The 144,179-nt window shown below is 36.9% G+C and overlaps 1 protein-coding gene across 5 annotated transcripts; it reads left to right on the forward strand.

Moving 5' to 3' along the window:
• The first annotated feature begins 11,516 nt into the window (after nucleotides 1-11,516).
• ITGB8 (integrin subunit beta 8) lies at nucleotides 11,517-84,800 on the forward strand. 5 transcript variants are annotated; one of them, XM_019727478.2, is made up of 14 exons: nucleotides 11,523-13,093; nucleotides 36,436-36,521; nucleotides 42,408-42,579; nucleotides 49,927-50,173; nucleotides 51,531-51,696; nucleotides 52,257-52,415; nucleotides 62,339-62,434; nucleotides 65,616-65,705; nucleotides 69,107-69,241; nucleotides 71,726-72,131; nucleotides 74,498-74,723; nucleotides 76,011-76,117; nucleotides 79,091-79,254; nucleotides 79,351-84,800. In XM_019727478.2, the coding sequence occupies exons 1-14, from the start codon at nucleotides 12,967-12,969 to the stop codon at nucleotides 79,471-79,473; spliced, it is 2,304 nt and encodes a 767-aa protein (XP_019583037.2). In that variant the 5' UTR covers nucleotides 11,523-12,966; the 3' UTR covers nucleotides 79,474-84,800. The 5 variants fall into 5 exon arrangements, with proteins under 5 accessions (XP_074196927.1, XP_019583041.2, XP_019583039.2 ...); XM_019727482.2 differs by lacking the exon at nucleotides 69,107-69,241 and having other exon boundaries at nucleotides 11,520-13,093; XM_019727480.2 differs by lacking the exon at nucleotides 62,339-62,434 and having other exon boundaries at nucleotides 11,521-13,093.
• The last annotated feature ends 59,379 nt before the right edge of the window (nucleotides 84,801-144,179 follow it).

Raw genomic sequence — 144,179 nt, forward strand, 5'->3', positions numbered from 1 at the left:
GGCCTAAAATAAATAAGAAAAAAGCAATACAGATTAAGGTTTTGGGAATGATTTTTCAAGCTCTTGTCTCCTCTTAAACGAAAGTCATAGCAATTATGCCTCAGATTGCTGTTTCTCTCCTTTCTCTAGAGACATGTTGCTTGATATCTGGGTAAAATACTTCAAATAAATGTTTAACTTCCTCAAACTCTTGTTACCTGTTATGCTCTCTAATCCTCTAAAGAATATTCATAGTTTCTTAAAGGTGCTAGGTCAAGGTCATACCGAACACTTCCCATAAATAGTAAAACCTGAGGCTGCCCAGTTGTTCTACTCGCACATCTTTGCTTGAGCATCTAATGGTGCCTCCAGCATCCATGATGGACAGTCATATTATTATGTAGTTTCAGGACCTAAAACCAACTGGGCAGGGTCACGTTTCATAAAAGTAAATCTGTTTTAATGGGGGAGAAGCTGCTGTAATTCTAAACGACTTTCTGCAGGCTGAATAAAACACCGAGAAGAGGCACAACTAAGTGAGAAAGGTCAGGACACAGGGCAGGTAATCACTATGGGGTAAAAGGAATTGAGAAAAAACTGTAGTTTTACTTATTCCACATCCATTTGGCTATAGTGTAGCTCCTGCTGCATTGCTATTCACTGTTTAGCTGATTCCAAGGAAACAGAGAACCAGAGGCTGGGCACCGCCCTCCCGCCTTTGTCCATGAGCCACTAGGGCAGGGATCACAAACTTAAACATCTACAGGACTGCACGTAACATATTTGCTAACCCAGCCGAGGCATATGAAAAACAGTAACTTTCATGCATAATGATCGCAGTGAAAAATGGTAACTGCCTCTCAGGAATACAACCGGAAGTGGTGAGGGCTGTGGCAACCTGGAGAGCCTGGCCCCTATGAGGTGGCAGCAGCTCCAGCTCAGTGCCCTACACAAATACAGTGCCAGTTGTGCCCAATATTGGGATTATGCAAGAGAAGCTGAAAATAGGATTTTATGAAATCTGATTTTAAAACATTTGGCAAAAAATTCCAACAATTTTTTAAACCACTCTACAGGCAGATCGCATGAGAACCAAACAAAATATGTGTTCATATTTGATTCTGAAACTTACATTTAATAGTCAATGCAATAGATCCAGGAAAGCCAAGCAAACAATTAGAGGTATATTTGAGAGGAAAGGGACCTTAGCTAGCAGCAATACAAATACTTAATAACTAGGCAAAGGTGTAAAATTTAGACTAAGAAACAATTTTTATGTTTCTTTTGCTAATCTTGCCAAGATAGATTATGGCTATCTTCATCAAGCCAATCTTCTTTCCCTTGGCCATCTGATCTCCTTTAAAGCCAAATATGTTGGATACTTTCCCTTTACCCATCCAGTTCCCTTCTCTACCTTCTGTGTGTCCCAGGAAGCTGGCTAGTGTAGACGGCATTAAAGGGTTACTTTATCTCTGGCTTCCACTGGGTTTCACCCATCTGGGGCATTAGCAGGAGTTTGGAGGATAGGAAGAAACTGATGTCAGGGTTTTTATTGGCCCTGCTTTTTCCCTGCTGGTTCACTGTTTGGCTCCCTTCTTCCTATCTGGAGGCCCTCTTTATATAGCTCCCCCTGACCCCCCCGTTGTTTGTTTGTGTTCCTTGAAATACTGCCTTTTCTTGACCCTTCAAGCCAGGGTGCTAAAGGCTCCCCCCACCCCCGTTATAAATCCCAGAGGACCACATCATTTCTTGTTCCCTTCCATAAAACCTGCCCTATAGGCTTCAATTACCCAGCTTAACTCTGCTTTCCATTTCCCGCTGGGAGTCTGTCTTAAAATGCCATTTCGAAGAACACAATCATTCCCCAGGGCTGGGATGGTAACTGGGCAAAGCTTCTCATCAAGTCCTTTAATTCTTCTTTTTCTGGGTCCCTTGGAAAAGCAAAGTTATTTGGCAGGAAGTATCAGAGGCCTTGAGAACATATCTAACCTTTGACTCAGTAACTTCACCTTGAAAATTTTTCCTAAGGAAAGAATCTTAAATATTCAACAACTTGAATAAAGATTTATGCAAGTATGTTTATTATTAAAATGGTCAAAAACTATAAACAACCCCCATCCCATCTTAGGTGTATGCCAGGTATCTTTTGTTTCCCCTACCAGCTTCCCACTCCACTTTGCTTTCTCTCTGCCCTGAGAAGCCAGATTTGCTGGACTCCAGCTACTGCACCACTACCTCTGGCTTAGAGATGGGCTTTGCCAATAGTGTGTCTTGATAGGAAATCAGAAAAGGGGAAAAGAATGAAGTAGGGATAGTTATTCTTTCTGTCCCTTCCCTGCAGATGACCTCGGGCTGGCTGTGACTCTTGCACCAAGGTGACAGAGCTTGTCAGGTGATATCCACACACTCAGTATCTCTGGGGTTCAGTAATTCACCCTTCTTTAGCCTTTTGAAGCCTAAGGAGAGGGATGCATCTCCCCACTGTTTCTAACTCAGGGAAACAGCACCATCGCTGATACCCTATCCCCATGTTTATAAACAGTCTCTTTATTAACAAATTCTCCTCAACTTATCCAGTTAGAGTATGCCATCTGTTTCACTGCCACGAATCTGGTGGAATCCAGCAGCATATTTAAGTACACTGAACAACAAACTCACTAGGGAATAATGTATAACATAGAAAGATACTCATGAAGAATGCATATTAACAAAAGTGGCAAATCCAGTATGAACAAAGCTACATCAAAATAAAGCAACTGAAATTCACCACGAAAATTCAATATATGTTTCAAATTTTCTATAATAAAACCACATTACTTTTTAAATGAAAATTTTTTATTTAAAGATTATTTAAAAGTGAAAGACACTGTAGATTATGCCTAGAAGAATTAGGAAAGACTTCATAGAAGTGGCATTATAAATGATTCTTAACTATCAACTAGGACAAGTGAGAAGGAAAGGGGGGGAAAATGTTTAGCTGAGGATAAAGCCTATGAAAAGGCAAGTGAACATGCTTGTAGAAACTCAGGACTCTGTGCTGTAGAGCACAGAATAGATGGAGTTGGCAAGAGGGAAGGAAGATGTTATAGAAAATGGTACTGGGAATGTGAAGTGGGGCCAGAATAGCCAAGGTTTCATAGTTCATGCTAAGAGTCTCTTTCATGGCCTGGAGAAAGGTTGGGAAATGGCATAAGATGAACCATAGAAGGTTTTTTGTTTTTTTTAACGGATATGTTTATATTTGTGTTTCGGAGGGAAAACTTTCAGAGTCCTATGGGGATGAGATGGCTGAGAGTTTAAGAGAGAGAAGAGAAAAGCCTGAACTAAGGCAGCAGTAAAGACACTAAATAGAAAGGAAAAGACAGCAGATACTCCACTAATGTGGGGTTAATATAATTTGTTAACTAATGAAAGACAGGGGTAGGCAGTATGCATCTCTGAGAACAATAATACCTGGGACACACTTAAAAAGCTGATAATCTTTCTCTACTTCAAACTTCAGTTTGAAAAGGATTTGAATGACTGAAACATCATCTGCATTTGTTATGATTGTATACCATACCGAAATGGGCATCTTTGTAATTTTCTTGTATTTCCAAATCTTTAGAGGACTAACTTCCCAGACATGAGATTAGTGTTTCAAATATTCTAAGGTTTTATTTCATGTTTTCAATGATTGCAAGAAAGTTTGAGCCAATTTACCATTCTACCACATATGAGTTCCTATTTCAACCATCTATTGTTAGCATTAGGTATTGTCATTTTTAACTCTTGGAGCATTTAATGGGTAGAAATCGCATCTCCCTTTCTTAATTGTTATTTTTTGATAACTGATGAAGCTGAACTTTTCTCATGTTTTAAGCATTTGTACTCCCTATTCTTGAATTGTATGCTGATGTTCTTTGCACATTCAACTATTATAAACTAAATGTTTTCTGATTTATTTGTATGGACATATTCTATGGCATGTATTTTTACCCATTTCTGAGACGTTTATAAACATCAAGCTTGAAAGAAATCACCATCAAATTTGTTGATTTGTTCTTTTGAAACTGGATAAGTTATTTTTACATTTAGAAAAAAACTTTTTATTACTAATACTAGAAAAAAATGATATATATAGTTTTGCACTAAGCCCTTTAATCCATCAGAAATGTATTTTGGTACAAAGTAAGTTTCTAAGTTAATATTGTTTTTTCCCAAATAGCTAACAATTGACCCAACATCATCTATTATTTCTTCCCTCTCCATTGATTTCAAAGCATATTTTGTGCTATATTAAATTATTGATATTAGTATATATTTCTGAGCTATTCTATTTACCAACTCAGTCATTTTTTTTCATTATTACATATTATTTCCAAATCAGATTATATCTTTGAGAAAAGAATTGGGTTTTACTGATGCTCATATTTTCCATAGGACACATACTAAATGTTCAATAAATATTTACTTATTTATTAAATGAATGTTTACATTAAATATCCTGTGCCTAATTTACCAAGAATTTCCTCGCTGTGTTAAAAGGTCACATTCTTCAAGGTGAAACATGAAGTAATTTTGAAATGGGAGAAGGGGGCTGAGAATGGAAGCATTCCAAGCATAAAAATGCCATGTGAATTTGATTAGAATAATTTAAATTTTGTAGTGACTTCATTCTCCAGAGGCGATGTGATCATGAGAAAATGCTGAAAGGGAGATGTTTAGTCGTGGGCTCCTCTGAGTTACTGAGGTTCTGAAAGGCCTTTCTCTGTGTGGTGATGTCCACGCCAGTCCACACGCCGCTGTGACTCAGCGGATTAACTATGTCACCCGTGGGGTGTCTCTGTAAATGTCTGCTGGTGCCTTTACTTGGGAGAACCAGCCGTGGACCCTTACCATCACCATATACTGAAGAGTCTGGAGCAATAAAGCAACAGTATTTATAACGTATTATATATGCATTTATCCTCCTCAATACGTATGTTTAAGCATGTTCAATTTTAAATAAAGGGCAGTATTAAGTATTTGTCACTGTCATGAACAAGTAAGTGAAGCTTTCATATAGTTTTATGTCAAACTGTACAAGGATGATTGCAGGCTGAAAATGATGTGGCACAGTTTTGTTTGATTGAGACATAAAACTAGGCTGTAATAAAGAATGCTAGGATCACAGGCTTCTATATAAAGATATGCTTGCTACATCTATTAATGTGGGTAAAGAATTGTATAGTTACCAGGAAAGGAAAGTTGTGTATTCAGCAAAACCAAAGACATTTGATGTTATTTTTATGGCAATATGTAAGTCTTGAAATAAGCATTTATGTGTATTCAATGTTGTTTGTATTGTGAAATTAGAATAATCTAAATTACCATTGCAAAAACCCTTGGGATAATATATGGTGATTTCTAAAATGTTTCATTCATGATCTCCTTTGATTCTCACGATAATCTTAGTTGGTTGTGTGTGTGTGTGTGTGTGTGTGTGTGTGTGTCTGTGTTATAGACTTTATTTTTCAGAGGAGCTTTAGGTTCATAGCAAAATTGAATGGAAATAGTGCTCCTATATGCCTCCTATTCCCACACACACAGCCTCCTCCAGTCAACATCCCATCCAAGCAGTACACTTGTAGCAACAGAGGAAGCTACATGACACATCATTGTCACTCAAAGGCCATAGTTTACATTACAGTTCAGTCTCGGTGTTGTACATTCTATGGGTTTTGACAAATGTACAGTGACATATATCCACTATTGTAATATTACAGAGTAGTCTCACTGCCCTAAAAATTCCCTGCGCTCCATCAATTTATCCTTCCCTCCCCGCTTACCCTGGCAACCACCTTTTTACTATCTCCGTACTTTTGCCTTTTCCAGAATGTCATATAACTGGAATCACATAGCATGTAGCCATTTCACAGTGGGTTCTTTTCCTTAGCAATAGGCATTTGAGTTTTCTCCATGTCTTGTCCTGGCCTGCTAAGTCATTTCTTTTTAATGCTGAATAATATTCCATCGTCTGGATGTACATTTATTTATCCATTCACCTATGGAATGACATCTCGGTTGCTTCCAAGTTTTGGCATTTGTGAATAAAGCTGCCATCAACATCCACATGCAGATTTTTGTGTGGACAAAGTTTTCAACTCCTTTGGGTAAACACCAAGGAGAGCAACTGCTAGATTATTACATGGGAGAGTGTTTATTTTTATAAGAAACCACCAAACTCTTCCAAAGTGGCATTACTATTCTGCACTCCCGCCAGCAATGAATGAGGGTCCTGCTGCTGTTCCACATCCTCACCAGTATTTGGTGTAGCCAGTATTTTGAATTCTGGCCATCCTAATTGAAATGTAGTGGTACTTTGTTTAATTTGCAATTTTGGTAGTTATTTTAATTTCATCATTGAATAATGAATAATCAGAGGATCAAGGAAGTTAAATAACTTGCCCATGATTTCACAGTTACTGAGTAGCGGATCCAAACTTAGTTTTTTTCAGGCTCCAGAGCCTTAGTGCTTTATATTCCGTGGGTTGCCTTATGGTTAAACAAGAACAAAGCTCAAATTCACACATGGAGGACACCAGGGAGTAGTTTCCGGGATCCTTCAGTCCTTGTCTTAGGGAGGTACCTCCAGAAGAGGACCCTGAGACAAGGAAATACCAGGAAGCAGGGGAGATATGAGAGAGGTAAAGGTGGTCAGTGAGGGATATGTTTGAGTACAGTTATCATTGTGGGCGACTGCACTTTCTCCTACAGTGAACCTGGGACCAAGAAGCTCAGTATTACTCAAACTATGGGGTGTGACAGTACCAGTCCTTGAATTGTTTGAGACTGGTTCAGGATAAAGAATGTATCAAAAGTAAAAATAAGTATTTAGAAATTTTTATAACAATTTAACATTTTTGTATCCATTTTTTAAAAATAACTCATTTTATTTTTTAAAGCACAAATCCATGAAGGATTGAAAATAAAAAAACTTGTCCAAAAATAGTTTGAGAAGCACTAATGAGAACATAAGGCCCAATGTGATTCCACACACAGAGCCAGGGAGCTGGGGTACTTACACCTGACCTCCCATCAGGTCAGTCCTTAGTTGACAAGTGTTCATTCCCCAGCACTCTGGCTGTGTGGAATGCAACAGTGCATCTGGAGGGACACAGGAAGGTCAACAAAGCATCTGTTACACACTTGGTCAATAGAGAATTTGATAAAGTCAAGACATTAATTCAAGCCCCACATCTCTATAATCATTCTAATAATGAATTAAAGGCTAAAGGAGCATTAGTTTGCTGCATGCTATGGAGGATAACAGAAAGCTAAGATGAAACTAGGCACAGGCAAAATGTCTCATTCAAAAGTACCCATGAAGATAACGAATACTGCCAACCGAAGCATCGATTAGTGGGCAGGGTAGCTAAATTAAAGCTTCATCATTACCCCAAATCCAATGGTAACGAAAAGCAGGAGCCCGTGAAAGTCAGGATATGTGAGTAATGAGCATGTGGCACTTTTCAGGACTCCCTTCGTCAACCTAAGAGAACTTTATGTCACCTTGTTGGAAAACGATATTAGATTTACCACTAACAAAGCCAAAGGCAAGGGCTCCTCCTCCACCCCCTCCATCCCCAGAGAGCCAGGGGACTGACATGTGACTAAAGTTCTGAAAGTTAGACATTCCTAACCAGATTCTGTATTTTGAGCAAGTGGTCGCAAGATGAAGGGATGATTACAAAGTCTTCTCCTTTGCTGACCACTGCTACTGCTTAATGCCTCCCATTGTTTCTGGCCCGTTCAGTCCTGGTCCCTCAGCCTCCTGCTGACTCTGTAAACTCTCAATTTCCTTCCAATAAATTGCCTATTCACTTATGACAGTCACAGTGTGACTCTGTTACTTGAAACCAAAAGTCATCATGGACATGAGGTGGTGGAGAAGAATCAGAGCTCTGATTCATGGTTGCTCAGTGATTTTCTTGAAGTGAGGTCAGTCTCCTCACTGACTTGGTTTCCACGTTTGTAAAACAGGATTAGTTCAGCAGTGTGCTTTGTGGAAAACAAGTCTGTGAGATGTTCCCCGAATAAAGGGTTCTTCCTTTGGAGAATCCAATTGCATACAGGCCTATTTAAGTGTCTGGAAAATCCTCCAGTAAAGGATTTAACTTAATTTTAACCCAGCATTTTCCAAACTTCATTATGGAAGACCTCTCTCTGAAAACATTAACATCTCACAGAATTAAGCATCCATAGAATACCTGGGAAAGAGACATTGGCTCCAGCAGTTCATTTTTCTTTGACTTTGCATTTGATGCTGGAGTTTGTCAATAAGCCCACATGAGGCCTTTGAGGAATCTCTGTATTAATCCATTATGGCAGGGGCTCTTAAACCTTAGTGCATAAAGACCCATTCGAGAAACTTGTAGAAATGCACACTGCTGGCCACTATGAATTCAGAATCTCCTGGAATGGAACTAGTACCGTGTTTCCCCAAAAATAAGACCGGGTCTTATATTAAGTTTTGCTCCAAAAGTCTCACTAGAGCTTATGTTCAGGGGAATGTCCTCCTAAAAAATCATGGTGGGGCTTATTTTCTGTTTAGGTCTTATTTTCGGGGAAGCACGGTAGTGGTTACTCACTCCACAGGTGGTTATGTTGGAGGCAGTCTTCAGGCCAAAGGATGAAGAACATGGCCTCATATAATATTTCGGTGAAAACTAACTTCCAGTGGCTTATGTTCTTTGTCATTGGTAGAAGCTAGGTGTCGTAGTCACCGTAATACATCCGACTGGCTGGGCCACTCCTCATTTCTTAAGAGCTGTGCATGAAGTAGCTCATAGACAACCTGTGAACATCTGCTTAAAAATCTATGGAATATCTCCAATACCAACTTCAGAAAGATATGCAGACGGTTCTGACTTACAAAGGCGCGACTTACAATAGTTTTTCTTTACAAGGGTGTGAAAGCAAGATGAACTCAGTAGAAACCGTACTTCCCAGTCTGAACTTTGATCTTTTCTTTAACTAGTGATATATGGTATGAGACTCTCTCGTGATGCTGGGCAGCAGAAGTGAACCTCAGCTACGGGTCAGCCATGTGATCACAAGGGTAAACAACTGGTATTCTATAATGTATTCATTGTGTTAGATGATTTTGCACAACTGGAGGCTAGAATAAGTGTTCTGAGCATGTTTAAAACAGGCGAGCCTAAGCTATGATGTTCAGCAGGTTAGGTGTGCGAAATGCATTTTCGACTTACGGTATTTTCAATGTATGACGGTTTTTATCGAGATATAACTCTATCATAAATTGAGGAGCACCTGTAATATTAAAATGTGAATATGATTTTAGCGGTAACTATGAGGTCAATAATTTGGACAAAATATAGTTAAAAGGCTGAATACACGGTAAGAGGAGCAGTCTCTCAGATGTCTTTCTCATTCTTGCTGTGTATAGCTTATTCATTTCTCACCATAAACCGAGTCAGTGAGAAATTGAGGTTAAAGGAATAGAAAAGAAACTTAATTTACCTAATTTTATGTCTTGTTAGCAACTAAAAGACTCTGATGGTAAAAGGCTGGAATGAATAGCTAACATGTTATTTTTAGACGATCTGTAAATTTCATTTGCTCTCATTACCACAAATGATGAAAAATTCACTGTCAGAAATTTCAAAGCAAGACAGCAGAATATGACAAAAACAGGAATTAATCAAGTCACCATCTTCAGGAACATTTTTTTTCCGTTAGAATTCTTCAGGTAATATGAGGAAGATAATACCACATTTCTTCATAATATGCTGCACATCTTCTTACAGGAAAGAGAATGAGTTGTGGTGGCCAATGACATTTATTGGAAACAAGGAAACTTTTTGTTCCTAGGCTCCTGATTATATTTACTGTAAGAAAACCCTACAGATGATTTGCAGGGCTCAAGAGAATTCACATTTATCTTTATAGCCCAAAATGTACAGATAACTTATTTGTAAATAACTTAACAAGGATCACAGTGTCACAGCTGGGATATTTTGTCTTATGTTATTTTGATCACCAGAATTATAACCTCTTTTCAACTGGGAAGTGGTGATAAATGGTACTGTGCTTATTCCTCAATAACTCCATAAAACTGGCATCCTGACATATCAGCCTGGGCTTCATAAAACAAAATGTGGAAGTCTTTCTTTCCACACATCCTTATTAGTATTACGGATTGACTTTTTTCCTTTATTGTAGCACTGCCCTTTCTCCAGGGTGGCTGCATTCCTTTGGACTGTGAAATCATCTCTGGAAAATATACATGCTGCTTTATTGAAGGGTCACTAATCAGAGCTTGAATATGTTCATTTTGTGCTTTAATTTCAACTCTTCATCCCCACCCAGCCACTTTTCAGGCCTTTCCTTTAAGACCACAGAAAGCAAAACTGCGGTTATTCAAACTTGGAACTAAGGAAAGAAAATAAATAATGAAGCTGAGCTGGATTTCATTCTACCTAGTGTACATTGCCTACAGTGGTATTTACAAGGTGTTTTCAAGTGCCAGCTTTTCACATTCGGATCATTCATTTGGTCTCAGAAGAAAAAAGAAAAAAAAAACCTGCTTTGTAGATCCAGGGCACTTGTAATTTTCCAACTGGGTTCCCGGTTAGCTTAGCTAATTCTGTGGGCTTCAATGTGCAGTCCACACCTGAAAAGGGGGAGTTTTCAATGTTGTGGTTTATTAAACAGGTACTTTCCATTCACTCAGTTAACAATTAGAAAACAGAAAGAAAAAAGAGAGAGAAAGCCTCCTACTTGTTTTTTTATTCCAAATATGGAGATGGAAACTATTGAACAAGTAAGGAGGGAAACTCCCGCATATTTCACCTTGACCTGGCTGGACTGGTCTGATGCCTGTAAGAGGAGGCTGTTCTATGAACGCGGTCAGGCAGGCTGCTAGTGGAATAAGGAGAGGTCAGATTTTACCAGCGGGAATCACTCCTGCCCCTAGAGGGAAAAAAAGAAGCATCACCCTGTGTCTCGGATTGGAAACGGCCTCGTTTTCAATCCGGTGGACTGGTTTCCCTCCCTCGGCCTAGCGTGGTAGTGACAGGACCCAAGGAGGCGTGCGGCTTCCCTGACAGTTGCCTAGCAAAGCACCCGCTCCCTGCTTGCACCTAAATTTCCGATCTACATGCAGGCAGAAATGCCCTCCCACCTCCTTTCCTAGCTTCTGTCCCGGTTTCACTGCGCATTGTAACTTCTTTGTTCCGTTTATTAGGAAGGTGATGCTTAAGGTCAAAAGACTCACTGTAACTAGCAAAATCCCAGAGCCACCACCAGACCCTGGAAAAAGCAGGGCTGTTCAGCCCAGGGCTGAGGCTCCGAGTGGGGAAGCAGCGAGAAATGTCGTCCAGCAACTCTGAGTACAGCCTCTGTGGACTGGCCCAACTCTCCAAGGGTCGGGGAGACGCCGCACGGTCTTGGGGTGGGGCAAAGGGTGAACTTCTAACTCTGCAAGTAAAGTGGGCAGTGCGCACCCGCGGAAAAGAGGGTGTTGGGGGCGGGGAGAGGCCCGTGGACTCCACTTTGTATGCGGCAGCTGCCGAGCAGTGAGTATCTCTGAACAAAGGAGCGCGCAGCGCCTGGGTGAAACGCTGGGGTTTGCGCGCAGCTGCCACTCGTGCCGAGCGACTCTCTACACCCGCTAGGCGAGCGTTGGGGTGCAGGAATTCGGGGGTGGGGGGCGGACAGGGCGTGCGATTCCTGTTGCGGGTCTACGCCTCAGGAGTTCTTATGAACGACAGGAATGGCAACTATCAGAGCCAAGGGGGAGAAAAAGCTGGAGTGAGCAAAACAAAGAGCGAGTGTGGGCCGCGGTGACTTCATGCCTCACTAATGTCCCGCCCACGCTGATCCGAGCAATGGCTGTTGCTGCCACCCCCTCGCTCGCGAGCGGCCAGAGCAAAGCGCTCGGTAGCGTGGGGCGGTTTCCTAGCAACTCCGGGCCCGAAGCGCTCCCAGCTATCTGCACTTCGAGCGCCCACCTCCCCCCTACCAGGGGCCAGGGCAGGACCACTCCTCCCCGCCCCCCACCAGCTTGGCCTCCCTTGCATCCGCGCAGGGTGCACCCCAGAGCGCGCCGGCAGCCTGGGCTCTGGACTGTCGGACGCCTGAGCCGAACACCGGGGCCAATAGAACGAGGGCACGAAGCTCCCGCCCGGCGAGACCCGGGTCCTGTACCCCCGCGGAACCTCCCCTCCTGCGCTCGGCCCGGTGCGCTCCACTCCTAGCCAAGCAGGGAGCTGGGATGCCTAACTCTGTGTCCGTCGGCGCCAGAGGGGGCTTCTAGGGCGCTCACGGAGCCACCTCCCCCGGCTGCTGGCACCCGGAGCTTCCTTCCTCGCCAACCAGGACGCTGCCACTTTGACTTTGCCCGCTGTTCAGCTAACGAGGCTGCAAAGCAACTAAGTGGAGTTGGCCTCCCTGCCCACCTGTGGAAGAAGCTCGAGCTGACTGATGCCCCATCGACTTTTTTTTTTTCCCCTTCAGCCTCGCTGGCGTCCCCTCCCACAGATACAGCATCACCCAGTGAATGTACCATTAGGCTGGTTTTTCCCCCTAGCTTCGGGCTTTGTTTGGGTTTGATTGTGTTTGGCTCTTCGTTAAGCTGATTTATGCAGCAGAATTCCCATCGGCTGGGGAGAAACAAAAGCTCTTTTCTTTGTCCCAGAGCGGGCTGCGGAGCCATCGCTCGCGTCGCCGCCCCAGGCCATTGGCCGTCGGAGGAGGTGCTTCTCGCGGAGATTTCGGGACCCTCTGTGCCGAGCTTGGAGGGCCAAGGGGCCCTGAAATGACGAGCGGTGCCCGGGCCAGCGTACTTGCACCGCTTGCTCCGAGCCGCGGGGTCCGCCTGCCAGGCCTCCTGGAAACGTCCTAGCGACACTTGGTCCGCGGGCCCCGAGGTGCGCCCGGGAGGCGCAAGCGCGCATCCGGAAAGCAGGCAGTTGGCGAGCGCGGTGCGGGCTGCTTTGCATTATGTGCTGCTCGGCCCTGGCTTTTTTTACTGCCGTATTTGTCTGCCTGCAAAACTGCCGGCCAGGTCCTGCCCCATTTCTCAGGGCGGCCTGGGTATTTTCAGTTGTTCTTGGACTGAGCCAAAGTGGTAAGTTTTTTGTTTTTGTATGTTTCTTTTTTCCTTTTGTTTCTTTCTCTTCCCAAAGGTCTTGGGATGTCATGAAGAGCATCCTGGCCAGGTAAGTGGCCCAGTGTCAGCCTCCTTCCATCTGCCCCAAGAACTTCAGAGGGCGGTGTGTGGCAGCGTCCACCATCGTATGTGGCCTGAGGGAGGCCAGGTGTCAAGCATTTTCCGCCCCGGAGTGACAGCAATAACTAATTATATGAGGAGATACTGTGTTGCTCCCTGGTGTTGGGGAAGCAGTAATAGATTGGAAGTTAAGAAGGGTGGGAGCTCATAATTACAGAAGCCAGTGCAGGGGTTCTGCCCATCTTTGAAGCCATCCTCCTTGAAGGCATCCTTAAAGATGCTCCCCATCTTGCTAGCATGTGGGTCTAACCACTGGCTTGCATTTGATACAAGGCTGACGATAATTGGTGTAGTAGGAGTGAGTCTTCTGTTCTTTAGTTGATGGAAGAAAAGGATGGTAGCATAGAAGTTTCTTCTATTCCAGTGTTCAGCCTGAATGAATTGAAGTGCGAAACTGTTTTGGATCTTTTCAATCATATGTAAATGGAAGATAGCTCTGCTGGGTTGTTAGCAAACAGTAAAACATATAGTAAGTAATAGTAATAACCAGCAATTTAGGATGAGTTCGTATTGGTTTTATATATAAGCCAAGAACTTATTTTTGCCAAGGCAATGATTATTGCCATAGTTTTTTTTTTCTTTGTATGTACTTTACCAATGTTTGATCATCCAGCCCTTAAATGCTATTAGAGACTTGCTTGCACTGACCTCTCCTGTTGAAGGAGAATTGTGATTGTTCTGTAGACTAAAATTTTCTCCTATGCTTTGAATTGATGTGCCAAGTTTCTGCGTGCAGCTAATTAAAATGGTCAAATCATAATCTTATAAATAAAGGTTTATAATGGAAACATCCAGCTAGCTTCACTTACTTGTTGCATATATAGTTGTTTATATTTAATTCAAAAGGAGATTTACCTAACAGTTATGTGAAATGAGAGCAAGTAGAGTAAATTTTTATCTTGTGGTTATTTTTTGACTTATTGTTGATCTCAAAGTAAGTGAAACTTAAGGCAAAGGAAAAAGTAACATTCATTATCAATTATCTCTTAAGTGGAACGTGCACATATTTTGCAGCAGATTTTCCACTGAGCATAATTCCATCCTGTGTTAATAAATGACAAAATATTTTTTTAGATTTAGTAAACACATAAACACACATAATAGTAAAATAACCAAAACTGTCAACAGAGTATATTTTGTCGCCAATACATAGGCAAAGGAAAAAGTCCTACTTGGCTCTAGAATTTACTAATAATAGTAATAATTTTAAAATATTCATTATGCTTGTAAAGATTAGTCAAGTTCTCATGTAACATCATTGTATTTCCATCCGGTGACTGTAACTGATTTAAAGCAAATATTATGAATGGGCTCCCCTGCACCTGCAGTAGTGAAAAGGGAATGCTTATCTAAAATCAGAACAAGGCATCCTTTTCCCAGTCTCTGTCAATATACAGAGGTTTCTGATGTACACTGGTTTGCAGTGCAGTTAAAACATGCAAAAAATTTAAATTACAGCCAGCACAACTCAGAAAATTAGAGATCAGCATAAACTGTTGTATTTTCGTGATATAGCTACAAGTCTCAAATTATGTGTCTTCACAGTGCAAATTAGACGCTTAAAGCAGAATAGAAATTGAGGTTATCAGTTACAAAGGAAATTTTGTCCCCTTGCTCAGTAGTTTACACCAAGGAAATGTTGAGGGCAATAAAGCCATACAAAAGAAACTATAAACTGCATAAACAACAACATAACTTTGGGTTTAATTTTTGAAGTAGAATTTAGGTCCCAAATACATAGTGAGCAAGAAGGATGTTATTAAAATCTGAATATTTTTCTGATCTAGAAAAAAATTTACTGTAGTTCATTATTCAACTTTCCCTGGTGGAAATTACCAACAATTAGAGCAGTAACACTAAAAAATGGTTAATGAGTAACTGGAAAACACTTAAGAATACCTAGTGGTTAATATTTAAAGAGTTAATGTAGCAGCACTGTTGTTTTTACATTTGCTAGTTTTGAATGGTTAAAAATATTTTTAACTAAATTTTTATACAACAGTTTAAGAGTGGCAAATTTCAAAAATTCCTATTTCTTTTAAAAACATGGTAACTATTATTGCAGTGAAATTTTATCTTCTGTGCCTAATCAATTATTTGTTTTTTAAATAACAACCAACTGGATTAGCATTGTTTTTTAACTGTAGTGTTATCTATCTGTGTATTCCATAATATAAGTGTTCTCAGATTTCCTTATAATTACCTAGAGGATATTTAAGAGAACCAAGCCTTCCTTTTTAAAAATCCAGTCTTACAAATTATTTGCACAATAAGCATCCAAATCAATTCTATCTTTAAGCAACTGAGACACTTTCTGATTTAAAAAAAAAAAAGTTTGTGCTGTATATGAAAGCAAAGTAACTGATAAGATTTGGAAAATGCCATAAAAATTCTTAGGCTCCCAAATATTCACCTGTTACCAAATTATTTGAAATTTCACCACTTAATGGATTTCTTTGGAATAAGAATGGCATTGACACTATGTTTCTTTTAATTTTTAACTTTATATTATTTTCAAATACATATAGAGAGAATGATTTAAGGAATCATAACCATCACCCAGCTTCATCAACCATCAACTCAAGGCCAGCTTCTTTCATCTCTCTCCCCACCCAGTTCATCTCTTTCCCCTAACGAGATTATTTTGAAGCAAATCTCTCATATCATTTTATCCTAAATATTTCAGTAAATTAAAATAATACTGGAGGAGAAACACAGTCATTAATCCCACAGCATGAATTTTTTAGCTGAACTTTAGGGCCACAAGAATGTTCAGTATCTTTGATGGGAAGAATGCGGAAGTGAGGGAGGGGAGCAAAGACAGTATCCACCACTTACTTTTCAATGGTTCTATTATGGCTCCATTAAAATTATTTTTCTTAGAAATATGCATATGTCACAGTTTTTTGGTATGCATGTATATGAAGGATACATCTGTTTCCCTAGACAAAAGTATACCTTGTTTGAGTTTGTTGGAAGGACTGTTACCTGTGTCTTGAATCATCAGTTTTGCTCCTACTGGATCACTTACAGCATTTGCATAGCCATACATAGTATCTCTCCTCCATTTCTTGCTCTTCTTTATAGCCAAAATCCTTGAAAGACTTGTCCATACTGCTGTCTCCAATTCTCCTCACCTGCTCTTTGAATGCATTGCCGTCAGGCTGTCTTTAGCATGTCTGCAATTATACTACTCTGTTAAAATCACAGTGAATTCCCTATTGCTGAATCTGATGGCCAATTCAGTCTTCACCCTGCTTCACCCATTATCTGTCAGCAAGTTGGCACCGTTTACCACACCCTCCTTCAAAACACTTCTTTCCTTGGCTCCTGGACCCACATTCTCTTGGTTTAAGCTCTTTCTCCATCTCTGATATCAGTTCTTTCTCATGTTCCAAACTCTGAAAGAAGTGGCTCAGGACTCAGTCCTTGGACTTTCTTTTCCGGCTTATACTAAGTCCTCAGGTGGACCGATCCAGGGTTGGCTGTTAAGTCCCATTTCTATGCTGGCAACTCCAGTCCTGATCCCTTGTCTGATCTCCAGAAGGTACAGCAAACTGCCTGTTCAACATCTCCACTGTATGTCTAGTCTAAAAGAAAAATTAACCCTAACATATTCAAAAACAGACTTCCAGTTTTCTCTCTCAAGCTTACTCCTGTCATACTCTTCCTCACCTAAGTGGTAAATCAGTCTTCCCGTAGATCAGGGAAACATTCAGGCAGCATCCTTGATCTCTCTGCTTCTCTCCTCACTAGAAGTTGAACTTTAAGAAATACAGTTTTCTTTAAAAGTGGGTTCTACACTATAAAAGTTTGAACACTGTACGACACTTATTTCTGCCGCCTCAGTCCACCTCAGAAAGCAGTCTTGTCTCTTGACCTTATAGGCAAGTCTTGGGCAAAGATCAAAACAGAGACTTAGTAATTTTTAATCTACATTTTACAAATTTGTTTTGCTTTCAAATTCTCTGTGATAATTATTTTCATTATTGGTAATTAAGTATGAAAAGTAATCCTGATCCTTTACCACAATCTATATTTTAAAACTGATTTCTATTTAGGCTATACAAACCAGAATTTGCAGTCCTTTGTAACCAAACACTAAAAAAGGTAATAAAAAGGCAAACTATTCTAATCCATTTAATTAACTATTATTCATTCAGATTTTCTTAAAAGCACCTACAGCCTTGTGTAGGGCACGGTTCTGGGTTCTACAGTTACAAGAATAACAAAAGTTAATATTTGTGAAGTATTTGCGATATGCCAGACACCCTGCTGGACATATGGTATGAAAATAAATCCTTTAATGCCTGCAACCCTCTGAGGTATACTCACACTCTCATTATTCCCATTTTATAGGTAAGTAACTTAATTAAAGAGACAGTGAATAACGTTTTCAAGATCTCTTAGCTAGTAAGTAATGGAACCAGAAGTCAGACCTGCGTGGGTTTGGCTCTGCACTCTCCATCACTATTGTCTTCCAGGGTAGAGGAGTCTCTACCCTGCTCTGGTCCTCCCACAGGCAAGGAATCCATGGGGCATGCCTACCCAGAGTCTTCAATCCACTTCTAGGTCATCTCCAGAATTCTCTGTCCAAACAACTTTCAGGGCCATCCTCTGGGATGACTGTGCCATCTATATGCCAAACCCTAGGAGAAGGGAAGTAAACAGAGCTTGGACATGCAGGCTGGAGTGCCCATGCAGGTAACTGACAGGCTACCTGCAATGCAGAATAAAACTAGAAGTGAGAGTAAAGAAGGGCAGGTCAAGGGCTGGATGGACAACCCTTCACACACTGCCAAGTTCCCAACCGGAAATCAAAAGAGTGTGAAATTCTAAATTCAGACCTAGCCCTCTAGGGCATTATAAATGTATACTATCAAATTAGGAAAAGAGAACTTATTTTACTTAATAATTTCTTAGCCTGGATTCTAACAGTTAAATATTTTGTCTTGTTATGTCCATTATCGTTTGTACTCTTGCTTTTGGCTCTGAAAAAGTTAGGGATACATTTACATATTAATTTAAATATTATTGGGGGTGGGCAACAGTGAAAGCACCAGAGATCACCACATAAGCAGAACTACCTCATGTCAAGGTGCTTTTATACATTAGTAACTAAATGTCTTTTGGTAAACTCTAAGATGTGTACAGATTACACTGAATTCTATTTTCTTGCCAACAGTGTTATCGTGAGAGTCTAGTACAGAAATATTTTTAATTTAGCTTTATTTTTTTATTTCCCCTTTTTAACTTAACACAAGTCACAGAAAATAACATTATACTGACATGAATTAGCCAAATTTGGTTTAAGTATTTGGCTGATAATATATTTAATATCTATAAGTGAATGAATATGTAGAAAAAACACTGCCGTAATGCCTTCATGGACTAAAAGGACTTTTCCATTTAAAAACCAATCTTAATGTGACCTCCTTTCTGTTTTCACAGTAAATTAGTATAATTTGCATATCAAAGAAAAGTGTAATGAAATTCAAAATGGTTTGCACTGGGATTTCATAATTTAATTAAAACTGTCCTACCTATCAATTTTTTCTAGGAAATACTAATATTAAACATATATTAAAATTATCTTTCCTAAGTTATTTAAAAAGTTTCCCAACTAAAATTAGTTTGGGAATAAGATCATTAAATTAAAATTGCCATGTTAAATTAGGTGGTCTTATTGGCTATATACTCTTAAGATGATTTTAAAAGATGATTTCATTTTGAGTGCTATTATTCAAAGTACTAAGTGTTCATATTTTAATAGCATACAAGGTCTCAAAGAGTGGCGTTTCATGGTGACCTTATCAATAAGCCAACTCCATACTCCAGTGATTTTGGAGATATATTGTCTCTCTTTCCCAGGTATTTTTGTTGTTTTGTTTTAATCAACAAATACTGTTACATTTGTCAAAGACAGAGTCTGTTGCCATTCCAGATCAATATTGGTGCACTTTGATTCTAGAGAATTGCCCCCCAAAAAATCACAGTCTCCAGATAAGGAACCAGTGTAGCTGCCAAAGGCTAGTTTACGCCCAAGTCCATGGACGTAACTGAGTTTGGAAGTGTTGGGAAAAGCTAGTAATGAAGACAGGAGGATGAAGATTAGAAATATGTCAGTGCTGAAGAAATGTGCCAAATATGTGTTAAAGTACGTGAGGTATGCAATGGCTTTTGGCAAGAGATGTTTCGATGTTTGGGACCTAACTTCCTTTTAGAACAAAAAAAGTTGGTATTTCAAGATACGCATATGCTGATGGTAAAATGCAGCCACAGTTGAGGTACTGTTGTTCCACATGTACATGGGATACTAGAGTCCTTAGAACTGAACCACATTTTCCCAGGTACAAGAACTTTTTCTGATTTCAGTGAAGGCCATATATTTAATATAATTCCCTAGGAACTGTTAACAGATATTGGGTAGGGAAAGAGGCTAGGTGGAAAGCATCATCCTTATGAAATGAGGTATTAAGACTATGCTTCAAATGAGCTTTTGCATATTATGAGGTCAAACGAAGAAAATAATTAAAAGAAAAATTCAAAATTCTACATGATTAGGTTAACAGGAGGTTCCTTAAGGAGTGCCAAACTAGGGAATGTCTTTCCTAATTGCCTGCTCAAGTGGGGCTAGGAGGCTGGCAATGCCTAGTGTGTAAAGGTATTCATTAACTGGAGTAGAACAAAGAATGCAGGAAAGTTTGGGGTGTGTAGAAAATGCTGTAGAACTGGTTGTTCTAGTTGGAAACAAAGAACTCATTGTAGCAGAACTGTATTACTGGCAGAAAAATGACCTCCCTGGTTTCTTTCCTTGTACAAGGCATACCTCCCAAGGTATTGCTCTATTGTCTTTGTGTGCATTTGGTTTGGATTTTATGGTGAATTGAAGACACGTAGGCCACAATTTGCCAAAGAAAACCCTCTATAAATGATATATGGGGCTCAAGTTCCAAGATAATTTATCTGGAAGACAGTAACGCTGAAAAAGACGCTCAAGGAGGTAGTCAGTTTCAGGCGTCCTGAATTTTGGTTAAAAAGGTCCCTTTGGATGAGTGTTTCAACCACATATAACCATAAAAGCAGAACACTAAGGTGAGGGCCAGTGAATATAATCACAGTGCCTGACCTCTGAGGTTGGTAATGGAAATATGAGGACTAAATTAGCACTGTCCCTAATTCCGAGGCTGTAGCATGTTTGATGCCTCTTAAGGAATTGCAGGCCACGTGATGCTTGGTGGCATCTGATGGGACTAAGATGAGGGGGGAGAGCAGAGGGAGTTCTTGAGCAGGTACCTGTGCCCTGCCGAAGGCAGCACAACAGCTGGAGAATAAGGCCCAGTGCCCCTGTTTGGGCGCACGTGTGCTGATACTCATATCCAAGGCTGACCCTTGTCTGCTTGGAGGTCAGCACAGCATTGATGCCAGAGGTCACTGTTCTCTGAGAACACGGTTGCAGACAAGATTATGTGGCTATAGACTTGTTGGGCTAGAAACTGATTTATGGGCATTATGATATCAGGTCTTTGGGGACAAATGATGCTTCCCAGAAATGTTTGAATTTGATACTGAAAAAGAAATTACTAGTGCTACTTCCTTGAGGAATTTGCCAGGTCCGTTTATTGCATGACTGCCTCTCTATTCGGTCTGGCTCCCAAATATATGCTGTGTGTTAGAAATCACACAGTATTGTTAGGTTGCCATTGAGAGTCAGCCCATTCAGCTGGATCACTGAAAGCTGGGAAAACAGCCACAGCCCATTCAGAGAAATGAAATCATCCCCCAACATCCAATAGTCCAGGTCTAATCGTTGATACCTGAACCCTGTTTCCTACTCAGCTTCCCCTTGGACCTCAGATCTCTTTTGACTACCAACACTTCATTACCCTTTTCATGTTCACCCTCTACACTTCTGCTAAAGTCACCCAGGCTGCCTTTTTAAATATACAATCAAGTAGGGTTCTATGTGAACGGGTAAATGGGCTACTTGCTCTCCATGACTGAGGCTACAGAGTGCCTTTGGATCCATGTTACAGACCCATGTTACAGACCCACTGAGGATGCAGGGATGGGTCAGATGGTGAGTAAAGAGTGCTGGGCAGGGAGGTGTGGACACTCCTTACTTCCCCGCTGGGTTTGTTTTTCTCTACAGAAGGTGCTAGACATATAGAACCTTCCAGCCTGCTACCCATTTTATTTATTTTGTCTAGGATCTGCCTTGTCCCATTAGAATGTGGTATCTGAGCCAAGTCCCTAAACCAAGAGAGAAATATGAACAGGACAGCATCTGCGTCAATGATACATCATTTTAAAGGAAGAGAGTGGCACTTAAACATAATGTAATAGATTCTGTAACTTAAACTAAAATCCAATAAGTACTAATCATTTAACAGATATTTTTTTCACCAATGACTAGTGTGGAAAGCAATGTTCAAGTTATGTAAAAGACATCAGGAGACAAAAGAACAAAAAACTTGTCCTCATAAATTTTGTATCTTGGGGGAGGAGAAACAAAATAAAAAGTAAAAATGATTATAAGTAATTATATCGTAGGTTGAAAAGTGATAAATGCTATGGGAGGTACTGTGTTTCCCCAAAAATAAGACCTAGCCGGACAATCAGCTCTAATGCGTCTTTTGGAGCAAAAATTAATATAAGACCCAGTATTACATTATATTATATTACATTAATTATATTACATTTATTATATTACATATATTTATTATATTATATTATATTATATTATATTATATTATATTATATTATATTATATTATATTATATTATATTATATTATATTAATTATATTATATTATATTGTATTATATTGTATTATATTATATTATATTGGGTCTTATAGTAAAATAAGACCAGGTCTTACATTAATTTTTGCTCCAAAAGACGCATTAGAGATGACTGTCTGGTTATGTCTTATTTTGGGGGAAACACGGTAATATAGCAAGATTGGGGGAAGAGGCAGGAGTTGCCATTTTAAGTGGATGAGATGGGGTTGACCTCATTAAGAAAGGGGATATTTGAGCAATGTTTTGAAGGCAGTGACAGTTAGCCTTGTGGATAATTGGAGAAGGGATCAAGAAAAGTTAGGACATCAAGAGATGTAAGAGATGTGCCACAGATGGGAGGACTGGAGGTGGCCGACTATTGGTGCCTGGATCCTAGAAGTGAGTGAGACTGGAAGACATGAGGCGTGATCTGGGCTGCAGTTACTGGTAATTATAAAGTCTAAAGCTATGACTGTGGAAGCAAGTAGGCAAATCAGAGTGGAGGACAACATAATTGGAGAAGAGAACAAGGAAGTAAGGCATCCAGGTAGTGTGAAGACGATCTGCATATGGACTAAACTGCCAAGCACCGAGCAGTAGTCCTGTTAGGGAGAGTGATGATACACAAGGGGTCAAAATTCTCTAGAAATGAGAAGGCATCAGCCGGGGTCAGTACATGCCTGCTGTGATTCGGGTTTCTGTGTGATATAACCTGAGTTCGGAGTATGAAGGCTGGGACGGGGTTAGGGATGGGGGCAGGGGGGAGAATGCTCTGGAAGCGGCCATGAGAACTGAGAGGGCAGCTCTCTGCCTCAAGGCCCAGCATCATGACAGCTGTGGGAGAAATATCAGCCAGTGTTCACGAACTCAGCGAGGGAAGCCCCACCCTCAGGGGAGACCCGGGTTTCCTCAGAGCAAGAAGGAATGGGAAAAATAATAGAATATTATATACTATTTTATACAGGGAATTCTTCGGGAAATGGACTGTGAATTTTGGACAGACAAGGAGAGTGTTTCTGGAGCTGTAAAGGAGTGTAGACGGGAAAAGGAGAGGTTGTGTAGAGCCTCACAGGGATTAGAGCGTGGGGGGGAGATGAGGGACATCTGCCAGCCAGACTCCTTGAGGGGCTGGCGTAAGCAGGGACAAGTGAGATGAGCCTCTGTACACTCAGGTAGGTAGTAGTAGTGAGGCTGTGAGTGGTGAGCGGAGGCGGAGGTTCTGGGCTTGCTCCTGTTTGCTATGGAAGGTCTGAGGAAAGCTGACTCAGGTCTGGTGTGAACTGAGGGGTTCACTTTACCCTGTCTCCTGCTAAGTGGGAGACGGACTTCCTTTGTAGGCCTTGGGATACCCTTGAGCCCAGATGATGAAGCTGATTGCCTGAGGGAGTGTACAGCACCTGAGAATTATACCTGAAGGTGGTACAAACAATGTTTTGGAAGTGAAAGGGTTTAACAAAGGCTTTCCAAACTACCTAACATCATCTCCTCCCTGGGGATGTGCTTCTTGCTAAGTATATTTCCATATGTGTAATATGTAAATTATATACACACTTGCAAAACACACAGCTAACTAAAGACAACACAAATGACTAAATAACATACATACAAATAACTATTATTCAATGCAGAGTGTAATGATCACAATGCAAATTTTATAAGGATTCGAAAGTGGAGAGATCAGTCACATCTGAAGTGAACAGGAAGGAATTGATAGCAGAAATGTGTCAGATAAGTGTCTACATTAACTAAAGGACTGGAAGGATTGTAACAGAGGGAAATGCCTGGGATGACTATTGAGGCATAGAGAGGAAGCGTACTAATTGGTCATGACATAGGGCATCAGGGGAGAAGTGAAAGAGAGCGTAGGGTAGGTATAGGTAGATTTGTTTGAACTTTACTACTCAGGTGGCAGGAAATAAATCAGTGAAAGCTTTTTATTCGATTGTTTGGTAGGGTAATAATGTAAGGACAATGTATCAGGAAGTGAATCTGGCAATAATGTATATAAAGAATCTTAGTGGTAGATGCCCAAGGAAAAAGACTATGAGAAAGTTATGACAATAAAGCAAATGATAAATAATGGAGCTACACTAGGGTTGAAGTCCACTAAGGGAGAGACGAATGCTGAAGATACCTAGGTAAAGGCAAAGACATCTTGGTGACTGACAGGTGGGATTATGGTAGAGAGAAGAGTTAAGGTTGACCACAGAGATTTAAAGCAAAATAACCAGGAAAAAAATGTAATTAACAGAAATAAATCAGTCAAGTCAAGAAGAGCTATTGGTGGATAGGAAGATGATTTTTACTTGAGACTTGCAGATCTTGAAGCTCTAACAGGAGTCTAAGTGAGAAGTCCAACAGATTGTTGAAAACTCAAGACAGAAACTTGGATGAGAGTTTGGAACTGCAGATACTATTTGGTGATCACGTGCAGGGAGGTAAGACTTAGAGTCACGTTAGTTCATGAAGCCATCCAGGTGTAGTTTAGAGAGATGTAAAAATCGCCAAAGATGTAAAAAGGTAATTAGTTGTGAGAATGGAAGAAGTGATAGGGTGCCTACTCACTGTAAAAAGATGGAGGACATTTAAACACTGCTAAATACTAGTCGCTAAATAAAATTAGGAAATTATTGTTTGCCTTTGAGTGAACAAGTCACTACACAGAGAGAGGGAATGATCCTGGTAAAGAGGGAGTGTCTCCCTCCAAAAGGAGAAGACAATTTTGAGTTAAAAAAGGTAACTTAGATATGCTAGGTCACATAAAGGTAAGGTTAGGGTCACGTCTTAAGTATGAGGACTTTGTAGAAGTGTTTGGGGATTTGAAGAGAGAGAATTAGAATAGTGAGTGTGAGAAACAATGACGGAAAGTCAACAAGAGGTGAATAAAAGTAAGGTCCAGGGCTAGGTGACCTAAAAAAGGAATTTGGAAGAGACCTAATCCTTTCTATGGCACAACAGTGCCCCATAAAGGCAGCTTCAAATGCTAAGATGTAAGCTGTTGCTTAGGACGCATCCCTCCATTTGAGTCTGACCTACTTCTGTTTTTCAACTTCATGTTTAGAATTACTAGCTCAGGAGCCTGCCTTCTGTCCCATCCTGTGGCTCCTCCTGAATTTGTCATTCATTCTGCTTCTCATTGGTCTTCGGACCTAAAAACTCTTTCCTGGTTTCATGATCCAGTTGCCCATTTAGCTCATGAGAATTCCCTGTGGCAGTGCCTGGCCCCAGGGATTCCCACTGACTCTGTCCAAGGTGGATGTGGGGGGATGTGGGGATGATTTGGGTGATTACATGATAATCTGGTAAGGCAGAAAACCATCAGCAAGGTGGTGAATACCTTGTAAAATTTACAAGAGTGTCTGGTGATGATAACAAAGATGGGGAGGGGCATATCAAATAAGAGCTGTGAACTTTGAAAGAACAGAGGACAATACTGTTTGGCGGTGGGGGGTGGGACTGAACTCTATAAGCAGCCAGTGAAAGCAAGCAGATTAGAGTGTTAGTTGAAGATTTACCCAAAGAATGATGAACTCTGATAAAGCTCAGTTTTGATGAAGGAGGAATAGTAGCTGGACCATTCTGAAAAGTATGAAGAATATGGAACAAGAATTTCATAGTATAATATGGGCTATAAATTAGTTCATGACATAGTATCAATATTAAATGTCCTAATTGACCAACTCTATGGTGATTTGTAAGAGAATATCCTTGCTCGTAGGAGCAGGTAGACTGGTAATTTATATATATGTATGCATGTATTAGGTTGGTGCAAAAATAATTGCAGTTTAAAAGGTTAAAAATAATTGCAAAAACCACAATTACTTTTGCACCAACCTAATATAAAGAAGTACCTAGTCAAATTCCAACCAATGAAATTAAACTGGGCAATTATTAATTGAAACAGTTTAAGGTAATTAAAGTATTGTAGAAGATTAAATTTCTATCCCATAATACAGTTAGGTGAAAGTCTTTTGATTATAATATAGAATTTCCCTTGCCTGAGCCCAAAAGTAAAATTTACAATGCTAATTTAAATCAAGTGTACTGATATAACTTACATCAATAAACTGCATCTATTAAAAGTGTCAATAGATGGGTTTTGACAGATGTGTAGAACCTGTGAAACTACCACTATAGTCAGCATACAGAACACTTCCATCCTCCCACAAGTTTGCTTGTGCCTCTGCTGACAATGTTAAAACATGAAACGGCAAAGGATTCTGCATTACTAGGCAACTGGTATATTTAACAGATAGGTTTTGGATGGCCTTGAAAAGAAATCTTTCATATAATAATAAATTACACCTTAAAATATTCCCATATATTAACAGAATAATGCATGCTATGAAGCAAATGTTCTCCACCCATCATGTCATTTTAACTTATACTCTACTTTTTAAAGTGTTTTTACAGCTCAGTGGATGCATACAGCACATAAAAAGGAGGATCATTTTCCCTACCTCATCAGCAAGGAAGCAAAACCTCAGCAGAGTTAAATTATGAAGCCAAGGTCAGAGGATAGGCAGAGAACAGAACAAGTTGCTGCTTCCCTAGTCCAGATTTGGCTTCCAGTGTAGAACTGGACATTCACAAATGAAAACAGCAACTACAAATACCATTTCAAGTCCTTTGCCTAATTAGCATGCAACCTAGAGCCATTCCCTGCCAAGAGGTTGGGGAAACATAGTTGTAACAGGAGAAGCACTGCCCCACGGTGAGACAGTGCCAACCAATCTGATTCAGGCACTTGGTGCAATGTTCAGGCTGGGGCTTTGGTGTCTGCTGTTCAAACTCAGAGTTCCCTCGTGCATGGAAATAAAGTTTTAAAAAGGGTACTGAAGTATTATTTAGGGAGGTCTTTGGCACTGGGAATAGAAAATTATTCTACCAGGGAGAATCTAACATTGTCATCTGTAAAGTGGGACTAATGATGGGAAAGTAATGACATACTATTAGGTTGGTGCAAAAGTAATTGTGGTTTAAAAGGTTAAGAATAATTGCAAAAAAATGCAATTACTTTTGCACCAACCTAATACTTACATGATAGAATTATCTTGGCCTACATGGGAATTATTATTGAGCCATCACTTAAGGACAAATAATAGTACAATTAGCAAGGGTTTTAAATGATACTTTGGGATAATTTTTTTTATGGTATTCTCTATTGAATATATGACAGTGTTTAAGAGAAAAGACTCTCTAGTCAGCACTGGGTTCAAACTTGGTATCTGTACTGACTAGCTGTTTGACTTTGGGATGAGACTTTGCTTAAGCTTTAGTTTCCCGTCTGTAAAATGGCAGAGTCAAATATAAATATCTTTTTAGTGTTTGAAATGTAATTACAGGAAAACCAAATGCTAAGAGTGAACTAAAATTCACTTTGGGTTTTATTTTTTCATTTAGAACAAAAGTCTTTACAGTATGATGTGTCTCTTTACAGCTCTAATTGAGTACACACCTGTAATGTGACTTCAGGTTTAAAAACTATAATGTAGAAAATTCTTTCCTACTGTCCTAAGGCATTTTTTTTTTTTTTACCTCCTTAACTGTGGCATTTGAGGTTTTGACATGAATTGCAGTGTGATTTTTTTTTTTAGAGGGAGAAAGGAAATTCATACCTGCCAAGAGTTGGAGAGGAAAATAGGAAGAGCCCCTGGAACTCCAGTGTATTAGATTAAAAACATTATTTAGAGGAACAGAATGGGAAACCGGTGAATATTTTGGCTTTTATAAAAAGGGAGTGTGCCTCATAAACAGGACAGTTGGAATGTATGGAAAAGTTCCAGTTAAAACAAGACACAAAGCACATGACTAATATTGCTTTTCCAAGTAAGACAAATGCAGCTTTAACCAGAATTTGCCTCAGAGGGGCCTCAGGAGCCCTCCCCTAATCTTGAGATTTGGATACTTTTTGAACTTCCACGTCTGAAGTAGGAAAGCTATACTGAGAGATGGTGTGTTTTGACCCCTTCTTTCTTCCTGAGTTTCTCTAGCTTTCTCACAGATTCCCACCAGGTGAGTGAGTGTCAGAAGATACACTGATGTACTCAGGTAAAGGAGCAACTGCAAAACTAGATGTGATCCTCATCAGGAATGATTCTTGTTTGTATGCTGAATACCTGTTTGGCCCACCAAGAGAAACTTCACTATCTAGGAAAAAAAATGAACTACAAAGTCATTTTCAAGTGCAAATGACAAATATTCTTTAGGCTCTTTCATCTCTTTCGCACATCAAAGAATATATATCAAGATGTCGATGGCATGTAATCTATTTGACCTACCCTTTAACCTGTCAGGCCCTCCTTAACGTGAAGAGTCCTTCATCACTCACTCATGGCACTCACTTTGTCCTTTCACATTTCCTGTCACCTCAACATGGATTGTGTGGTTTATTGTTTTTATTTCTTGTTCTACACCACCAAACTACTGTGCACTCAGGACCTCAGCTTTCCTGAGGAGTTCCAGTTTATACCTGTGGCACCAGTGTAATTAATAGTGCCCTCTTTCAGGTTAAAAAGTGTTCTGATGTAGAGGGTAAGCTATACAATCATCCAACGCATGCTGCAGTCAGAACTTTTTCAAAGCAAAGTTGATTAAAATGTGTGTAAATGAGTAACAATGAAAGCTGTGATATGACCCCACCAGATCAGCCCTGTAATAGTCTGTTTCAACACATGAGTGTCATCAGTGGCTTCATGATGGTTCTTCCTGTAAACGCCATCATGAGCTATTTTTGATTTATGCCATCCAGCACACCTTCAACTCTGACTCATGTCCGATTGCCCCAAACAGGGCAGGACAGACTAATGGAATGCCCTAACATTGCTTAACCTGCCCCGCATTGAAAGTGGCTTTCTTCCCTTCTTTGGTTCTCCAGAAATCTTTTTTGCTAGCATAAAACACTACCGAACTCACATGAACTGTTTGCTATGCAACAAAGGAGGCTGAAACTTGTCCCTGAAACACAAAGATTACATATAATAAAAGCTTAATAAATCTGGATAATGAGAAGAAAAAATAAAGTGCTATTTCTTAACATGGCATTACAAGAAAGTTCTGTTTAGTAAGAAATTACTCAACCTTATGGGCAGTGTGGGAGGCGGGCAAAGAACATTTGCTGAGTTGAAATTTTCTTTTTAATTAAAGTTGATTGGGGGTGACAATAGTAAAGTTACATAGGTTTCAGGTGTACAATTCTGTAATACATCATCTATCAGCGCTGAATTGAAATTTGATTTAGATCTGAGCAATAAGAAAAAAATAAGTGAATTTGGTGATTTTGCCTCAGATAATGGTACCATTAAAAAATGCTATTTCAATTCAGTATCACTCCATCACATATTCAGAGTTCTTTAAAAAGAAATTAGCCTTGCTTTAAAATAAGTCAGCAGAACTGTACAATATCAGAAGACCAAACGTAAAAAAAAAGTTTGAAGTTTGTCACTATAGGTATGTTTGGTTTTTTCACACGAGGAAACATCAAGATGAGTTCATGCAGACCTGTATCATTAAATACATATAATTATATTGTCATTTGCGACAAATAGGTTTGTAAATGAAGATTATTTGAAAATGAAAATAATCAAGAGCTAATCAAGAGCTACACAAATCTAACAAATTAAACTGTCAAATTGATCTCAATTTAAAATATAATTTATTTGTCACACATTTATTGAATGTGCTCCAGACACTAGGCTCAGACACTGGGAATAAAAAGAAAATATGAGTAAGCACCTGTCCTCCAAGAACTGACAGCCTAGTAATCTTACTTCTTCAAGGAAAAACAAAACATGAAAAACAAACATCTCTTCAGAGTGGATGGTCTGCTTCATGTAAAGTAGTGTTATGCTTAACATTTCTAAAAAAGCATTTGCATTCATCCTGTTCTTCTTTCTCCTATTATCTTTCAAAACTCAGGTGAACTTTCCTTTTACATCAGAAACAGCTCTGAGAGATAACCCAGAATGTGGGTTATCCACATTCCACAGTGATGTGAGCGGCCTGGGCCCCCTTTGCTTTTGCCACCCTTAGCATTGGCTTCTGGGAGAAAGGCTCCCTCGGGTCTGAAGATGGCTGCTGCCAAGTCTAGATATGCTTTCATAGGGCTGGTGCACAATCCCCATCAGTTTCTGGCCATTAATGGCTCGTAAATGCCACCTTCTCAAAAGAAATGGCCTCCACCGAAACAAGCCACAATGCTCAGAGATGTCTGGAGATTAACCCACCCTAACCCCCTCCCCCCTCCAGAATGCCTTCAGCCAATGACAGCCTGATGGGATGGTATAAAAGCCAGATACCCCACATCAAAATAGGACAACTCTGTAGTATCATTGGTGCTCCAAGTTCTGGGTGGAATCAGGCTAAGGCCAGACGTCACTGCAACAATGTCTTTCTTTGCTTAGCACCTTGCCCTGTCCTGATCTCCTTACCTCACTTCCCATCTCAATAAATCTACCTCAGGTTCTTCCTCTGGGGAGCTAAGGCAACTAATTTTTATTATAATGTCCTCATTCCCTCAACTTTTCTTCTGAGCCACTATATATCAAATTGAACATTATCATATGACCACCTTTTCCTCAAAATACACCTCTAGACTATCAAGCCAAATCACTGGAACAGCTAATAGAAAAGACAAGAAAAAAGTCCAAGCTGTTTTTCACTAAACATAAATACGGGCATGTTTTTGCAAGTACATATAGAAGCAAAATTATTTAGACCAAATGGTTTGCCCCATAAAGATACTCATTTTCATTTTCACGAGCTGAATGCTCATTTGCCCCTAGTTGTCTGAAACAATATGGTAGAGGCAGAGGAGACGAATATTACTCTAGGCTGGGTATTGCTGCTAAAGGGTGGTATTTCCTCAATGTATAATTTACTAGCAAACTACAAATATTAAAGTGCATTTTTCAACTAATTGTGTATGAGCACAGTTGAAGTATGCATTTGTTGCAAAAAAGGTGAAGTTTTGACACAAATGTATTATTTTAATTCTTTTAATTATATCTGCTGCTTGTCTGTTTCACCAGTAAAATTATGTTTCATATATTCGGAATACTAAGTAAAAGAGCAAAGGAAAATGCTAATAAAGAATGCGGTTTTGGATTACGTTTATTTGAAGTCCAAGGGGCAAAAAACTAGGAGAAAGAGAAAAATGCAAGTAGTTGTGCTATTTCCTCTACCCCTCTGTTTCGAGTGCCTGGGACGTGACCATCTCTAGTTCTTCAGAGCTGCCTACTCAGATCTACCATTTGCAAAGAGCCCCCCATGATTCCACCTCTTCTCCTGTGCTTTTTTACTTCATCTATATTAAAAGTTAACTGACTTTGGTTTTGTTTTCCGTGCCTACTTCTCCAAGAAGTAGCCCCAAACACCCCTTCCTTCCCTATATTTTTGTAGGGGCTTTTAAGGAAACAGTTCCTCGATCAAAACATGGAATGACTAGGTAATGGCAAGTGATTAGAACACTCACTAATATATTCTTTTGTTTTGAATTTTATATCAAATGATAGCGTATATTAAATTTCTGTGTTCAAAAAAGAGCTTTCAATAATCAGGTAATGTATTTTGAAGATATTTGTTACATTAGATGACCATGATATACTTCTAGAACAAGGAAACCTCAGTTATACAAGGAAACCCCAGTAATACTCCAAACTTTAGTCTATGTTTTCCTAATTCCAACTACTATCAAAGTAGAATATGTACTCATTATAACAGTGTTTTCTTTGTTGTTTTTGTTTTTTAAAAAGGAAGTAGCTTTTATAATTATCCAAGTTTAATTTAATTTGTACAGTAAATGCAATTAGGAAAAGGATACTTCCTGGAAAAAAAGCACATTTCTACATTTTTCACAAATCATTCTGTTAGGAGTAACAGGAGAGTCTGGAATGATTGATTCTGAATACCAAGGACTATAATATTTATCTCTTTGAGTTGCTCCTTTTTTCAGGTAACTATGGACATCCTTTAAATTTTGAAAGGCATAGAAATTTTGTGGCATAGACTTAGAGCAGAAAAACATTAGAAATGTTTCCTAAAACTTTCACTTGACCTGATCACTTGATTTACGGAAAGATCCCAATCTAAACATTAAGCCTTCCATTGTCTTCTTTGTTTTTTTTCCTTTTTTATTTTTTGAGGAGTCCATTCTCTTCCTCCTTTCACTTCTATAGATTAAACTTTCTCAAAAGAATATGAATAATCCCATCATCTAAAACAAATAGATAAGTGAGTGTCATGAATATGTAGTTTCCTGATTTCTGTGTACTCTATCTTGTTAATGATAGATATTTATTATACTTCATGACAGACAGTTATAGAGGTCATTTCATGCGTCATAAACATTTAATTCTGGGAAATAATTCAAAACTTATTCATATTAAGTCAATGTTCACTGCAAAATGTGACTAAAATGAAGGCATTCTAAGAGATTTTCAGAAATCCCATTATAGTCATGCCAAAATTGTATTTGTAATAGATTGAAGTGACATGTATATTCGACTAAATTGACTTTCAAGAATAATTTTTAAATAACTAAAAAGTAACTTTTAACTTAATAGTTATTTTTATATATTAGCTATATTTTTAAAACTTTGCCTTTATGACCCAAAGCACATTCATTTTAAAGACAACCAAGTGCATTTACAACAAATTTAAAGACACGTAATGCTTTCCCTTTTTTAAAGCTAGAATTAAATACATACATATGTACATATGCATCTGTTTATGTGCGCATATAAGTTATTATAATATTAGTTATAATAATATTACAATAGTCACTTTACTAAGTGCCTACTATGCCCTAAGCACTATGTTTGTCATGGTTATACTTGCTCATTTCATCTCATATCAGTATTTTGAATTAGGTATAGTTAGCCCTGTGTTACTGTGGAGGAAATGGAACCTAGGAAAATTTAAGTAACTAGACTAAGGGCACACAGCTACTACAGAGCAGTGCCATAAAAATTTGGAACTTTGTTCCCAGTAACCATTTAGCAATGCTACCCCATCACATCTGTAACCTCCAGTTGTAATAAAATGAGAAAAAAATAAGACAACCCATGTTCATAGATCAAGGAATAGAATTATTTATAGCGTACACACTTATTGACAATATGATGTTAAATCATCTTCTGATTTCTGTCACGGCAGCCCATTTTTTAATGGCATGGGGTTTGTGAGGCACTTAGGACTAAGAAAATTTGGTACAAAAGAGGGTTCTGAGGCTATGTGGTTTACAATATTATCATTCTGCTTCCATTGGCTTAAGAATTTCTATTAGAGTCCATAAAAAACCATCCTTAATGAAAACACAGTGCTAGGACATAAAGAACAAGGTGTTTATGCCACATCACTGGACAAAAAGCTGGAAAGCAGCTACCACTATCTTAAAGGGAAGAAGAACCCCTCAGGCACACCCTCTAATGAGGTGTCAGCACTGAAGGCTGATAGGAAACCACTCTGGAAAGCAGCTTTCCTGCCATGTTGCATCAGGGATGGAAATGGACTGAGTAGACCTGGAGGCTGATGACAAATGGCCATTGTCTATAAAGAGCAGTCATGCATTGATGTAAGTGCAGTGTAAAGAAGATTTCTATTTGCACAGAAGTGTGTGTGTGTGAAAGATTAACAGAGAGGAAGGGAGGGAGAGAGGGAAGAACGGAGGGAGGGAGAGAGAGAGAGAGATTCCTAACACATCGTGACAACCCCCATAGTAGCATGGCCATTTAGTGGAAAGAATTGCTATAATTGGTGTGATATTTTAGTGTTAGGTACTTACTTACTTGCATGTTTTAAAATTAAAAAGGAAATCCTTCAAGTTCTGCTTACCAAATGCATCTGGCTTGTCTTCTGTAACGTCTAACCATGACAATCTCCAGCAATAATGTTTGACACTATTCCCATGGAGTTCAATTTATGGCCTTCCTCCAGTTCCGCAGAACTGTTAAGGTCCACCTCCTCCATATCCATTTATGGGAACATTTTTCCTGTAGTATGTAGACTCAGAAATGTCAGCCTCAGAACCTGGGAAGTATTGACAGAACCAAAGTCTCTATCCCTTTCAGTCATTATCCCTAGGTGTCTGAAGTTTGAGAACAGAAGTTGGCAATCGAACTTTTTAAAGAAAACACTCAGGAAGCAGAACACAAAGAAAACAGATTTTTGCTTGTAAATTCATTATTTACAACATGTAAATGGAAGTAGGAGCCTGACTTGAACTTGAATCTGGGTTAACTTAGGACAAAGTCAGAAAATCATTAGAAACAAAGACCAGAGTCATAGAATCTGCTGCCTCACTTCCAGGAGAATGCAATGTTAACTGCCAGAGAGCAAAAGTCCTACCTATTCAGTAAAAGGCTTGGTCACGGCTGATCTGTAATAAACTGGATTCCATGTTCCAATTGGGTCAAGTTTAAGAGTCAGTAAAGGTCAAGCTAGGTCTGCAAATATGCTTGATCTCTAGACCTGAATTGGTTTTCTTTCTGGGAACAAAACTAAAAAGGTCACTTCCTCTTCTGAATGCTTTAGGAATAAGCAGGTTTTACAGTGTTGCTGGCTAAGCCAGATGGAAGGTTTCCAGGCTATGAAGTCTTCATAGTTAGGTGGCCACACTGGTAGTAAAGAGAGCAGAAAACATTAGCTATATTTAGTCCTTGAAATTCTAAGCCAGTGAAGAAAATTCTAGGCCAGTGCATCTAGATCAGTGAAGACGTTTTGGAAAATGTATTTTAAAAGTTGATATAAAGCCAAGGAGAGAGGGTGCAAGGGGGCACAGAAGAGATAGTAGAACAGCAGGGATGTTAGGGAAGGATGCTTTCAGCTTAATTCACTGGTATCTGGGGAAATACAGGGAAGGGGGCTCACTACCATCCCCGTTATGATTACTCTGCTATGATTACTCTCCTACAGTTCCCCTTTCTTTTATCCCACTGCAATCCCCATCCCGTGCCACCTCCAGATCAGAACTGTTTTAACCCTGTGTTCTAGAATGTTGGCCAAGTTGGGAGAGAGAAGGAAAAGAGAGACCAATTGGATGAGGACAGCTAGAGACTGTGTGGGCTCTATCCCCTTTCAAACTACCACGGCCATGTGTGATTATGTACACAACACGCAGATCGTCTTCTTTCATGCCTAGTCCATTTTTAAAAAGAGATAAACACAGATTAGAAGGAACGAAATGAAACGGCAAGGAGACAAACTAGGCATCACTGCCTCTGGAGAGCCATCCTTAAACATGCCCTCATCCCCACCCCTGCCCTGCCCTCTAAAGCAGAGTGAGAAACTCCTTACTCTGTTCCCATAGTTCCTTGGTGGTATCTGTCTTGTGCTTTATCATTATCACACTGTATTTTATTGGTTGCAGATATACTTCTCCTCACCTGGACTGTGAGTTACATACAACAGGGTGTCTATGTTATTTACTGTGTGCCTGAGTGAGCTGGATTGAATGCTGTGGTTTCCAGTGTCCATGGGACATTTCATAGTAAATATTAAAGGATGGAAAGTAGGAAGCATGTAGGAAAAATATAGGAAGCATGAGATTATTCCACTGAAGACTCATAATACAATAATTTATGACTCACTGTTTATTATACTTTATGTGTATAAGTCTATAATGATGAGCCTCTTTTTAATGATATATGTAGTCAGTGGCTAGAGGGATAAAGGCAAAGTTCCCAGGCCCAATTACCGGTATGTTATTAAAACATCATGGCCAAGTGAGGGCATCTATGGAAAACTGAATTGGTCGTGATCTTAAAGTGGTCCAGTCAAAGAAACTAAATTGGGCTAACTAAAACAACTCATTAATTTTAACCACTTTACCTTTAAATTACTGAATCATGCCATTATATCTGGTTCTCATATTCTTCAAGCCAAAATAATCAATATTAACACAAGTTAATTACACTATACGTCCGTCAAGATTATTTCTCAGAAAGTTCATTCACTATGACTCAACATAGACTTACATGTTGAGATTGAAGTCTGCATATAATTATTTTTGCAGGAAAAATTCTAGATCCAAACACACCTCACTGGTTTCGATGACAGGAAATAAGGTGAAACTGCAGCACACTAAAAAACTCGGAGGGTCCTTTACTGTTGCAGCAGAATTCAATCCAAACCCCAGAACCTAACTGAAATCACATTTTCACCGCCTTCATTTTCCTAAACCTTTATAAAAACCAAACAATAACTATCCAGGAAATGTGGTATCTAGTCACTGCAGTGAGCAGGTTAACTCTTCCCCAAGAAACTGTATAGGTTTTGACATCACATACTTAAAACTATTGGTCAGCTTACTTCAATCTTCAGAATATGTTTTGGTCTAGAAATGCATGTCCTTCCCCACATGAGAGTAAACTGTAACGCCTCGTTTTCTCCTTCGTTACAGAAAACAATAGATGTGCGTCCTCCAATGCCGCGTCCTGCGCCAGGTGCCTTGCGCTGGGTCCAGAATGTGGATGGTGTGCTCAAGAGGTGTGCCTTTTTTTTTCTTTTCTGTTCTGTCTTTCTTTTTCTTTTATTTTGTTTTTCTCTCTTTTTCTCACATTTGACGTTCTCTTTAGCATCATTTCTTTGCCCTAACATGTCATTGAAGGTGCATCAGGAAAAAGAAACATACTGATGAGCATCGGGGAAATTTTATTCGGTTTTTTGCTTAGAAACAGCATATCTGGCTGAATATGAAGTGTAAGCTTTTTATTAGGAAAATTATGGTAATTTTGAAATGAAGTGCAAACCATTTTTATGTTTTCCATCTGTTCTATGAAAAACTTGGCAAACACAAATAGTAACTTTCGCTAGGTCAGTAGGCTGTGTGTGAAATTCTTGCTGCAGTTTGGGGCATTAGGTTATATATCCAAGTTGAATCCCTGTCTTGTACTTGCTTATTAAAGAAAAGCAAGCTAATTTATTGGTCTGTTTCATTCCTTTTTATTTGAAATACTTGGAGATAAGCGTTATTCCATTTCATAACGCTGTCCATCAATTATGGAAAGTGGGGTGCTTTTCCTTTGACATGTGACCTGATTCATGTGATATTTTATACATTTACATTCTATGGAATGGAGAATAATTCAAAAAATGTTTAGTGTTCAAAATTAGCGTTTTTATATTCTAACAAGAGAAATATATCCCAATAACAAATTTCTTAGTAAAACAATTATAAGGTATTTCTTCTTTCTTGGCTCTAAAGTTGTTTTGTGAGTGTTGTTAATTTTGGTCATGGTAATATTCGATCAGAACTACCTTATATAATAAGTTACAATGAAGAAGCCATCTGCTAATTTGATGTTTCTTTTATGAGACTGCCGAGGTACTTTTACAATTATTTATGCAGCCTCTGGGAATTGGAACAAATAGATCTTCAATAGCCTTTTGCTTGACATGAAGAGAAATCTCTTAGTTTTGCCTCCTCTGATTTAGCACAAAAACTGCACCTACCATCATCTTTCCAACATTTCCTGATACTGCTTGCCCTTGTGTGTCCCCCAGGAGGCAAAAGAAAGCTGAAATTCCGCAAAAGATAGTGGACATTACGTTCTTCTATGAGACAAGTTAGGAAAGAGGCAGGGGAGGGGTTCATGAAACAGTAGCCATATCTGAAAGTAAGTCCCCCTCCTGCTGACTGCCAAAGGTGTCCTTAATGTAGCCTAGGCTTTACCAGTGAGGAAATCAGATGTCACTCAAAACTAATCAGTACTTCGTGAGAACCCAGGGAGTCAAGCAATGTTATAGAGAGGACAATACCAGAGTTCCTGGGACCAATCTCATTGCTTCCATTTCCTATGAGCCAAATGACCAGACAGAATTCACTCTGTTCTCTGAGCCTCCCTTTCCTCATCTCTATAACCTTGAGTTTGGAGTTTACTACCAAGTTTTTCTCTGTCAAGAATGTTTCATGGCTTGATAGTTCTTGACCCTAATCCATACTCCATTTTAGATTTTTATTACGTCACCAAGGAAGATCCTTCGAGTCCTGAAGTTTGTGCCAACTTGACATCAGTTGATAAGAACTTTAATAAGTGTAGTTTAGAGGAACTTTCAAAAAATAGTTCAGAAACCCAATGTCAGCTCAAGGCAATCTGCCAGCCATATAGAATGTCGGTTCCAGAGGGACCCCTTCTCCATCTCACACCTCTGCTGGCAGGAAAAGTCTGAAGAGTTATAGGAGTTGCAATGTCAGTCCTGCCATGGGAGGAGGGATTTTGAGTGCTCCGAGGAATGGCTGGTCAAATGGGAGGTAAGCGAAGGGGGAAAGGTGGGGGTGCTGCCAGAACAGAGAAGGAAAACCTGTGTCTGCTGTTGGTCAGGTCTTCATAGGGGGGATCTCAGAAAATATTCAGAAATGACTTGGCTGCTGCTGTCCCAAAATATTCTATGTAGTGCAGGGTGGTCTAATTTATATGCTAAAAAAGCAGGCTCTGAAATGAGATCAGCTTGGATTCAAATCCCAGTTCCATCAATTTCTAACTGTATAAATGTGGACACTTTAACCTGACCCACTCTAAACCTGTTTCCCTGAGCTCTGAAATGGCAATAACAAGTGTACCTATGACACAGTGTGGTGACAATGAAGTAAAACAGCATGTGGGAAGCCTTGGGCATGTAGGCATTACTTAAGAAATGGGAGTTGTTACTACAAGAGACTCAGGAGTTTCACTCAGGCTTAGGAAACTCAGAGAATTGTCTATGTTAAGAACACACCCTCAGAGAAGCAGTGAGAGAGCTCAGCCACTAGCCACATCATTAACAGAAAGAGCTGTCCACTCCCTCCAGGCTGACCTGACATCGACAGGAAGAATGGAACGGTTAATTCTGAAAGGTTGCCCACCACTTACGTCTGTATGTAACTGATATCTTTTATTTCTCAAGCAGCAAAGGTGGAGGGACAAGAAAGGATGAAGCAGTTTTTCCCTGTTCATGATTAGAAGAGATAAACAGTAAAAAAAAATTAAGTCTGGTGTGTGTAATTCTCAAAGATGGTCAAAAGTAAAAGATCGCTAGGAAATTTACACCGGGTAAACTCAATCTGCCTACATTCTTGGGTAGCACGTTAACCTGCCATTCTATACATTCTGCCTTCCTTCTCTCCACACTACATAAAAGTAACTGAAAAATATTCAAGATAGAATTTTACCTAGTTTATCGGAAAGATTCAATACTACCTAGTCTAATGCCTCATGTTTCTTTTTGATATATGTGAACGACCTGACACGGTGCTCTTCCTCTCCTGCCTGGTACGTCCAATACAGGCTGTGATTGCACAGCGAGTTCACAGGGCAGCCCTGGAGCCTCATTGCACTAAAATAGGATACAAAGGGCATTCACTGTCAAAGGCAAGATGATAGAATTCTTTCATTTCTGTGCAGCCTGCCAAATTACAAAGTCAGAAGGACTCAGAAATGAGTAGGAGAAAACACTTACCTCCCCAGATTATACATTAAATGGGTGAAAGCAACAACTGAAGAAAAGCCAACCAGGGTAACGTCAACCTGGCTGTTCATTTCATATACGTTTTAAATGTGCACAACTGAAGTATGAGTATGCTTGAGTTATTTCTTGTAGAAAAAATAAGAATTAGAAGAAATTAAAACGACACCAAACACCAAAAATTAAAAGGGTGTGGTTTCAAATTCTTCTGTTGTATACAAAGTGGAAAGTAGGCCACAGTGGGTAGGGGCAGCATTCCGTTCTTTATTTTGATGCCACGGTCTTTTCTTCTCTTTTCAAATCTAATTGTCAAATTGGCAGTGTTTTTCTAACTTAGTTTTTCTTTTTTTTTTCCAACAGAAGTTATCTACTTTATTCCTATTATTATTATTTCTGGCCTCCACATTGGCCTCTTTATTGTTCCTTGCCCAAGGCAGACATACTTCTTTCTGCCTGGGGGCTTTTACACAGTTTGTTCCCTCTGTGTGATTTTTTTCCCTCCAGAAGTCCCTCGAGTTCACTCTGATACTTTTGTTCAAATGTCATCTGACGATCCTATTTAAAAATGCGAACGACATCCCATCCCCTTTTGACATTCTTTTTTTTCATTTTTAAATTATAGTTGGCATATAATATTATATTGGTTGCAGGTGTACAACATTGTTTTTACAGTGGAGTAAAAACAGCCATGCTGATTCAGACATTGCAACATGATTGAAACTGTTTTGCCTATTTCGGCAAAATGATGTGACATTTAAAGGTCAAATTGCATAGCTTGATGTATAGTTGCAGTGAATTTACTATGCTCCCTCCTTTTCCGTTCGGTATATATGAATAACAAAATCCCTGGCTGAAAAGAAAACTTATTTGTACTTTATTCCTTTCCTGATTTGAAGGCTTGGGGTTTTTACATCTGTAAAACACATGTGGCCCTGGGTCTGTGTCCTCTCTTGTGAGGCATGAATGAGCACACATGTCCAAGCCTTATGCACCCTCAATATTCCCCAGGCTCTGGGACAGGTGAGACCCCCCCACCCCACCCCACCCCCATCATCTAGCCTGAGGCTTTCTGAAAGAAAATTGTACATAGGATAGCAATACGTACCACCTTTCTCTGAGGAACTCCAAGTTGTTTATAAACCAAATCTCACATTCAGTACCTCTGTTTTATCAACAGGATAAATTTGGATACAAGAAATTAAGGCTTTGAATGTTTTAAACTTCAGGCTAAAATCTAGGTGTATGGTCAATGGCACAGCAAATTGAGTTTTTTCTGTTTCCATGAAGTCATTTACCAAATGACACCTGGAAATCTTGAAAAGGAAAAAATCTCTGCTGTGTTTTAATTATATTTATATTACAAGTATGCTCCACACCTAAGTCAGGAGCAGTACTGTAAAGGGTCGCATAGTAAAAATTTTTTTAAGTTTTGTGGGCCACATACTGTCTGTTGTACACCCTTTTTTTATTGTTTTAAAGCATTTAAAAAATGTAAAGAGCACTTTTCAGTACACAAGCCATACAAAAACAGGCCAAGGGTTGTAATTGTCCCACTGTTCCTAGTTTTCTAACCCCTGTTCTAAACTGAGATAGGAATTAAATTAAAATCCTTGTATGAATGTTTTCATATTGCTTACCACCATCCCATCTAATTACTCACCACGCCAGGGATGTCCCTGTTCATAATTAGTGATCTCATATTCAGCTGATACCAAGCTTGATAATCTCCTTTCTTCAGAACCCTATGACATTCTGTGCTTCCCCTAAATGTAATGCCCACGATAATTACATTTGCTTGCTTAGTGGTTGAATTCACCGATGGTCTCCTGACTCTCTGACGACAGGGACTCTTTCGATCTTGTTCCATTCTATATCCTCAGCACCTACCAAACTTCTGTCTCTGAGTAAGTATTCAGTCAACCTATGTGACTGATAGATTAACTGACTGGACAGCCAATTCTCTGAATCAGCTGAACTAAAGGAGGAATGACTGAATACCACATCAAAATAGCCACTGCCAGGAAGATCACAGAGCAAATATCTAGCTAATGTATAAGCAAACACCCCAAATAATTCAGGCCAACATTATAGATAATGAAAAATATTTCTATACATTTCCTGTTCTTAGGAAAAAACCTGAATGGTTCCATGAAGAATCAAAATATCATTTTTTTTTCTCAGTCAAGATAAATTAAATCTTAAGGTTGTTCCATTATTTCCAACTTTATTGGATGGCTATTGCATAACCATCAACTAACCAGTGCTGAACGGTAATGAAATTTCCAGATTCAGTTGCAAAATCAGGAGAATTTGAGTTGCCATCTTGGATCTCCCTGCCTCATATGGGCATCTTTCTTGGTTTATTGAATCACTTACAAGCTGTTGTGTGTATAACATGTTGGTGGATTTTAGAGTCTAAGAAGAGTGTATTTCCAATTCATTCTTTCATGAATTTTCTGTACCTAATTAGGCATGTGACTTCTGAGGACTTGCTCTCATATTCCAAACATAATAGTATGTAATAAACATACCAGTTGAGATCTTTCAGAACTGAGGCTTACACTTGGAACCACTGAATGGTCTGTTTTGGCTAAATTTTCTTTTGGAGCAGTCTTCCCAAAGTAAAATATTTAGAAAGAATTAAGTTGGTATAATTTTACGGTGATCAGTTAACAATATTTAAAGTACTTGGTTCAAATTTCCTCTTTAATATTCATTTTCTTCTTTTTAAATAAGATTTAGAAATTAAAGCTTTATTTAAGACAAATTTGCCAGCACTCTTATTGGAAATATGCAGCTATTTTGAGTAGTTGCATAATTTGGGCAATATTAGAAGATGGCTTCTTTGCAATATTTGTTATGTGGTTTTCTTTGGTTATAATTGAGATGATATGCACTAAAAACGTCAGTGATTTTCCTTCTTTTAAACAGGATTTCACTTCAGGTGGAACAAGGAGTGAACGTTGTGATATTGTTTCCAATTTAATAAGCAAAGGCTGCTCGATTGATTCAATAGAATACCCATCTGTGCATGTAATACCAAGTGAAAATGAAATTAATACCCAGGTGACACCAGGAGAAGTGTTGATCCAGCTGCGCCCAGGTTTGGTGACTTCCAAATTAATCTACAATGATTCTTAATTTGCAATTACATTTAGTTTTATTTGTTCATATTTAATATTTTGTGGTAGGCAGTACTGTTGTAGAAAAAAATAACAGTGGGCTCAGAATCAAGAAATCAGAATTCTAGTCTTTATTGTGCCTAAAACTAGCTAGCTGTGTGGCCTCAGATACTCTGCAAACCTGACCACACTATATTATAATTCTCTGTTTCCAGACTTGATCACATTGTAATGTAATTGTGTTCCTACTCCACCGCCAGCTCTGGAAGAAAGAGAACATATTTTATTCCACTCTCTTTCTCCAATGCCTAGCAGAGTGCTGGCATGTAGTAAGCATTCCATAAGTATTTGTTGAATTCATGAGTTGAATAATTAATTAGTAATTGATGTGAATTAAGCTAAGTCCTTGTGGATAACAACTTTTAGACATAAAACTACCATTCTTAATTGTCATCATTTGTATGGCCGCTGAGATTAACACACTTTTCCTCCTATATTCCCCATGTACTTGCACTTCCATCACATGATATTCCACAGTTTGACACCTGTAGCAGACCACCAGAAATTACTCATTTTCCTCCAGTGCTAGAGAATCCCAGTATACAAGCTACATATTTCAAGATAAGTTCAGGTGCACCAGACTGCTTCACTTAATTCAATGCATTTACTTTTATGCAATATGCAGTTGCCTTTAAGCCTTTATTATTTCATTCTGGGTGGTCTTGTCCTGTCATTAATTTTTTAAATAACCATTATGACATATGACCTCCCTATTCCAAAGCTGAAATATTTTTTCCACTCTCTTGGATTACCATATAAACAAAAACCATTTCTTTTTTGGCCCTAGACATATTCCAAGCTTCCAATTAAAACTGTGCTCCTCACCATGTAAAACAGTTATAAAGCACAGTATGGACATATATGAGCAACATTTGGAACGGGATACACAAAAATGAAAGTAGTTAGGTTGGTAAGCTTATGGCGCTTGCCACCTCTGTTGTTGCCATAACAAAATGCCATACACTGGGTGGCTTAACTGAAATTTATTTTCTCATAGTTCTGGAGGCTAGGAAGTCAAGAGCAAGGTGCTAGCCAGCTCAGTTCCTGGAGGAGAGTGAGAGTGAGAGAGAGAGACAGAGAGAGCTCTTTGTTGGCTCTTCTTATAAGGCACTAATCCCATCATGAAGGCCCCACCCTATAAGGCTCCCTTAGAATCTCATTGAAACCTACTTATCTCTTAAAGGTCCCATCTCCAAACACCATCACATTGTGGATTGGGGCTTCAAGATATAAATTAGGGGAGGGGGGACACACAATTCAGTCCATAGCACTTGATATATAAAATAATTTCAAAGGCAATGAAATATTTTCAGAAATTAATCATATTTTAGACAAAAAAATCAAAAAACTGAATTCCAAAAAGTGAAACTGTTTTTGAAAGCCAATATCTCTGAGCACTCAGTCTGCAATAAAATTTGAAATAAATACAAGAGGATAAATATTAAATAACAGAGAAACTAAGAAAAGCTTCTCCTAAGTAAATTCTATCTCCAAGGACAAATCACAATTCTAGTCATACATTATTTAATAATAACAGTAATAACAAAAACACACATCAAAATACATGGGACGTGACTGAAGTTGCTCTCAGGAAAATTCAAAACTTTAAATGCTTTTATTATTGAAAAAGAATGAACCCAAATTAACTAAGTATCCAGATAAAAATAAAGGAAAAACAGAAATGTAATTACCATAAGGAAAACAACAGGAAGGAATTCACAAATTAAGAAAAATACAAAATTAACGAAATGCAAAATAGAAATAAAACAAATGTATAAATCCAAGAGGTGGTCCTTTATAAAGCTCAATAAAATAAATTGTTTACAAATCTAATTAAGAAAAGAGGACAAAAGGCAAATAACCTAATTATATAGACTATAACCAGAGAAACAAATATTGGAGAAAAACTACTTTAACAAAATATCAAACACAAAATCTATGGTAAAAATGTGTAAATATTCATAATATAGATAATTTGTAGGAAAATATATGATTAAAATTGACTCAAGAAGAGGAACAACCCTAAAAATCCTAATAAAGATATAAGAAATTAAGTACACATCAAGCTTATCATATATGACTTGCCTCTAATAAATACGACTATACTCTTTGAAAATGTCTTGCTCTTTTTTAAATACCTGAAGATTTGAAAATGACAGGGTGCATTTTTTTCTACTGTTATACTTAAATTTATACACTTAAATGAATTTAGGTTGTTCCCTTTTGCAGCTATAACAGTGGTTGAATCCTCCTGAGACTATAAAGTACCAGTTTAAAAGTTGGAAAACTGTTTCAGTGCTGTTTCCGTAGTGATACTAACGATAATGACAGTAATGGTAATGAGGCAGGAGAAAAGTGGACTTGAGCGAAAATGGGGAGGTAGCATCCTCATGATCTGGTGATTAGTGAGCGTGGGGACATGTGGGCTCTGGCTCAAACAACTAAGTGAGATGGGGAAGACTGCCCTTTGTGGAGGGGGTGGTACTGAGTTCAAACTGAGACTACTTGAGTTGAGGTAGTAACTTGTCTATAAGAGGCTGAAGTTCAGGAGAGAGATATAGGTTGGAGACAGAGACCTGGCAGATGTCAATGTGAAATGGTAAGTGAAGGCAGTATGGATGAGATCAGAGGTAGTAGGAAAGTGACAAGGGAAATGCTTAATGTCTATGTTAATCATTATGGGGCATGATTTTATTCAATTTCCCATTACTATTTGAATTTCTGTATGCAAATTAGTATAATTGTCTAATGTGTGTGAGTCATCTTTACAACATAGCTATGACAGATCTATATTTCGTAACCTGCGTATATAGATAATATTTATTACATTAGATTTAATAAGTTCATTTAAAAATGCCTTATGGCATCAAAGACATGCCAGCTTTGGGGCATAATATATAAAGCTGTTTTTTACCAACTCCATATATATATAGAAACATCACTCTTCATTATGTAAAAGTTCTTTCCACCATGGTACATATAAGAGTTGAGTATTTAATATAATGCATAACTAAGTATAAAATGTATTTATCCCCTAATATTGATTTTGATTTATTTGATTTAGTTCTAACACTTTATTCTTTTCTGATAAAAATACATGCCCTTCAATGTAGAATCTATTAAGATTTATTTAATTTAATGGATATTTATATTATATCATATACTGACTACATTTTTAAAAGAAAGTTAGGACTACATAAAAATATATACAATATATAATGAAAATATTCAAAATGAGATTTGAAAATGGTATTTTCTTCTACATTTCACTTCTTAAACTACGCTTTTTTTATTTTTACCTATCAATCTTATGGAAAAATAATAACAGAATTAGGTTACTAATCCTAGTTGATGTTCCCTAAGAACACTGAAATGAAATCTCTAGGAAGGTAGGAGAGAGAAGGGAATTCTTTAATCTGCTTTGGAATAATACGAGGTATATGATAAGGATCAGTATAATCGATAGCTATACTTCACTAATTCAAGAAAATATTTTAAACTTGATTCATTGTAATGTTGTAAAGAAAAACATTTAATTTAGTGTACCTTAATTTAAAATGTAAGATTTTTCAGGTATTCTTCCTAAATTCAATTTTAAAAAAAACACACAACATAAAATATAAAAATCATGCATTTCCCCCCCTCACCCCTGGCACGTATCTCCCATTTTATCCCCCACAAAAATTGAGAAATGTGCTGCTGGAGTCTGTGCCTTGCTATTTCAAACCAGTCTCATTCTTGGGCTTTCTCCTTCCCCTGCCCAACTATAATTAATAGTAATTGGCTGCTCTTTTTACCTGCTACACTTTTACACATTTTCAGTTTCATCGGATAGAAAACATTTTAAAAGAATAAGGTACACTATTCTTAATGTCCAGCCACGTTTGTTGCAGCCCGTTCTTTAGAGATGCTCACACCATTACTTGAGTGATTCAAAATTCATTCTAACAACTTTTAATTCTTTGGGCTATTCAATAGCTCAACAGCAATAGCTCTAAGTGTGTCTCTACTTTCCTCCAAGTCCTCTTTCTTATTCTGTCACAGACTCACTTCTTCCCTTTGAATTTAATTGAAGGAAACAAGGATCTTTAGCATTTCCAAAGGTATGAGGATGAGGCTTTCCTGCAGATAATACACATGGTAGCATAAACATTTGGGGCCAGATGATAACTCTTTTCCTCTTAAAGAGATAAGCTCCCCCTAAACTGTGAGAAAGAAGTCATAGGTATTAGCTTCTTACTGTGATAAACGTAGGTCTTTTGAAATGCTGTATAAAAATGTGCTTCAAATATAGTCTCGTTAAAGAACACTTTTGAGTGACTATGCATGTAGCAAACCCAGGCGTCAGAGATGAAGAAATAGTTCTTACCCTGATGTTGCTTAGAATCTATTAACAGTAATGGCAGTAGTTACTAACATCTATATATTTACCATGTACCAAATACTGTGGTAGATATTTTACATAAATTACCTCAGTTAGTAGCTCTTAGCCAGGAAAACTCCACCCTCGCATAGCTTCTCTGTCAGAGTAACATGTAAGACATGACAGCTTGCATTGATAACCTCATAATGGTGACGGCCACAGACATTGTCTTATTTTTAGATGTGTTTCTTTCTCATCCAATATATTCAAAACCTCTTAATGTCATCTGCTCTTTGAGCCCTAGTATGAACTGAATGGGAATATTATCTAGGGACATAGTATCCATTTTCTACAACCTCCAAGAGAAAGTTTCTCCCTCATGTATAATTATTCAATCCAAAGCTAACTTGAGAGCATATTGTAGGGAGTGTCTCAAGCTCATGGGCAAAGTATAGTAACCCAAGCTTGGCCCCTTCACTGTCCTCCTTAACAAGTAGAATGGGGTTTGGGTTCAGCCTACGTAGGGCTGCCTGCTTGAGCCGACTACTTAAAGCTAGAACCTTACAGGAAACTCAAGTGCCTTGCAGTTTGAAAGTGTGATTACTGTTCTCTCTGGCAATGATTAAAGGCCTGTGTATGGAAAGATTCTCTTTTCTCCTTTATTGAAAACGTGTCTTACTGAGCTGCCAGGCCATGCTGAGATCTTAAACTGACCCGGGTACACGGTGCTAATGCCAGCATCTATGTAATCCAAAATCAAGCTACAGCAGCCTACACCTTCCAACCCTGCTCATTTGGCAAGGCTTCTTTACAGCTCCCTTCTCTGCTGAGGCCAGTGAGACCAGGATTTGCTTGCTAGGCGATGTGCAGCTGGTGTGTGCTGAGGTTAGCTGTGTGGTTAGCTGGGGCTCCCTGAATAGCTTAGGCCTCCAAGGACTGTGTTTTTGCTGATGCTTCACAGATTCTGCCTGTTGGCTGAAAAACCAACCAACAGTATAACAACCTGCATGATATGCTTAACTGGTTTATTTTGCAATGACTTTATAAAACTAGACAGACATTTATTTTCAGACAGAGCCACCATAAACTGCAATGATCCACCAATATGACAATACCATGTGGCCAAGGCCTTCAGCCATATGTCCAAGTTAATAATTAAACAAGTACACAATTTGTAAAAAAAATAAATAAATAAAAATAAAAAAATAAACTAAAAAAACAATTAAGTACTGACCCACCCCACTCCCCAATTACGCTCTATTTCTATTTTTTCATCAATCCAGCCCTTTCTACCAGATTCTATCATTCTCCTGAATTGAACTTCTCTACCCAAATTGCAGGATACTTCCATATGGGCAGCCTTTTTCACCAGACACCCGGAAAGCAGAGCCTTTAGGAGGCAGCCCCGCTCCTACAGGGAAGGAGTGAGAGAGTTGGAAGGAGTGAGAATTGGGCTGGCTGACGCATGCCCAATTTCTCCTCCCAAACTCTAGCGGCCCCAAAATTAGGACTGTTACATTAAAGGGGTTTCCTCCATAGAACAGCAAATTAGGAATGAGTAAGTAGCTCCTTTCTCCCATAATTATTATATACCAGAAAAAAACTTACTATTTTGAATACATTCTGTAATCTGACTTAAAAACATCTGATTTATGAAATAATTTATAAGAAAATATTGCTACTTGTAAGCCCATGAAGACTGAAAATATAATTTGATAAATTAAAGGATTCCTTTAATAGGTAGATCAAGCTATCAATTCTGTATGCAAATTGGTGTTTATTAAAAATGTTTTTCCACTTAAAATCTCCACAGACAAATAATTAATGACTTACAATGCACTTGCTTTATTATTTAAACAGTAAAATTCAAAATCTGCCCATATTTAAATTAATAACTTTTCACTATCTACTGTTAAAAATTAAATACAGAAAGCTCAGCACATGGAAGGTAGGTCAAAATATGAGCATTTGGCTGCTAGAAAGAGCCCTTTTTCTTACCATTTTGGAAGTCCGATTCTATATCAACTGTATACAGTGCCATATGCTTGTGTACAGGGATCCAGGTCCTTGTATCAAATGCTAATGGGCAGACAACTAAATAAATGATTATTACAGACAGTTGTCTGTGGCAGACTCCCACAGTTCCCCTTGTGGTGGCCCTCTCGCTCATGCAGTTCCTTGGCCTCTGTGATACCTCTTCAACATATGTTCACAGAGAACCCAGCATGGGTTGGACAGCTGCTGTCCTCTACATCCCCCCGGTCCTCAATGTGGCCCTGCTGTGGACCATTCTTTAGACCACTGTCTCACTCCTTCTCACAACTAACTGCTGGGAAGAATCTTATCAAGTAATTTGTGATGAGGTACTAATTATTTTGAATATCTTCACGTACTTCTCAGTAACAGAGTTTTTACATCTCGTATGTAAATATGCCTTAACTCAAAAGAATGAGTTGATACCTCCATCCAATAAGAGGTAATTATTCTTAAGATAACCTTTCTGTTTTTCTTCAGGCCTGAAAGCCACCTTCAAACAAACACAGCCACCTACTTTCTCGATATAGAATGCTGTTTGCTGTTTTATGCTGTGCTTTGTAGACACCAGAAATACAGGTTCATATGGTGGCAAATATATTCTCTATTATAATTATATGGGGCTGGTCCATTTGGTGTTCTCTCTATCTGCCCTACAGGATTGTGAGAAATTCACTGTAGAAGGCGGAAACTAATAAATTTGTATGGTTTTCAAATTGCCTTAAAATTATTCCAGGAAATTCCTAGTTTCATTCATTATGTCCAATTTTGTGATAATTGTTCTATATCTAAAATGTAACTGATTTATTGACGGCTTATCCTGAGATGTTTAAAATGAATACTACATGGTATTTGTCTTTCTTTGAACTAGGAGCTGAAGCTAATTTTATGTTGAAAATTCATCCTCTGAAGAAATATCCTGTGGATCTTTATTATCTGGTTGATGTCTCGGCATCAATGCACAATAATATTGAAAAATTAAATTCCGTTGGAAATGACTTATCTAGAAAAATGGCATTTTTCTCCCGTGACTTCCGTCTTGGATTTGGCTCATACGTTGATAAAACTGTTTCACCATACATTAGCATCCACCCAGAAAGGATTCATAATCAATGCAGGTATCTAGTGTTTGAGGTGGATTTCATAATGCCAAATGAAATTACTTTCTTATAAAATCTCTTTGTTTTTATAGAAAGGACTTACTAATTTTATATTTTTATTTTATTAAACGATAAGTGAAAATTTTGGAGAGAAAGTATGTTCCTATTTGAAAACTTCTGAGATTATCTGTAGTTTGGTCTTCTTATATTTTTTCAAATATCATTCAGTTAGTTTTTATCACAAAAACACAAATAATACTAATAATTTTGGACAAAACTCCAATAATCAGGCTACCCATATATATAAATACCTCTTTGCCAAGTCTGTATTTCTCCTTTTTGATTGCTTCAAATTTGTTGACTTAATGTTGCATCTGTATTTCCATTACTTCATTATGACTGTATTTGTAATTATGTTATGATATGATTCAAAAAAAGCTCAGCACATGGAAGGTAGGTAAAAATACGAGCATTTGCCTGCTAGAAAGAGCCCTTTTTCTTATCATTTTGGAAGTCCGATTCTAAATAGCACATGACCCACTATGAAACGAGAACTGACCTTAAAAATACAAGTTTCTCATACAATATTCTAATTAGCCTGTTGGATTTTGGGAGAGAAATATAAATGTGTTTAGTTCTTCCTTAATAAAACATTTCCTTTTAACACTTTCTTTCCTACTTGCACAAACTGCCCAGCTCACTTTACAGTACACACTCTCACCAAAACAACTCTGCTGTCTGTGGTAGTGGAATGGGGACTGACACATCGCTTCAAGGAGGGTCACGTGCCTTCTCCCTATGGGGCTGTACCTGAGGAATGATTCTCACTTTGGGGAACATCACAGAATTCTCAAAACAATTTTAATGAATTGTAATTGTTCATCAGTAATTGCACACCAAGCATCACTTTAAAAATTAGCACCATGTTTTAAAATAATCTAACGATAGTATAATATTTTAACTAAATTCCTAAAAGAAACATTTCCCAAAAGATATTTTTCAGCTGTTCCATGCTCAAATGTGATAGGAAATCACTACAAATTCTTACCTCCTCTTAAAAAGTAAAACACTACATATTAGCATAATAATAGCCCTTAGGTGTCCTATATTAAAGAAACATGTTTAATTGTCTTTATTTTACAACACCAAATGGTTATATTTCTATTTCCTACTTGCAAACAAATATTCACTAATATATAACTTTTCTTTGATTTTACACAGTACAGATTTTCTCTTATAAAATTTCCTTGGCAAGAAAATAAACCAATGTGTTCCCTTCTCACACCACCCACACAATTGTACTGTGAGTAGTATACCTTGAATCTTTGAAGAAAGCATAGCAAAACAGAACGTGCATTTCTTCTTTACCAAACAGTGACTACAATTTAGACTGTATGCCTCCCCATGGGTATATCCATGTGCTGTCTTTGACGGAGAACATCACTGAGTTTGAAAAAGCGGTTCACAGACAGAAGATCTCTGGAAATATAGATACACCTGAAGGAGGTTTTGACGCCATGCTTCAGGCAGCTGTCTGTGAGGTAAGACATTTCCCGTTACTCAGTGTTTGCTTAAATGCAAATTCTTCAAGAATTTAGGATTTTATTTTTCTCTTTGATTTATGGAGTGAAATCAGAGCATAGAAGAATACCTTCTTCTCCCTCTCATTTGTCACTAATGTTACTCATTTTGGTATGTGTTCAGGACAGAGGGGAGAGGGCTTTATATAGGAAAAGATACACTTGGAAAATCCTTTCCCAAATGGCTGCTGTGCTCACTCACCACCATCCAAGGAAAAACCAGAAGGAGCCTGTTGTCCTACTCACGTCATACTGGCTGCTCTGCACTTCGTAATCCTGGCTTGTTCTTCCGATGGGAGAACACTAGAAATCTGTAGCCATGAGCTAGTGTGGTCAAATGGCTGTGGTAAAATAGAGAATATACAAATGAAAGTTAATTTTACTTATGAAACAGCATTGTTTTTATGCACATCATTCTAGCCTGACTTAATGTTTGTGAACTTGAACTTAACGTTTACTTGAAATAAAGACCACAGTACAGATTTATGTTGTACAAGGTCTAATTACATGTTTATTTTAAGAGTCATATTGGATGGAGAAAAGAAGCTAAAAGATTGCTGCTGGTGATGACAGATCAGACATCTCATCTTGCTCTTGATAGCAAATTGGCAGGCATAGTGGTGCCAAATGATGGAAACTGCCATCTGAAAAACAATGTCTACGTCAGATCAACAAGCATGGTAATGTAGCTATATATAGCCTCTTATTATCACTCTTGGTTAAAGTGTAAGTTTAAATTGGCAATTCAACTGTTTTTGTAAAGAAATTACCTCAAAGAACATGATACAGTCAGTATGAGCCATGAGAGAGAACTTATGAGACAATGCAATGTATAAATGCTGGTCACTAAAATATAAGGTTAAAATACTTTGACAACATCTTATAGCTGACTCTCTGATGTACTACAAAGTACTATATAAATTACAAAAATAAAAGTGATGGAAGAGCTTACTTTCAATGCAACTGAAGGACTTTTAAAGAAAAATACATACACACACACACTTTATAGCTTTATATAAACAAATTAGTTCTGCATGGTTGGTATATAAACACATATTAAGGATTAGTAAGAAAAGTACGTGGCGTGAGGAATCCTCACAACAGGTACAATCTAAGTAGAGACCAAAAAAAAGGGTAAAACAGGGATAGCTTTTAATATTCTGTACCTCACTCCTTTCCTCTGAAGCTTGTCTATATTTAGCGGCTCATTTTTTAAATCAGTGACTATCTGGATGCTCTGAATCATATACTTACATACAATCTCCTAGAACCCTAAGCTTCCCAGCATTAGCTATTCTACATGTGAAAAAATCAACCGCACAAAGCATCATTTATTTCTGACATGGGCACACATTTATACATTCATGCAAATGTTAGAACAGAAACTTCCAAATTTTCTCAGATCTTTAAACCTGTGTGTCTCAGTAATTTTCCTTCCCTGGTGCCCCTAGACCAAAACAAACAAAGCACCAAAACCTGACAGTTCTGTTTATCAAGTAGTCAGGTACAAATAACTATTTCTGTCCTAAAAACTTAGCAGTCAGTTAAAAAATAATAATCTACATCATAAATATTATATAGCTATATTTGTGTCATTCGCAGTAAATAAGTTACTAATGGGAACTTCCAAGCCATGGAATCAGATTAGACACTGCCGTCCTCACTCCCTGTTTCACACTGATCTTCATCCTGCCCAGCTTTGCAAAGATATGATGTCCTCTAAGGAACAAAGCCACTGTATCTTAAAACGGTGACCTACTTCCAGTAGTAGTTCCTACGTACCTGACAGATGCCGAGTTTCCCTGAATTTCCCTTGAAAATTGAAAACATTTCAAGGCACCTTGTGAGTGTACTGCCGTACCCCAAGGCATGTCACGGAACTGCAATATTTGAGATATACAAATTATGCTGAAAAAGTGTGTGGTTCCATGAGTAAAATTTAAATTGTTTAAGTTTCATTAATCTGGAACGCCACAGAGGAGCAACGTATGACCACGTAAAACAAGTTCAGCCCTTAGTCGGTTTAGTCTCTTGAAAGCAGCCTCAAATTTTAAAGATTTTAAAAGGCAAACTAAAGTTTGCATTGAACATTTTAGGATTTGGCATTGTTCCAGCGGTGTCTTTACCCTCACTTTGGTAGACCCGCCCACTTCAATTTAGTCATTTCTTATATTTCCTTCCTTCTCGTCAACCTCTTTTAATCTAAAATAGAGTCCTAATTTATTTACTGGGCAGTGGAGGAGGAGACAAGAAAAATTACTCTGTTGTGAGACAAGGAAAAGTTTTTTTGGGTTTTTTTTAAGGAAAAATAATAATCACATTATTCTCCAATTGCATTGCTTTATTCTTTTGAAGTTTTGCCAAGTCACTGATGTCATCTCTCCAAAACTGTATTTTAGAGGGTGCTGTTGCTCATCTAGGAAGGATTCATTAAGGCAAAGATGCTCATAATTTTAGACCCATGCCATGCCATATACCCTTATGGAAATAAATTCTAATCTTGGTGGAATTTTACATAGCATTTGGGCTCTTATGACATCAGGAATTTGGACCATCTATTATGCACTTCATTTGCCTTCTTCAACATTGTTCAATTACTTAAAAGAATGCACCTTCCACATATCACTCGTGTATTGAGTCAACCAAGGAGCGGAATGTTTGTTAACATCTTAAAGGAATACTTCTATCACATCTCAGGTCTGTGTGTTAAGGGATCCTCTACCTAAGAATTCTCATTCCCTTCATTTCTAGGAACATGGCCCTAAAACAAAAGAAGCTGAAGCATTTTGATTGATCCCTTGACTATGCATTTATATATATGAGATGTGCTACTTCTCTGAAACCTACTATATCTAAAGCTACCCTGAACTTTACCAGAAGCATATTTACCTGCTTATTTTAAAATGACCTCCATCCTATCTTATTTGGTCATTGTAGAAGAATTATAAAAGGTATAAATGAGACAAGTAATCAAACACTTTGCTTCCTGGCTTTATCTCCAGCAGTCAATACCAGTAATGTTGAATACTATGTGAGCTTCTTGGTCCAAGACTCTGGTTCTTTTGTTTATAAAAAGAAATAACTGATAAAAGACCTTTTATATGTCTAAATTACACGGGCCAGAGTTCTACTGCTTGTACACATAGCTATTTCATGGGAGTCAATATGAACTCCAGGATAGTAATAACTCCATATTTTCAGTATTTACTAACTGAAACCACTGCAGCAAACATTGTATACAGATTCAAATTTATCTTTACAACAGCTCTATAAGGTAGTCATAATTATCCTTTTTTTACAAACAGAAAAACTAAGGGTAGAAGAAATAAGTTGACTAAGGACAGTCAGCTAAAAAGCTAATAAGTAACAAAGCTGGGGCTCAGTCTAGTTCAATCTTATATTTAAATCTGTATTCGTAACCATTTTACCACAGTGTCTCGAGGGGAAAGTAGCAGAAAATACAGTAATGAATTTCTTAGTGTAATTGTTGCTTTCACTTTCCAGTTGCAGTCTCACTTATGTAAGGAATAAAGCATATAATTTGGCTTACATAAAATTACAAAACCAGATATAATTTAAAATATTTATATTTACACATTATTACAAATTTGTATATAGCCACTGACAAATGATGTTATACTATTGAATAAATTACATTTTCCCCTGCTTTTTCTCCAAGTGCTGGAATGAAAAACTTGAGTAGTAATATAGTTTTATGATTGATCCAGTAATAATAGCAGTTTAAAATACAGCATTCTTTGGAAAATGTTAATGGTGTTAGAATAAAAACTGTCAATGGTGTAGAAGATAGGTTATTAATACTAAAGGGTCTGAAATTTCACCCTGTCTGCCCATCCAGCTCCTCCAGAGTAATTCCCAACCTCACTTGGAGCCCAAACAACCATTCACCCATCCCTGACAGAGGCCAAGAATAGCATCAAGGTCTCTGGAAACAATGAAAGGGGGCCAAGGAAGAGGCACACAGGTCACACAATGAACCCTTATTAATGGGATTTTCAAATGTTGCTATGACTCTCAGTCCTGGATGGAGGGATGCAAATAGGCAAGACGCTACCAGACTTCTAATTTTATTTAGTAGCTTAGGTTTGGTGTTCCTTTCTCTCATCTCAGCCTTAATTTTTTATGTGCCTCGTCATATTATGATCAGTGATTCTTCACCCCTCCTGTTGTGTAATATCTCAGAATTCCCTTACTGCTGCTTCATAGTTCATTCCCTCTCCTATAGCCTCATTTGGATAGGTGCGCTGCTGAATTGATCACCATCGTAGAGGACTGAGTGATTTGCAGAAGGCATATTAGGCATTACTCAAGAGTTTTGCTCCCCTCTGGTAAAAACAGTTCATATTCTGCCTCTGACTTCTTATGCCACTTCGTTTAACATGTTCTTGACTTCTAGTAAGCCAATTAGGAAGCTTTCTTTTTACCATGTATCTCAACTGCTTGGAATTATATTAAATTTTTCCAGAAGTGCAGATGAAAAAGGGAGCTTGAGAATATAATTCATTAATTTAATTCATAACTTTGAAACCTGAGTTAAACTTTTTAAAGTTATAATAACTAGATATTGTATCTATCTGTGTTCTGCATTTTTCCTGAAAGGGCTATTTCTGACATTTTGCTCTCTCTGCTGATATCCCACAACATTCCATGCAAGTATACAATTTTCATCTTCTAGTAAAGACACGATTATTGCTGCTGCTCTGTGACTAAGAAATTGCCTCTTCAACTTCAGAAAGTATTAAATGTGTCTCTTTCTCTGCTTCTCAGCTTCTTTGTCTCAGACACATACTAATAAAAATGCTAATTCACTGAGCACTTACTTTGTGCTGGGCACCAGGCTGAACTTACTGCTTATATTATCTCATTCAGTCTTTACCACAACCCACATTCTGAGGAAACTGAAACTTAGAGACATCAGATTTCTGCAAGATTACAGAGCTACCACAATATCAGAGTCAAGATCCACACCTAAGCTATCTCACACCAGAATCCACTGATATGCTTCAACCTGATGCTGTGCAGGCTGCCTCCATTTATTACCCTTGACCCTGAGCTCGGGGATCTTCCAGACCCTTCGCATACCTGAGCTCATTAAATCTCTGTATCAGCTCGGCTTGGTAGGCAGCATCATACCCATTCACAATAAACCAAGTGGAGAGGGAGACTAAATACCTTGTCCAGGGACCTGACTCTCAGGTCGCTAGCTTGCCCGCTATGCCACCACTTTCACACAAACTCAATGCTGGCTGCCCTCCAGAAAACCAGTGAATGCAACTGATTTTGAAGACACTGAAAGGAGCTATATTAGGAGTCATTTAAAAAAATATTTTAAAGAATATTCAACTCTGAAGCTTCTTCTAAAATAATTATTATTCTAAATGTTTAAACACTTGAAAAAGATGAACTTCCTAAGCCCAAGTTTATACAGTTTTCCTAATTTTGCACAATACCAAATACTATAGCTAAACAAACAAAAAGATCTAGAATAACTCCAAATCTACCTTTTGTCATCGATTAAGAGTTAACAGCAAAATAGCTGTTTAAAGTCAAATGAGAGGCCATTTAAATCAAAACTATTATTTTAAGGGGAAAAGAGAAGTATTAATATTTGTTTTGTCTCATAGAAATTACTGATTTGTAATTATGAGAATAATAACAACAGTAATTCTAATATGACTAAACTAAAGCATATAATAAAAATTTTCACCTAATTTCCTGTTTCTTACTTTGTTCTCTGTCACACTGCATAAAAAAATACAACTTTTTAAATTAATTAAGGAGATAAAATCAGTTTAGAGTGTCAGCACCTTTGGGTTTTATGAACACGCACAACTAGGAAAGTATAGGAAATGTCACCCAGGCAGAATGCACCTAAAACGTTTTAGGTCCTCGTGCAATTGGATTTTTTTTTTAATATTGTTACAACATTTAAAACTAACAAAATGCCTGATGGCAACTTACTGCTCTGCTGAACTATCTGTTTTAAATTGTAAATGCCATGAGAACAAGAATGACTTCAATAACTTTAGAACAGACCTAATTTAAGTGCTTCTCATACTAGCAGTAAAATAGCCAGGAAATGATCTCTGCAAACAATATTTTTTTTTTTTCTTTTAAATTGAAAGCAACAGTTGCACCCAGAATCACCTGGGCCAGACTCCGACTAGCCCTGCACTGCTTTTGTAATGGCTCTGATAACAAGAAAAACAATGGATGCTAAAGTCACACAATGAAAACAAAATGTGATGAAAATATGTATGAAATAGATGTTCCAATTAAATTACACGTTCATTCATATTTAAGCACAAAACTTTTTATTCCACTCTCACTGAAAAGCTTACACAAATTATTAGTCCATGCCCCTCACTTTAGTAACTAGCATATCATGATTATAATTGCTACTGTGTTGGGCAGGAGCTACAAACTCAAACACTTTGGGGTAAATAAAGGGTAAATAAATCAGGCAAGTCAAACAAAGCACATCCCAGAGCCCAACATCTCGCCTTTAGTAATGGCCTCCAAATATCCTTATTAGGCGGTCTGTTAATCAAAGATGTCTTTTACTAGGCAGTCCTGTTGTGTTTGTCCCTTACATTTACATAACACTAGCCAATGTCCTGGTGAGGTGTAGACATGCTGTTACCTACGTTTTATAAATAAGAAAACAGAGATACTAAAAGGATCAGGAACTTGTGTGTGGTCGCACTGCCGGATGTAGTATCATCCATGGTCAATGCCAAGCAGTGTGACATCAGGACACGAGTCCCTACTCATCACTAGTCTGGGCGTAATAATTACAGAATGGTAAGGAAAAGCCTTTACACAGATTGACCATTTAATCCCCACCACCATAACCATGAGAGGGAGATGCTAGAATTTATACCGATTTTATACATACAGAACCTGGATCACAGAGATGTCGACAGCCAGCCGATCAGTGCTACATAGCTAGTAATTGCAGAGCCAGGAGTTGAAGCCCCAAGTGGTCTGTTCACAGAGCCCCTGCTCTTGGTATGGTTCTCAACTGGAGGGATTTTGCCCCCCAGAGGAAATTTCAATGTCCAGAGACATTTTGGTTGTTACAACTGGTGGTGGAGGGAGATACTGTCATCTAGTAGACAGAGGCCAGAGATGTTGCTAAGTATCCTCTACTGTACGGTACAGCCCCCACCCCCACCCCCACCCACAACACAGAGTACCTGGCCCAATTTCACCCTGTCTGCCCATCCAGCTCCTCCAGAGTAATTCCCAACCTCACTTAGAGCCCAAACAACCATTCACCCATCCCTGACAGAGGCCAAGAATAGCATCAAGGTCTCTGGAAACAATGAAAGGGGGCCCAAAATGTCAGTAGTGCCACTGATGAGAAACCCCAGTCTATGCAAAAATAGGCTATTGCGATAGATGGGGACTGGCAACAAATAATTTAAAGTCTTCATCTCTAAATAAATCTCTGCTATGAGATTGCTTTCATGTTATTTGTCTCTTTCCTCTAAACAGTGAACTGTAAAAAAAATAATCCGGGTAATTGAGTGCTTTATTTAACCACGACATTGGGGTTTCTTTTCATATCTTATTATGATATTCAACACTACATATTCTACATTATCTTACAAAAATTTTCTTATGGATCTAACTCTTATGAAGAGAAACTTAAATACTTCGTTTTTTGCCCATACATATGCACATTATTAAAAGTCTCCCACACATCTCTTCACAGTTATCTCTTTAACTGAAATTGCTTTCAATGAATCTTTCTTACCTCCTCTTCCCTTCTGACATTTGTAAGTTATTTCCCATAAATCAGAGAGAAGGTGTTGGTGAAGAAGAAAAATATGAAAGGAATCCTTTTGCCTTCAATTACTTAGCAGCTGTCTTGGCATGTTGCTTTCCCTTCTCCCTGAAATGCTGTTACCTGTTAATTATTTTCAGAGTTTAGAGAAACAATATGTAATGGGTTAAACAAAGGGGGCGTTAGAGATGAGGAACAGTGACGTCACCAGAACAGCTGGTTGAGAGGGAGTGTTCCTGCTAGTGAAATACAAGACATAAAAGATAAAAATACTTAAAAGTTAATGTTTCATGGAAGAAAGGGGAAGGGGCTTCAACAATGGCCATTAATCCACAGCTCTCCTGTCAACAGTGGTTTATTTAAACATCTGTTACACATTTGTAATTTTAACAAATCTGTGTCAAGGTACTTGGAATTTTCTTTTAAAACAGATTTCTTGCTAGGGTTCAAAAAAATTTAAGCTTTAAAATCCAGTTGACCTTTTTAATGAGCTTCTGACCAAACTAGAACTTTCAAGATTTAAATTTTGTGTAGTTTCGGTCAATGTGACTTCCTGTTGTTGAAAGGGGAAAGAGATTAAGAAGGCTTCGAAAGCTGCTTACATCTTGGACTGTTATTTAAATATTGATTTTACGTAAGTTAAGTATAAGCTGGTTAAAAACATATGGATTAAATTTTCTTTAAGATATGAACGGTTTTAAAAATTAAGAAGGAGGAATGCCTGGCAAACTTATTATTTTTTTATCAAAGCAAATATATTTGAAAAGAAGTGGTGCCATTAGAAAAATACTCCCAATACAGCTACATTTACCCTTCCTTAACTTGTTCTCTTTGAGTTACTAACATTATGCAAACTGTCACAAATCTATTTTAAAAGTGCACATATTCTTTGCAACAAGGAATAGGAATTTATCTGGTAGAATTTATATTTTGGGGATTGTTTTTCTATATTTTAAAATTATATTTTAAGAATGGTTCTGGGCAGAATTTTTTTTTAAGGAAATCCATGTGGTAATACTCTTTTAAACCTCTTCATGAACTGATTTTGTATCATATTTAAATGTAGTTCATGAAAATTTGATTTGCTTCTATCACACCAATTACAGATTACATAAAAAATAAAAGCGTTTTTGTTATGGTTATTATTTTAGTCTATTTGGGCTATTGTAACAAAACGAAACAAAAAACATAAACTGGGTGGCTTATAAACAACAGAAATTTATTCCTCACAGTTCTGGAGGTTTGCAAGGCCAAGAACAAAGCACCGACAGATTCAGGGTCTGCTGAGAGCCTACTTTCTGTTTCATAGATGACACTTTCTAGCTGTAACCTCACACGGTGGAAGGGGCAAGGGAGCTTTTCCCACTGCCTCTCTTTTATAAGGGAACTAATCCCATTCCTGAGGGCTCCACAGGCCCAACTTTCTAACACCATCACCTTGGGGGTTAGGGTTTCAACATATGAATTTGGAGAGGGGGACACAAATATTTAGACCGTAGCAGTTACTTGTGGTAGTGCTAGTATTATTCAGCACAAGGTTACCCTTTATGTCTGTGTATATAAGTTTAGTATGTAGGTCACAGAACCTAGGCTATAAGCAAAACTAGTAAAATTAGCTCTCTGTCACATATTTGCCAAAATACAGAAATGTTAACTAAGATGGTTTAGCAACATTTTCCCTTAAGAAAACACGAATGGCCTTGAGGGGTGAAAGGGGGACAAAAACTACAGAGTAATTTGAACTTGAATAACGTGATAATAATTGGGCTCAGTCACATGATCCTTGGCTAATGCAACGAGGCACCAGTGAACAGGTGGGAAACAGTACAGGTAACGTCTGACATCACCTTTCTGAGAGGTGTCTAGTAAGAAGTTATTATTGGGAAGTTGAAGAAGAACATCTGTAAAAAGCAAAAAATATCAAGAACAGTGTCTATATAACTTTAGATATAGCAATTTCTATAGTTGTCAGAATTCTTATATTTAAACTCAATTTTATTCCCCTTCCATTCATCCCACGCTTTCTCACTACCACAAAGAGTGTCACAGTTGGCTCTACATAAGTTTCATTTATCAAAGTAAAACAGATTTATAATATATATGACATTTAGGTTAAATAGAATGATAATAAGTTGAAGAGCTCTGTAACCTTGTATAAGCCATTGGAAATAAAAATCATGATAATTGCTGCTAGTTTTGAGTACCTACTATACGCAGGAAACTGCACTAAATAGTTTGCATACTATTGTTATTTTTTTATCTTGCCAGCAATCATGGAAAGCAGATAACCATTCATGTGTTACAGAGGATGGACCTGAGATAGAATTTTTATCATAAAGTGACAACCTGGGATTTGAGTACAGGGTGTTCTGCTTTTAAACAGAGTTTATAATATGTCATGTTATACATCAAATATAGTATGTGTACATACATATGTACGTACGTATGTATGCATGCATATGCAAATATTTTCATTTCAACAGTTTTTACTTTGAGTCCAGTATTAATGTAAAGAGGCGCTGAACACCCTGTATTATGTTGAATTCAGCCCTCTTCGTTTTCCTGAGTTATAGGTTTTCATGGAGTTTTTGTCTATAAAATATCCTTAATACATTGGTGTTGATCTTATTTTTTTAAAGAATTTAAGTGCTTCCAGTAAAACCATAACCCTACCCAACAAAGTACATTTTTATGTCAGTCATATGTTTTCCCTCTTAAGGAATGTTTGGATATGTGTGGGATCAAGCTACTAAATTTCACTCCCTTCTTTATTTCATTATCCATTAACAGGAACATCCCTCGCTAGGCCAACTTTCAGAAAAGTTAATAGAAAACAACATTAATGTCATCTTTGCAGTTCAAGGAAAACAGTTTCATTGGTATAAGGTATGTTCATTCCCAAAATATAGAAATTAAAATGTTTGCCTTGGTGGTTGACGTTAGAATGCTTCCTAGAACCCCAGAGTTATTGTACTTTGTACAATCTAAATTTGTACTTTGTACAATTCTGGAGTTATTGTACTTTGTACAATCTAAATTTAATACTGTGTTAACTAATGTATACTACACAGTATCTTAAGTTAGCGTTTAAGTATAAATTATCTCTGTGTTTGTAATACTTAGAACCAAATGTGGGCACTGACTGATAATAATGGAAAAGACTTTTAACAGGTGAAAAGTAGTTCACACTCCAACTATACCTGTCATGTCTGGAGTCCTGCTAGTATTCTAGTCCATGGCATATCCTTATAACAGATTAGGTTGGGGAATATCAGCTTAATTTTCAATAGCATACCTAGATTTGGTCAAGGTCATCCAATACAGGAACAAGAGAAGCCATGGACGTGGCCTTCCTACGTAAGAATCATCTTAGGTTTTGTCCAGAATCCTTCAGACCAGGTGAGACCCACAAGCAGAATAGACATTTAGCAGCTAGCTGTGTCACTCTGGCAGCACCACAAGACCCCCGCCTCCAACATAGAACTGCTCTTCTGTGACCTTGCCATAGCTTTCTTTTTGTAGTCTTTTAGGTTCTTTCTTCTGGGAAACTCTCTTTTCTTTCTTTCCATGGTGCCATGATACCCTAATTTTCACTGCAGGTGTCTGTTCATGGGTCTTCCTCATCTTTGTCATCTTTGCTTCTTCCTTCTACTCCCAATGTCCTTCACTTATTTTTTAATACCTCAGAGAAGCTACATTTTCATTTGTCTTCAACAAGTACTTGAACCCATTTGCATTTGCCACAAAGCTGGTGTGCCCTCCACCAGCTTCCCTAATACCCAACAACCATAGTTATCGTCTGAAAGCACTACTTCATCATACCACTTCTTCCCTTGGAAATCTATAGTGAAACTTTATTTCACTGTTTTCCCAAATTTATATACCACGGAACCCCTTTTTTAATGGAACAATCATTAATATCCACGGAAGGAGTGCTCTGGGCCAAATCAAATGCCCAACCCACTTTATTAACAATAGTAACAGCTTCCACTGATTGAGAATCTACTATTGTCGAGCACAAAGTTTATTAACTCATTTAATACTCTTAACAACTCATAACAATGAGGGCAGTATAACTAGTATGCCCATTTTTGAAAAATGAGGAAACTCATGTAGGGAGGTTATATACTTGCCCAAATTTTCATTAACAGCCTAAATCCTGTGCTCTTAACCTCTAAGCCTAATAGCTGAATTTCAAATTATTGTGCTTTTTTTGGGGGGAAAGGGTTAATTTCAATTATAGTTGACATAATATTATTATTATATTAGATTCAAGTGTACAGCATAGTGATTAGATATTTATATACTTTACAAAGTGATTACCTCGGTAGGTCTAATACCCACCTGGCACTATACCTACTTAAAGTATAACAACATTATTGACTATATTCCTTATGCTGTTTATTTATTGCTTTTGTTTCCTCTTTCTCTGCTCTTTATTATTTCTTAATGGTGTAATTGACTCTAACAGTTTCTCCCTGCTCTGTTAAAAAATAATTTCTACCCACTGATAAAACAAAAACCAGGCAGGCTTAATTAACTGAATCGTGTGCAAAGTAAGAATCAACAGGTTCTGAAAACCCGACAAGCTCTGCTAAGATTCCTGTGTATGCTCTTACAATCACCTACTTTGGCAGCCCAGAGACATTTTTATCAGTCGCTTCATCTGGGCTGTAACAGCTTCTTAACGTATCTCCAAATCTACCATCCAAATGGCTGCAAGATGGTCTATTTAAATCACAAGTGTGACCAACGTACTCCCTAGAGTAAAATGTTCCCACAGTTCCCTCTGACTTAGCAGATCAAGCCTTTAATGTGGCATCGGAGACTATCTGGTCCCTGCTTGCCTCATTCCCCACTATTGTCTGCCTTGCACTTGCCCCTGCAGCCATGCTTCTAATTCTCCTGTGCACACCATCCCCCGGGCTCTTTCTCTCCTTTGTGCCACTGTTCTTGCTGCACACCCACCATGCCTGGAAGCCTTGACTAACTCTCACTCATCCTCTAAGACACATTGTTTGTTGAAATTGTTATTTATGTACCTGTGACATCATTAAGAATGCCAACTAAGTGGCCTAGCAATTTAGCATCCCCAAAGTGGTATACAACAGGTGCTCAACAAAGGTTAAATGGATTTTTAAAATCTGCAAGTGATACATTTTCCCTATTACCTCCTGAGATACCAAGTTGTTACTACTTACGTAATGGCTGGCATACGGCAGGAACTTAATGATACTTTTCAATGATAAAATGAGTGTACAAATGGATTTCAATACTTTTCATAATCTGATTCCTTAGAAATATGTACCTTTACTCCAGTCAGACTGGTTTCGTCTCTGTTCCTACTTCATCTACAACTCAGGGAAACCTTTAAGCCCTTGCTAATTCTTTTTCTTACTGGGAATACCCAGAGTTTTCTCCGTAATAATTCAGTACCATCCATCAAGAACATCCACTCCATGAAGCTAAGCCCTGTGACTATGATGGTTTTCTCCAGTCTGGACCAACATGTAATAAAGTTCATTCATGGAACAGTCGTTCTGCAAAATGTTTATATGAGAAAAGTGTTTTGTAATTAAAGAAATGTTGGGAAATGCATTATATAATGCTAAATTATTTCTGAATCACAGGACTTCTCTGAACTTTTAATTGTCAAGCGCACATTTTGAGTCTCTAAGTGGAAGAAACCATATGGAGAACTTCCCAAACTTATCTGCCCTTAGAACCCTTTCATGTTTAAAATCTCAAGACTATGTTCCACAGAAGATACTTTGGAAAATTCTGGTCTGTACTTTGATTAGCTTTACAGGTCAACATGTCATGTGTGCATGCACAGACACTCTTGCACACACACACACACACACACACACACACACACAGCCATTTCAGGTGTGTATGTTTTGGCTGCCCTAGTTGGTTGCTTGCTTATATTTTTCTCTTTTCTTATATTTTTTGATGCATGTAATATCACCTTCTACTGATAACTACAAGAATTTTTAATATTTGTTGATTGCTAAACCATTGCATATGACTGTCATTAAGTAAATGTCATTGGTATATTTTCTAGGACCTTCTACCCCTCTTGCCTGGCACCATTGCTGGTGAAATAGAATCAAAGGCTGCAAACCTCAACAATTTGGTAGTAGAAGCCTATCAGGTATGTATATGTTAAACACAACTTTCAAAAAATGAACTTTTAACCCCAATTTCTGTGGCAACGTACAAACTAGTGCCCTATTATCTTGAAAGGTGTGGTGGAAAGAACATTATGTTAGGAATTACGTTACCTAAGTTCAGCCCGCTCCACCACCAACTAGCCATGGAGCCTTGGGAATTTCACTTCAGCTTTCTGTACCTCACTGTGTCTCACTGACAATAAACCAACTTAGACTACAGGCAATCTAAGTTTCCTTCCAAATCAAATATTTGGTGAGTCACCAAATCACGGCTATAGAATATACTCTATTACCAAGAAATTTCACAATTTCCTATGTCATGAAGTAAGAAGTCCACACTGTTATTTAAAGCAGCAACCTGTCACGGAAAATGAACTATCTGGAATACAGAGATTACTAAGAGGAGTCTGTTAGGATCTCCTAGATCAATCATTTGATTGTTCAATCAGTTATTTTATCAGTTTTATAAAGCTAGTTTGATTAAAAGAATCACCTTAAGAAATGTACTAGTTTCTTGAGTTGACAGTTGTATGCTGTCCCCAGTCTGTGAAGAGTGGGATCTAAATGCAAAGGTTTAAAAAAACATCTGCTCTTTCAACCTAGGTCATTCCTGGAATGAATTCTTTGTTAAGATGCTGTAATAACAGTGACTGTTACTTTAATACCACCAAGAACCAGTTACTTTCCATACATGATCTCATTTAATCTGCACAACTGGCCTATAAGGCAGGTGTTAATACCCCCATTGTGTATTGTAGAACCCCAAAGAAGCGAAGCAAATTAACCAAAGGTCAAACAGCTAACAAGCAAAAGAAACAGGAAGAGAAGCCAAGTCTTCCTTAACTCCAGGCCCCAGGTTGCTTCCTCCTGTGTGATATCACTTGGTTTTGTTGTTGTTTACACAGTATTCAAAGACATGCTTTATTTCACCTTGAATTTATAGACCATTAATGAAGTCTTACTTCCTCAAATTCTCTGAATCCCTTCCTGACACAGCAGAGTTGAAGAGAGTAGCTCAAACATTGTGAGAAAGCTCAGGCTTCTCTTCTCGTTTTCTCCATGCAGCATCTGCCTTCAACTTGGGTACAAGAAGGAAGGCAGGATATAGACACAGAATAGAAAATGAAGGACTTGTTTCAACTTTCTTTGTTAATAAAATAAATCCTGTGAGATTTTTTATTTTTTTTTTGGGGGGGGGGCAAGGAATTGTTCTGTGTCTGAAAACTACATTGAATGAAATAAGGAAGAGCATCTTTAATTATATTTCTTTCTCCCTGGTACAAAAGAACATTAGGACTGGTAATGCTACTTATCATAGAAAATCAAACGTATGTACAAGTCATTCCCATCCGTAGTTTATTCCCAGGAATAATCAAAATAAGGAAGGAGCTTACAGTGTTAGAAGCCACCCTAGTTTTTATAGTAGAACCCATTTATTATCCCAAACAAGGAATATAAATTGACAAACTTTCCTGTATGTCAGACTGCACCAATGGGAAGGGAAAAGGCAACATTTGGTTTTATGCTCTTTATTTGCCTAAGATAGGTATGTGTGCCTTAGCTAACTGCAGTTCTCATTAACCTTAAACAATGGAAAAATACTAGTAAATCCAACAAGAACTTCCTCTGGCTAACTAATCTCCTTAAGTTGGGATCCTGTTAATATTTTATATATGTCTATATTTTCAAAATGTTGTCTTCATAATCCAACAGAAACTATTTACATTCATTGAAGAAAAAAAAGAATAAAAATATTTTCATTCTAACTTTTCATTTTTTGCGCTTCATTTATAAGAATTTTATAAGAGTGCATATAAATTTAGTACATGATGAATGTGAATACATTTGTTTTATGCTTTACATAAGCACTGCCATTAGAATTAAAATTATGTAAAAATTATAACTCTAATAACAAGAGCAATTTAGCTGAAATTAAGATGAAAAATAAATTACATTGAATGAAAAAGAGAATTGTACATCATAAGAAAATTCTGCCTCTGTATCCATTAGATATTAAAAAGGAAGCTTAAGATTGTGTCTGGAGCTTGTATTGTTATAAGTAGCTTAAGGTTTTAAGAGAAGCAGAATTTCAGAAGGGCAAACTGAGAACACTTTATTATTTTAGGAATTTCCTTCTGATCTGTCAATCCATCATCATATCAACACCATTTGTATATCATTAGACGTTTCTGTTGGTTTGCCAAAATTGTTCAATTAGGTGATTACAATGTATGAGCTCTTTAGGAGATTAAAAAATGTAGCTGACATAGTTTTACCTAATCCAAATAAAATTTACTAATTTGAGGAAGTATCTTACTCTAAAGATTTACTACTGTAATTCCATGACCAAATACTAATTAGTCAGCACACATGTCTTTATTGATTATTTAGCTGAAGAAGAAAATTTGCTCAAGTAAAGAGTTAGAAGTCACTGGAAATTATTTTTCCTTCATACCCTACTACTCACTCTCTTCCCTTAGGTACATACTTCATCTTTTCCCTTCCTTTCATTTGCAAGTATATGTTAAGGACTTTTGCATGTCGTAGACTCTTAGTTGTATGAGACAAAATGCACATGGATCTGAAATATATATTTATATATATTTAATGCAGCTAGAACTTTTAGAACTTAAAAGATTGTGATGGAAGAAATTAGTATGTGCTTGATAAATGGATACATGATAGGTATTACATAGATGTTTCTTGAGTGATTGCATAAATGAGTGGTTTTCCGCTCAGTAAGGGGTGCTATTTCAGTATTAAGAATTGGCACAAATTTGATTGACACAATCAATCCTAGGCCATTCTTGAAGAATTTACAGGACTGTATCTGGCAGGTAATTCTTATGCCTACAGTATAGAAATGGCCTCTCAAAAATTTACCTTTCAATTCTATCTCAATAAGACATTTTTACTTTCATGATAGTCTAACAAGTTTGAAACTGAAATGTTTCTTTAACAGCTATAAATGTCAGAAGCATGTTCCAGATTTTAAGCTGTAATGATTTACCCTTTGTGATGATATGTGTTTTCAATGTTTTATTTAAATTTTATCACAAAATATAAATATTATGGGATTGAAAATGGTTATTTTTGTAACGGGCTGAGTAAGATTTATCTTTGAAGTGATCAAAATGCACAGGCATGGAAATATGCAGAAGAAAAACAGAGCAATTTAATGTAGATAGTGTAATCCTGCAGTATTTCTTAGTATTTCAAATGTAATTAGGTCATGATGTGGAAACACTGTTTTTATTCATCCTTTTATAGAGTGACTTTTTGATTTAGTTAAAACTAGAATGACTTAATAAGCTTGATTCTATTTAGTTGCTTACATTTGAAAACTGCTATCGTATACAACTAAAAAATGATGTCTCTGCAGAAACTTATTTCAGAAGTGAAAGTTCAGGTGGAAAACCAGGTAGAAGGCGTCTATTTAAACATTACTGCCATCTGTCCAGATGGGACCCGAAAACCAGGCACAGACGGATGCAGAAACGTGACAAGCAATGACGAAGTATGTGGGTGCGCGTTTCTCCCATTGAAAATAAACTAAGTTGTTTGGCATGCTTTCTCACAGAAAAATCAAACCATTCTGAAAAACTTTACTTACTACTGACTCAAAGGATCTTACTTATACTTATACTTCAAAGTAACTTTTATTGTCTCTTTGCAAAGTTCCTACTTGTTTTAACACATTGACTGTTCTCTCCGACTCAAGAGTTAAAGTAAATACATATTATATGTAAAACTTATTCAAAGATAATAACATTAAACTTAGATGTTACAGCCATTATATATATATATATATATCATATTTCCTCAAAGAAATCACATCTCCTCAAACAAGTAGTGTCTATACTTATGATGATAATACCATTTTGGTATCAAATCTGAAAGTTCTCAGAGTAACTAGAAAACTGAAGATTAATAAGCCACAGAAAAGAACGGGAGTCATGAAGCAGTTGATAAAGACTTAGTATTTCAAAATCTTTCATTTTCGATTATAGTGGCATCAGGAAACAGGACCAGGGATGATAGGGATTCTCCCAGGACTGGCACAATAGAGAGTAAACACACAGAAATATGCCTTTGAAGGGAATTCTTGTTGGATGAAGACATTTTCAGTGAGTCATTTACCTCTTGAGGCATCAGTTGCCTCATTTTTAAATGAATAGCTTGGACTACAAGATTTCTAATCCCTTTTCCTTCCATCTCTAAGGTTCTATGATGTTATTATTTTAATATCATGCTATAGATAAAAAGAAAAAGGGTTACTGAAAGAGATAAAACGTCCTAAGATTCTAAGATTGAATACAAGAGAATCTGCCTTTCTCTTTAGTTTCAGTGTATTTTTCACCAATGGATAAGTTTAGAATCTGCAGGTATAGTTGTTCCATTTGAAGTTGTACATTTGAAATTACTTTTTGCTAGTTGCTAGTTCTTGAGGCTACTCCATAATCACTCCTTGGGTTTTGTTCAAAAGACATAATATAGTTTACAAAATACATATTTGATTCCCATTAGAGGAAACTGTTCACTAACAAAAAATAGCACTAAGTTACTTTGTGAGTAAGGGTTACCTTCTTAGAAGTTGTTCTTTCAAAATCAGTTTAGGCAGAATGTTTTTCCTTATATCTTACTTTTTTTTTCTTTGTCTATATCCCTTTATTCCTCTCACATTCAACAAATAATGTAAACAGTTTAACTCTCAGGAAGAGTCATATGACCTCTAATTATATAAACCCTGAGTTTTGCTGTATTAATATTGGCAGTGATCACATTATCCTACACATCTGTTAATCCTTAACATTTTTAAAGACAAAAAACATTTCAAGTACAACCCAACTGCACTAGTTTTAATATTGTGAGACTGATTCTAATTTCTAATGCATATATAACATATAAGCCTAAATTTAGATCTTTTATATCATTGTGTGTGTGTGTGTGTGTGTGTGTGTGTGTGTGTGTGTACAAATATATTTGTGCTAGGCTTTTGGTTGGGATGGATATATATCTATATATATATTATACATCCATATTATCTATTCATTTATATATCCATCCTAAGCAAAAAGCCTAGCACAAATTATTTTTAAATTGTAATGGATCTCAGTCTAATATGGAAAAAAAACCATATAACCTTATTTGCCAAAGTACCTGAAGATCATAAAATGGATTAACAAATATAAATAGACACATTAAACCAATCATGTTTCGCAAAAATAAAAAATAGAGAAAAAGAAAAAAAAATTGGCAGGAGAAAGAAATTCTGTAGTTTCATGAGGAAAGCAATTCCTGCCAGCCCAGATTCTTAGTTCTGGGCTAACATCTCCACTGAGACAAATGTATGACCTTTTATTGAGTGAGATCTGAAAATCTGAGAGTGAGAGTCCTAAATATTTTTTCCTTGAGTCACTCAAAGAAAGCTTCATGTTTTCCTCCATTAACACCATATATAAACTAAAATTTAACTCTGAAACTTTACTTGACCCCTAGAAAATAGAAACAAAATAAAAGTTGTTCATTTGAACATCCCATCTCAGGGTTTTTAAGCCAGTATAGAAGAAGCCCTTTAGTTTATCTGATCTATTCCTAATGCCAAATATTCTGTAACCCTGCCTCCCTATTTTAAGGACTGAATTGAGAAAATGGTCTAGTCTCTCTCAAGCTCGCTAAGAAATCAATTAAGGATATAAATTAATTATCAAAAGTGGAATTGACATTTCAAATAATCTTGAACCTCTCTGTCCATTTAATGGTTCAATACAGGCAAGTAGCAGTCATTGCATCCTTTAAATTTCTAGTTTATTAATTAGGAAATAAATGAAATTAAAAAGGGATATTACAGCTATATATGAAATAGAATGCATGTGTAATTCATAAATATTAATTTCTGGAAGATGGAATATTATTGATTGAAAATATCATTAACAGATATAATGTTGGTAATAAAAATAATCAAGACATATATTTTCTTTTACCCCTGCCCCAAATTTAGGTTCTTTTCAATGTAACAGTTATAATGGAAAGATGTGATGTCACACGAGGAAAAAGCTATGCAGTAATCAAACCTATTGGTTTCAATGAAACCACTAAAATTCATATACACAAAAACTGCAGCTGTCAGTGTGAGGACAGCAGCGGACCTAAAAGAAAGTGTGTTGATGAAACTTTTCTGGATTCCAAGTGTTTCCAGTGTGATGAGAATAAATGTCATTTTGATGAAGATCAATTTTCTTCTGAGAGTTGCAAGTCACACGAGGATCAACCTGTTTGTAGTGGTCGAGGAGTTTGTATTTGTGGGAAATGTTTGTGTCACAGAATTAAGCTTGGGAAAGTATATGGAAAATACTGTGAAAAGGATGACTTTTCTTGTCCGTATCATCATGGAAATCTGTGTGCTGGTGAGTATAAATCTATACATGCAATTTTTATTAGTCACTATTAAACTACCGTATGTGTTAAAGTATCTTAAAATCACAGCTTTATAATTACTAACCCTGAATCTGAATTTACTATTCAAAGTTTCAAAGTCTGTGAAATTACAGCATGGCAAGAGATTTGTACCACATGATTCTGATACTTATATTTTAAATCATTTTGTAAATACTGAAAAATAATACAAACCAAAAATTAATTCTTATTATCAAGTATGCCTTGACCTTGTAAAAATATATACCAGAAAAGGAAATTACTGATACTGTCTGACAGGTTTTCTATAAATCAGAATATTCTTCTAGAAGGATCTGATTCATTCTCGTAAGTGGTCACTCGCTCCAATTTACTCAGAAGATAGTGAGCTATAAAAATATACTTTTCATTCACTGGAAAATTCTAAATGCATTATTATAGATGGTATAGCAAGTTTGTAGTAATTTAAACCTCTCGTTTATTTTTGGAACAACGCCAGTAACAGAATTGTCAAGAGAGAGCATTTATCAAGAAAATACTGGTTTTATAAGTAATCTAGAAGATTAATCCCAGAGGCCACACACAGACCAAATTTTAAAATAAAATCATTTAAAATGAAAATATCAAAAGTACTTTTTGGCTAATTCAGTCTACTGCCATCTAGAGGTTAGATTCCAGGAAAATCTATGCAGCATTTAAAAATTAATACAAATTATTATTTTTAAATGAATTGATTTTTCTGTGATAGTGTGCTAAATCCACTTACTGTTAAAATGTCATTTTAGTGTGTGCCTTTTGGTAAGTAAATATTAATTAAATTATTGATGAACTGAAATTATCTCATTGTCATAAGCAGATGGAAAGTAAAAATCTATACAGAATAAATTTTCTGTGTTCTTGTGTAAGCTAAAAATTTGCTCTATATCATAAATACGTGATAGAAATTGTCTTTTTATTCTATTGTATATCAAAATATTTTATATTTCAAACGTTTATTCAGCTCTACTTGATATCATGGGCAGAAGAGATTATAGATGACTTTAGAACAAATCAGTAATTATCAGCTAATGTTTTAGAGCTAACCCTGTTTGGAACAGGGAAAAGAAAGAATTCTGAGATCATTTCCCACAGCTGTCAATCTCTCAAAGAAGCGTGAAATACATTGAGAATCCCAGTCTCTGTTTATAGTAAAATATCAAAAAACAATGTACTAGCTCTTCTATATGACTGTGATATTACTGACACACGGGTAGCTGAGAATCTGCTTTGAATTATTTGTGTATAAATTATAAGCGCAAACTGTAGGCTGACAAGCATTTTCTTCACTAGTCTCCTTTGAGAATAAAAACACATGTTCACAGGTCGGCTGGCTAGGATTAGCCGTGCAGCCTGCTTACGGGGAATAGGGTCTGGCAGGCATTTGTTTGGCCTGGACCTCATTAGTTTTACAGTTAGCAAATTGAGCTGATCCAACAGTAGACTCTATGGAACAGTTACCCTATGAGGTGCTCCGCAATAAAGGGAGGGAGGAGAAAAGACAGGGAAGGGAGGGAGGGAGGGAAATGTCTGTGGCTAAATAAGCTGGAGAAACACTACATAACCCTGTAAAATGTACTCCTGTTGAAGATTTGTAGTTCACATTAGCATGTTAAGTTTTGGATACTTCTGCAGTCTGAAATCCATTTAACTATATATAACCAGTGTTTTTGCTCAGCTTATTTGTTCCTGATGCCAACACACACTTATCTACTGCCTCGCTTTCTCTCTGCACTTTCTCATTACCACCTGATAGTGCACAGCACACTTTCGACATGCCCCACAATCTTCAAAATAATGTCCTGAAGATGTGAAAGGGTTAGTTCAACTTCCCTGGAGATTTTATCTTTAAACATGGCAGTAGCAGAACTGAAGCACTAGAAGGGTTTGCCTCACGGACCTCTGAAGTTATCCCAGGCCCTTGGCAATCACAAGAGACTAGGAGAATAAATTACAGAAGCTATTAATCCGATACCCATTTTTTTTGGATTTCAAGTCAGACAATTGACATCACTTCAGCCTTCGTAGCTTCTTATTGTTTGTATTTTTCTTTTAAAACTGAATGTATGGTGACCTTCAAGTCGTCAGGCAGCCACTGCAGCAGGCCGGGCTTCACAACTCAGGAGAGTCTCTACAATAGGACGGCTTTGAAAACAGACACCCCTGCGTCCTGGCATTGTTTCTCTCAGACAAATAGACAATGAGGCTGTTTCCATTCACTTGAATGGCAGTCTGTTTCCATGGAGCTGGGAGGGGAATTCACATTTGGAAACGCTCACGAAGTCCATGGCCCCGGTAACAGGTTTGGGGGTCTTTGTTGCAGGGCATGGAGAGTGTGAAGCGGGCAGATGCCGGTGCTTCAGTGGCTGGGAAGGGGATCGGTGCCAGTGCCCATCCACATCCGCCCAGCACTGTGTCAACCCCAAGGGCCAAGTGTGCAGTGGAAGAGGCACGTGTGTCTGCGGCAGGTGTGAGTGCACTGATCCCAGGAGCATCGGCCGCTTCTGTGAACACTGCCCCACGTGTCACACAACCTGCAACGAAAACTGGTATGTGTTCTCTGATCCAAACATACATATGCAGTCCTTCGTTGTAGCTTTGCTTATCCTTTTTTATTCTGCCTTCCTTAATCTTAGAAGTTACTGGATCTTCTCATAACAAATTGTTATCATCATGCTAAAAACTAAGTGAATGGGGGATTTGGGGATTAGAAGACTTAGATTCCAGTGTCTGGCCACCAGATAGCTGTGGAAGTATCAGAATTTATGTAGGCAGTCACTGCCTTAGCTTTTTTAAGTTAGGTTTTTTTCGTAAAAAGAATAATATTCAGTGTTTGTAAAAGTTCACTGGGGATTTTTTTCCCCCAGCTTTATTGAGATATAATTGACATATAACCTTATGCAAGTTTAAGGTGTACAGTGGGATGATTTGGGGCTGCCTGCTCCTCAGCTTGATATTAATTAGCTGTTAGACTTAGGGCAAGTTGTTGAAAATCTCTGTCCCTCAGTTTCCTGATATTGAAAGTGAGGAAACTAATAATAATGACTTGCCGTAGTTCTGTGAAAGAATTAAATTAGATGATTCATGTAAAAAATAAAAATATAAATTTAAAAAAAACTTTGTACTTGGTGCATAATCATAGAAAAGAAATGTTAGCTATTATTATAGTTGTATTTTTATTAAAGATAAAGAATAATGGTGGTTATGAAGCACTGTAGAAATATGTGATGGATAAATAAAAGGTGATATGTTAAGTGAAGGTAGCATTATTGTTTTGTGCCAAGAATTAATTGTCCAATAACAGTTTGAGTCCTGCTCAAAGACCACTCTCTAAACCTCACTGTGCCTTCCAATTTGTTTTATTCAAATTTTTAAGACCTTCACTTTCTTGGATTGATTTTTTTAAATTATGTATAGCAATTTATGCTCTCTTGGAAATGCAGTAAACATAATGATGTAGTTATTTCTAATGAACTCAACATAAATTTGAACTATTTATTCATTGCTAAACTTTTCTAGTAGTGTCTTAATATCTACCTTCTAAAACATCTATATAGGCTAGTTTTGTGTGTGGTGACAGTGTCTTATTCATCTCCTAGAGATTTTCTTAAGATAGAAAAATCATTATTTTGATTATCAAACTATTTTTAATGGTTAGAAAGTAACTGTGCCATGGCACTAAATTCAGCCAAGATTACGAATACGTGTCAAAGCTTTCTTTCCCAGTTTTACAAAGCTGCTGTCCTAAAGCAGTACTCTATTTTATTTCTTGTTGATAATAAGACAGGCTACAACCTTATTAAATATTGTGTATTTTCACTTGTTTCCCCTTACAGGAATTGTGTGCAATGTCTTCACCCTCACAATCTGTCTCAAGTTCTACTTGATCGATGTAAAACCTCATGTGCTTTCATGGAACAGCATTATGTGGACCAGGCGTCAGGTGAGCCAAAGCTTAATAATCGAATCATTGAAAAGGTGTTTGTAGTGAATCATGTTGCCCCAAAGGGCCCAGAATCAACTTCCTAAAGAACGGACCGGCTGCTTCAATGTTTTCCATTTCCCAGGGGTGGTACCCTACAAAACCAGCCAAGTATGTTTGCCTGGTTTGGCTGAATCATTACACCTCCCATCTGGGCTAAATTTCCATGCTGTGCCTTTCCACAGAAGTACACAAACAGATTTTCTAGAGAGGCCTCAGTGAGCCAGGAGTAGGAGGTTCCTATGTAAAGTCCGTTTCACCCTGAGACATAAGATCTATGGAGCCATAATTATCCTTCATAACCCAAACTTGCTTCCACCTCTAACCTTCCTCGTATCAAATCAACATTTACTTACATGTTTCAGGTGAAGCCAAAAAATTAAGTATTTGCTTTTGCGAGATGCATAGCTTCAAAAGGGCTATTCCTTCTGGTATTTTTCATTCTAACATAAATAAAATTTAGGGTGAGTGATTATAAAGGTGGCACGACAATTAGGGCATGGAACTTGGCTTAAGACATGTCCCTGACACTAGTACCTAAGAAATATCAGCCCTCTTACAGTGTTTCCCTCAGCCTCAGTTTCTTCATCTGTAAAATGATCATACCAACCTCAGAGTTGTGTAAGATTAAATGAGCCAATGAACATGGAAGAGGTACGTAAATTTAAAGATGACACATAAACAACAGAAACATGTGAGAGCTGTGTCGAAAGACCATGTTTAAACAAAATTCATTAGAACCCGACAGGTAGCACCCTGCTTTGTCAGATATAAGGTGTTAAGCTACACATGAATTAGAAATAAACTTGAAATTATGCTTTCCATGAAAACATTCATACTGCTACTATTATTTCTAGTCTCTTCCAACCTGTAAGAATAATTCCAGCTCTTAGAGAGAGTGCACAGAAAAATAAACTTTCTCCACAGTTTTGTTTCCTTCTTCGTTCACATCCACAGTGATCTTAGCCCATAATGAATTTGGCTCTGAAAACAGCCCATGTGCTGCCAGCTGGGGCTGTAGCAATCACTCCAAAAAGCCAAGTGCCTTTTCTAATAAATAGAGCCCTTACTGTCAACATGTCATTTATTATGTTAAGTAAACAAACCTACTGTGACCTAAGTGTGGTTACAGAAAGTATTCCATTAAAGCTCCTTAGGAAAAGCCCTTGTTTGACCTAAACTATGAAGATAGTTATGGCCAGGGCTTAATGTTTGGCTATCCAAAATGACATTTAAAAATGCACACACCTTTGGGCCCTGAAAATCTCCTCTGTCCTAACACATTAGAAATATTTGTGAAATGTACTGGTAGCTAGGGGACTCCCTTCTCCTCACAACTATTGTGCAAGGACAGGGACAGGGCATTTGTTAACCACCTCTATTATCTATCCACTCAGTCACACTTAAAGGGTGTTCTTTGGTCTTTCTGGCTGAGCTCCTACTAGGCGAGGAGCCAGTAAGTGGGATCAAGCCACGTGCCCCCTGTAAGGATCTGCCTTAGCTGATTGAGTAGTTCTAAGTCAGCCAAGGAAATGACAGTCTGTCAGGATGAAAGGTGTGCATGTCACGTTAGGGTCGCCGTGGAAGGCTCCAAGGGCATCCCCTTTGGACAGTGCATCTTGGATTCTCTGTGTGTGTGAGATCTGTGACAAAGGGGAACTTGTATTTGCGTTTGGTGCTTCTGTACCAATCAGTATCCTCCAGCCTCCCTTTAAGCTTTCTTTCAAGGAATCTTACCACTGACCAAAAGAAAACGGGGCTCTAAGTCTTCCCACTTGGAGAGGAGCTCTTGCCTCTGTTACTGAGTTCTTGGTTTATTCAAGAGCATGCTTGGTCATCCCTGGGATTCAGACACAAATCACCATGACTGGGTGATCGCTTTTCTCAGCCTTGGCAGGTCCCCTCCTGAAAGGCCCTCTCAGGGAGACCTTCAGACATTTACATGAAGTCTCCAAAGTCAGGAGAATACACAGAAATCACGTGCCTCTTTAGGCCAGGAGGTAATTTTGTGAGTCTAGGGCAGCTGGTGAGTTCTGTGGAATACTTCCGTATTGCGCAACCACGATCCTCTTGGATCTGGGTAATACCTCTGGCAGCCACAGAGTCTGTAGAATTTCCAGCTAGAGTTTACCAAAGGCCTAGTGCTAAAACAGAGACCTAGAATGCTCCCCTCTTAAGGCAGCATATCCTTTTCCATCTAGTAATTATTTATTCCTGAAAAAATACACAGTGGAATTTTTAGAAGCAAAATAGGGTAGGTTGGATTAACAGACAAGCAAAAAATAAATTCATAAAAACTGAAGGAAGAGAATTGCTTATTGTCCTGAATTGGACGCTCCCATTTCCTGGAGAAGCTATGTATAATAAGCATGAAAAGTTACACTGAAACTTCAAAGGAATATTTATTCATCTATTACAGTAGTACTGATTTAGATTCTGCAGATGTTTACTTTATTTCCCATTACTGGTGTGCAACAAACGAAGAGCAAGCATAACAAGAGAAATATAAACTAATGAGTAGAGCTGTTAAATAATTTTTTTAATCCTATTTTCCACTAGTGATCAAGGGTACAAACTACAAAGATTATCTCTCTTCATCATGGATAAAACTATATTTGATTAAGGGGTTTGAACATATACCTGTTAGTACAATGAAAGAATCAAGCTGCAAACAAATGCTCTTATAAAATACCTTAATGTGGCTATTCTCCAAAAGAGAGTTTTATGTTGAAAATGTTTTAATAATAAATGTTTAATAAAAATTAGAGAGCTCACTCTGAATCAACAGCAATGGCAGTCCTCTGTTTTAAAAATGTAGATATGCAAATATCTCTGGTCCTATTAATTGAGGTAGTGAACACACTGTTTACTTGTTGGAATCCTTTGATTTACTCATCCTAGTTTTTAATCCTTTTTTTTTTTGCTTCATTCCAGAATGTTTCTCTAGCCCAAGCTACTTGAGGATATTTTTCATCATTTTCATAGTTACATTCTTGATTGGGTTGCTTAAAGTCCTTATCATTAGACAGGTGATATTACAATGGAATAGTAATAAAATAAAGTCCTCAGCAGATTACAGGGTGTCGGCCTCAAAAAAGGTCAGTGAATTCTAAAAAAGAATTACTATCAGTATGTCATTGTCTACTTCCAATATTTAGGCCCTTAATTAATAATAATATTTCTTCTCCATCAAGGACAAGTTGATTCTGCAAAGTGTTTGCACAAGAGCAGTAACCTACCGACGTGAGAAACCTGAAGAAATAAAAATGGATATCAGCAAATTAAATGCTCATGAAACTTTCAGGTGCAACTTCTAAAAAGATAAAAAGTACTTTATGGGAAACTGGATTTTTAATAATTGCTCCTAAAAATTATAATTGTAGAAGTCACAGGAGGAGACAGATTGTTCCAGATCATGCCAGCTGCTGGTTGTCGACTGACAAGCATCCTCATCACCATGTGACTCACAACGCTGCTGAATTCTTCAGAGAAAACATGTGTCTTACTACTGTTTGAGACTAGTGTCATTGTAGCACTTTACTGTAATATATAACTTATTTAGGTCAGCATAGAATGTAGATCATCTGAAGAGCACTGATTACACTTTACAGGTACCTGCCGTTCCTGTGCTTCCCAGAGAGACGCAATGCTATGAGACGGTTTTGGCATTGTATCACTACAAGGGTACAGTAATCCCTGCATGCAACATGCAAAGGAAAACAATAATGAAGGCAGTTATATTAATGTTGCCAAACACTTCAATAATTGGCAGTGAAGAGACAAGAATAGCCAGATAAATAAATGGTTAGTGTTTCACTCATGCAAGAGGTGAAGAGATGAAACCTTAAGTCTTGAGGGACATTGCTTTTGAAACTGAGTAGTTTTATGCGTGTGGTTTGTTTTCTTCTTTTGACCAGATGGATACTAAATCCAGTATTCTCTCCTCTTTGCTTTTATATTTTGGTTTTCTTTCTTATAGGATAAGTTTATGTCACAGATGACTGGATTAAATAAGTGCTAAGTTACTACTGCCATAAAAACCTAATACAATGTCACTTTATTAGAATACTGGTTTTAAAAGCTGAATGTTTAATAAGGGACACTTTTATTTCACATCAAAATTTGAGCAGCTTCCTTGCTTGCAGATGTGGAGTTTTATATCTTCTTACCTGGTAAACTGGATGGACTGTTTCACCATTTCATTTAGCTAATCATCACGTTAAAATTCACAAGATATTTAGAAACTCTGCCTCAAACAAACTGCCACACTTTTGAATACATTTTCTCAGATATTTACTCCAAGTAGCTATTAGCATTTTTCAAATTAAAAGTTATATTACTTTTGCCCTTCCATGAAGCCTAAGGATATTATTTCCCTGTATCACCTCAACACCAGTTGCCAGAATTCTAAAAGTCTGCAATTGAAGGGCAGACAGTATCTGAGAAATAAGCTAATTAATTCACCCTTTTAGTTAGTCAGGGAAACAAGGCTCAGCAAGTTGAAATGATTTCTCAAAAACCTTCCCAGTGATTAAGTGGCAGCATTCAATGAGAACTCCTATCTTCTTATTGACAGACTAGTGTTCATTGTATAATATCATTCTACCTCTTGAGCCTTTGAAATATCCAATTGGCAAGTATTGTTAAATGGGATTTACTGAAGTCTTAAGTATATGGGCATGAGAAAATTTCAAAGCAAAGCAGAAAAGAGTAATTCAAACTGAATTGGCCATGACTGGCTTCCAATCTTTCCTGCTAATCAACTTTGAGGCACTAACTACAGGGAAACCCATTCGCACCTTAGCCTGTGTGAACAGCACCCCCTAGAGTTGTGCAGAGCTCAGCCCCAGAGATTGATGCAGAGACCATGAGCTTTTTACCTTCCCCAATGGAAACTTCTTCACAGTTACCATATCCCTACAGACTTAGTCTGGTTTTACTGGCTAGAAGTCCAACAGTTCTGTGTGCAGTACAAAGCTTTGCCTATGACAACAATGTCTTCTTATAATTAACTTCCCAGATTTGCTATCTTCCAGCACTTGAGTTAATCATAGATATTTGCATTTCAATGAAGACAAACCCTCACCCCATATTCTACCCTAACGAGCCTTTTAAAACAGGTTGTTCTGGAGCCAACAGACAGAGCAGTTCCATTAGCTGGCCCCTAAAGCCAAGCAATTAGGACTCTAAGTTGAACTGTATTTCCTTCCCTAGATGAGACTGGGGACATGGATAGAATTCAGTACTGTGACTCACTTGTGTAAGATGCCCTGGATCACCAAGGATAACGTAAAAATCATATCGCAGCCTGTCTGTCACACAGAGCATCCTTCTTTAAAAGGAAAATAAGTGGATAGTTGACAGACCCCCAAGAGGAAAAAGAAGAAATTATCCATTTATTCAAATGCTGACAATTTAAAAAAAGAACATTACGATGTTCATAAACTAATTTTCATGTGGAATGAATTACTCGAAAAAGCATAATAAAATGAAACCCCTAAAAATTCAGGGTTTATATTTTTACACTCTCATTAGTTTGCACTAATTTATGATGGACCGAGGCTGTTATCACAGGAAGGAACAAACTTCCTGATAGGCAGTTCAATGCTAAATGATGACTGTCATTATGCTTGTGATGTCTTGTGCTTTCTTTTTTTACTTAAAAATCTAATTCTTAAGGATTTTAGAGCTTATATTTTACTTGAATAATTGATATTTTCTTGTATAATAGCTTGTGAGAAGAGAATTAATATTTGTCAAGCTAGAATTAATTAAAAGGTAAGGGAAAACAGGGTATTCTTAGATTAAATAATATTTGTAAATAGAGCCTATTTTCAACTAATATGAACACAGGAGCCTTTTGAGATTCACTGACGTTAAACACAAATAATGAAATTTTAAATGGTTAACAAAGAACTTGACCACTTTCGGTACGACAGCATTTCTGTGCCCTAAAGTATGTAATGATTTAGAAATGTGCCATACACACACTACAATATAACTGTATGCATGTTATTTCTCTGGGGACGTCTATACTGCAGTGTACATGGATTTATAAGCATTTGATATCTTTTCTTAAATTTATGAATATTTATAAACCCATAGATATTCTCCATAAGACTCAAAAGTTCACCAAAAATCTGATGATATCCTAAATGTTCAATATAACGTTGGTTAGTAACGATTAAAGAAATCTAAAGTTAAACAGAATAGATTTCTCTAGAAGCGAATTTTTCAAAACTCATAATTAAAAATAATGTATGCATCAGATGCAACACTTCACTGAAGAATAAATTCCAAATATTTTAAATATATACTTAATCTTCATTGAAGATATTCTTATGTATGACAACAGGTATCCATGAGACAATGAAATATTTTTATGATGGACTATGAAAATTTTTCTTCATAGAATTATATTCCTCCAGGTACCTAGTATAGCAAATTAGACTTAATGGCTTTTACTTCCTTTCCTTACTCCTGTTTTTTCCGCTCAGTTTTCTTAAGGGACTGCCCTAACACTTCAAACTCAATAAGCCTAATTGTGAAAAAATAACCAAATGTAATAGTATAATGTTCTTCATTTCCAAAAGTCTCTTAATGATTTTAAAACTCATTTGAATCTATGCACTGAACAAAGACAGACCCTTTAAAAAGTAAGAATTTAAAATTTTCACAACTGTTAGAGATTCTTTCAGTTTGAAAGCATTTGAGAGCTATATATTTTAATAAAAGTTTCAAGTGAAATATAGCTATGTGGGAGTTGAAGCATTTGCATATTGTATTTAGTATTATTTACTTTTAACATTTAATTTATAACTATCCTTATCAATATTGACCTTAAGAACTCCATTTCATACAATGTAAACCAAAATGTATTTTCAAAGAAAAATAGAACTACTAGCATTCTTTCAGATCACTTCCCTTTTCTATTTTCTTTATGAAAAATTTATTATGGATAACTGATTATACATATTTATATCTCATTGATTATGAGCCATCCACTTTTTCATATGACATCTCTGAAATTGTGATGTATCTTGAAATCATTGGCATGTTAGACGCAGTGTTGAAAGTTGTGCTTGAATAAATATTACACTAATTCATTTTTAACTAAATGTTCATGGGTATAGGCACATTCCTTTCTTACAAATATTTGAAAATTCATTTGATAACATATGAGCCAGTTTTCAGGACAACTGAATCACATACAGTTCAATCTGGAACCTGACTGATTATGAGCTCAGATCCTGCACACCTGTACGTTATTAAAGCTCTTTCAGCCTCCTGTTTACACTTTATACTAGTGTCTATGATTTCTGCAAACCCTAACTTAACTGACAAGAATGATTTGGTTTTTCACAGTTTTGTTAACAAATTTTTATTCTTTCTATTCCTTTGAAAAGAATACTTTTACAATATCATCTCGCTTTTAAACAGAATTAACTGGAAGGATATTACAGGAAACCATTATAATTAGATTTTGCAGACTCTTGTATGTCTTATGTCAATGACAGGAGAAATAATATATACAACCAATCAGTGCTGTAGGAAAAAAACCTTTCCCTTTGAGTCCTATTTTTTTATTCTTCTTTAACATTCCTGTTCTTTTTATTGGTTTCTTTACCTCTGATAAATTTGCCTTCAGGCTCATGTAATGACTGTCATGAAACGATGTATTTAAATTATTAGATTTATATTAAACAATTGTTCAGCTATCTGGGCAGCTGTTAATGAAATACCTGAGAGTAACAACACTACTCTTTTATCTACCTGTAATATTTTCCTGCATAAAATTTATCTTTGTAAGCTAACTCTATTAATCAGGTTTCTAACCTCTACAACCTACTTCAGTTAAAATTACTTAAACCACAATAAAAAAAATAAAATAAAAAAGAAAACACTGCAGTCACCAAGGATGGAAAATGTGATTTATATCTATAAAGAACTTTTACTAACTTTACACTGTACCACAGATAAATGTGATTTTGATATTAATGTCACACAATGACAAGTATGGTACATAAATCTTATTAAGAATATTGAATATAAAATATTTTAATTCTAAATTATAAGAAAATACAAATTTGCACATATTAATATAGAAATTCATTTTGTGTATCTTTAACATACCTTTAAAACTATTTTACATTTACCAGCTACTTCATTAAAGTTATTTAAACCTCTGCAAAATAATTTAGAAATGTTTTTAAATTATCAGTAATATAACCTTATTTGTTTCATTTAACAAGTCTTGCCTTTGTTAAAAAAAAATAAGTAGAGTGTATTTTTAAATTAAAATATTTGATTATAAAATAGCTCTAAGAAACAAATTCTCATTAAACAAGTTTATTATTTCTGGCTTTGAAATATATTTAAAATTAAATGGTCTTAACACAGACGATTGGGGTATATGATAATTTCACATAGTAAACTATGAAGCTGTTTATATAATTCTGACTGACTACTAAGTTGTTTTATGTATTTATTAAAGAGCTGACACTGTAGTTGTAAGATGTCTATTTTTCTGACAGAGCTTATAACAGTTATGACAAGGCATTTAATTAATGCATCATTCTGTTTAAAAGTAGATGTTAATCAATATAAAAGTTTGTTTTAAAATAAAAATGTAAAGATCGAAGAATTCTCTTTTATTTAACATTGTGTGCAAATGACCCTCAGAGCTGTCAGACAACAGCACACTGTCACATGGAGAAATGTAATAACATTGATATATTGTCACTGGTAGAGGTTGTTACATAATCCCAAAAACTACTTTTAGAAAATTGCAGGGCCAATGATAAAGGTGTGGGGCCATCCTAATTGCTCTATTTCCCTTTTGATAGCTACTCAATAATGGAAGCAGAAGGAATATCCTAATTACAAAGAACTGAAAAATTAACTAAAAGATAAATCAGGTTTTTTTCTACCAGTCAGAGATTTCTACCATCACCTTGATACAAATATAGCGTGTTCATAAACTCAACAGTACATTCTCCAAAGCCTTATTTAATTAAACTACTGAAATTTATGGAATACCCATGTTGTGATTCTTCTTAATTTAATCTAAGGGAGAGAGTAAAACAGATGAGGGAACACATTAAAAGTTAAATAAGACATGTAGGCAGATTCCCTGTCCTTTACGAGTTTTAAGAGTTTGAAGGAAAAGGTATGTGTAGCAAATCTATAGAAAGAAGGGTGTGCTGGCTATCAGAAGGTCTCACAAGGTCTTTCATGTTGAGAATTCATCCCAGCTGGGTGTGAGCTAGTCTCTGAGACTCAGAATCCTGATTTTGTTGTGACTCTTGTTTGGCCCCTTTCTTCCCTTCCCCATTTAGTAATACGACCCATCTCCTGAGTTTCAGTAGAGCACACAACTGAGACTTAACTACCCGTACTCCTTTGCAGCTCAATGTAGTTATAGGACTAATGTTGGTCAGTGGAATGGGAGAAGAAATGAGATATGCAACCCCAGATCTCACTTTCTTTTTCCCTCTTTTCGTTGCCTGGGACAACTGAAGCAGCTGTCTTAGCAAAGGAATTGTCAGAGCTTCCCTTCCAGCCATCAAATGCTCACCTCAAGACATCCCTGGTAGGGAAACAATCTCTTTTTAGCTAAACCACTACATTTGATGTTATATCAGATAATCTGTAATGATGCATTCTTTATATAATTGCCTCACTGAATCCTTAGCAATACTAAATACCATTTCCCTCAAATTTTCAAATAAGGAATACAAGGCACAGAGGTTAAGGACCTTGTATAAATGCAGCCAGCAAGTGGCCAATGCAGGATTCATACCCAGATCTGCTTTTCTCCTCATAAATGACTGATCATATATGAAGATAGATTTTACATAGTTTAACTATGTCCCCACTTCCCACAAAACATATACAATAAATAAAGTTAAGGAGCTAATAATATATGTGTACAAATACTAAACAGGAAGAAGTAAATAGATCTTGAAAATGAAAAACAAAATGGTAAGTGCACTCAGATGCTAGAGTTAGACTAGATCAGGTCCATGGAGGATAGCATTTGGCCTAAGCGTTGGAGGAAAGGTGAGTGTGAACATGCAGAAAGGTGAGGTCAAGGAAAGCTAGGGGAATGGTGAAGCAGAAAAGAATGGGATTCCATCCAAGAACACTGAAATATTGTTGAGGTGCAGCATTGGATAATGAAAGGCAATAACGTACAGGTCCTAGGTTATGGAGAACTTGATTTCCAGGCTAAGAGATTTGAACTTTGGTTACTAGGAAAAGCAAGCCCTGAAGCTTTTGCACAGAAAAGTGATATTAGAATTATATATGATTTAGCATATATTTACATAAACTAAATATAATTTTTAATTAAACATTAATTTTATACCTTCTGATACTAAATGTAAATACTATCTAATACTATTAAATATTTAATGCTATTAAATGATACTTAATACTAAATTTAATTACTATTCAGTACTAGTGTAAAAAAATGGAAGTAGGGGCCGGCCCGGTGGCTCAGGCGGTTAGAGCTCTATGTTCCTAAAAACAAAGGCTGCCAGTTCGATTCCCACATGGGCCAGTGGGCTCTCAACCACAAGGTTGCCAGTTCAACAACCCGAGTCCTGCAAGGGATGGTGGGCTCCGCCCCCTGCAACTAAGATTGAACACGGCACCTTGAGCTGAGCTGCTGCTGAGCTCCCAGGTTGCCGGTTAGACTCCCTCAAGGGATGGTGGGCTCCGCCCCCTGCAACTAGTAACAGGCAACTCGACCTGGAGCTGAGCTGCACCTTCCACAACTAAGATTGAAAGGACAACAACTTGACTTGGAAAAAAAGTCCTGGAAGTACACACTGTTCCCCAATAAAGTCCTGTTCCCCTTCCCCAATAAAATCTTAAAAAAAAAAAAAAAAAAAATGGAAGTATACAAGCAGAAAAAAAAAGTCAAACTCCCACTTCCTACTAGCAATCACTTTCACATGAGGGCATATGTTCATTTTATTTTATTATGCACTTTACAACTTTTATTGTACTGATGATGCATATTTATTGTAAAATATCCTAAAATGCATGTTACTCCAATACAACCACCCAGAGTTGACCATTGTGACAGATAGATAGATAGATAGATAGATAGATAGATAGATAGATGTTTGTCACTAGGAAAGACGTGCTATAAATAGTTTGGTATAAAGATTTTTCATTTTCGAAAACATTTTAAACATCGTCCATGTCAAGATTTAAACAACTGTTTTAATAGGTGAATATATCCCATCCATGAATGTGCCATAATCATAGCTCGTAAGTTTATTGAGAAAAAGAATGCGCAGGATATAATTCCAAATATAAAACACTGGTTAACAACTTTTGTATTCAAAAAGAGGAGATTGGTTAAATAAATTTTTTTGAATGGGAGAGAGTTGCATTTTATAATGGCATAGGAAAAGGAGCAAATATAGAAAGAAATGTTTATGTTGGGAAGGTTTGGATTGGTCTAAGGTACAACAGGGGAGCGTTTCAAATTGTGACAAAGAGGAGTCAGTCAAATAAGCCTGGAAAATTTTTCATGAGGAAGGAAAGGGAGGGAATATGGGCGACTAGTACAAGGAAGATTTGAGAGAACGTGGGGACTGCCTAGATATAGGTGATAAGAAAAACAGCAGGTCAAAGAAAATTCTGATGCCAACTCCAAAAGACACTACAGACTTCTATCAAAATTGGATAAAACTCCCAATATGGTCTCACACATGTTCTTGCCAATCCGTGACATTTAGACTAAATTCTAACTGCATCAAAAGATTTGGCCAGACAAAACTAAAGCTGTGAATTTTTAAACCATGCCAATGATCATGCTTTCGATATTATCAAAATAAACCTATCTTCAAGACACACAGTATCTAGTTTTATCTCGTTCTTTATATACCAATATTTTGATCCTAATTAGAAGCAGTGGTGGGCTGCAGGCGAAAAACAAATGGCACCTTGGCTTTCAGCTTGGCAATCCTTTAGCATTTATTTGGAATGCTGCATCATTTAGTACTTAGGGCCCAGTGCTGTTTAGACTTCTCCCAATGAATTGCTTTAAGGTTTAAAAAATTTCTCAGACTATAGTGATGAGAGGGAAACTTTCTTTATTGGGCTTTGTCATTCTCTGCGTTGTTTTTCTATTGTTATGACCACCAAATACACTCTAATCATCCTTAAAAGTCATGAGAGATACTTATCCTTAATTTGCCATTAACAACAATTTTTCTCTACATTTTCCCCTATTAAATTCAGGATAATCTATAAATCCATAGTTTTCAAAGAGGAGTCTCCAGACCCAGAGCATCAGTGTCGCATGAAAACTTGTTAGAAATGCAGATTTTTGGTCTCCACCGCAAATCTTCTCAAGCAGAAACTCTGGGAATGGAGCCCAGTGATCTGTGTTTTAACAAGCTAAGCAATTCTGATGCCTGCCAAAGTCTGAGAACCATTTCCATAAAGAGTGAAAACTAGCATCAGGAGACCACAGTTAAAGATTATGCTTCCAGTGCACCTAGGCCAGTACCTAATACTCAGTACTCAGTGCAGGTACTCAATTAGGTGTCGTGTGAGTCAATGATGTTGCTTTTACTGAGCCCTTCAGTCATGTCCCTGAGAAAACACTGTGCTCAAAATCTGTCTGTTCTTTGTTGTAGTTAAAATCAAAGTAATAAAACGATTGTCTGGCATGTTGTTTAAAAAAATAAGGTTAACTTCAATTATTTTTTATAACAAGCCTGACATCGCCAATGCCTATGGAGGCCCACATTAAACACTTTTATTATCCGCAGCCAATTCTCATTTTTTTCTGTCACTGAAACTCTCTATTCTTCCCAAAAGCTAAATGTGTGTAGATTTGGGTGCCTGCATGAAACAGTCAGAGGACCTTCTCCACTATCCTGAATAGCAGGGAAATTCGTAACACGGTCTGTGGAATTCCAGCTTAGTCAGAGAACTAAACCTTCTCTTCATACACTCATCTCCACCCAAGTATACAATTTCTTTCCCGCCTCTGTATTCAGAGCACTTACAGGTGTCCAGGTCTTTCTGTTATCTTCAGGGAATACAAGTGAGACAGCCACACTTCCGCTCCCTGGTTACAGGATTATAAAAGCCTTCCTCTCCCTCTCATTTTCAGGAAGCACATTTGTTTACTCCTTTTCGCTCAGGTCTAAAACATCCCTTTCTCCCTTACCCTAGATTAGAAAAGGAAAAGAAAGAAAATGTATACATATGAGTATGTGTATGTGAGCATCAGGTAGACCAAAAACATAAGAAACTGAGAACCTGTTCTTGGACTCCAGCTCCCTGGGGCCATGGAGGATATAAAGAGGGAGCAGAGATGGGAAGGAAAGGAGATTTAAATTATATATATTTTTTGAGAGATTCTTGCTTTGTCTCTACTCCACTCTTTGTGTATAGGGTAGGCGATATTCTATGTAACCTCCAGCCTAGTGGGGCTTCAAGGAAACCACTCGGAGCCTTGAAATATATTCCCTATATCTGGGGGACAGAGAAGTCTGATGCCTGGCTCATGCCAGAGAGAGACTTCATCACAGATTAGTGCTGATAACAAATAAGGCTTTGGTCCTATCACCTCCCAGGAAACCTAAAGGGGATAAATGCCAAGACTAGGTGTGTGTATCCTAATTCTAAGTGCCTATTCTTATTCTATAGGTTAGGGTATAATTTGAAACAATAAATAAATACCATTTTTCCTTTCAAGTATCAAAACAATATCAGACTGCTTAAGAATAATTTTGGATATAACATCTCCCTCTCCTCTGAAAAGAACTAAATGCATATATTGAAAACATGTTCAATAATACTGTTTATTATATTTTTAAAATTAATTGGAGTTTATATTTTAATGACTTTAGAATATGAGATCACTTTGCATGAAAAATATTCACCTTAATCTACAAATTGATTTTGTAAACAAAGATTTACTTTCCACTTGGCAATGTCATAGCTTCCTTTTGTTTGACTAAGAACTTTTATTTAAAAAAAAAAAAAAATTTCAAATGACCAAATTAACATTTAAAAACTGCTCTCCTTTGCTCTTGGACAAATTGTAAAGGACAAGTTATTAAGCTTCAAGATTTCATTACCTTGTCCTCTGATGGCATTGAGTCTATCTGGATAAAAAGTATGTAGATCTCTTTGAGTCAAAATTGGAGGACTAGAATGGTAACCATATACATCATCTGTTAAAGTGCCTTTATTAATAAAAGATAAATATGCAATTAAAGTTTCTTCCTATATATTTTCTTTGTTCAAACCTTCAGTCTGTTTTTTAAAGATGGGTTATTTTTCTTCTTGTTGAGTTAAAAGAGTTATTTATATACTTTGGGTATATGTCCTTTATATTATAAGATAGGTGTTTTTTCAATTTTTTTCTCCCAGCTTTTGGCTTGTTTTCCATTTAAACAGAAATCATTCAAGAGAAGAAATTTTATGTTTTTATGAAGTTCAATTTGTCTCTTTTTTTTTCTTTTGTGGTTCATGTTTTCGGTCATATCTAAGAAATCTTGGCCTAATGAAAGGTCAAAGGATTTTTTTTCCCTATGTTTCCGTCTAGAAGTTTTATAAATTCAGGTTTTACTTTTAGATATATAGTACACTTTTGAGGTTTTCAAAATTATACTATAAGTTCATTTTTTGAAAGTCTAATTGTTTCAGTATCATTTCTTAGAAAGACTATTCTTTTTCCATTAAATAAACTTGGCACCTTTGTTTAAAAAAAAACAATTGACTATATGTGTATGGTTCTATTTCCAGACATTTTTACTCCATTGACTTATTTGTCGATCCTATGCCCATATTAAATTGGCTTTGTTACTCATATTTATAGTATAAATCTTTAGATCATGTAGTATGATGTAGTATGAATTCTCCAGCTTTGTTTTACATTGTCAAAATTTCTTTGGCTATTCTGGGTACTTTGCTTTCTATATACATTTTAAAATACATTTTACAGTTTCTATAGAAAAGCTTGTTGAGTTTTTGATTAGGACTCTGCTGAATATAGGTCAATTTGGGGAGAATCTACATCTTAATAATTTTGATTCCTCTGGTCCATGAACAAGATATATTTCCATTTAGTTAGATGTTCTTTGATTTCTCCCATTAATGATTTACAGTTTTCATCATATAAATCTTATATATATTTTGTTAGCTTGATCCCTATGTATTTTATATTTTAATGAAATTGTAATGGTACCGTTTTATTAATTTCAATTTTTAATTTTCCATTGTCAGTATAGAGAAATGCAATTAATTTTTGTACATTGACCTTTTATCTTTTGACCTTGTTAAACTCACTTATTAGTTTTAGTATCGTTTTTCATAGATTTTAGGAGGATTTCCTATTTAGACAATCATGTCACCAGTAAATAAAAATATTATTTCTTCCTTTCCAATCTACTTTTATTTCTTTATCTTACCGACCACACTGGCTAGGACCTCCAGTACAATGTTGAATAGGAATGATGAGAGCAGACACTTTGCATTGTCTCCAACTCTTGGGTAAAGGCATTCAGTCTTTCACCATTAAGGTATTAGTTGTAGGCTTTTATATTTATATCCTTTTTCAAATTGGGGAAATTCCTTTCTGTTCCTCATTTTCTGAGAGTTATTTTATGATAGAATATGAAGTGTATTTACTGTATCTATTCACATGATCACGTTTTTTCTTTTTTAGCTTATTGATATGATGATTTACATTCACTGATATTTTTTTAATGTTGGACTAACCTAGCTGCTTTTAAAGACCCTCCACCATACAATCTCACTCCATATAGTCAACCATATTTGCACAAGGTGCAATCACAAACCCTAAGCTGTGGTACCTCGTTATCTTGCTTGACTGATGCTCATCCTTTGACCCACAGTGCTCTTTTCCCTTCACCTATCTGGAACACTGTCTGCCTTCAAGGTCTAATTCTACTTCCTCCATGAACCTTCCTCGAGTTATCTAAATTCCCTCTTCATGGGCCAATCATTTGGACATGAGCACTCTTCCAATCCATTTTTTATTAGCAAGAAGCCATGTCAAGGAGAGGGAGAAGTTGCTGGGGTCAGTGGATGGAGATAATAGTCAATGGAGGAGAATACTGGGAAGACAGGGTAGCATAATATCTGAGTATCACAATTGGTATTTTTCTCCTAGTACAATAACACAGGGAATTTCTTGTTCTAGTTCTGGGGAGATTCCAGTCATGTTATGCTCATAGATAATCCTCCTCCCACCCTTACTGCTCTTGGAACAATTCTGGAAAACTGTGCTCATTTCTTTTTGATAAACTGCAAAGATAAAGAGAACCTCCTGTTTCTCTGAAAATCCTTTGTAAAAATATGGATAAAGGAATAAGATAAAATGGTACGTTTATTTATTCAATAAATGCTACCCACTGTTAAGCTTTGTAGGGGATACAAAAATAAAACCTATTTGACATCTCTAAATTTATATTACCCGTAACATGCTGTATATTATTCTTCCTTGTGTTGAAATCCCTATTTCTTTGTAGTCCGCTACCCCAGACACACACACTCAGCTGCTATTCAATAGACAAATACTAAAACACAAGATGACATAAACATATAATTAACTTCAATTTAGCACTATTTTGCATAGTTTTACACGACCAGTTTCATTATCAAACAATTACGGAATATAATCCTTAATATGTAAAAATCATTTTGAATATTTTCTTATCTTTGAAGAGCAAACCCATTAACATATAGAAAACTAGTTTTCATTAAAAATTAAAAATTAAAACATCTCGGTTAAAGCCAGCTTTTAGAATTAAAACTGTATGGGATCTCTAAACAATGCAGCTTTTGGCACTGTCAGGATGAACTGTAATGAAACTGGCACTTGTTTTCATGGAAGTCTTTTGCCACCTAGGCTTTTGGACATTTTCAGTTTTGGCCTTAATAACACTCTCCAGATGATTATTAAATTACCTGGGTAAGAAACTGAAAATTGCTAAATATTCCTTTTTGAAATGTATTTGTCTTAGTGTGGCAACCAATAGAAAGTAACTGTCTGGGTAAACAGAAATTGCCAAATGTTGGATTCACACTATCTCCCACACATACACACTCGATCATAATCTTAAAACACAATAGTAAAACTTTGGTGATTTCCATGATCCAAGATGAAAAACAAAGAAGAAAGTCTTATACTGTAAATGACAGTGGGGATTTTTCTCCCTTATATTAGAACTCAGCTAATTAAAGTTCAGCTGGGATTTATAGCATTCAATGGTCAAAATCAAATGTATAACTTGAACTACAAACAAAAGTCAATTGCAACAGAAATTATAGATTAGAATAATCCCAATTTTACGTGTTACCCACCATCACATTCCTTCTGTGTGCAAGTCTTAATTCTACCTTGAATAATTTATAATGAAAGCCATCTGCTTAAGAAAGTCTGTGTATTCCCCCTTTCTTATATTCTCTGATACTCTGATTTTTGGTATGTTTTTCTAGCTAAGGCTGGTCAACTTAAAGTAAATAATTTATTGTTTTTAGTTAAGATGTGATGGTAGAAGAATAAACATCATGAAATAGTTTATAAAAGGAATGTTTATAAAGCCTACAGCTATGTGAAGTCTTCTCGAAGAAGAGTTCTATAAATCACTCATGAAAACCAGTATAGACCATCCAGAGTATTTGAGCTGAGAGGGAATGTAGGAAGTATCCAGAGGGAAGAAGAGTACGATACCTTGTTCACCTTTGGGCAGCTCCTGCAGAGCCATACCACTCTGAGGAACTAATCTCCACAAACTCACAGAAGTCTTCCCTCTGTATATCCCCGGATCCCTTTGTCCCTCTTCATACCCTCCCCTTTGTAAGGTGTGTTTGCAGTATTATTTGAGAATATTCAGTTCTCCTATAGAAGAGAAGCAAATGGAGTCAATGAAACTCATACGAAACATTAAATATTGATAGTAAGTATACAAGTAACTTGTGAGACACAGGAGAATCTCATAATATGTGTTAAGCACAGATAGTAAGTTTATAACCTCTGAGGTTAGACATCAATAAAATAAACAGAGCGTAAGTGATAAACATTATGTGGGGATGGAAAGACCAAAGGCACCAAATAATCGTACGGCACATGAGACACCAAAACTTTATGTTCTACTAAATATTTATGAGGCAAAAGAGATGTCAAATATTCATGAAACTTTAATGTGTCCCACCCATTGGTGACACCCGTTCTGGCCTGAGACATGCAGATAAAATCTACAACTGCTCACTCAGCAACCTACAGCTGTGGCCAGACATGCTTGCCTGTGTCTCTTCTACAGCACAAACATTTATTGACTCAGGCACCTTCCACTGGCTGAGTGCCTTGCTCACTCTCAACTCTAGTCCTTGTAATTACACTGATGGTGGGGTTGGCCGATAAGGCTGAGAGAAAGACAAGACATAGGAACAAAACTGTGTAATGTAAAATTCACATAGTGTGGTCCTAACCTTCTTCCCTTTTCTAAGTATGTTCACCTACCCCATGTCTTTTCCTTACTTCTCACTCTGTTTTATGTTGATTCAATAAACCACAAGCTTTGATGATTTTAGTTTCTGAGTCTTTCTGTTCTGTGGCCTGTGGGAAAGCTTCTCTTACTGTGTACTTGCAGGTTTCATTGCAACAAGGCAATTTCCCATATGAACGCCCATCCCTGCCACCGCCAGTGCTGACTCTCAGCCTTGCAGTCCTGGTTGGTGAGGAATGACAGAAAGCTCGAGATGATGCTGTTAGAACTTCTTGCTGGCACCTAAGTCTAAACAGTGAAGTGCCTCCCTATACTTGAGATTTTTTTTTATGTGAGTAGGTTAATTTTCCTTACATAACCTCCCATTTTTTCTGACCTTTAGGTTGCCAGTTTTCCACTGTATTAGTTATATCATAATTTTTCTATTTTAGACCATTATTGGAAATTTTTTTACGTTAGTCAGTATTGCTCCCACTCCTGCCCTCAGTCACCCAGTTTCCTTCTCCATAAACACCAAATATTTTCAGTTTTTGAATAGAAGAAAGGAGATAAAATAGAATGATACAAGTCACTCAAAATTTTTATACTACTTGCAATTCTCGTGAGGAAAGAGGAATTTCTCAAGGAAATAATTTAACCAATATCCACCAAGAAAATATTTTAATAATTTTATTATTAATAAGAAAATAATTATAAAAATACTTAAAAGGTTTTTGGTACTTTGCATTATATAAAGGAATTTTCAAATTATATTTTTGATACTCACTGAAACGCCTTGCGAAATAAGTATAATAATAGTAGATGTGTGATCACAGGCAAGTTGCTTAACTTCTCTGTGCTTCAGTTTCCTCATCCCGTTAAAATACAAATACAAATAGTACTTATCTTGTAAGGCTGTTGTAAGTATTAAAATAACGCATGCATGTAAAGTGCTTTCAGTAAATGCCTAGCACTTAATCATTTTAATAACTTTTGTAAATTGTTCATGTCCTTTTTTGATTTCTCTATGACACGTTCATCTTTTTTTTTTTAATGTTGCAAGGATTCACTATTTATAAAAGATGTAAACGAGTTGTAAAGATAATACTTAGAATGGACTTTACTGAACTCTTGCCATGTTCCAGGCATTCTGCAAAGTACTGTATCTAGGTAATCTCATTTACTCAAAACAGTTTTATGAATAGATATGTTATTATTGCTCTTTAAAAAACAAGAAAATGGAGATTTATTATGTTTAATTAGGTCACACAGCTATATAGTTAAATCTTAAACTAATGCATTTATTCATTTGTCTCTAAAGTCCATAATGTTAATATTGTGCTTTAGTGCCCTTTTTCAAAACTTCTTAAAATATTTCCCCACTGTATAATTGGCCTTTCAGCTTTGTTTATGTTAATTATAACACAGAAACATTTCATTTTTACATATTAATAACTAAAATTGTTTCGAATTTTATTTTATTACTTTCATAGTTAAAAAGTCATTTCCCAGACCAAGATAAGATGTTCTGCAATATTTTCTAGTTGCTTTAGAGTACTTTTCTTTTATTTGCATTTAATTCATTGATCAATTTAGTATTTTAGTATTCACTTTTGTTTTGAATATGGGGTTAGGCATAACTTTATTTTTGCCCCAAATAATTAGCTAATTTTTCCAGCACTGTTTAATGCATAATTCTTTCTTTTACTAATATGAGAATTTACTGTAATCACACAAACTGAAATTGCATTCTTGCTTATAAATTTGAATTATGGGAATTGGAAAACATACACTACTATGATGTTAGTAAAGCATCACTTTGTATAGGAAATTTAATGCCTGCACTCTAAATTAAAATTCTCTCAAGAATATGCTAATTCCAAAAACAGAAGTAGAAAAAATGATAGACCATCTGTGACCCCGTGTTGCATAATCTGATGGTGGCACCTGTAGCACAGCATTGCGTATTCTAGTAAATGATGACTCTGGTCTGTGCAGCCTGATCTGTGAAGCAGCAATGGTAACTCAGACGGGTGGGTTAGTTTGGGCTCCCCCAGAAGATGCTTCCTCCACCCCCAAAGATCTAAGTGGAGGTACTTTATTTGGGAGATTATCTGCGGAAACACTGATAGGGGAATGGGGAATTGAAAGATAAAGGGAAAATGAAGAAAAAAGAGTGGCCTATCAAAGTCTACCACTGTGGGCAACTGGATTTTAAGTCTGAGTGGGTGTAGATCTCAGTCCTAGGAGATGTCTAACCGAGGGATGAGGAAGCTGGAGATTTTTTTTTAAGTATGTGTGTGTGTGTGTGTGTGTGTGTGTGTGTGTGTGTGTGTGTAGTAATATTTTGAATATAACTGCCTTTTTTTTACCAATTGCATTTTTTTCTTTTTACCCCTTTCATCCATTCCTCCCACCCCCAAGCCTTGTCTCGCAAACACCAATCTGTTCTCTGTATCTATGAGCTTGTATTTTTTTCTTGTTTTAAGACTCCAATATAAGAGACCATGGGTATTTGTCTTTCTCTAGTACTCTGACTTATTTCACTCTAGCATAAGGCCCTCAAGGTCCATCCATGTTGCTGCAAATGGCAAGATTTCTTTCTTCTTTATGGTTTACTAATATTCCAATACACACACACACACACACACACGCACGCACGCACATACACCTTTTACCCATTCACCCATCAATAGACACTTAGGTTGTTTCCATATCTTGGCTGAACATGAAGGTGAACATGGGGTGTTGATCCACTAACACGGGGGTGAATATCTTTTTGAGTTAGTGTTTTCATTTTGTTCAAATAAATACCCCAAAGTGAAGCTGATGGAGTATATAGTAGTTATATTTCAAATTTTTTTAGAAACCACCACGCTGTTTTCCATAGTGGCTGTACCAATTTACATTCCCACAAACAGTGTACAAGAGTTCCCTCTCCACATGCTCACCTACACTTCTTATTTTCGTCTTTTTGATAACAGCCATTCTAACAGGTGTGAGGTGATAGCTCACTGTGGTTTTGATTTGCATTTCCCTGATGATTACAGATGTTGAGCATCTTTTCATGTACTTCTTGTCCATCTGTATTTCTTTTCTGGAAAAATGTCTATTCAGATCTTCTTCTCATTTTTTAATCAGGTTGTTTACTTTTTGCTATTGAGTTGTATGAGTTCTTTATATATTTTGGATATTAACCCCTTATCAGATATATGATTTGCAAACATTTTTCTCCCATTCAGTAGGTTGTCTTTCATTTTGTTGATGATTTCCTTTCCTATGCAGAAGCTTTTTAGTATGATGTAGTCCCACTTATTTATTTTTGCTTCTGTTCAGTTGCTTTTACTTTTGGTGTCAGATTCAAAAAATCATCACCAAGACTTACGTGAAGGAGCTTACCACCTATGTTTTCTTCTAGGAGTTTTATGGTTTCAGATGTTATATTCAAGTTTTTAATCCATTTTAAGTTAATTTTTGTGTATGTTGTAAGACAGTGGTTGAGTTTTATTCTTTTGCATGTGTCTGTGCAGTTTCCCAAATACTAGTTGTTGATGAGACTGTCTTCCACCCTTGTATGTTCTTGGTTCATTTATCATAAATTTATTGTCCATATATGTATGGGTTTATTACTGGGCTATCTATTCTGTTCCATCGATCTATGTGTCTGGTTTTAAGACAATTACATACTATTGTAATTACTATAACTTTGTAATACAGTTGCAAATCAGGAAGCGTGATGCCTCCAGCTTTGTACATCTTTCTCAAGATTGTTTTGGCTCTTCAGGGGCTTTTTGTGGTACCGTAGAAATTTTAGGATTATCTGTTCTATTTTTTTGAAGAATGCCATTAGAATTTTGATAGGGATTGTGCTGAATCTGTAGATTGCTTTGGGTAGAATAGGCATTTTAACAATATTGATTATTTCAATCCATGAGCAAGAAATATCTTTCCACTTATTTTTGTCTTCTTCAATTTCTTCATTAATGTCTTATAGTTTTTAATATACAGGTTTTTCACCTCCTTGGTTAAATTTAGTCCTAAGTATTTTATCCATTTTGATGCAATTGTAAATGAGATTGTTTTCTTTAGATCTTTTTCTGACAGTTCTATATAAGTGTATAGAAACACAACAGATTTTTATATATTGCATGTATGTCCTGAAACTTTATTGAATTTGTTTATTCTAACACACTTTTGATGGAGTACTTAGGATTTTTTATATATAATATTATGTCATATGCAAATGGTGCCAGTTTTACATCTTCGTTTCCAATTTGGATGCCTTTTATTTCTTTTTCTTGCCTAAATGCTCTGGATAAGACATTCAATACTATGTTGAATAGAAGTGGTAAGAGTGGATATTCTTGTCTTATTCCTGATCTCAGAGGAAAGGCTGTCAGCTTTTCACCACTGAATATGATGTTTGCTGTGAGCTTGTCATATATGGCTGTTTGTATGTTGAAGTACATTCTTGAGTCAGTTTAAGCCTGAATAAGTATAGACATCTTTCCTCAGAGATGTCCACCCTAGCGATGAAGGAGTTGGAGATCTTATGCAGCAACTCCCATCAGTTTATCACTGAAAGTTGCTGGCCTCGCTGCTAATTCTCCAGCACTCCCAGCCACTGTGGAGATGTACTTGGCTTCAACGGAGGACTGAGGAAAATATACTTCAATAGTGAGGCCTAGGGAATTGACATTTTCTGCTCACTCAGTAAATGGAAATGCCATAAGTCAGGATTCATCTTGAGTGAATTGCTGAATTAATGGGAAGTCTTCAGGAATGAGTTCCTTATGATTGCCATGAATGAAGTGATGATCTATCATCTATTTTAGGGTGATTATCTGACCTATTACACTGTCAATCTACTCTTGCACTACTGCAGTATTTTAATCAAGATAGTTATGCACTTTAGGGCAAATACCTCCATTTTATAATTTACTTCAGAATATTTTTAGCTAATTTCATTCTCCCAAATGAAATTCAGAATTTTGCATCAATTCCCATACCCACCCAAGAAAGAAATCCTATTAGTAATTACATTTGAATTTCAAAAATTAATTTAGTAAGAACTGACCTCTTTAGAAACAAATGTTTGTACAAATCTGCAAGTTCAATTCTTTTTTCATACCTCTCAATATGTTGTTGTAGCTTTAGTCACAGGCCACACAAATGTTTTGAAGAATTATGCCTGTATATGTTATAAGGTTTTCTTTTTTGCTATTCAATAAAATATACCCCACCCACTCCCTTCATTATATCTTTTAAGTAGATATACATTGAATATAAGAAAGTTATTGATTTTGTAAAAAATTTCCATTATAGTCAATCTACTTTTGAAATTCTAACCATTTATTATTTTCTTGTGCTAGCTAGTTTATAACCAAATCATTTGCAAAAAATATCATCTCTTCCACCTTCATAAAATTCTTTCATTAAACATTTGTTCCTTTGAATCTAAGCATCATCTCTAAGGCACAATATCCTTCTGAGAGACTAAAAACATATTTGGCTCTTATCAATCATTAGTAAGTTATCAGTGTGAATTCCCTAATCAGATCCTCTATAAGAGGACATTTAATTGAGATAATTAACAGGGAAGTGAGGGAATGTACTGGTAGAAAGAAATAGCTGGGGGTTGTTTCTAGGCCTCTGGAGGTAGGATATATGAACAAAGCTATTCATCTTGACTGGGGAAATACCAAAAACTGTCCTCTCTTCTGCATTCATGATTAGGGAAGGCCCTGCTCTCCAGTGGCCTTTCCACTTATCAACCTGGCCCTTTTCCAGGTCTCCATCTAGCTACTGCTTCCATTCTACTTGATGACAAGAAACAACAGAGTGAGAAATGCTTTCACAAGAAGCTTGGCTCAATACCCACACATTTTCTGAATTACCTAGGGCTGCATGCTTGGGATAGGAATAGTAGAATATTCTGGACTTGATTATTGCATAGCTGGATTATGAAGCATTTTGGTAAGTTTCCGGAAGTATGTTAGCATACACAAAAATAAAGAGCTCCATTATTCTAGGACCCTAAGATATTATTTTTTCCAAAAGTGCTGAAATTTAACATGATAAAGAGACAATCTCATGTAGAATATTAGCAACATTTTAAATAACTGTAAATAACTACCAGGAAGAAAGTCTCTATTTATAAATTCAAAACTTTTCTCTCACCAAGCATTGCATGTTTAAAAATAAGAAAGAAAGAAAAGAAGGGAAGGAGGGGAAAAAAAAGTGGAAGAAAGTCTTACATGGCTAGTAACTCAAGCGATTTTTCCAATGAAAGAATCAGATCTAACTCTATATTTTAATTTCTTTTTCTTTAATCAGTATGCCTTTCTGCAAACTATCTTCCAGAATATCTTTGAGGAAAAATGATTGTGGGGCTTCTCCAGATAGAAATACCTTTCTGAAAACTAGGAAAGTCTGAGAAAATTACTACCTTTAGGAAATATAAAGCCTTTGGGTGTGAAAAGACTGAAGTTCAAAACTTGTTTTCAGATCCAGTCAGCTAAGACTGTACAAAATCATTTGGGAATAACTTTCATTATTATCTTTTTTGGTAAACGAAATAAGATTAACACAGTTTAATATTCTGGAAATCATTAGGTAGAAAATGAAATATCCTAAAATGTAAAGCTAGAAGCACATATTTCTTAATTGAAGCTAAGACGTGAACACCATCTGTTATTTTCTTATCCAGCAAAGTCAAACCCTTAAAATCTCATATACTGTAACGTAGGTTAGGTCACTATAAAATAATAACAATAATATTATTATATAAGTATTTAATTATAAGCATTTAGATACAAAACTCAGTGACTAAATATCATCAAGTCTTAATTGAAGTTGGAATATATTAGTTTTTGAGTAACTTTTAATGGACCACTTCTTGTGCAAAATGTTGATTAACACAAAATAAGTCTGAATTTTAATCTTGATTTCCTTTTGAAAAATCAAATTAACTTACACAATGGATTTTAAATCAAAATGAAAGTTTTTTAGCATTTTTCCAAAAAATTGCCATATTCTCTATCACATAAAGTTATCTAACACTGTCAGTATTTTGTGCTGTCCTGGTAATTTATGTCACTCTTTGTATAATGAAAATAGATGTTGGATACTTGAAACTCTCAGAAATAGAAGAGGTCTTAAAAATGCATTTTGCTACCAGTCAGTACACGAGATGCATAGCAATGCCTTCGCCTTGTAGCTGGATTCATTACACACAAACACCATTTATGCCCCAGAATAACTTTACATTACATAAATACTCTAAAAATTCAAGTGCAATATCACATTTTCATCTTCTGTTCTTTACAAGGCCACTCTCCTACAATATTTTGGTTCCTCTTTGTTTAATAATGAATTTGTCTGGCCTTTGTCCCTGGTTACTGGGAGTTGATAGGAGGAGTGTCTTTGCTATTCATGCTGGGCCTTTGGAACCACTCTTGAGTTTATGCTAACGAGGTGGCAAATGGTGGTCCCTTTGATAGTTTATGCCAAAGAGAAGACTCAAGATGGGGGTTGGCCATGCCAGAAAAGACTAACCATGTGATCAGAGGGTTAGGGCTTTGAGCCAAGTGATATCTGCTCAACCTCTTAGGAGGAGAGAGGGACTGGAGACAGAGTTCAATCATGTGGCCAATGATTCCATCAATCCTGCGAATGCGATGAAACCCCAATGAAAACTCTGGACACCAAAGCTAGGTGAATCCTGGTTGGCAATACATATACTGTCATACACTGATGTGCTGGGAAGGTCACATGTCCTGACTCCACAGGGAGAGGACACTGAAGCTCACTCCATGCATCTCTCCCTTTGGCTGGAAATGATTTTTATCTTTTGCTATGATAAAACAATAATCATCTCTCTTTCCTGAGTTCTGTGAGTCATTCTAGCAAACTGTCATCCCTGAGGGGATAATGGGAACCCCAAAAGTGTTGCTAGCTTGTTAGAAGTGAGGGTGGCCCACAGTCCCCTTGCAGCTGGTGTCTGAAATAAGGGCAGTCTTGTGGAGGATGGTACTCATGATCTGGGAAATTAGATCTAGTTAGTGTCAGAAGCCACTGCAGGCCTTTCTTCATTGAAATCATGTCACATTCAGATGACATTCTTCTAAGAGCTTTCCATTCACTATTAGTGAGTCGACCTACAATGTTACAGCCAAACTGTAAGCTTGAGATACAATCTTTTTAAAATATAATTGGGTGAAAGAGGTTACAACTTTTACTGTCACTTTTTTCCTGTTATCTTCTTAGGGGACAGGGTGATGTTCTTACATCAGGATTAATTTCTCCAAGCCATGTTTCTGCACCATCTTAGTTCTGCTAAGTAACTATCCTAACTGCCCAAAGATTTTTTTTTAATAACCTTTACTTCTAAAAGAGGCCACATTCTTTAAAATGATTATCAGAATACACTTATTTAAAAAAATATTTTTTTCAATGAGTTAGCATTTTGCTAACTTATTAGATCAGCTCTATTTTGAAGGAGAAATTCTTCTGCCTGATAGTTAAAATAAATTTTTAACTATATTTTCTATTATTTTTATAAACAGATTTTAATTTGTATTCATACTATAGAGTAATAAACAAGTTAACAAATAGTCTGACGCTCTAGAATTACTCCATCTTTTTTCTCTGTTAGGGCACTCAGATTTTACCAAGGTGAGTATTCAAGTTATAATGGTCTCTGAAGTCTACATTAAACATCATATGTGAACTCATAGCTGCAAGAAGTGATTTCCTGTTGATGGGAAATGCACTAGATTCAATGTTCCTTAGTTACATAAAGGGTTCCCTTACCAAGGGATGTAGTGATAAAGAGAAGTCTTCTTAAGGAAGACTGTAATTGTAAGAAAAAAAAGAGATCCTGGCATTTCCCCCACTATTATCAAAGAAGTTCATGTGTCTTATTTCATTTATTGAGATGAAATTTCAAATGAGGAAATAGGATCAGAAAATGCAAATGTCTTTGATATGGGCACAAAGAGCAGCCTATCAGGAATGTTAGCAGAGCACAGAGTTCACTTACCCAATCCAAAATACAGTGTTGAAAGCTTTGCTTTCTGCTAAGTAAGAATGATGAACCTATGAGATTCGTGTACATGAACTGAATGACTATATTAGTAAATGTTTCTGTTATTCTCATGCTATTTTTGTGTCTGGTAACTTTGGTTACAACAAGGGTTTAAAAAATGAGGAACTGAGAAGCCAACACATACCCACTTTATAAAAACAATTTAATGTCGCACAATGTTTCATTTCTCAGGTGATAATTGACTTGAAGTAAGTACATAGCTGAGACATTATGATGAAGGTTATTTAAGGACAACTGTCTAAGAGGAGGAAAATGTGGAAGGCTGACTGAACCGTGGACCACGTGACTTTCCCATTTTATGGCTAGCTTTTCTTTTCTCCCAGCTTCCTTCTTAGGCAATAAGTTTTAAAGAAAATACAAATACACTCAAACCTCCTTTTTCTGCCCAGCTGACTTTTACTTCGGTCATAACTGTATCCTACTGGCAGAACACTCTAGGGAAACACAATCAAAAGGCCCAATATTTGAGCATATTTATCTCCCTTTAGTGAAAGAAATTTCAATATGCCCAAGGTAAACCTCAATCTCTGTGCTTAGTGTTTATTGTGTCTCCTAGGCTATATTCCTAGTTGGTTTGTTTGCTCATTGAAATCCTTCTTTGTTCACCAAAGAAGTCGAGACACTTTAAAATCAGAGTGTGCTCAATAATAGTAATTATATAATATGCATAAAATGAGAGAATCTGGACAGACAGCAATGTAAACAGACAACCTAGACCAAATTTATTAATTTGTAGATCACTTTAGCTTCTTCAGTTGGGTTTCTGAGTTTCTAGGTGAAGTAAAAGGGGAATATAATCACTCAATTCTGCTTCTGCAGAAAGAGGTAATTAGTCAGGTTCTTTAGACAGGAGACTTCTAGGCAGAGATTTGCGTTCAGGAAGCTTACTACGGAGGGCTCTTGGGATTAACTCCTTTGGGGGAGCGATGGAAGTCTGATGGGCAGAGAGAGGAGTTGGGCTATGAAGTCAACAAAGGCTCCCCTACAGGGAGGACTGAAGCTGGGTGGCTCTGCAGTTGTTTCACTTGGATAACACAAGCCGTTATACCTCTCACCCAACCCTCTCCCCAGATTGGGCGGTCATGGATACAGGCTGTTTCTGAGAAGGGGAGTAATGTTGGGCCAGGTGGCTCTCTTCAGCAGAGAGAAATCAGGGGTGGGTGGGAAAGGTCTTAGCTGCAAGTCATCAGCTGTCAATTCTCCCAGGAGCTTTGTTGTGCATGTTTCATACTGAAGACTGTGGATTTGGGCTGCACCCCTAACTTACAAACGAAAGAAAACAAGATTACTCTCTCTGGGAAAGTAAAATTATTCCAAAACAGGATGAAAAATATATTAGTTTTCATTATTGGGTATATAGAAAACTGAGTAATATGATGGAAAAAATTCTCATCAACAGTCCTCCAGGAAACACGGTTAACAGATTTCATGGGGCTGTTTTCTATTGTATTTTTGATAAGAGAATAACATTAAAATGCCTCTCCATGAAAATGATTGTGTAAGGGGCTAACCAGAAACAACCCTGGGACCCAGTCTTCTCTGGTGGTCCAGCTTCATTCATTTGTTCCTTTATTCAACAAGTGTTTACTGAGTGCCTACTAGGTGCCAGGATTTAGGCTAGGCATAAGAAATATTATGATATGGGAAAGACACCACAGAGATTACAGATTTTAATCAAAAGAATCACATGGACAAATGTGAAATCACACTTTTGATAACTGCACATCAAGAGAGGCTCACTCTCCAGTGGTATCAAAGATTCTAATAGTAGAAAATGACCTGGTTATAGAGGTCAGAGATGCTTCCGTGAGGAAGTGATCATTTTTCCAAAGGTTGATGGGCGAGTAGGAGCTAGCCAACAGAAGCAGAAAGGGACAAGCAACCTGGTATTAGAAAGGCCCATCTGCCTGCCCTGGTATGGCTCGAGGGCAGGCAGATGCTGAGGGAGAACTTGGAAGAAGATGAGACTGTAGAGTTAGGAAAAGGCAGTCCAAGCAGAGCCTTAAAGATTACATTAAGGAATGTGGTCTTCATCTTAAGAAGAATAGGAAAATCACTCAAATGTTTAACACAAAAGGACTGCGTGGGGAGGTACTTCTGATGAGATTCATTGGGAAGATGTATTAGTTTTCTATGGGTGCTATAAAAAATTAGCACAAACTTAGTGACTTAAACCATGCAAATGTATTAGCTTAAAGTTCTATTGCTCCAAAGTATATAAAGGGTCTCATTGGGCTAAAATCAAGTTGCCGACAGGGGTGAACTTCTCTCTGGAGGCTCTAGGGTAGGATCTGCTTCCTTGCCTTTTCTAGCTTCTAGAGGTTGCCTACATTCCTTGGCTCAGGTCCCCTTACCATCTTCAAAGCTAGCAATGGCTGGTCAAGTCTTTCTCACATTACATCCCTCTGCTACTGACTCTTGAGCATCCCTGTTCTACACTTACAGACCCTTTGATTATACTGGGTCCACCCAGATCGTCCAGGATAATCTCCCCATCTCAGGCCAACCTTAATTCTATCTGCAGCCTGAATTCCCCTTTGCTTTACAACCTAATATAGTCACCCCAGAGACAATAAGATAGACATCTTTGGGAACTGCCATTGCGGGGACCAAAGTGTAGACAGGTGGAGAGGCTATCGGAGTTGGTAGTGGTCAATATGGAGAGCTGTGGACAGATTTGAAAGTCACTTAGGAACAAAAACTAAGATGACTAGATCATGACTGTCCTAGGAATGAGATCTATAGAAGGAACAAGACAGGACACCTGAATGTACTCATTCATTATCCATGTTTCTTTGTGTTCAGATACTTGGTGAACAGATACTGTTCTAGTTGCTGGGGATAGAGCCCTGAGCAATTCATAAAAGCCCCTGCCTTCATGGAGCTTACTTTCAAGACGAGCCGCTTAGGTCAAGAATTATCTATAAATATCCTTTTTCTCAGGCAGACATTTGATGGGTGCTAAATAGAGAGATACTTCCTTCTGATACGGATATGATTCACACCTTACCCCGTGTTCTTTGTCGGCTGCAGACACAGGCTACCTGAATTTTAATTACAGTTTTGATATGAGTGTATACCTGTATGTTAAAACAGGAAATTGTGCGGTTTAAGCAAATATTGTCCTCAATTTGCCAGAGTTGAATTCTTCATCTTTCTAAGAGATATGGAAATTTGCTACCAACTTGTTTCTTAATTCTGATTGTCACATGGCATATGAAAGTTTTAGGAGAACTAAAAGATGTCTTTTGATATTCACACTAAAGAGTAACACATTATACCAGCATGCTCAGATTTTTTATCATAGCAGAAATATTTTATACCTTGTAGGACTTGTCTACTTTCATAGTCTTTTTTAAATAAGAAATTCCCCTTATAGATTTTGAGAGTAAGAGCAAATAGAAATTATCTTTGACTAGAAAGTAGTTACCTGGTTGAAAAGGGTGAAATAGCACTAAATAAAAGGTTTTCTGCAGTACTGAATGTCTTCTAGGTTATCTAATGCTTGTATTTTATATTGCATGATTTAGTCCTTAGCTATTAAAGCAGATATGGGATTAGTTTCGTACATGTGGGGACAGAGCCCCCGAGAGCAGTTTCTAGGCTCTCGCCCTCATGTGGAAAGGTGCTGGCTCAGGTAGTAAATGGCCATCAACTATGATTGGATGGCCATCAGCTGTGGCTAGTTGGCCATTAGCTGTAACCAGTGAGCCATTGGCCACTAATATAACTGCTGTGGCTACGCTAGCAGAAAAAATGGGAGCTAGCAAGAAAATGGTGGCTGAGCTAGCAAGAGCGGATTGCAGTTAGCACAGTGGATAGCGGCTAGCAGGTGAGGTTGGTTGGCAGAGAGAAGTGGTTGCGGACAGTGTCGCTCCTGCTTCCTGTTTCTCCAACCCAGCCGCCAGCAAGAATATAGTGATATGACACCCCTACCTATGGCTCCATGGGTGTTCCTTTTTGGCCTCGCCATATCCTGTGTTCTTATGGGGGGAGCGGGACCAGAGACCCTGCCTGTCACCTTGCATGACAGTACATATCACTAACCCTTTTCCTTTTAACTAAATAATCCTGTTATAAATTAAGAAATACTTAACAGCAGGTTGCATACTTGCATTTATCAAGTTTTATAAACTAAAAATATCTAACCTCTAATTTAAGCAGTATTATTTTTGCTTCTCTCCTTTTTGAAAAACATTTATCGAAAAATATCAAAACTGACATCAGCTTCTGAAAGCAAGGAAGACTGGAGAGGCAACTCCTACATCTTACAAGTTTACCCCCATATGCAGTTTTAGATAGTTGCCAAAACTTTCAAACAGAGTCACTAGGACTAAAATTATACAAAACCATTAAGTCCCATGCCTTTTCCTGCATGGAGTTTATAGTTCTCTGGCAATATATTTCTAGGAATTTGTTTGTTAGCTATAAATGATATGGGAAAACTACGTTTTTTTCTTCAGAAAATCATTTATGGGAATTAATCCAAACAAAAATGTGAAATCTGTTCATCAAACGTTTTAAACACAAACACCCACACCCACACACACATCAGATGTTTTAGTTTAACATGAATCATGGAGAACTAATTGTGGCAAATGGTCCTAAACATTTGTCTTTCTTAGAGGACCAGCTGGCTTAAACATTTACCTCATAATTTTCAATTGCTCATTTCTATTTTTCAAAAGTAAACTGGTGTCTAAATGTGCAATGAGCTGGGAAAAATAGAGACTGGCTTTTACATAGGTGGGGCAGTGTTCTTTTCTGGAATCATTTACAATTAGTTAGCCATTCATAAGAATGGGTATCAATGAATATGACAAGAGCAATGCAGATGCTGTTCAAATCCCATATATACGCCTCACCTTAAATGTTATCACAGTACCATGGAATACAGAATAGCATCGGTAGGACGGCGTAAAGAACCAGCATTCTTGTAAGAATAGGTGAAATTCATTCCTTGGAGGAGAGAGGACGGGTTAGAGCAATCTTCATGTACACCCATGTTATAGTAGCACTATTCATAATAACCCAAAGGTCGAAGTAACACAAATGCCCATCGACAGATGAACAGATAAATGTGGTGTATACACACACAATGGAAGAGTATTCAGCCTTAAAAATGAAGGAAATTCTGCTATATACTGCATTATGGATCAATTTTAAAAACGTTATGCTAAGTAAAATAAGCCATTTACAAAAACACAAATACATTATGATTCCACTTATATGAGGTATCTAAAATAGTCAAATTCATAGACATAGAAAGTAGAATGGTGGTTACCAGGGGCTAGGGATAGGGAGAAATGGGCAGTTGTTGTTTAATGTGTACAGCGTTTCAGTTTTGCAAGATGAAAAACTTCTGGAGATTGGTGTTTCACAGAAATATGAATATATTTATCATTAATGAACTGTATGCTTAGAAACGATTAAAATGGTAACTTTCATGTTATGTGTTTTTTACCACAACTTTCAAAAAAGAAGGCTTCAGAGAAGATCATTTGAATTGAACAATAATATGAATGATTACAGTAAGTTCACAGGAGTAGGGAACAATTCTAGGGAATCTTAAACCAAGAGAATACCTTAAGAAAAGAGATAGGATTGGGAAGGTACAGAATAGTCACACCTCAGCAACTAGTTCAGGGTGGGACATACTCCATTGAGTCAAACTCTGAGACTATGGTGGACATATATTTGCCTGCACAATACCACCTCCCAGCTTTAAATGACTTACCCCCCACACACACACACTTTTCCATTTAATCTTCCTCAATTCATACGGTTTGGGTAGAATTAATCCCAGGTTTCAATAATCAAAGTATCCCTTCCCCCGAAACAATCCACATATAGGAATAGGAATGGGCCATTTAGACTGCTCTCTAGGATTCTATTGGCACTATCAGAGAAAGAGACTCTCTTCCATTTATATTTAAGATTTAAGGACCATGGAGACCTGGAGATGCCCCTGGATATCTTCTCCCAGGTAGAGAATTCTACGGAAAATATATAGAAAAATCAGAGTTGAATTTTTTAATTTTTTTTAAATAAATTAAGAACTAGAGTGGGGGGAGGAAGGGAGGGAGGGAGATAGTGAAGGAGGGAGGGAGGGAGGAAAACTTCATAGCTGACAATATTGTTTGAACATTTGAATCTACCTACGCCTTGAATCAGAAAAACCCTAGACTGCCCTGTTTTGTTAACCCAAAAATTCCCTTCTTTGGCATGAGCTGGTTAAGATGAGTTTTTGTCACTTGAAATCACAAGAGCACTGACTAATCCAGGGATAGATGATGGGGAGCCCAGAATAAGGCAATTCAAAATATTTTATGAGTATTCACTTTGTCAGACACTATTGTAAATCCTTTAGCTATTGCAATGAACAAAGCAACTTTGGCCCCTGCCTTCATGGAGGTAACAATTTCTTAGGTCACTAATAGATAGCTGGCTGGGCCTCATTCCCGTTTATAGGCATCTCTGTGTTTTGTTTTGTTTTTAACAAGTCCTACTGTGATAATAAAGCACATTCCTACCACTGATCTAGAACAGCATGTACAAATTTTCCTAAAAACAACTTTTGGGCCACCCTCTAGAGCCATCTAATTGGAATCTCTAAAGCATTTTTAAACATTACCTGACCAGGTGACTCGTACCATGAGAGAAGTCTGTGAAATGCTAATCTTAGGAACCACACAAATAGATTCAGTGTGGTTCCTTGGGTCAGTGGCAATGAAATTACCTGAAACATGTTAAAAACGGAGCATCTCAACCCGTTCCCAGACCCAGTGAATCAAGATCTTCCTATAATATTTTAACATGAAAAGTTTGTATTACATGAAAATGTTTAATGTCAAAATCAGAGACAAGGAGAAATAAATCTGAGAAAGAGTGCTCAGAAGTGCTTTCCAACAAAATCCTTTTACTTCACAGTCAAGATGACATTAACTAAAAATTAGATATTACCTGCACTGTGTTTCTAAGTCCATTGCCAGTAATGTTGCTCTGTGTGAACTGTATCAAAGGTTAAATAACACTCCTGTATCTCACAACTCTAGAAGGGACTGTTCATTTTGTGTGTCTATGAATGGCACCATCAGGAACTGTATAAAGTAGCAGCCCTGGGTTCAAGCACAACTAGAGATACACTCAGAGTCAAATTCTGAAAATTGAACCTGGTAACTGCTTGGAGGTGATAAGGAGACCCACCACAGGTTATGATAACCAAGGTAATTGAAAGTGATGATGTCCAAATATAACGATGTCTCTTTGCAGAAGGCTTCTTCTAAGTCATTAACAGAGAGCTATTACAAAATAGCAAATATACAATAACAAAATGCAAAATATGAAGTGATAAAAGAGTTCCTGATTTAATCCAACCCACTTGTTTTTACATTTTGTTTATCTTACAGGTATAGAGGGACCGATGATTTGCTTTCCCTGGTTCTTATAATGACACTTTGCCACATTCATACATTTGTAGATGAAGGAAGCATCATCATACAGCAACTCTTAGGACCCCTCGGCCTTATTTAGCAGGACTGTGAACTGCGTGGGGCAGTTGGTAGACATCTGACCTCTTAATGTACCTAGTTTCGGCTGCTATAAAGTAACAGTCTTAGTTAATTAAGAGCCTAGACACTGGGGCCCGTCTACCAGGTTCATGTCTGACTCCACCACTTACTAGTTATATAAACTCAAGCCAGTTCCTTAACCTCTCTGTGTCTCTCTTTTCTCATCTATATAATGGGGATAATAATGGGACTTCATGAAGACTGTAAAGAGTCTTAGATTTCACCTTACTTGCAAGCTCACAAATGAACTTGCCAGTTTCATGTACACTGACAGAAGACAGAAGACTCCTGGACCAGAGACAACACTTTATTACTCACAGCAGAAGCAGTAGCCACAGTGTGAGCACTGCTGTGTCTATTCCCTGAACCCCAGTTCCTAGTGGCACTGCAGGTTTGCCAGGATGAATGCCTGCACACAGTGTACTGTGTTACAGAAGAGGCATGCTGGGCCTGGGGAAGTTGCTGCTTTATAGCCTAGGCTTTGTCCCAGAGTGAGATAGTGCCTCATCTCCCAAGGTTGTCATTGCAAACACAACCCTGAAAAGAGACCTGGGTAAAGAGCTGCCAGGGCCTTGCATTCTTGGCATTGCCAGCAAGGTAGGTAGCAGTACAGAGACCCATGGAAGACCATCTCTAACAGATTGTTGGAAGGGTTGAGTGAGTCAGCACCTTTTCTTCGCAAGGTGCTAAGAAAAGGAATAACTCTGTATAAGTGCTAGTTATTATTAGTAGCAGTAGCAGCAGTATTAGTAGTGGTAGTAATACATGGATGTTTGCTGCCTGTTTCTTTAAAGTAGGCCCTGAGTACTATATACCGGGGGTGCCAAGAAAACGTATACACATGACTTGTATTCATCTTTTGCTATTGGTGTACTATATTGAGTATTACAATTTAAATATTTTTTTCCTTTCTTAAAATGTGTATAAATTTTTTTGGTACCCTCTGTATATATGTAATATACATATATTAAATATTTGGTATATATACATTAGAATGGATATATTAGATATAATAGACAAATAATATATATTAGAAACTTCGAGAAATTCAAATAAAGAAATTATTAAAATCTCTAGTAATACCACTATCAATTCGTATCCATTATTTTATTTTTTGTTTTTCTATGCATAAACATATTTTTATTTGCCTAAACTGATCTCCAACTCCATTTACCATTTTTATATTTTCCACTTTTTATCTCACCATGAGTATTTTCCATTTAGTAAATAGTAGTCTAAAATTAATTAATTTTAATAATACACGTCATCATATGTATCATAAATTATTTACTCATTCCCTTACTATTAGATAGTTTAGCTGTTTCTCATTTTCTGCTAGATGCTTAAATCCTACCACAAATGATTAACTATTTATAAGTGGAATTCCAATTAAAAATAACCTAAAACATAGTTACATAAATCTAATTCCTGGACTTTGAACTGTAAATAGTTCCTTAATTGGCATTGAGTTAGTTGTTTTTTTCTTTGAACCACATGAAACAGCAACTAATTTATCCCAAGTTCCCGCATCTGAACTGTACACTTTTTGCATTAATAGAGGACCACTGTGGCAGTGAGTTTGGGCCAGGGCAGAGTACTAATTTAGCATTGTCATAGACGCTTACATAATTTAGGAAAACCTACTCAAAATCAACATTTTGTTGATTCCCTAGGGAAATATATCCCATCTTTCACCCATTTACTAACTGAAAAAGTAAGCAATTTTTAAAAAAGCAAAATAGGTATCAAAAAAAAAAAAAATCCACGCATAAAACTTACATATTTTACCCATACAAGAACCCTCGAGAGCAACCTAACTTTTCACTCTACATCTAATTGTAAACAACTTCTATCTCAGAAATTAACATTTATTGAATCCCTTAACATACCAGGCACATTTGTTAGACATGTTACATGTCTCATTTTAGTCTGTAAACTGGGAAACATGTATTAGTATTGGAGAGAAAACTAAGGAGAAAGAGAAGATTTATGAAAAGGAGCTCTGAGTTCTAAAAACATAACCATCTTAGCCCATTTAGTGTAGTGGCTACTCTATACGAACACTAAAAAAAACACCTAAAAAGATTCATAAATATTCCCTCAAGTTATGAAAAAAAAATTTCACTGAAGTTTATAATGTGAAAAAGATACATTCATTCAAGATATATTTAACAAATATTGCCACTAATGTGCTAAAAACAGTTCTCTTCAATTTTTTGAAAAAATGTGTTTATGTAAAACCAATTAATCTTTGGTATCAAGTATGTAGAACTTTTAGTCATTACTTTGCTGACGGGGCCACCTATATCTTTCCTTCTGTCCACTTTGCTTTCATTTCATCTGATGATTTTTCCTTCTCTGGAATTTACCATAATGGAAGATATAACATTAGCTAATCAAACAAAATGTAAAATAACAAGGAAGAATGAAAACATAGATCACAAACAATATTCTAACTATAGGATACAGAAATGGGAAAAAGTGTGTGCTATGAGATGTGAACATACATTTCCTTTGTTTATAAGCCAAATAGGATTAAGCTAGCCTTCCAGAATTTTTGGAAAGAAAATCAAAATAATGGAATTTTGTTTATCTGATTGGTGTCTTGTTTTTTTCAGTACTTTCTCTTCTGCCTTATCTAAGTTTGTTTTAATGCTTTAGTGATGCAACAGTTCTGTTGGCCTAAGTTACCTGCTAATGCAAAAAGCCAGTTAATTTAACTTTATTGCCATTCAGATTTGTTAAGACAAAAGAAGCTTAACCTTGTTTTGAGGTTCTATTAAACTTCTGTTTATCGAGTTCTTCCTGTAAGAGGCAATTAAAATCGAACAAGTTTGTAATGTGGATCGAAGCAGAAAAGCAACTGTGAAGGGACAGACACAGTGACCAGAAGCTGAAAGGGCTCAGAAGAGGTGAGGAGAGTCTAAATGCCTCCCAAAGAAGACAAAGTTTCTTTTTGCAAAGCCTTTCAACCATACCAAGATGAGAAAGAACACAGACAGTGAGTATGGTGGCTAGAGAAGGAAGTCTCTACGGACCCCACAGGGAAGGCACAAAAAAGATGTGGTTGGGGGTGAATCGATCAAGATTTTTGTGAGCAGGCACGGGGATCACCCTCTCCATGGCAGGTCCTGACAAACTGGAGGGGAGCCAAGGAACGGTAGCAATGAGAGGCTTAAAATGGCCTCTAAACCACAAAAATCTAAAATTCTGATGGATTCAAATGCTCTAATTTGTCCAGTTAAAAGAAAATATTCATCATAAATACCAATTTGCAAATAGAAGGTACAAATACCAAGACATGCGCTCTTATTGGTTCTAATACAAATAAAGAACCCTATACTGTACAGTTACATCTGAGGGGCAAGCCCTTAGCTTTAATAAGAAACAGCTCACTCAGCAGAGGTCAGAGAAGCCGAATTGACTCTTTCAGCATACTATTTTAATGTTTCAGCATACTATTTTAATTCTTAGTACCCTAAGAATCCCTGGTTTGATTTCAATGTATGACTTTTAATCTTTTTTTTTAATACAATCACTCAGCTGTATCATTACAGGTATCATTAAAATGATGCAGAAATTGTAAGGTCCCCAAGAAAAAAATAGTGTATGACCGAGTTGCTACGTGTCAGGCACTTTATAAAGGGTATCTCATTTGATTCCCAGAACAAATCAGAAAAGTTGAGCAATTTACCACTTGACCAAGTAGATACAGCTTGCAGGGGAAGCCAGGATTTGATTTTAAGATAGTCTGGCTTCATGGTACACGCTCTGTCTGTTACACCGTACTACCTTCTATCACTTCTTTATATAAGAAGGTAAAGGAATGATCCAACAGACAGACATGAACCATGGATTATTTTCCCAGTTGAGCCAAAAAATGCACTGTCATGTTACAGACACATTAGGAAGTACGTTAAAGGAAGTGAAAAAACAGCCCTATCGACTGGAAAACTTTCTTAATATTCTAAATATTTCCAAAATACTGGGGATTCCTCTACCAGTCAGCAGGGACTAGACACGAAAGAATTCATTGTACATATGACAGGGGATTCCCCATCCATCACCTTTATTTTTCCCATTTCAGCACAAGGAAATATTACACCACAGAAGAAACATCCACCTCCTCCCCCATTACCCACCCCCAACAGTCTTTAAAATATAGAGAGAATATTTAAGACATATGAAATGTGTGTAAAATAATATAACACATAGCCAAATACTCATCTCCCAACTTAAGAAACAGCATATTAATAACATCAGATTTGAAGACACAAATATGATTAGGGAAAAATGAAAATTCAAAAGAAGGGTTTCCTTATAAGTTTTATTACATATAATGGGGAAAACCCATTTAAAGGCCAAGATACATTTTTGTCCTGAAGCACATTAAAAATTATGTGAGATGCTTAACATGTATAAACAATAAGTATGCATAATAGAAAATGTACAGCAAAAGAAGACGGATGCTTCTGTGTAGATCTCTGTGGCATCAGAGCTACAACTCTGAGGCTCAGGGCTGTGCAGTCAAAGCAGACAGCCGGCACGATGACATGTTAAATTACCCACATGATGTATAGCTTAATGAACCCCCTTGTGTTGATCACGCTTGGCATTAATCAAGAGTCAGGAACAGATTCTCTTATTTTCTCAATGCTGCTCTGATAAACTGCAATTTCATTTAACCTTGGACAGCAACTTTAATAGCTTCCACGGGACAACTGTCGATACCTTCCTGGGTATACAGTTATTAAACTGCAACCCAAGATGCATGTCATGAATTTTCTTCATTTGAGATTAGAACTTTAATTCTTAACAACTATTTGTATAAAATATGGTGAGGACACTGAGATGTGTAAAGATTTGCATTTTTCCCAAGTCTAGATTTGCCATGCTGTTACAAAACATTAATTAATATCATATTCATGAAAAAGAAAATAGCACATTACCAAAACTTTGGAAGCCGCTGAGAACTGGTCCCTAATCACATGCCGCTCACTCCCTCACAGCATAACTACTATTCTGAATATGATGCTTATTTCCATAAATGTTTATACTTTTACTCCATCTGTATGCATTCCTAAACAACATATATATTTTCATGTTTCCAAAACTAAATGTCAATGATTTTATATAGTATGAACATTTCTGCAACTTTCTTTTTCTTTCCTTTTTCTTTCTGATGATCATTATGTCTGTGAGACTCACCCATCTTGATATAGAAAGATTTGTAATAACATTTCCACTGCATGACTATTTTATCAACATAAAACCATTTTCCTACTGACAAATGGAATTGCTTTGCCATTACAAATAACACTGTTCTAAATGTTTTTATACCTGTGTTTACATGAGAGTTTCCCTGGGCTATGCTTAGAAATAAAATTTCTGGATCAAAAGGTATCTTAATTAAATTAGATATCGAAAAACTGTTTTGAAAGAGATTTGACAAATTTACAACCTCTCTCTCAACTTTTTTAACAGAAATTACCAAATATAAATTTCAACTCCAACAATGCTTGATTTTAGGTGGATCTTCATTCCAGTAGACATTAACAAAACTTTGGTTTGTATTCATGATTATGTTCCATTTCCTCAACCCAAGTAATTAGCTAAGGTAATCAGGCGCAAGTCCAAGCTGATTATCACTGATTAAATGTGGCCTTTCTTATCTTCACTGTGCCCATTCAGCAAAATAAAGAGCTTTCACCTCTTCTTGAGAACAATTTGGCAAAATCTATCAAAAGCCTTAAAAACGGACTAGTCTTTGATTCAGGAGTATCTGAAATTTACTCTAAGGACATATTCAGAGGTATATCAATACATAAAAATTTGTATATTAAGATATTTGCCTTAGTGTTAAATATGATATCACTTGCAATATTGTTGGTGCAAACAAGCAACATATAAGGTAGGAATTAAACAAATGGCTGTATGTTCACATAATTTGCACACTACGTGGAAATTAAAAAGAAGAGGTGGATGATGAACTAATATATTATTGTTTCAGTTATTGATTGATACGTAAGAAACCATTCAAATAGAAAGCAATTATTTATTATTTCTCAGGATATTGTGCACTGACTGAAGATATTCTTTTTCTCCTTCTGGTGTTGGCTGGGGTCACTCATAGTGCTGCATACAGTTGGAGGGTGAAATGGGACTGGAACATCCAAAAATACCTCATTCACACATCTGTCATTTGGTGCTGTCACGTGGAACACTTTAGTTCCCTTCCATGAAGCTTCTCTTCACCCAGAAGTCTAGATCAGCTACCTTCGAACACGGTAGCTGGATTCTAAGACGGAGTGACCCAAAAAGACAAGCCCCACTGTGCAAGTTCTTATCAAGCCTATACTTTGCATCAACCTGTTAATGTCCCTTTGGCCAAAGCAGACACAATGCGAAAGAGTAGTACACAAGGGCGTGAATTCCAGGAAGCATGATTCACTGGGGTCACCAATGTAATAATCAACCACAATTATTAAGTGAACAGATGAAAAAGCAGACGACTAGGATAACCATTGTTTTAAAACTGTTTGCATAGAGTCTGTCTGGAAGAAGAGTTACCAGTGTTTGATACAGTGAAGTAAAATTTTCATGGAAAGTGCTGATTTTTAGTGCATATATATGTGTGTTGCATGAATTTTTCATAACAATCATTTATTTTATAATTTTAAAACTATGGAAGAAAATGAAGTTATAGAAGAATAATTCCATAAGAGAACATTCGTAATATGTCAATTTAAAAAAATGTTAAAGGTGGTTATTTCAGGATAAAGAATTGTGAGCAATTTATTTCCTCTTCATAATTTTCTGTATTGCCTACATTTTGTATGAGAAATACAGATTTTGAAATCAGAAAAGAAAAAAAAAATGAAGGGGAAACAGAATAAAGTCAAACCATTGGTCAAGCATTCTAATTCTTCATGCAAGTATTTCAAAATTATTGTAGCATTATTTTATCTACTTTTTATGTTACCAACATGCTCTTATGTCTAACAGTAATAAAATTTTCCCAGTGGCAAAGAGAAGACTTTATGTACAAATCTATTTTGCTTTATGTTTCACAATCTAATAAGATCATGAAGCATCTGTAACTGCTCCATCATAATAGGTTTTTCCAAATATGCATTTTGGATTTCCCAAACTCAAATCCCTACTTGCTGACTTATGAGGCACTTTCTGGTGAAGCACTTTCCCAACTGTTTAAAGCTGTCATTATGTCTTAGCCATGTCATCAGTTCGACAGCAAGAAAAAGTGCATTTCTTTTCTTTACTGTTTTTTAAAGACAGAATTTTCTTTAAAACCACAGAAATATACATTGTATGTGATTTCATTTATCTTATAAAATGGGCATCCTTAATATAATCTGGTCCCATTAAACTGAATGTACAGTACTCTGTGTGATGAAAAAAAAAGACCATTCTCTCCCTGCTTCTTTTAATAAGAGATTTTTAAAAATTAAACATTACGCTTTAAAAATATATTAATCAAAATTCATGGAGATCAAGTTAAATCTAACCTTGTTTATTATTATTTATATAAACTTGAAGACACAAAAAAATTGAGATATTGTTTATGAATACGTAACACACATAGTGAAATAAACTGGATTCACATTTGGGATAGTGGCTCTTGCTGCGACTAAGGAAATGGAAAGGTTTGGGGATGGAGGTTTCTTCAGCTATATCTATAATTTTTTCATAAGAAAAAGAGGGCAAACAAAGAATTGTTAGATCTGGGTAATGGAACGATAACCATCAAATATATTATCTTCTATATGTTGAAATATTTTGTAATTAAAATACTTTTAATTTGAAAAATAAAAAGTAATTTTATTACAGCTGGTGCCATCATCAGAATTGCTAAGATAGAACCATGCATAGCTAATGAGGTGATTCCTGAAATAAGCCAGGCCCAGAAAGGATTCAGATGTTCCACAACCCAGGCGTGCCTGGGTTAGTTTTAGGCCAAGAATTTGATCCAAGATGTGTATCCAACAGGACTGCACTTTCTTAATATGTTGTCCCTGGAGCAAAAATAAAGCCCAGTTTTGGCAAGGTGTGCTTGCTTTTTAGGCTCTTGTTGGAGAATCAATCTCTCTCTCCTGCTTTCAGGACTAGAGCCTGGGCAGAGGGAGCCTTATTAGAATCCAGACAAATCTCCAGGCCCTGGAGGTTGCTTGACGAAAAGAAAGTATCAAGGGATGGAAACTTCCTTCTTGTGTCCAGAGCTGGTTTTTCCCAAAGATGGGGAAGAAATACCAACTGAAATTTTGAAGAAGAGATCTATAAGAGCTTGCATTCTAGCAAATACATGAATATGAAACTTACATAAAATCACAACTTCTGGGATTCCTATGCTACATTATATGTAAGATTTTCCTGGGCCTTCTGTGAAAGGACACTTACCTCCCCCATGGTCCATGTCACATGGTCTGGGGAAGACAAGCAAGGTTCCATACTTGGGAAAGCAGTGGTAATTATATGTGAATTATGGTTCAGGGTGGAGACAACATTACAATTGTGGACAGAAAGGGATGTCAAATGGGCATTGGTTAACTGTGCCCTATAGATTACCACAGAGAACAGTCACTATCCTTCTAACCAAGTTCTCCAGATTCTCAATCAATTGGTCTTTCTATTAGATTAGTGTCCAAATCTGATAGATGATTAAGATTTCCAGTCACTTGTTTAATATAACAGGTTCCATGCTTCCACCCCCCACCACCATGCCTAATATTCCTTTTTGAAGTTTTAGCAGTATGAGGGAGGGATGGTTTGTGTATGTGGTGTTGTATGTGTGCATGTGCTGTATATGTGAGGGTGTGTGTGTGTGTGTGTGTGTGTATGTGTGTGTAAACTCCCAAGTGGTTCTGATGCATTATGTCCTTGGACTTTGGACTAGAAAAATACTTCACTTAGACTAAATTATTTATTACTGACAAAATTCTGAGAATGACTACACAAGCATTCTTCATTACTAATGTAGCAAAACACCATTTTCTATTGCTAGAGATGTTGTCTGGACCGGAGCAAGGGAGCTAGGAAATTGCTACTAAGATGGTAAGTTTCCGCATTTAGAGTAAAAACTGGTCCTGGTTCTTGGGCCAACTCTCTAACTTGTCTAGAAGGAATTACTGTGCTGAGCCTTTTAGTTGTAAGATTGTAAGTTCTGTGAGTACAAGTGATGTTATCTGTTATTTACCACTCTATCCCGAATACCTGGTAGAGTGTCTGGCACATAGAATACACTCAATAAATATTTGCTCAATGAACAAAGGAGAAGGAATGCAGACGAAAACCCGTAGCAATGAAGTATCTATATACAAATGTTTCCGACTCAATCTTGCCATGATATAAAAAGCAGCCTTCATTTGAGGTCTCATGACCCCGGAAAATTATGGGATTGTTTGTTCTAATTTGTTTGTTTGGCTATTTGTGTCAATTTGGCTACAGGCAGAAAACTCTGGAGATCTGATATGGCCCAGAGAGGAAGGAAAAGAAGGGGCAATCTGAAGGAGACTCTCTTGTTTGGGTAAAAGAAGCTGCCGCCCGCAACCTGCAGGGCCTCAGGAGAAGAAGAGCCAGTAGGCGGCGCTCTCTGAAAAAGCCTGACCTAGAGCAGTGACTACCCAGGAAGTGTTAAGTTCTTGTCTGTGTTGTACTTCCTGGGCTGTCCGTAAGCCTTAATGAAAGCTTTGTTAAAAGCCACAATTCTATGTCAGTTAGGCGCTGAGAATTAAGATCTGAGAATGGGGAGCTACAGCAGCACGGAAGGGCTATTAGGAGGCAGCAAGATGCAGAGAGCAAAAGTGTCCAGAGCCATCATCAGAAATGGCCCTGGCAAGCACAAATCTCAGTGGATTTGGGAAACAAGTACTTCCTGAAGCACTAGTAGATAGAATGCAAAATGAGATGAGAGTTTTGAGTAGGAATTTGGAAAGAAGCCTTGGAATAAATATTGGGGGCCTTCTACATAAAGGGGAAGGTTATCTTTGGCTGGCTGGAAAAGTTGAAATTTGGAGTGAACCCAGTAGATGATATGAGGACCCAAACCTATTCTGCTTCTTAGATTAAGAAGCTGAATTAGTAGTTTAGTATTCAATCATTCAATAAGCATTCAAGTGTTGCTAACAGCAAAGCAGTGTACTGGGTGAAAAGGGATAAAGACATATGTGCATGTGTACGTATTCTAGACATGTACTAAATATATATACACACATACACATATATACTAACACACATACATAAATGAAATCACACTAAACCTCACTTTTATAGCTCTGATTCACCATTATTATGGCTGCATATTGTCATAGTAATGTTTTCTTATTCATTCAGCCATTCAATGAATAATTATTAAATGTCTATAAATCAGCTAGAATTCACTCAGCTGCGAGTAATAGAAAATCTCACAGTGTAAGATCAGGAAAGCTCAAAGGACACTGGGAGCTCACTCTGGACAATAAAGTATCTGAGACTGGGACTCCTCTATCTCTCATCAGTTGGGGCTGCATCTCAGCATGGCCTCCCACAGGACTTAACAGTTTCCTCCATCTCATGGACCTCAAAGCAGCTCTGCTCCCAGAACACTCTTGTGACATCTGGCACACCCAAAGCTAAGCACGCTTTTTATTATCCCACTGACAAGGTAGTTCTCAGTGCTTGCACTCTATGGAAAGGAAGCATGTAGACTCACACCGCATGTTCCAGAGATTGCCAGGCCCCTGCCTGTTTCCCAGTGTGATGTGGGAAGATGGTAATTGGTCCTTCTCTTGCCAAGCTTAAGTGCGTGGGAGTGGCTGCTGACATTAGTTCTGAGGCTAGACTACATCAGGACCAATGTTTCTGCTATTTTCTTAGTCTTTTTCTCATGCTTGTTGCCCTCTGGTCATAAGATATCTATTTGCTACCTTGATTAGTAATTTTTAAAATGTAGTATATGGTGAATGGACCTCAAACTGTAGTCTTATTGAGAAGTCTGCGAAAGTTAAGGCTGAGTCTATTTGTCTCCATCCCTCCCACTGCAACAGCTCATCAAGGCAACCAATGATTTCCACATTGCTGTATCGAATAATTTAGAGTCCTCATTTCATCTGACCAGCAAAATTTGACATAGTTGATCTCTCACTGCTTTCTGAGATACTTTTTCACTTGGTTTTAGGATAAAAGTCTTCCTTGATTCTTCACCATCCTCACTGGCCACTTCTTCCCACTTCCTTTGAGGCCCTCTTGATCTTCCCATCCTCTAAATGTTGGGGGGCCCAAAAGCCCAGTCCTAACAGCGTTTCTCATTCTTTGGGTAATCTCATTCAGTTTCACTGCTTGTTTCACTTACAGTTTTAAATTCCTCCCTTTAGTTCTTGAACCTCAGATTTATTTATCCATCTGCCTCTTGACTTCCCACTTGATATTTTAATAACCATCTCAAACTTAACATGACTAAAACAAAACTCCTTATTCCTCAAACCCTTCCTACAAAAGCCTGCTCCTCCACAGACTTCCTCATCTCAGTGCAATAGCCTTTGTTGAGTTTGGCAAAGTTTATAATTCCTAAAGAATTTCTTCCATTCAGGAAATAGGTTATCATTATTGGAATTAATATTTCATGAATCCCTGCTGCTAATAAGATCATACTTAGTGAGGTTTATTTGCTTTATATATCAGCTAACTATATAGACCTATATATCTATATAGCTATATATACTGTTATGTAATAGTATATATATATATATATTAGTATATATAACAGTATATATAATATATAACATAATACAATACATAAAATGTTATATATATTTGCAGAACTTGGGGAATTAAAATTTATGTAATTTTATTTAATTCCCCAAGGGAGCTCAAATTTGGGAATAAAACAGTTTGGTATATTGGTTATTGATTTAAGATCCATGGGATTTATTCCTGCCAAGTACTTAGGAGAGACATGCCTACTGATATGCTTATTTCCTAACTCAATGTAAAAGCATAGTGTGACCAAATTAAAGTAAAAACTCTTTTCCAACTGGAAGCCTAATTGTCTTTTTAAATCTATGTGTACATTGTTCTTAATTTCCAAGGTTTTTTACTGTTATTGTACTGCTAGACAGCATAGCTTTGATCTGGGAACTATAACTAATCAGTTCATTATATTTAGGCAGAATTATTTACAAATTGTTTACTAAAATAAAAGGGAAAGAGAAGTATAAAAATACCACTCAAGTCCTATATATACATTTACTAGGTATTTTATGAATAGCATCTCATTTAGTTCTTAAACTATTCTTAGAATAACTCATTGTGTATTACTGTTCTCATTTTATAGAAGAGGAAATTGAGGTTCAAAGAGATTAAGTAATTGACATAAGGTCAGAACAAAAGCCAGGACTGTCTGACTCCAAAATTAGGCTATTTTTACTATATCATACCACTTCCTAGTCTAAGTGATAAGTATATAGTAGCAAATTCCAGTATCTCTAGACAATTTTCCATCAAAAAACCCAACATTAATTCTTTCTGCATCAAATCCTGTTCATTTTTGTATTTTCTCAGTTGTTTATTTCATAAAGATGAAAGATACCAAGCCAAATCCCCAAATTTCTACTTTACATGGGAAATTACATCTTGCTTTTCTTTCCCACAAACTAAATGTTGATCCTAACATTTGTCAATTCTTTATAGCATTTAAGTTCCTATTTAAAATTTTTCTCTTCATTTTCACCATATTTCCATAACTTTAAAGTCAGACAGTTTTGTCTTTGACTTACTAATTGAATAATACTAACCAACACTTAATATAAAGTATCTAATTCACAGTCACTTTTCTCTGTTACTGCCTTGTGAGTATGGTTCCAGTGTTTTTCCACCCAAAAAAAAGACCTCTCTCATTGACCTACTAGGATACCACCATTTAGAAATTCAACTCTTTATTCCTTTTTAATGTAACCCCTATAAAGTTCTCATATCCTGAGAAGAGGTTCCATCTTGAGCACTCATAAGTTAACACAACAGTCGAGCAATCTTCCAGATTCTTTCTAAACTACTAGCCAGGCTCTATAGGGCTAAGGAAGAAGAAGCTGCCTTAAAGGGTCAGTGAAAGGACACCACAGACGAAGTTCCTTTACATCACAATTCTGCTTCACTTCCTCTTTAACTGCCCAATACCTTTGCAAATGGATCTCAATGGTGGTGTCACATTTACCCTCTACCATGGCTTTATTCACAGATAAAGAACAATCCAACTTCTTGAAAAGAAAAACTTGCAACCAAATTTGGTTGCCCAACAACATATGATTCTGAATCATTTTACCATCTCTGACACTGAAGTAATCTGGCCTCAATGCTTTCCTCAAGTTTGCAATCAAGTCATTCAACTACAGGGCATTTACTAACCAACAACCACACCCTAGGCCCACACCCTGAACTGCTTCAGGGTGATCCTGGGGCTTCCCAAGATGGGGCTGTAGAGGTGGGTGGCTACCACGGTGTAACAGACAGATCACTGGCCTCAAAGTCAAAAAACCCTGAGACTGAATCACAGCTCTGCCATTTACCACCTCTCTGAAACTTCAAATGCTTCATCTAAAACCTGGACATAATATAATCCACTTCATAGGACTTTTTCCAAGAATGACATGTGAGAACACTTAGCAAAAGGAACACTAACAAAGAGAAGGCACTCCATAAGTGTGTTTATTTTTAGTTAGACACAGTCTGTTTTTCCTCTCTGGTCATGGGATAAAGAGCCTTGAATAATTTAGAGTTACTCCTTTCCCCTAAAAATCCCCCAGGACTCTGGAGCCTGAACCCCAGATTTACATGTACATGACTCAGAGGCTATAGTAATCAAACACCGAATACTTAAAGAGAACAAAACAATTTTTACCTTTAAGACCACCTCCAATAACAACTCAAAGAAATTCTAAAATTCTCCAATTCAAAATTAATGTGGTATCAATTATTTTGATGGTTCTTATTTACAGTATAAGTGCCCCTGATGAGTATAACACTTTGACCTTATCAGTCATTTATCTCTCAGTAGAAACGAACTTAAGAGGTAATATTTTATGGGGCCAAATATGTCCAAGAAGGAAAAGCCATGCAAGTAAGGTGTCTGCATGGCTCATCCAAGAAACGAAGCCAGGGAGGAAGGAAACGTGGAGACTCTGAGGGCCAACGCCTCCTGCTCCATGGTTTTGCTCTGCATATAACCCTGTGTGGAAGGAGCAGAACCCCTCAGCAGGGCCAGGGCCCTGAACTCAGAGATAACCTTGCAGGACAGACAGAGCCTGCCTAGTCTTACACAGGAAATGGTTTTACACTAGGGTTGCCAGCTTTAACAAATAAAAATACAAGACACTCAGTGAAATTTGAATTTCAGATAAACAACCAACATTTTTTCTTTAAATGGAACATAATTATACTCAGCATACTTACTCATTGTTTTTCTGAAACTCAAATTTCACTGGGTATCCTGTTTTTATCAGGCAGCCCTGCTTTACACCCCTACATCCTCCCATCTGCTAGACTGACTTCCTTAAATGGCCATCTCTGACAGTGTTCCATAGACCAGCAGCAGAAGCGTCAAGCTCATAAGTCACATAACATCATTCCTGCCAAGAGTGTTAGTTTTCTTCATAGCACTAAATATCACATGATGTGATGTGATGATGTACATTAGTGGACGTATTTCGTTTGTCTCACTAGAATGCAACTTTGTGAGAGCAGGGACTTGATCTTTTTACTTCATTCAGTATCCTCATCATCTACAACATCATCTGGCACAGAATAAGACCTCTACAAATAATTACTGAATGAATGCAAGAATGTATCTTCTTCTTCCTTAGTCACCTGGTCCTGACAATTCAGCATTGTAAGCAGCCAGTTACCAAATTTCCATCAAATGTCACAGAAATACTGCAATGGCCTCCTGACCCATCGTCCTTGCTCTGGCTCCGCCTCGTCTTCAGTCTCACATCCGTGTAGATCTGAGGGTTGTTTCTGAACAAGAGGTCTGTTTGGGCATTTTTTCTGCTCTAGAATTCAGTGGCTCCCTTGCTGACCAGAGAAACCCTCACCATGGAATTCAGAGCCTTGATGACATGATCTGAATCTCCCTTTCTTACCCCTCTTCCTCAAAAACTACCCCCGTTCCTCAACAACTACCCCCACTCCCAACCCACAGGTCTTACTTCCAATGGGCACTGACCTCTCTCTTAGTTTTTCTTCATGTAGTGCTCTAGGCTCTTTGATATAATTTGCCTCTTACCTTTTCCAGCTGACAAACACTTGCTCATCTTCAAGATTCAGCAATTTCATCACCTCTCCTGTGGAAACTTGCCCAACATCCCATTTACTCTGGGTTTCCTCAGAATTCTGAACCTAGCTAAATAAATAGTTTTATTATAATTGTTTCCTTATATGGCTGTCCCTCCCCCTCAACAAACCATTATAGTCTTGTGTCTTTTTCTTTTTAAAAATGTCTACACTATGTTCCAGGCAGGGCTTGGTGCAAAGTATGTGTTAAATAAAAGCAGGTTGAACAAATATTCCCAAAGACAGATCTGGGAGGTATCAGTTCTAGAGTAGGATTAATGAAAGTGAAGCTCACTACATCCCAGAATAATTCCAGACCCAACACCACACTGGACTCAGACATTATGAACAAAGAGAGCTGGAAAGATAACATACCTGAGGCTTTTGCCATTTGGTTTAAAACTGTAGACTTCCTCTCTGTAGGCAGACTCATCAGAAGGCCAGTTCTAGAAATGTGATTTGCTATTAACCTGTAAGCAATCTCAGGGAATTTGGAGAGGCTGCTGTTTATACTTGCTTCATAGCACATGGCAGGGTAATGAACTTGAATGCCTAGAAGTGGAAACTGCAGCCAATGATTAATTGATCCAGTATCTGCTGGATCAATTATCCAGTATCTGCTGGATCCAGTATCTGCTCAGCCTCACGTTAAGTTGTCTCTAGAACTATTGTAAACAAGAGACTCTTAGAGTAAATAAACAATTCTTCCCCAGAAATTTTTTCCCTAGTCAAGGACAGTCATATCCCTAAAGAAGCAATATATATATATATATATATATATATATATATATATATATATATATATATATATATCTCAATGATATAGTGAAGCTTCCTTCTTGTACATTGGTACTGCAAATGTTTTTAGAAACATAAGAACTAGTATTGACACTGTTTTTGTTTTTACCACACAATAACTTTTCTTATAACCACCCTCCTGACAACTTTTGTAGAGAGTGAGTCAAAGATTCTGACCACCTACTTCATGATGTTTCTGGCAGAAGTAGAAGCTTGCCCTATATAAGGTGGTTCAGCCAGGGCCTCAAGAAAGGTATTTCCGCTGGCAATATTTTGTCATGGCCCATATCGCAAGATGTAGAATCAGCAGGAAAGCTGAGTACAGATCATTCCATCCGGGAAGTTTTTTGCCCTAGTCAAGGACGATCAGTTCCCAAGAGAACAGTTTGTATATTTTTGCTCAATGAAATGTTGAAACACTTTTCTTGTACACTAATGTTGAAAACGTTTTTGGAAACATATCAATTAATACTGACTTGTAAGTACTGAGTTCCTTTTTGGATCTGATTTCATCTCTGGAGTTATAAAAGAAAGAACATTCTACATTTCTTCAACAAGCATATCATTAAATGTGGTAAGTTAAATATGATTTGTTTTTCAAAATAAAATATATTTAATCAGTATATTTTGGCCTTTATTGATCATAGTCATGAATATAAAAATCTTCATAATAATTCTGAGTGATGACAATAGGCCCTTCCAGCTCTAAAATTATACTATCTCTCCTCCTCCTGGGTTGACATTTCTGGCAACTAATAATACCATCATTATCTGGAGGCATGATATGGGCACACTGTGGATTTGTCAACAGTACAGCTTTAGCCTAACGTGGCAAATTTGAGGCTTATGTACAGTCATAACTCCCTTTTGAATGTGTGGCCTCATCACTAACCTATCTCACTATTCTTCCCCACTGAACCCAGATCAGACCAAAGAAACCTCTTCAACCAAATGCTTTCTGTACCCATAACCTAGCAAACAGATCCAGTATGTGAGATTTTTTAAAATCTATTTAATGTTTCCATTTCTCTCAAGTAGAAACTTTCCAACCCCAAAATAAAACTAGTTAAGCCAAACATGAAGAATGAGATCAGACATATGCAGGAGCCAACTTTATAGTAAAATACACCTTGGTGAAAACAAAACAACTAACAATTAAAACACAAGAGCAGAAAGGGATAAGCTCTTGACAATGATGTGTTTTTTTTTTTATTTGACACCAAAAGCAAAGGCAACAAAAGCTAAAATAAACAAGTGGAACTACATCAGACTAAATAGCTTCTGTTCAGCAAAGGAAACCATCAACAAAATGAAAAGGCAACCTACAGAATGGAAGAAAACATTTCCAAATCACATATGTGATAAGAGCTTAATATCCAAAATACAAAAGGAACTCATACAACACAATAGCAAAAAAAAACAAATAACACAATTTTTAAATGGGTAAAAAATATGAATAGACATTTTTCTAAGGAAAACATACAAATGGCCAACAGATACATGAAAAGGTTCTCAACCTTTCCAATCATTAGGGAAATGCAAATTAAAACCACAATAAGAAATCACCTCACATCTTTTAGGATGTCAATTATCAAAAAGACAAGTGATAACATATGCTGGCAAGGATGTAGAGAAAAAGGAACTGCTGTACACTCTTGGGGGATGTAAACTGGTACAGCCACTATGAAAAACAGTATGGAGGTTCCTCAAGAAATTAAAAATAGAACTATCATAGGAGCTAGCAATCCCACTTCTGGGTATATATCCAAATAAAATTCAATCATTATCTCAAAGAGACATCTAGACTCCTATAATCACTGCAGCATTAGTCACAATAGCCAAGGTATGAAAACAACCTAAGTCTCTGTCAACTGATGAATGGATTAAAAAAAATGTGAGACACAGACACAGAGGAATATTATTCAGCCTTAAAAAAAGAAGGAAATCTTACCATTTACAACATGGATGAACCTAGAAGGCAGTACTAAGTGAAATATGCCAAAGAAAGAAAGACTAATATTGCATGGTATCACTTATATGTGCAATCTAGAAAAACAAAAATAGTCAAATGCATAGAAACAGAGTAAAGCAGAATAGTCATTTCAGGGGTGTGGCAGTATGAAGAGGTTAGTAAAGTACAAACTTTCAGTTATAACAAGAATAAGGTCTGATTATCTAATGTATAAATAACATAGTGACTATAATTGATAACACTGTATTGTATAATTGAAATTTGCTAAAAGAGTAGAACTTAAGTGTTCTCACCAAAAAATAAAACAGTACATATATTAGGTGATGGATGCTTTAATTCACTCGATAGTGGGAATTCTTTCTTTCTATTATAATATATATAATATATGTTTATATTACATGTATAAAATGTGTGTATATATCAAATCATAACATTGTATACTTTAAACATATTACAATTTTATTTATCAGTGATACCTCAATAAACTGCAATAAAAACCTCAAAAGCAGAAATAGCAGGGTTTGAATGGAACTTCATTAAAGGTATTAATACACTTGAAGGACACCTGTCTAAAAATGATGAGGCAGATTGAAGAGAGTAAAAACAGAAGTCAGAAATATAAAATTTGGCAATGATTCTTTGCCATTCACCATGATATGTATGAAGGACAAATACTGAATCTAGAATCACTACTCCAGGGGAAGTGTGCTCTGTTGGGAGGCAAGACTTTACCAAAACATGGGGGAATCATTCCTCTAAATGACCCAATCCCTGTGACCTGATTCGGCACTCACCCACCAAGAAAATTTCTAATTATGGTTTCTCAGCTTTGATACCAGTAAGAGTGGTCTCTGGAAAGCCAACATAACAATCCAAAACATAACAATCCAAAAACAAAAAAATAGATATTCCCCATTTGAAACATATAAGATGACAAAGGGACAAATTTTTTGTGTAGATGAATGTTAGCATCCAATCTGATCCATCCTGAATTTTCTCCTCATAAATAAATGTATTGGCAACTTGGTTTATACATCAGTGCTTTTGAGTTTAGTCATGTGGCTATTCCCCAAATATTTCCAGTCCTCCACCTTCTGGATTGAAGGCACGATTGCACATCCTGGCACTGTATGGTTGGCTGAAGCAATATGGCAATGATGCATTCATCAGAGGAAGCAATGTCACTTCTAGGCTAAGCATGTAATGGCCAGTGTAAGACTCTCCAGAGCTCTTGCTTCCCTAGTGTTGGTGGTTTGGCAACACTTAAAATATGGGTTTCCCTCTTATCTTGGGTCCTGGAAGGAGGACAGTGTGGAGTCCAAGTCCCCAGAGGGTGGTGTAAAAAGCCAAAGAGAAAAATGGACCGGGTAGCCCATTCCAGGGATGACTTATCAAGGATCATTTTGAAGGAGAAATTAAGAAAACAGTCCCATTTATAATTGATTCAAAAACTATAAAATACTTAGGAATAAATTTAACCAAAGAAGTAAAATACCTGTACTCACAAAATTATAAGCAACTGAAGACAGAAATCAAAAAAGATACAAATAAATGGAAACACATACCATGTTCATGGATAGGAATAATTAATATAATTAAAATGTGCATACTGCCTACAGCAATACAACATAGATTCAATACAATTCCTATCAAACAACCAAGGACATTTTTCACAGAAATAAAACATATAATCCTAAAATTTATATGGAACCATAAGAGACACTGAATAACCATGGCAATCTTGGGAAATAAGAACAAAGTGGGAGGTATCATGATACCTGACATCAAATCATACTACAAGGCTACAGTAATCAAAACAGCACGGTACTGGCATAAAAACAGACACATAGATCAATGAAACAGAATAGAGAACCCAGAAACAAATCCATATGGTCATTTAATCTATGACAATGGAAGCAAGAATTTACACTGGGGTAAAGACAATCTACTCAATAAGTGGTACTGGGAAACTGGACAGACACATGCAAAATAAACGAAGCTGGACCAGCTCCTTATGCCATACAGAAGAATAAATTCAAATTGGATTAAAGGCTTAAATGTAAGATTTGAAACCATAAAACTCCTAGAAGAAAATATAGGAAGTAAATTTTCAGATATTACCCTTAGTAATATTTTTACTGATATATCCCCCAGGCAAGGGAAGTAAGAGAAAAAGTAAACATATGGAATTAAATCAAACTAAAAAGTTTTTCACAGCAAAGGAAATCATCAATAAAACAAAAAGGTATCCTACTGAATGGGAGAAGATATTTGTCAATGATACATCTGATAAGGGGTTAATATCCAAAATTTATATTTAAAAAATAATTAAAAAAAAAAAAACTCATTCAACTCAACACCAAGAAAACAAACTCAATTAAAAAATGAGTAGAGGACATGAAGAGACATTTTTCTAAAGAGGACATACAGATGGCCAACAGACATATGAAAAAATGCTCAACCTCACTAATCATTAGAGAAATGCAAATAAAAACCACAATGGGACACCACCTCCCTCTGGTCAGAATGGCTATCATCAAGAAATCAACAAAGAAGTGCTTGACAGGATGTGGAGAAAAGGGATCCCTTGTGCACTGCTGGTGGGATTGCGGATTGGTACAGCCACTATGGAAATCAGTATGGAAGTATCTCAAAAAACTGGAAATGAGACTACCTTATGTCCCAGCAATTCCACTCTTAGGTATCGATCCAGAGAAATCCAAAAGATTAATTTGAAAAAAATGTATGCACCCCTATGTTTACTGCAGCTCTAGTCACGATAGCCAAGATATGGAAACAACCGAAATGCCCATCAGTAGTCAACTGGATTAAGAAACTGTGGTACATTTATACAATGGAGTATTACTCAGCCATAAAGAAGAAAGAAATCTTACCATTTGCAATGATATGGATGGACCTAGAGAACATTATGCTAAGTGAAATACGTCAGACAGAGAAAGAGAAAAAACACCATATGATCTCACTTATATGTGGAATCTAAAGAATAGAATAAGTGAACAAACTAATCAGAAACAGTTTCAGAGATATAGAGAAAAAACTGAGAGTTGTAGATGGGAGTGGGGTGGAGACGAGGAAGAAGGTGAGGGGATTAGAAAGCACAAATTGGTAACCACAAGATTGCCATGGGGATACAAGACAGTTTGGGGAATACAATCAATAATGTTGTAAAGATTTTGTAGGGTATCCGATGGACACTTGTCTTATTAGGGAGACCACTTCATGGATGGCGTAGATGCCTGACCACTTCAGTGTACACCTGAAACTGAATAATAATGAATGTCAACTATAATTTAACATATATATAGTCACAGGATGTGGAGTACAGCATAGGGAACAGAGTCAGTGGAATTGTAACAACTATATATGATGTTAGATGGGTAGTAGATTGGGGGAGAGGGGTTATCACTTTGTGAGGGGTGCAAATGTCTAACTATTGCATTGTTTTATACACCTGAAACTAATTTTAAAAAGAAGAATCATTTTAATGTGTTTTTCTAACATGAATTACATATGGTATAAGTTCTTAAGTAGACTATATTGGCTATAGCTTTGATACAGGGGTACCAAAAAATTTATAGAAGTGGAAACTTTAGTCAACGTTGCTCAAGCAGTAGTTCACTGTAATCAGAAGTGTCTGGATGCTGATGGTAACCACTTTGAGCACCTCTTGTAATTACAGAAGTAATCGGTATATACTGAGTATTACAGTTTTAATACAGTTTTCTCCTTTCCTAAAATGTGTATACATTTTTTTTTGCCACCCTCTGTATTTTCGTAACAATCTAGTATAAGTCCTCATTAGGCACATGAACTATTAGGTTGGTGCAAAAATAATTGCGGTTTAAATGGTTAAAAATAATTGCAAAAACTCCAATTACTTTTGCACCAACCTAATACTTTAGGAGCCAGTGAGTTGTGAAAGCTGTTGAAGTGTATACAGAGACCAGCTTTTAAGCCTGAAAATGAAACAAAAGTTGACCAAGCATTTTGCACAAGTTACTTCATTTAATCCCTACAATCAGTCTATAAATTATACTATATTATTTTCACCGTGCACATGATAGAATGGTCACTGAGATTTTAAATGGCTTGCCTAGGGTGACAGAGTTAATCAACAGGTGCTAGGGGGAGATTTTATAGGCAGGACTGCTTGTCCCAAAAGCCAGGTTCTTTCTATACTGCTACTTCCCCGCCGTTTGACATTGTGATGTCTTTAAATTTATTCTTTTTTACTTCCTTCCTAAACTGAAGTCCTGTTTGTTGCTAGCAATGTATTTCAATTTAGTAATACCCCAAGCTTTCCTTTTTTATTTGCTGCTTCGGACAAGTAGTGCGGTAGGGAAAGCAAACAAACAATTTTGTTGGATGTGTTAAGAGCAAATGTGTTCTGGACAAGGCCCGGGGCCCCTGCACAGAAATTTTAACCCATGAATCTGTGAAGTCTCTTTGGGAGGCATAAGGTCTGTATTTGCAAACCTCATGGTTTTCAGAGTGGAGGGTTCTAAAGAGTGGAGTTTACCAGAAAAGCAACTGGTAACTGGAAATATTTCAGGTAACTATATTTATTATGTCTCTGCATCTGCCTGGAATTTTCATTTTTGTTGCTGCTGTTTATGATAATGGGCTTAAAAATATGACAGAATGGTTTTAAAAGATAATACTTGTAAAGATACACTGTGTAAACGTGCTGGGTTTAAATGGGCCAATCAGTGATCTAATAGAATTGCTTTTATGTTATTTGAATTTTTCTCCCATTGCATGTTTCTTCAGTTAAATTAAAATTCGTTTCTGATTTCTTTCCTTCTCCCATTTTATTCAGGAATTTTCATGACACCTCTACTGAGTAAGCTAAAAGAAATTGTTATTGCCTATGAAAGTCTAGTAGGTCAGAAGATAAACTAACCAAACAGCTGAAGGACAATCATTCTACCATTTTCTACCATATAATAATCTGATCTTTTTGTAAATATTACTACAATACAAAATAGCTGGTCAATGCCATAAATTATTGCTTTTATCAGAATGACGTTACCATGTTGTTTGTGATTTCCTTTTAGATCTTCTTCTTCCCTTTAGTTCTAAGTAATAATAATTATTGAAATTTTAAATGCTGTGTTAAAGTAAGCTGTACAAAGGTTATTTTCATCAATGTCAATGTTGTTCAAACACTATGCCAGGCTATCAAGATCCAAAAATAAATTATAGATGTCTCTTTTCCTCCAAAAAAGGAAAAGAAAGACAGGATAGTTTGATGGTGATGATTTACAACCATGGGGTCAGACACATCTGACATGGAATTCTGACTCAGGCAGTTGATGGCAGAGTGGCTTTAGACAAGACACTCCTGAGTCTCAAATTCCCTGATCTGTAAAATGGAAAAAAACAAAACAAAATGAGAACAAGCACAGTACCCCCCTGATGGGGTACTGTTATTGACTGTATCACCTGAGATATGTTAGGAGCAGGGGCAATCCATCTGCATGGGTAAGTCCTTGGATGCTAGAATCTTACTACAATGATTCTCATCCTGGCTCTCCCACTCACTAGGCCTTGAAAAATTATCTTATCCTAAGATCCTTCACTTGCAAAGTAGAGACAGTAATAGTATTCTATAAGTTATTACAAAGTAACAAAAAACTAATGTAAAACGCTTAGCATGGTGTCTATGTTAGTTTGTTAGGGCTGCCCATATGAAATTCCACAGACTGGGTGGCTTAAACAACAGAAATTCATTTTCTCACAGTTCTAGAGGCTAGAGCTCCAAAATCAAGGTGTTGGTCGGGCTGGCTCCTTCTGAGTTCCCTGTCCTTGGCTTGTAGACAGCTGCCTTTTCCCTGTCTTCACGTATTCTTCCCTCTGTATCTGTATCCTAATGTCCTTTTCTTATAAAAACACCAGTCGTATTGGATTAGGGCTCATCCCAATGACTTCATTTAAATTCAATTAGCTCTTTAGAAACTCCCCCTCAAATACAATGACATGCTGAGGTACTGACTGTTATAACTTCAATAGGAATTGAGGGTGGGGATAGGAGACACAATTCAGCCCTAAAACTGACCTATACGAAACACTCAATAAATGTTAGCTGTCACTGCTGCTGCTGCTCCTAGTGTTATTATTTTTTTGTTGCTGTTAATTAATCTATTAATCTCAAATTAAGCCACCCGTACTGATTTAACAGTAGGCTGTTCTCTTACATTTTATTTCACAAATAGGGGTATATTAATCACACGGATGTTTAAAATCATGTTATCTGCCATATCAAGCGATTCAGTAGAATTCTAAGTGTAAGCTTCTGGTAACTTCCACATTGGTTAAAATACTAATAGTGTCAATGTCAAAAGTCCATGTCCATATTGAAGCCAAGGCTTCATTTTGTTCTGTGGCTACAAAATGTATCCCAACCTTGGTCGGTCACACCACAAATAAAAAACATTGTTTCATAACAGGAATAGGGCAAGAGGGTATCCACGGATCCGCAAAAATCTATTGGCATGAGCAGAAAAACAACCGAGGGTGCACATCCTCTGATCAGATACTTTTATAGAGTAAAAGGCAAAAATGCTTAAGAAATGACAATTGTCCCCCAGAGAAGCAATGAGTAGAAAATGAGATTTTACTCTGATTTTCCCTTTTTAAAGTACTTATGGTAGTAAAATGAAATTAGTGGCATCTATAGCAACATTTAATGGCAACCACTTACTTTACCTTTCATTCCTTTTATTATTTCCACAGAAGATACTAAAACAATGTGCCCTGAGGGGGATAAAGGAGAAAGTAGGCTCAATTATATTTTCAGATATGTATACACATACTTTATTTTCTATCAATAAAACTGTCAAAAATTCAGCTCCATTTTGAAAATGATTTGCAATCCAGTAGATACAAATAATAGACTTATGTGTAGTCAGTAGCCTGCATTCAAGATTCTCCAATTAGTATAATTTGCAATCACTGACATTTACATGGAATTTAGACAATAAAAAAGAAAATTAAAAAGGAATGATTCCCCCTTCCTTTTCATCAAAAATAAACTGAATATTTAAATTCATCTCTTCTGTCCCCGTACACTTTTTCATGAAGCCATATTAAAATCAAAATAGAAGTACCACTTGTAAAACATGCCCCAATGAAATGTTCCTAACTTGGATCTGCCACTAGCAAAAAATAACTGAGGAAAATTTGTGCAGGCTACAGTTTTACTGGACAGTATTATTTTATATTTTTATGCTTCTGACTTACATTCAACACTTAGAAATCTCCAATGATTTGGATCACTATACAGAACTTCTTGACGTATGATTATTCCCTGCTCGCCAAAACAAGTCACTTAAGTGGGATACCAGGCAAATCACCCAAGGGCCTCTTGAACTCAAAATCTGTTTGGACCACAAAGAAACAGTCACCAGGCCTCACCCCCATAGTGAACAGTAAACCTCAGAGTTGGCTCCAAATTTACACAGCTCTGCCATACATCAGACCTAAACGATCCTGAAATTTCTCCAGCTGGATAAGTATTAATATATCAGAGCTAGGAAATAATTAAAATATACAGTCATGCATTGCTTAGTGACAGGGATACATTCTGAGAAATGCATTGGTAGGGGATTTCTTCACTGTGTGAACATCACAGAGTGCACTCACACAAACCTACATGGTACAGACTACTACACACCTAGGCTAGATGGTACAGCTCATTATTCCTGGGCTACAAACCTGTACAGCACATTACTGAATACTGTAGGCAGTTGTAACACAGTGGTATTTGCGTATTTAACATACAAAAAAGGTACAATAAAAATACAGTATAAAAGATAAAAACTAGTACACCTGCATAGGGCACTACCATGAATGAAGCTTGCAGGACTGCCAGGTGCTCTGGGGGAGTCAGTGAGTGGGTGGCGAGTGAATGTGAAGGCCTCGGACATGACTGTCCACTGCTAGAGACTTTGGAAACACTGTACACTTAGGCTACACTAAATTTATAAAAAAAAATTTTCTTCAATAATAAATTAACCTCAGCTTACTGTAATGTTTTCACTTTATAAACATTTTTTTTAACTTTTCAACACTTTTGTACTAACACAGATTAAACTATAAACACATTATACAGCTGCATAAAAAAAAATGTTTTTTTATATCCTTATTCTATAGGCTTTTTTAAATTTGTAATGTTTTTTCTTTCCTTTTTAAGCTTTTTTGTTAAAAAACTAAGACACAAACACACACACTAGCCTAGACCTACACAAGGTCAGGAACACGAATACCACTGTCCCCACCTCCACATCTTGTCCCACTGGAAGGTCCTCAGGGGCAATGGCACCTTGGGGCTGTTGCCTCCTATGGTGACAAGGCCTTCTTCTTGAACACCTCCTGAAGGACCTGGCTGAGGGTCTTCTTGAGGAGGTGTCACTCTTTTCGGAAATATATTCAGGGTGGTTTGCTTGGTTTGTGTCTTTCTTTCTTTTTTTTTTTTTTAATATCATAAGTTTGCTTGTATTGTTTCTTTTTTTTAAATCATAAGTTTGCTTGTAAACAGATAGTGCACCATGAACATTCCTTTCTATTAACGAAACCTTTCAGTGTTGGGGTCCATGTTTTCAAACTTTTTAAGGAGCTTGTTGAGGTCTGCAAAAGGTTCTGCTAAACCCTTCACTGTGAATGTTCTTGGGAGTTCTTCTTTTCTTTTCCTGCAGTTTCCTTTTCTCTGGCCTCTTCTCCAGCTGTGTGCTCCTGTCCCAGTTTCCACTATTCCTCATCACTCAATTCTGCAGGAACCCCCTCTAGCAGGTCCCCAATGTCATTCTCATCCACAGGTTAGAGGCGTTTGCCATCTCAACCACAGCCTTGCAGATTTCTGCAACCTCCTCACCCCTGGCACATCCTCTGAAGTAGTGGACAAACCTCTTACCTTCTTCTAGATGCCATGCATACTTGTACACTCCTTGGTGACAACACCTCAAGCCCAATCAAGGTTCTTGATGGAGTCATAGATGTTGCGATCCTTCCAGAATTGCACCAGTGTCTTCTTCTCAGTGTCTTCCTCAGCTGCAATAACAGCCTGGGCCAAATAGTAGGCTTTAAAAGCTGCTATAACTCCTTGATCCATTGGTTGGATCAAAGAGGTGGTGTTTGGAGAAACATGATTCTGATATTGGGATAAACATCATGAAAAAAAAGGAAGTTATCTGGGAGTATATCAACAACACGCAAAATATTGAAAGGCATTAGTCTCCAAATGGTACTTCTCCATTTTGCAGGCATAGGAATTCATAAAGGCATTTTGGGAGAAGAGCTGGGTCATCCATGACTTCTTACTGCTTCTGTAACACACTGGCAGCATGAGCTCACTGAGATGCTTGAAGGCCCCATGGTTCTCCCTGTGCCAGATCACAAAGGGTTTCAATGGGTAGCCTGCAACATTGCCCCCAAGCAAGACTGCGATCTGGTCCTTAGAAACCTGGAAACCTGGCATTGACTTAGCCTCCTTTTAGATGAAAGTCCTTTTAAGCATCCGTTTCCAGAATAGGGAGGTTTCATCCATATTGAGTATTTGCTCTGGCAGGTAATTTTCTTCCACAATCAGCTCATCTAGCATTTCCAAAAATTTTTCAGCTGCGTTCACATCAACCCTCGCACACTCACCACTCACTTGCACATTTTGTAACGAATGATTCTTGAATCATTTAACCCACCCAGAGCTAGAAGCCAATTCAACATTATGTTACCAGTGAGATCCAGCCTTTTCTTTCAACATCACAAACAACCTTTTTGCTTTGGTCATGATTGTGGTCATGGTTAGACAGATACACTTCTCTGCTGGTCTTCAATCCAGGTATTAGAAGTTTTTACATGTCTGCTATAGACCCTTCTAGAATCTTTGTTAGTCTCGTTGCCTTCAATGAAACAGAGCCTTTAATAGTTTCCATCACAGTATGCTTGTTCTTCAAGACAGTAACTATGGTGGAATGCGACACACTTAACTGGTAAGCAATAACCATCACCGATTTTCCACCTTCATAGTCTTTAATCACTTTTAATTTCATTTCCAAGTCATTCACTCAATATGGCCTCTTATTGGCAATGGTAGCAGTGGATTTTGTATGCTGAGGGGCCATGCTGAACAAAACAATATGAGATTAAATTGAGCACAGGAGAAAATGAAGCAATCAAGAGACAAGTCAAACACGAGATATATGAGGCTGCTGCCAGCATAACATCGTGTAGTATTTCACAGCAAACTTTCTTTTCTAAGTAGAAAGAGAGTACTCTAAAATACAGTGGTACCTCGGTTTTCGAACGTCTCCATTGACGAACATTTTGGTTTATGAATGCCGTAAACCTGGAGTAAATGCTTTGGTGTTTGAACACAACTCAGAAGTCGAACATGTCACACAGCTTCCACTGAGTGCAAGATCCTGAGGCCTAGCTGTCGGCTGTTTCTGAACGTTTCAGAACTCATGGATTATGTTCGAAAACCGAGGTACCACTGTACTGATCAAAAGTATAGTGTAGTAAATACATAAATAAATAACATAGTCATTTATTATCAAGTATTATGTACTGTACATAATTGTATCTGCTATATTTTTATACAGCTAGCAGCACAGTAGGTGTGTTTACACCAGAATTGTGACAAACATGTGAGTAACGCATTGCACTACGTCATTACAACAGCTATGACATCACTAGGTGACACGAATTTTTCAGCGCCATTATAATCTTATGAAACCACCATTGTAAATGTGGTCCCTCGCTGACCGAAATTCCATTATGCAGTGCATAACTGTACCCCACTTCATATTAAGGGAGGGACGCCTAGCAAGACAGTGGAATCCTAGGCAAATTACATTTGCCTCGATATTATTGATGCAACTTTTAAAGACGTCTAATTTATTATAAGCTTAAATACCAATAAAATGTATTTTTAAAAGACACGAACAACTGTACAAACTCTACTGATACAAGTTTAACCATAGTCCCTGCCCTGTGACATATTTGTATATTTAGCACAAATAAAGAGTTTTAGGTTTTTGCATCAACCATAATAACTGTTCATTTTTAATTCTTATAATTTGGTAAATGCTTTAAGAAAATAATCTCTTTGTTACAAGGTTGTAAGTGGGTAAGGAAATGGAGACTGAAAGATTACTAACGAGTCTAAGATGCCACAGTTAGTAAATGGCAGGGCAAGGATCAAACCCTGGCCTTTGCAACTTCCCACGCCTGTGCTGTTTCTGTTATGCTCCTGACAATGCTACGTTCTTCATCTTCTAATTTCTCAAGAAAAAACTTTAACAAAGACACAAGAGGTTTGAAAAATCAATGTTGTGGTTTGGGTCTGCATTAGCAGATAGGTTTAGTTGTGCATATATCTGATAATTTTATATATAGTTATAATTACAAGATACATAGTTTTTAAAAGATATTTTGTTTTTATAGTGAAACCAGCATTTCACTGATTCCATTCAATGTTCTATTTGTTTCTAGTTTACCAATACTAGTTTATGACATGGAAAGATTTTATAAGAAATTGCAAAGAAACTAGGGATGCATACTCTATAAATTTATACTTTATTTCTTAGTAAGAATCAGAAGTTTCTTTCAGAGCACTACCTTTAGTCCTCTTTCCTTCACTCTCATCGTTGTTCCACTTTTTCTATTTTGATAGTTCTGTGATTATGGAATATTACATACAAGGTGGCTAGCAGAAAAAGGGCCTAATGTCCTTTGTACCCAGCTACTGGCTGACTTTGCCTGTATCTATTTTGAGTACATACAGTTCTGTTCTACATAGTTGAGAGAAACAATGCTTGTTTGCAAGCTATCAGTAAACTAGAATTTAAATAATAAAAAAAATGGAAGTACTATCTAAATAAATTCTTAAAAATTTAGGTAGATCTAATTTTTAAACTTTATAATATGCTTTCTATAATATTTAGAAACAAGACTAACATAAAAAATAACCAGGGCAAAGTGGGGATTATGCTGGAACACAGTTATACAGCTATAAAGTTTGAATAAATTAATTCAAGAGTTATTTTGATAAAATTTAAAGTAGGACTTATTACCTAGTAATAGGCATTCCTAAGAAGTTTGAAAAATATATTGCAATGTAACTAAGAAAATCCACTGTGAAATTCAGCCAGCTACTGGAAATTTTCAGAATATCTATTTATCTGATATTTTAAAATTCCCAAGTAAACTTTCATTCCTTTTTCAGATATAAAGATGAGGTACTGAAACTTATATTTATGATAGTAAAACAAAAATATAAGAAACCAGACATACAGACCAAAGAAACAAGATGGAAAACTCAGACTTCCACCCTCCAAAACTATGAGAAAATAAATATCTGTTATTTAAGCCACTTACTCTATGGTATTTTGTTATGGTACTTAGCCTAAGCAACTAATATAGGTACCAAAACCAAAGGACAGTCGCTGCAAAAAATGGTGTTGGGAAAACTGGATATCCACATGCAGAGAATGAAGTTGCACTTTTACATTACATCACACACCACACAAAAATCAAAACAGAATGGGTCAAAGACCTAAACTAAAACTATAAAGCTCTTAGAAGAAAATACAGGGGGAAATCTTCACTGGCTTTGTCAAGGATGTCCTGGATAGGAGACCAAAGCACATGCAATAAAAGTAAGACTAAATAAATTGTACTATATCAAACTTTAAAATTTCTGTTCATTGGAGTATACAATCAACAGAGTTGAAAAGGCAACCTATAGAATAAGAGAAAATATTTTGAAGTCATATACCTGATAAGGGGTTGGTTAATATCCAGAACATATAAAGGGCTGACTGAAAAATGGTCAAAGAACTTAAACAGACATTTCTCTAAAGATACAAATGACCAACAAGCATACGGAAAGATGCTTAATGTCACTAATCGTTAGAGAAATGCAAATCGAAATCATACTGCGGTATCACCCCACACTCATCAGGATGGCTATTAAAAAGGAAAAAAACTGAAAATAACCAGTGTTGAGACAAAGCTGTGCAGACATTGGAACCCTTGTGAACTGTTGATGGGAATGGAAAATGGTGCAGCTGCTATGGAAATAGGTCAGTTCCTCAAAAGTTAAAAATAGAATTACCATATAAACCAGCAATTCCATTTCTGGGTTTATATCCAAAAGTATTGAAAGTAGAATCTCAAAGAGATATTTGCACATTCATGTTCATAGCATCTCTGTTCATAATAGCTAAGATGTGAAAACAAACCAAGTGTCCATTGACAGTTCAATGGATAAATAAAATCACACACACGCGTGTGCACAGTAGAATATTATTCAGCCTTAAAAAGGAAGAAAATTCTGATACATGTTACAACATAGATAAACCTTGAGGGCATTATGCTAAATGGAATAGGCCAGTCACATAAGACAAATACCGCTTCCATGTAAATGAGATATCTAATTCATAGAAATAGAAAGTAGAATGGTGATTATCAGAAGCTGCGGGAGAGTGAAATGAAGAGTTATTGTTTAATGCACATAGAGTTTCAGTTTTGCAAAACAGAAAAGTTCTGGGGATTGACTGCATAACAATGTGAATATACTTAACATTACCGAGCTGTATACTTAGAAATGTTTAAGATAATAAATTTTATGTTATGCATTTTTTACCACAATAAATGTATAAGAAATTCAAAAGATTCTTTTTGAGAATAAAGTTAACATCTGTCTCAGTAGTGTTCTAGGAAAAGCACATAAAAGAGAGAAAAATCTCTATAAAAGAGGCCACTCCATGGTAAAATGGTCAGTGGTTTATATTTGAGGTGGATTAATCAGTACAGGTTCATTCAGCACTTAGAGGCAGCAAGTATAGGTGTCTCTCTCTCTCTCTCTCTCTCTCCCTCTCTCTCCCTCTCTCTCCCCCTCTGTTTTTTCCTAAGATATTTAACAAAAGAATGATGTTATGCTGATCTTACTGAGCTAAATAACTGTGGACTCCCATGGTAACTTTAACATTTGAATTCACACTCATACTTAATGAATGGTTTTTTCAGAACAAAGGCTTTTTGCAAGATTACAGAGAAAGAGTATGTGACAGCTGAAGAGGATGCCTACCCAGAAACATTAATATAGCAACTTACGGATGAAACATACACACACTGGCTGCATGATATAATTCGTGTCTAGCTAATTTCCAAAACGCGATGTATTACATACGATTTGCAAATACTGGGCTCTTGTTACATCAAACACCAAACAAATGTGTTACCATTTTGCATGTGAGTATGGACATATAATAATTATACCTTTGTCTGAAGGCAGTGCTGGTAGGCCGAAGAAAGGATTGAAAACACAGTAAGATACACCCAAGGAGGATGTAACCTTGAAAAGGAGGAAGTGTAGAGCAGTATTTTCTAGCCAATGCTCTAATTTGATAAACAAAGATCTCATTCCCTACTTGATTATACATTAAAGACTTTGACTAAAAGCAAGTCAAAGCAATGAGGAACACACTGCAAGTGTTTTCACGCTACTAAGCAAGCAGCCCACCCCCACTCCCCCAAGATTCTGATTCGTACCTCTTACCCCCATTCCTCCCAAGCCTAGCTCACTGCATGGAGAAACACAGGCCTAAACTGTACTTCTCATTAAGCTTTTGTATGGTCAGTTTATGATATATACATAGCTGCCTATTCTTATATTTATTACAATAAAATTTATTTGTAAGAAACCTGTATCTCTAAGACTTTCCAGATCATAATCACGCTT

This window comes from Rhinolophus sinicus, linkage group LG09 (assembly GCF_036562045.2).
Source record: "Rhinolophus sinicus isolate RSC01 linkage group LG09, ASM3656204v1, whole genome shotgun sequence".
In the NCBI taxonomy this organism is placed as follows: domain Eukaryota; kingdom Metazoa; phylum Chordata; class Mammalia; order Chiroptera; family Rhinolophidae; genus Rhinolophus; species Rhinolophus sinicus.

What these genes read in the sequence shown, in the direction of transcription:
- ITGB8 (XM_019727478.2), top strand. Translation starts at nt 12,967, where the DNA reads ATGTGCTGCTCGGCCCTGGCTTTTTTTACTGCCGTATTTGTCTGCCTG. An exon ending in TCTTGGACTGAGCCAAAGTG is followed by an intron (nt 13,094 to 36,435) that starts GTAAGTTTTTTG and finishes CCTTCGTTACAG; the next exon opens with AAAACAATAGATGTGCGTCC. An exon ending in ACGTCAGATCAACAAGCATG is followed by an intron (nt 52,416 to 62,338) that starts GTAATGTAGCTA and finishes ATCCATTAACAG; the next exon opens with GAACATCCCTCGCTAGGCCA.